Source organism: Ictidomys tridecemlineatus, unplaced genomic scaffold, assembly GCF_052094955.1.
Source record: "Ictidomys tridecemlineatus isolate mIctTri1 unplaced genomic scaffold, mIctTri1.hap1 Scaffold_48, whole genome shotgun sequence".
NCBI classification, from domain to species: domain Eukaryota; kingdom Metazoa; phylum Chordata; class Mammalia; order Rodentia; family Sciuridae; genus Ictidomys; species Ictidomys tridecemlineatus.
Window position 1 is genome coordinate 1,881,669 of NW_027523119.1, and position 144,179 is coordinate 2,025,847.

Below are 144,179 nucleotides of genomic sequence, written 5' to 3' on the forward strand. Positions count from 1 at the left end.
CCTCCTGCCTCAGAGTCCTGAGTCACTGGGATTACAGTTGTGTGTCACCATGTCTGGCTCCCACCTTCCTTCTTATAATGGGGAGGCTGCAAACATTTCTCCCATCTCCTTTGTTCAAGTTTTTGCATTTTTTCCTCTATTGAGTATTTCCCTAATCAATTATTTTAAACTATAATTTGAAGAAGTTTGATAAATAAATGTTTTTTCACTCTCTTCATATTCCCTTAGTAAATCTGAAAATCTACCAGTCAATTTATGGGCATAAATTAATCTAATATCTGGGGTTTGTTGCAGGTCATGTTGATAGGCTGCAGTCTCTACCCTCAGATTAGACATATGAAAAGGGAAGAATACCAAGGATTGTATATCCATTACAGTCAAGAATGGAGTGTAGCAGGAGGGGGAACTGGGTGATAATGGACTTCAGTCATTTCTGGATCTGGTTTAAATGGCTGTCTTCCTCACCAGAGTAGAGGGCAGAGCAAGAAGATGAGGGTACTCACTCTGGGTACTCATCTCCTTAACTTTGCTCCCTAAGCACCTCCCTCATCTCACCTTGACCCAGCCTTGACTCTTGACCCTTGACATAGTACAGTTGAACTTTGTCCCCTATAACATAGCATTGCACAAGCTGAACTAAATTGCCTCTCTTAAAAAAAATCATAGCAACACTCTGGAAGATTTACTTTTCTTGCTTTTGAGTTATGTTTAACCTCATTCCACAAAAAGTTGAGACTACTATTTTTTAAAATTCTCCTACCACAAAGTTTTTCTAACCCCCTTCCATAGTACATGGCTTGTACAGAACCTTTTTTTATTTCCTGATTTGCAAGGTTTCTGATTCACTTTTTTAATAACATTAATCAGGTATCCATCAGTTCAGGGACAAGTACACTTTCCAGATTTCCAATTCTAATGGACCAGCTTTTGGCCATTGGTATTACCTGGGGTTTCCACCATTTCCCCCACCCAGTGACTTCAGTGACATGATGCTTTCACGTTATACTTTTCTTTAAAGTATTTCCATACACACATTAGAATGTACCTGTATGCATGTGATTTCATTTTGGTAGACATTATTTTTAGAACAGTTTTAGTTGACAGCAAAATTGAGCATAAAGTGCAGAATTCCCATGCACAGCCTCCCCCACTATGAACATCAGAATTGTTATCGAAATGTAAATTCTGTGTTTTGTTTAAGATTCATCAACTTTAAAACCATTCTTTTGATGGTGTTATTACTCATATGAACAGCATAAGTACCAAAGATTATTAGAATCTTTAAAATGTGGTTTCTTTAAAAATGTGTGTGTGTTACTTTTTCTATAATCAGTGCCTTACATTTCTATAACACTGTCATATTTCCTGCCAGTAGAAATATTTTTGGTTCTTGAAATTAAATATACTAGTGATCAGAATAGTAGCTGGCCCATCAAAGGCAGTTGATATTGAATCTGATGTTCTAATACTTAAAGAGTCTTGCGACTTTAGAGGCTTTAGTGACGCTCTGCCCACGCAGGGCTATACCTTCTTCCTTCTGGGGTAGGGTTAAGCTTGCCAAGACATCAAGAAGGCAGAGAGCCTTTGGAAGGACTGCTAGAGAAGACAGGTCTCCTTTGGGGAAGTGATGGTTTCATCAGCATGCCACCCTCATTACATACAGCCTCAGTCAGCAAGTCTAATTTTAGGAGATGCAAGACAAAAATACAGTGGAGAGGAGTGAACTAAAAATAGGCCCCCTTTCCCTGTTACCATCCACTTACTCAGAGGTTTGGCATGTTCCCAGAAAGCCAAGTTCTCTCCCTGCTATAGTGGGCATGCAGACATCCCATGGTTATGGAGAACAGTGAAAGCCCCATCCTGAGTCACTACAGATGTCTCGACCTTCAGTTTTCTTTTACTCTCTTCCAGAATTGCTGGATCCATTTGAACAGCTGCTTCTGTGTTTTCCAGAGAGGGTTTGCACCAGCCCTATTTTATTAAAAATATACCAGGGGTGCCATTGATGTGAGTGTGTTGTATGAGTCACACTCCTGCCATTCTCAGGGGGAAAAATTTGTTTTTACTTTTAATTTGCATTCTACTTTTCATATTGAAGAATGAGTTTCATTTTAGTCAGTTTTTAAGGGCTTAATATGTACAAGACATTGTGCTGAGTACTGGAAGGATGGATTGAGACGTCATTTCTACTTCATGGAGCCTACTTGGGGGAGCCATATGCATGTCAAGGTGGAAAATAGATGTTCTCTACAGCTGCACAGAATCACTTGGGGGGCTGCCTTTGGAGAAATATCTTATTAAAAGCTGCAGGAGGGAACAGCTGTAACCTGGCTAGAGCAGGCAACAATAAGGACAGCTTATCTGCACCTCCTGAGGCAAGGGCAAGATTTGGCTCTATGTGAGAGGTGACAATAGTGAAGAAGTGAATAAGAGAGAGGAGTCCCAACACTGGTTTGAAGATGGTGACTGAGAGGATGCTGGGCCAGATGAAATTTTCCTGTGTTGGGATGGTGGTCAAAGGTTATTTGAGGGTCAGGGATGCCCCTCAATCAATGGGAAATTGTTATTGATGCCTGAGATAGAAAGCTTTTCTCTTCTCCACCCATATAGCAGTAAATCTGCTGTTTCATGTGGATTTTTTTGCAGGGGTAGGAGTTTCATTGTGGTTGATATGGTGAGGGAGTATCACTGACAGCTCAGGCCATGTTTGTGAGACCACAAGGAGTAGAACAAAGACAGCTGTTTGAAAGTAGGAACCTGGAACCAAACATAACCTCGGAACATAAGTCCCCTGACCTTGCAGAAATCTCTGGAGGATTTGGGCTTCCTGAGAGCTTCCAGTAGGACCTCTGAGCAAGTCTTCTCTACATCTCAGGATCGGGGAATTCCAGCTCTATCTTCTCTACTGGATTAAACTCATAAAATAAGTAAGAATATAAAAGAATAAGAGTGGAGATGCCAAGAAGGAAATAATTCTAACTCTTGAATTACTGTTGTGGTCTCTGAAAGAGCCTCTGTAGCTGGGCCTGGGAAGATGAAGGTGATCTCAAGAGACAGAGTTGGAAGAGGAGGCTGTATCAGACTGAGGAAGTGCAGGAGATTGACTGTGAGGCACCAGGTGTGTGAGCAGCACAGGGAATGTGTGTGTGGCTGGGATGTAGCATGTTGGGGTGGTTAGGCCCTGATCAAATCCTGGAAGCCCTTAAACACTATGCCAAGTGAGTTTTACCCAATTCTGTGGATGACTGATCTAGATCTAGAGAAGAAAATTGGAGAAACAACATGAAAATTTAATTGCAGGGATAGGAGAACATTCAAATGCAGGACTCCCAGCCTTCTCACTTCCACCTACACCCCTGGAGGGAGGCCTACTTAGATCAGAGCTGTGGTTTAAGGGGTGTGGGTGAGAAGTGGAGAGAGTGTGAACACAAGAAGCTGTAGTGGGACTGGAAAGGGCGGTAGGAATTGGAGATGTGTTTTGGAGAGTGTTGATAGCAGGTAAAACTGACGAATTATTGATAGAAGGAGTTTTTGGTTTCGAGTGTGGTTGACTTGAGGGATATTGCTTAGATCCATATTACAAGAGAAATAACAGGTGGCAAGAATGTGTGCATGTGTGTGTGTGTGCATGCGTGTGTGTGCATGCACACATACATGTGTGTTTGGTGGGTCGTGTGGTGGAGATAATGTGTTTATTTTGGATGTGTTGATTTTAAGACTTTTACTTGGAGATGTTCGGCAGCCAGTTGGAAACATAAACCCAGAAGATGCAAACTCAGCTCCTTCTAAAATGATCTGTCTGTGTTACATAAATGCCATTAAGGCCCAAAGATGGTGGATCTAGACTTCAGGTGTTTCTATTCTGCTGATGTATTTCCAACCCTTACCCAGAAAGTAGTGTGCAGAAGTGTCTGGCTGCCCTTTATCTTGTCTCTGCCCAGAAAAGATGCTCAGAGAGCAGTAACCTCAGTTTGGCAATGCTAAGAGGAACAGGAGAGTTTGTACTTTTCTTGCAAATTCTGCATGGAGCTATCTAATTTACTGTATTTACTTGCATTTGACCTTTTGTCCTTATGCATATGGATGTACTGACTATTTTTCTAAGAAAATAAATACAACTTTGCAAAATAGGTTTGAAAAAATACATAAGGAAAAAGGATGGGGGTATTTCAACCTTAAACCTGCCTTCCTCTTTGTTTTGACCTATAAGCATAAATTTGTGCTACCTGCTATTTGTCATATATTTGCTTATTTTAGATATTGTTCATTTGTTGTATATTTTTATAGATATTTCCATCCTAAAAAACAACAACTTGAGGCTGTTTTTATAGAGAACTTTAAGACAAAATGTTGTGCTTATTAAGTCCAAAAAGTCAAATAAATATATACTGAATCCATGGTGTGCAGCAGTCTCTGGGCTTCTGGAGTGGAAAACAAAGGAACTGACATTTGCCCCTCCACGCTGCTGTGAAACCCATACATCATAAATATACAAAAAGACTTGTAAGCTGCAAATGTTTGCAATTATAGGACTATTTCGCTGTTGTTTGGGGAGAATCAGCAGGTGAGTTTTCAAAAAGCACTTCGTGGAGATGGTATATTTGAGTCAGACAGAGACATTGTACATTCTTAACCAGAGGAGGGACTGATGACATTCATGGAAAATTTATCTAGGTGTTTTGCAATAATTGTGCCATGTAGTGATTGAAGGGTCTGGTAGTTGCGGGATGGGAGCAAGATGTCATCCTGGCACCCTACAGCAGCCCTGAGGGACATAATCCCAGGAGACTTATTCTTCCCAGAGCCTGTTCATATTAGCTTTTTGGCCAGTGGTAACTCCTGGCCCATTAACCTATTCCATGAAGGCCCCATGTGCACACAGACTAGGCCTTTAGACAACTGAGTTTGAATTCAAGATGAAACCTCAGGAGAGACTGTCCTTGTCCTTAAGAAAAATAAGAGGCATTGTTGTTTTGGATGTTGAAATGTTTGGATAATGGATCTCCCTGACCCTGGGACACGATAAGCGTGGTCACATGGGCTGGGAAGAACCTGACCATTTGTTGACCTGAGATATATTTTTACTGTTCTGCAAATGAACAGAGATTAGAACTTAGTGAGTGGCCCAGTGGGCATGGCAAATAAATGCCATGGTTTAAAAAATGAAGTAGTGCACAAAGTGGTAATGAAGGAGAAAACAGTCTGTAGGTGAGCCCTGGTTGAGTGAGTTAGGTGCTTGCTCTTTTTGCCTTCCGGAATAGAAGAGATGATAAACTTGAAGAGGGCGAGGGGTGAGTTTAAATTTTAATCTCTAAATAATATGACAACACTGTTATTTCTTTCTTTATCACACTGAGACATCATTTATTGACTTGCTGCTATGAGAGATGGGGATTGAACTCCCTTATATCACCTCTCACCTTCTCCTCCCTGTCTTCTTCCTTACTTTTGGTTCTTACTGTGCTATTTTGACTTCCTCTTGTGGTTGCCTTTGATCTTTAAATAATACACTTGAGCCTCCATTGGTTGTGGTCAGCATTTGACAGTGTGCTCTGACCCTCTCTTATATGAAATGGGGTCACCAGTGCCCCTACTCTTTGCTCCATCTCTTTTCTGTCTTTCATTTGCCAAATTTTCTTAGTAATTTAAATTTTGTTTTCATTTTTCAAATTTTCATATTGTAAGATTGACTTTTTTTCTCAGGGAAGGTGATGGGTCTGTGAATTATAACATATGCATGGATTTGTGCACCGTAAGAATACAGTATAGATCCATCACCCCCAAAGCTCTCTGGTGCCACCCCTTTGAAGTCACACCCTTCTTCCATATGTAATCCCTGGTGGCCACTTGTCTTCCTTTTTATTTTCTCATGAGTATTCTAATGTTGGGCATTGTCCACAGTTTGTTAATCCATTCACTGGCTCAATTCATTCAGGTAACTTCCAGGTTTTGGTGATTATGAATAAAGCTACTATAAATATTTGTGTATAGGATTTTGAATGAACCTAAGACTTTGTTTTTCCAGGGTAAATACCTAGCTGTGAGATTACTAGGTCATATGTTAAGTGTATGTCTGACTTTATAACAAAATGTCAAACTGTGGTGCTTCACAGTCCCACCAACGATGTGCGAGGGTTCCAGTTGTGCTCTGTTGTTTTCAGCATGTGATATTGTAGGTACTTTTCTGTTTCTTTATTGTTTTGGCTTGTTGGTTTGGTTTTTGCAGGTTAGCCATTGTACAGGTGTGTAGTAGTCTTCCATCATGATTTAATTTGCATTTCTCTAATGACTAATGATAGCAAACATCTATTCCTGTTCTTATCTACCTTCTCTATATTCTTTTTGGTGAAATATCTGTTTAAGTCTTTTGTCCTTTATGTTAACTGGGGTTTTTGTTTTCTTATTGTTGAGTTTTGAGAGTTCTTTATATATTCTAAATATAAGTCCTTTATTGCACACAATTTTTTTTCTTCTAGTCTGTAACTTACTTTTCATCCTGTTAACAGTTTTTCCCAAAACAACAATTTAAATGTTTTATGGAGTCTAACTTTGTAATTTTTTGATTAGTTGTGGTTTTTGTGTCTTATCTCAGAACTATTTGTTTAACTCCAAATCACAAAGAATTCTCCTTTGTTTTCTTCTTAAAAAAATACTACAATTTTACATTTTATGATCCTCTTGTGGATCAATTGTGATCCATTTTAGGGTAATTTCTATAAGGTATGAGGCTTAGGCTCATACCTTTTTGCATACAGGTGTCCAGTTTTTCCAATATTTGTTCTAAAGTCTATCCTTTTTTTCATAAAACTACTTCACATTTTTGTCAAAATCCATTAACCACACTCAGGTGGCCCTATTTCTGAACTCTCTAATCCATCCATCCCATTGATATGTGTGTGTGTGTCCCCTGGACAGCGTCAGACCATCTTAATTACTGTAGTTTAGAGTTAATCCTAAAATGAGGTACCCAAGTCCTCCAGCTTCACTCTTCTTTTGCAAGCTGTTTTGTCTATCTAGTTCTTTTGCTTTTCCGTATACATTTTAAAATCAATACACCTATGTCTATTTTAAAATCTGGGATTTTTAATTGAATTGCATTGAATTTATAGATCAACCTGGGGAGGATTAGCATCTTTACCATATTTAAAAATTCTTCCTTTCATTGACATTCTGTGGTTTTAAAAATCCATGTCTGGGCTTTTAAAATTTTTTTGATTTCCAGTTATTTATTGCTAGTATATAGAAATATAATCGATTTTTTTTGGTTGACCTTATATCTATTCTGACCTCACTAACTTACTAGAAGTGTCCTAAATAGAAAACCATGCTCCTTGATGCAGCTTTTTATTTAAATATATATATTTTAGCTGTAAATGGACATATACCTCAATTTTGTTTATTTTATTTATGCAATGCTGGGGATCGAACCCAGGGCCTTGAACATGCGAGGCAAGTTCTCTAGCACTGAGCCACAACCCCAGCCTGCAAATGCAGTGTTGATATCTTCCTTTTCAATCTGCATGCTGTTTATTTCTTTGTATTATCTTATTTCACTTACTAGGATTTACAATATGATGTCAAATAAGATTGATGAGAGGGAACATTCTTGCTTTGTTCCTAGTTTTAAGAGGAAAATATTCTTCCTTCAAGTATGATGTTATAGTGTTTTTGTCAATGCTCTCTATCAGGATGATCAAGTTCCCCTCCATTTCTTGTTCAGTAAGAGTTTTTAATCATGAATGGATGTTGGATTTCTTCAGATGCTTTTTCTGCATTGGTTAATGCAATCAATGAGATTTTTGATTGTCCTTTGTGGAACCAGATATTCCTATATGCATTCCCAGAATAAACCCCACTTAGTTGTAGTCTATTGTTCTTTCTAAATATTCCCAGATCCATCAACTTCTTTATAGTTAAGGATAATAACATGTGTCTTCTATCATAGTTTAGTATTTCCTGCTTTGTCTATAAAAGTTGAACATTCCTGAAAAACAATATTTTCAGGATTACGAAGTAGAAATATTATTAATATGAAACTTTTCCTGGACAGCTTCCTCTTTTCCCTGGAATCACAGATTCTCTTTGTTTTCACTAGGGGTGAAGAGGAAAGGAGAGGAGACAGTCTTTCTTCCTTTGATACCTAATATCATCCATCTTTTAGCTACAGTCTCTTGCTTGGAATCTATTCCATTCTTTCCCAATATGAACTGGCTGTTTCCTAGGCCTGTGACACAGCTGTCATCCAGTAATTTCTTTTTTCTTTTTTTTTAATCCCTGTCTTTATTTCAGGGAATATGAGCTTTAAACAGGAAAAGGTGGGTGTGTGTCAGAAACTATTAGAGAAAGCTGGTATTAATAGCTCACATTTATTAATTACTAGGTGCCAAGCACTGTTTTAAACTCAATATATAGATTACCTCATTTAATTATTACCACAATTTATGTGGCTGTTGTTATTCTCTTTCCAATTTTACAGATGAGAAAAATGGAGGCCTCCAGAGGTCAGGTAACTTACCTTAAATTATACTACTAATAAATAGTAGATCCAGGATCCCATTCAAGATGATGGGACTCCAGAGCCCACATTTTCAATGCAAAGAAGGGCTGTGTTTACTCATGGAAAACTGATGGAAGAGGCTGTTTTTGTTTGTTTGTTTCTTTTGGTACTGGAGATTAAAATTAGGGGCGCTTGACTACTGAGCCATATCCCCAGCCCTTTTTATTTTTTATTTTGAGATAGGGTCTCACTAAATTGCCTTGGGTCTCATTGAATGGCTGAAGCTGGCTTTGAACTTGTGAACCAGTTGCCACAGCCTCCTGAGTTGCTGGGATTATGGGCATGCACCACGGCACCAGCCATAGAAAGAGTTCTTAATCCACCAAGAACACTTGGCCACTAGCAAACAGTTGCTTCCTTAAGTGAAAACTCAGCTAGAATAGTAATAAGGGACCTGGGCTCTGCTCTTCCCTTATACAACAACACTGCCTGCTTAACTACTGGCCAGCAAATATGTTGTTGGCAGCCCAGACAGCAACAAAAGCAGTGGCTCAGGAAGAACTAAGAAAGTCAAGGGCAAGGGCGTGGATCACAGAGACAACTGAAGGGGTGTGGAGGATCTCCTGAAAACAAAAGGATGGTTTGGGGCCAGATAGGAAAGGAAGGCAATCCTCCATTCTTTTTTTTCCCATCTCTTTCCACATATTTTTACTGGTGCATTGTAGTTGTACATGATGGTGGGATTTGTTGTTACATATTCATACGTGCACACAATATAACAATATAATTTGGCCAATATCACTTCCCAGCACTTATCCCTGTCTCCCATTTTCCCATTCCTGGTCTCTTTCTTCAACTGAATCCCCCCTCACCTTTCTTTTCTTTTTTCCTCTCTACCTTCCACATCTGAGAGAGAAAACATACAACCTTGACCTTTAATATAATGTTCTCAAGTTCCATCCATTTTCCTATAAATAACAATAATACAATTTTATTCTTCTTTATGCCTGAATAAAATTCTATTGTGTCTATATATATCACATTTTCTTTATCCATTTATTCATTAGTGGACACCTTGTCACATCCCACAGTTTGGCTATTGTGAATTATGCCACTATAAACATGGTTTGCATGTATCACTATATTACAATTACTTTAAATTTTTAGGATAAACACCAAGGAAAATAGCTGGGTCATGTGGTAGTTCTGTGCCTAGTCTTTTGAGGAACCTCCACACTGATTTCCATAGTGGTTGTACTAATTTGCAAATCCACCAACGGTATAAAAGTTCCTTTTTCTCCAGTATTTATTATTATTTGTATTCTCAATGATGGCCATTCTGACTGATGTGAGATGAAATGTCATTGTAGTTTCAATTTAACATTTCCCTAAATGCTAATGATGCTGAACATTTTTTCACATATTTGTTGACCATCTGTATTTCTTCTTTTGAGATGTGTCTGTTTAATTCATTAACCCAGTTACTAATTGAAGGGGTTTTTTGGGGTTTTTTTTTTTTTTTAGTGCTCTATATACTCTGGATATTAATCCTCTGTCAGAAAAAAATAGATGGCAAATATTTTCTCCATCCTATGGTTTTTCTCTTCACATTCCTAATTGTTTCCTTTGGTGAACAGAAGCTTTTTAATTATATACCATTCTATTTATTAACACTTGTCATTATTTTCTGAGATTTAGGTATCCTACTAAGAAAGTCACTGCCTGTGCCTATAGGCTGGAGGGTTGACCCTATATTTTTTCCTAGGAGTTGCATAGTTTCTGGTCTAATTCCTTGGTCTTTGATCAATTTTGAGTTGATATTTGTGTAGGGTAAGAGATAAGGGTCTAGTTTATTTTTTCCACATATAGATAACTAGTTTTCCCAGCACCAACAGTTGTTCAATAGGCTGTCTTTTTTTCAGTGTATGTTTTTGGCAACTTTGTCAACAATCAGAGGACTGTAGATGTGTGTGGGTTTGTCTCTGTGTCTTCTATTCTGAACCACTGGTCCATGTGTCTGTTTTATGCTGGTACCATGCAGTTTTTTGTTACTATAGTTCTGTAGTATAATTTGAAGTCAGGTTTTGTCATGCGTCCAGCATTTCTTTTTGGACTAGAATTGCTTTGGCTATTCTGGGTCTTTTATTCTTTCAAATGAATTTTAGAACTGTTTTTTCTAGTTCTGTGAAGAATGTCATTGGTATTTTGAAGGAGATTGTATTGAGTTTCTAGGTGGGAAAACCCTCCATTCTTCATCAGCCGTGCCCAGAACTGGAGTAAGAGCCAAGGGTGATGACAGAATTTTGAAGCATGTATGTCAGGCATCCCAGATCTGTTGCTCCAGGGGACCAGCCAAGAGAGGTCTGGAAGCAGGCTTTGAAATGGATGAGAATCCCATGGGTGCTCTTCTTAGGCAAAGCTGAAGATCATTGTTTTTCTAGGATCCAATCCAAGCCCAGACTCAGATACTCCTATTGAATTCTCCATGCAAAAGGCCTAGAAAAATGACAGTGAGAAAAAGAAGTCTAAATCCACTTACATTATCATCCGTAATTGACAATACTCTGAAAACATCTCACACTTGCCAGAAATTTTGAAATTTCTCCCTTAGCTATTTTTGTTGCTTTTGTCTCCTTTTATATGTGGGCCGTGTTCATAATCCCTATTACTCCAGAATCAACATGAGGAAGCCATTTGCTGAAAACCCTGCATTTTACCTTCAGTCAGTAGAGAAGCATGAAAGGAGAACTGGGGCTCAACTCTTGAAAGAAAGAGGTGGAGCAGTAAGATTGATGCATAAGAGGTTCTGTGTTACCTGACAAGGGAGTTTCAGGTACAAGTAGTTTACAGTTGAGATATCAGCTGCACAGCGTAGGGTTACTCTGTGCAGTTTCCACTTGAAGTGCCCCTGGTCCTCCCTTTCCAAGGCAGCTGCTGGCTCACATTTAATTTACTAACCAGTTCTTCTTCTTCCACCTTGGCCATCCTTTCTGGCCCTGGCAGAGGCCTAGCACTTAGCTTCTATAGTACCAGCCTTTTCTGAAAGCTTTTGTCTTACACACACACACACACACACACACACACACACACCACACATGCACGCACACCCCACAGCCCTTCCTTTTTCTTCTCTGATGCCCTTTCCCTGCCTGTTCCTTCCTGCTCTGGTTCCGTGTGAAGCAGCATCTACCCTGGTTCCATGCCAGAGGGCAGTTCTCCCCCCCACCCCCAGCTGCAGTTCTGCTCTGCATTTCCTGGGTGATGACATTATGGAAGAGGCTTGCAGCTTAGTGGTTATGAATGCCAGACTGACCTGGGATTACCTCTCAACTCTACACTTCCTGGCAGTAGGTGGTCTGCTTCTCCTCTGTGCCTCATCTGTCAAGTGGACAGAATCCTCATAACCAGGACCTAAATACAAGGGTTGCTCAAGGGCCCTTGTAATGAGTTAATTCTCTCAGGTTACTTGTGATAAGGCCTGGCACATATAAAAGCCTTCCCATTACTTTTTGTTATTGTGATGTTGTTATTGTCACCTCGTTGCCTTTTGCAGCCTGTTTAGTCAGCTTTCTGGTTGCTGTGACTAAAGGATCCCACCAGAGAACTATAGAGGAGAGAAAGTTTATTTGGGGGCTCACAGTTTCAGAGGTTTCAGTCTGTAGACAACAGGTTCCATTCCTCAGGGCTCCAGGTGAGGCAGGGACATCATGGTGTAAGAGTGTGGTGGAGGGAAGTGGCTCATGTGATGATCAGAAAGCAGAGAGAGACTCCACTTGCCAGATACAAAATATATACCCCAAAGCCAGGTCCCCAGTGACCTACCTCCTCTAGCCACAACCTACCCTCTTTCAGTTTTCACTCAGTCAATCTTATCATGGCATTAATTCATTGAGTTAAGGCTCTCATAACCCAAGCATTTCTCCTCTAAACCTCTTGCACTGTCTCACGCATGAGCTTTTGGGCTACTCCTCACACCCAAACCATAACACAGCCCCTTGTTAATTCCCTTCCCCAGACTCCAAAACTACCTCTGTGTGCACACTAAAGTAGAGGAGGAGATGGGTCCTCCCAAAAGCTTTTTTACTTCAAATGAGAGAGGGGACAGAGCCATAGGTATCTTTAAGGGTTCAAACTTGGATGAATGAGAAAGGCATTTAGCAAAAATGGAAATGCTGGTGCCATCAGCTGGAATTAAGGACAGTGGTGTTATTTCATTCATTTGCAAATTAATCAGCTGGGAGTGGGGCACGTTTCTTTCTTTCTTTTTCTTTTTTCTTTTTCTTTTTCTTTTTTGGAGGGGATAGCACTTTTTGTCTAAAGTAAAAAGAAAATATAAAAGAAACCTCACCAGTTTTGAGATACTCTTCAAACTATGAATTATTTATTATCTCTTCCTCATATTGTACCTTGACTCCTAGCCTCAGGCTTTTTTTTAAATTTATTTTTTAATTTTTGAATTAATGAGGTTGTTCTTTGCAGGTCTAGTATGGGGTTTTTTAAAACCAACTTTTACTCATAATTTAAAATTTAGACTTAAAAACCTGGGAACTTTGCCACCATTGAAAACGAGAGTGATGACAAATTGAATTCTCACTTGCAGGGATAGAGTGGCCAAGGAATAGAAAGTGAGAGGACCATCTGGAAGAACCTGGGCTGTGAGATGCCCTCCCAGGACAGCAGATTCTCCTCCCACACCTGCATGTTGTGTGGGAGCCGTTGGTTGTCAGAGCCAAAGATCCAGGGTTAAGGCATACATGGAATTCACGTCAACAAATACAGATAGATTGCTCATGTAGTTAAAAGAAAAGAAAAGAAAAGCTGTCTTCCTTTGTAATAGAAAGTGGCTTAGATCCTACTCTCAAAAACAAGAGACAAATATGTAAAGGCTGTAATATTGAACAAGATATAAATAGTGTCATAGAAAGTTACGAATGATGTGCTTTGGCAGTAGGAAAAGTCTAATTGAGGAAGTTAAAAAAAAGTCTTCGTAAACTGTTCTTGCTGTGTAGCTTACAAGGGAGGTAAAAGGTTTGTGAAATATGGCAGGGCTATGGTGAGGGTATTCCCAGAAGAGACAGGAGCCTGAGCACAGGCTGCAAAGCAGGAAACAAGAAACAATGGAACAATCTAGAAAGGAGGCCTATCACAGCTTGGGAAGGCTACCTGGGGCAGTATGACTGGATTCCTCCTTTCAGTTAAGAGTGGAGGGCCACAAGGGCATTTTGTGAAGGGAAATCAGGTGATTAGTGCTTAAAAGATGACCCTCTGAAGGTAATCTCAAAGGTGGACTGAGATTCTAGTTTTAGAGGCCAGCTAAGAAGCTTGGATCTAGAAAATAAATTATAAAACACACACCACACACACAAACCTATATATATCCACAAATATATATGTGTATATGTCTATATACCATATAAACACACACATATGGAATAGCACACATACACATTTATACACACACATGTACATATACTCTCTGAGAACAAGATCCTGGCAGTCTAACCCCTATGGCCCGTAGCCCAGTCAACACTCCTATCTTAAATATTATTGGGTTACATCAATAACTAAGTAGTTTTCTCCTGATTTCTATTAACCATCATTCAAGTCACCTCTCTCCAGAAGACTCTATGAACTATTTATAAATTCATTTTATCATTTAAAACTAACAACCACCACATGAATTTAAAGACGTGGTTTTGTCTGGTATCCAACCCATCACCCATATGTTTATTGCCTTTCTGAATCTATAGCTCTGTGATAGTTGAATCTCTAATCCCTGCCTCTAAACCTGACCTTGCTGGCCTTGTATATATATCTCAAATCCCTCTCTTTCCACACTCCTTCATTTCTACTCTTCTCATCCCTGACATTTATTCTCCTACTTTTCTAATTATTCCCTATTGAAGGGACCTTGAACTCATATTGGAATTTAAATTACTAAAAATTAGTGATTAAATTTATCACTATAAGTGTAGTTTGTATCTAGAAAAGGATCGCCAAATTCTTTATAACACGACTTTATAACACTAGTTGAAAAAATGCTATCATTTATAGGTATGAGGAAATAGGGGTCAAGTCCAGCCAGTGATATTAAGGAGGACTTTGCTTGTGCTATTCTGAGTGAGGTGGAAAGCCATTGCAGTGCATGAGTGGAGTGACATGACCCAGAGAGCAGATGCTCTGCTGGGGGTAAGAGTTCCTCCCAGAGCATAGACAGGGCTCTTACCTGGGCTTCTTGGATCCACTGATTCCTTGGAAGACTGACAAGAGATAAGTGTGAAAAGAGCAAAGATCACAGCTTGTTCAAGCCAAGTTCTGTAGATGAACTCCAGTGTAAAATGGAAAGTGTGGGACCAAAGGGCTATGCAGCAGAGGGGATTTAAATGAGTTCCTCAGAGCAGTGGGGAGCCAGCAAAGAGTGACATAATAAATGATATGTCCCTTAAAAGGATCACTCTGGCTGCTGTGGAGGAAGGCAAGACAAGAGGCAGGAAGAGCAAGTGGTGGACTGCAGAGGGATTGGTGGACTTCCTTAAGGCAGTATCACGGGGATGGAAAAGAGGGGCCAGATTCCAGAGAAATCACTCAGGAAAAAAGAACTGGAGTTTGGAATGGGCTGGCTGCAGGGAACGAGATAGCAAGGAGGTTGTGCCACACATAACAGTTCAAGTTGTGCCAGAGGTTGAGATAAACTTAATGGGTGGGCTTTTTTTATGGGTGTAAAGAACAGGATCAGACTTACCTACAGCCTGCAGCCCCAGTGAAAAGCTCCTAATTCTGCTTTACCTACAGATAAGAGAAGCAACACAACATGAGGTAGCTCTACTCACGGGCCTGTAGACACTTTGGTTTAAGACATCAGGCTTTAGAAAAGGAGGTTAAAGTGTTCATTCTTTTTGCTCATGGATTTGAATTGCAATTTGAAGTTCTAAAAATGAGACACAGAACTGTCAGATCCCAATATGCCTCATTCTTGAACAGCTTGACTTCAGCACATTTGGGATATAGGGAACATTCTGTCAGGCCCAACACAAGAGAGTTCATTTTTTTTTCTGAAAATATTTCAATCTCTATTCTGGATCCTGGGTTCCCTGTGTTCTACATAAAGACGGTAGCAGCAGGCAGGAGACTCCGCCATTCTGGCATGTTCTTGTGATTTAGACTTGGGAATGAATTGCAAGTGCCCTGGCTGCTGACATTGGTCTGTGTCAAGTGTGAGAAGGGGTAGGCTGAGGGCTGGTTGATGAGCAGGCCACGTGCCAGGAAACGGGTCACTGCTATTAGTTTAACAGCCACCACGGAGACTGTGAGACTGAAACCGTGTTAGGCTGACTTGGTGTAGATCATCTTTGAGAGCAATAACCTGCTTGATTTGGATCAGCTGGCTAGATTTTTATTAGCATTTGTCACAAAAACCAGGATCAGACAGATGCAGGAATGGCATATGGTGGCAAGGTGGCAAATAACAGGGGATGTGCATTTCAAACAGTATCGTGGCTGACTCATTTGTTGGAATGACAAGCCCTTATAAATGCAAAGACCTTATAACTTATCAAGAAGAAAGGCCCCTTGCCAATTTCATCCGACCCTTGGCTCTGTTAGTGCTGTCACTCGAGTTCGGTGCTTCTAATCTTCTTACTGGCTCACTTCAGGTTTTCCATCTTTACACCGAAGGGGATGAGCTAATGTGAATATTTTGCATCTTTTCAGATCCTGGGCTATTTCTTTTGAAGTTTGTTGTAAGGAAACTGAGTGAACAAAAGCTTCCTGTGGAACCAGTCGATCTTCATACTCAATAATGTTGTTAACATTAGTTATCTTTGAAATGATGGCTTGTTTTTGTTTTGGGTGTAAATAGTTGCAGTGGGAAAAGTGTCCAGGCGTGGGTTTCTTTCCCTTTATGATATTTTTAGTATAGTTACCAGTGATCAGGATTTGCAGAGAATAAAACAGCCAGGAATCTTCCCTCCTGTTACTGCATCCCGTAACCACAGTAACAAGAATTCTTAGAGTGGTAGAAGATTTTTTTAAAAAAGGAAATTATGTATAAATGTTAAGGATGGAGTAAGAACATATCTCATTGGGTACTATGATCTTCAATGTGAGAATGAAGACATCCTCTTGTAGAAAACCTATTAAGTCCAGATATATATGGACGCCTTAGTTATGCAGTTCATAATTCTTCTGTGCCTCACTGGAGAGGAGAGGGTGGAAGGATACCAGGTGAGGGGGAGCCCTCTAGAGGACAATCACCAAAGCAGACACTGGATCAGGAAAAAAAACTAGAAGTAAAGGAGAAGGAATGTTAAATTTAGGGCAGATCCGAACTGATGGTGTGAATGTAATGTGATTTGCCATGTGCTTCTGCTGATGTTGTGGTGGAGCAAAATTGTGACTTTAGCAGTTTAAGAGCTGCCAGGCTGTGGTTTGCAAGCTGACTCACAGCAGCTCTACATAGTGACATTTAACCATAGAAGCTTGCAGCGGCTATCGGATACCTGTCACAGAAAACCACAGAAGCAGAAGCAGGAAACAAAGCAACAGGGACAGAACAATCCCCTTAGTGCAGTAAAAGTCCTTAAGTGTATGAGCTAAGAGTCCCTAGGCTGTTTACAAGCTTGCACCCATATTCAAAATGTAGACTGCACCCTCCAATAGAATTGCACCAACTCCCTTGCCTTGATGTACCCCAAACTTGCTTATAAGGGGCTGAGGTTGTAGCTCATTGTCTTGAATGTGTGAGGCCCTGGGTTTAATCCCCAGCACCACATTAAAAAAAAAGTAAACCAAACTTGCTTATATACCAGAGTAAAAACCATGCTGCACTCAGGGCTCAGACTTTGGGAATTATCCCTCTGGGCTCTGGTGCTACTCATAAAGTGTTGCTGCCAGTTCTTGGTGTCCTGACCCTCATTTCCTGCCACAATGTAGAATATATTTATTAACAAATCGGTCATATAGCATCATCAGGGATTTATTGATGCATGTGCTAAGTAGGTACTAAAATAAAAATCATTCTTTTCACTCAGCGTAATTCACAGTCCTAACCTGCAACACCTGGGATAGGCAAGGTCAGGAAATGGGGTGCATTGTGCATTGTGGTAATAAATAGGAAATTGAGGGTGAGTTGGATGAGGGGACCCCTCTCCCAGCGGTAGTGACAGGTAGGGTTTTCTCTGCATTCCAGGTGCTTCTTTAAATGGAAAAATGTGCCTTATAAACCCTGACCTGTGTTAAGCCATGAATATCATTATAACTCACTGTTGTTTATCTTGTGCCCAGGAAGAAATTGATGAAACACTTCATCTCCTGTGTCCCTGACTATAATACACATAAGATTGTAATACCAAATTTATACCAAAAAAATTAATACCCTCTTGGCAAGGGTTTTAGTATTTCTGTTGATCCCTTACTTATAAATAAAATGAAAGAAGAGTTTAAAAATCTTAAACTTTGCAGTGCAAAATGACTTCTGACATCAATTGTTTTAGAGGATATTTTTAGAACATGTTGTATGGGAAATATCCTGCTGTCTGTGTGCAGTTAGATATTCATAGTATACATATCTATGTGTATATCTAAATGTAGCCAACCAATTAGGGTTGGGCCACTTGCTCACAGGTGCCTTAATGACCATCATTTATAAGCCCATCTCAAAAATCATGTTTGTAGGAAATAAGATCCAGACAGTGAAGCTCATACCTGTCAAAGCCAGCATAAGATTCATAACCTGAGCTTAGTCAGCCAGTGACTAATACGGACTCAGCACATTTAAACCCAAACCACAGTGGCCTTCACTTCTAGTCTGAGACACTACAGGGCCCCTTAGTTTCTAGTCAGCAAGCCTGCTTTGCCCTTTGTTGAAGAGAAAATAGTAATAGCAAGGATTTATAAATTCCAGGTACATGTCAGGGGCCCTCCTAGATCTCACATCTTCCCTGAAGACTGCTGGGCTCATACATGTGGCCATATCTGAACCCTCTGTGGTCTTCCTCTCTATGGGACTCAATGGGTGCTCTATCGTGTAACAGGTTGGCTAAACTCCCTGTGTGTTCATGACCCTGGCACATGCGCATGCCCTTTAGAGCAGGGACAATGTCTTATACCTCCTAAGTGTAGTTCACGCTTCTGTTCATTCATCTGCACAGAAAATAGTTATTGAACCTATCTGAGGCCAGGTCCTGTTCTACTCTTTGAGGATATACTAATAGAGAGTCCTTGGGGTTAATGAACATAAAACATAGCCAGGACCATAGAAAGATAACTATAAACTTATATGCCCTGATAAATATGACAGAGGAAAATGAAATATAACACTCTAAGACAGAAGAGTTCATGATCTTATTTAAATTTGGGAGCAGAAAAGACTCCAAAATGATAATATTTAAACTGAAACCCAAAGAAACATAGTCTTTTCTTTAGTAGGGACTAGGAAGTATTTCTTGCCTTGAAAAGTGTTTAATGGTCTCTAAAGTCACATGGCATTAACATCCTAAGTGCAGCGAATCTCCAAGGCTGTGTCTCCCAGTACAGCCTCTCCCTCCCCTTTTGCCAACCTCCCACACCTTTTATCTGGAAGGAAAGCAGTTGGATCTCAGGACTACTTGCAGAATTAGGACAAAGTTGTTCTTGCTAAGATACTTATGAAGCATTTCAGCAGTCTCTAGGACACATGAACTCAAGATGGCATGTGACCTTGATCACTAGTGCTGCAAAGTAAAAAGTATGTGGCCTTCAGGATTCAACCCATTTAGAGTTGAATCCCAATCCCATGACCTCCAAGAGATGATTTCATAGACTCAGTTTCTTCCTCTGTGAAGCGGAGGACAAGGTCTCTTGAAACTCACAAGGATTCATGAATATTGATGTGACACATCCAGGCACAGAGCTAGCAGTCACTCAGTCACTATAGCCCTGCCCCACCTTTCTCTGAACCTTCTGGGCCCCAATTTCTGTGGAACCCCATGGTTCTTCTCTCTGCTCCAAAAATCACATGAAGATTGCTATCACTTCCCTCAAAACCGGCTCCCAGAGTCCAAATTGTCTTCAGTTAAGAGACATAACAGGCCCATGATGGGCCACCTGGGCCCTAACCTTGGAAGGATGTGACCACCAAAGGACTGAGCAACACCTCACTACTGCTCAGAGTAGTCTAGAGTCAAATGGAGAAGGAGTATCTCCCATCCACAAGGTAGGGGCAGTCTAGGATTTGGTCCAGGGGTAACATAGGGACACCAGGCAGAGTGATCATTCAGAACCTGGAAGCAGAAAGTAGGGATGCACAGATGGAAGCCCAAGTGTGTGGGTGCAGCTTACCAGGAAGGGGGGGAAAGGGGCTATGATTGAGGGCTCCTTGAGGCCTCCAGGACTTTATGTACAAGATGGGCACTTGGCTTGATGCCTCTAAAAGAACGAGTCCATTCTAGGCTTCAGAAAGAGAGGTGTGGTCAGGACTGAGGAAGTCTCCAGTGATAGCTGCAGGTAACTGCCTGGACGAGGTCAGCTTTGGGGAGGAGTTATGGAAGTAGGAGAGCTCCCAGAGTCAGTCTGTTCTGCTTCTCTGTGAATGTTAAATGCAATTATAGTCAAACCTCTTTTTCTTTTACAGATCAGCACTGACACTTCAGGCTTGAGGAAGCCAGATCCAAAAGGTTGGAGTGTTCTATTGGCTGATATCCAGCAAGGAACTCACCTGCGAAAAGTCACACAGATCAGTGACCGCAGTGCCCCACAAATTGATTGTAAGCAAGCAGTTCAATCAGGCCTACCGCAAGCTCAGGGCAGGGGCAACGGCAGGGCACAGCCACAGTCCCCTGGCTGGATTGCATTTGTGATGCAAGACACACCAGGCCATCTCAGACCTGCTTAGTGGACAGGCAGATATCTGGGCAAGAGAGTCAGAGATGGTTTAGAGTGCATCTTCCATCATTTTTCAAAGGCTAAAAGTTAAAAAAACAAAACAAAAACAACTCCATGGTAGGTTGACATTTTTATTCATTGTATAAAACACATATAACACAATTTACCAATTTTACCATTTTAAAACCTTTAGCGGCATTTACTATATCCACAATGTTGTTGGAACCATTCCCTCTATCTAGTTCCAGAACATTTTTATTACCCCAAAAAGAAAATCCCACACTCATTAACAGTCACTCCATTCCTCCCAGCCCAGCCCCTTGCAGCCACTAACCTACTTTCTTTCTCTATGGATGTGCTTATTCCGGTTATTTCATAGGAATGGAATCATGTCCTCTGTGGCCTTTTGGTGACTGGCTTCTCTCAGGCCAGCATTTTCAAGCTCCATCCATAATACAGTATGTATCAGTACTTCAGCCCTCTCACACAGTTTCATCTTATGGATGTACCATATTTTGTGTGTCCATCATGGGATAAATAAAGATCCCTTACCCTGTGCCAACATAGTCCTCAAACTTAACTAAGACAATAAAGCTCTCAAATTTAAAAAAAAAAAAAAAGGAGTTTTTGTTTTTCACAAGGAAAAAGATGTATTCAAAATTTTATCTCACAGGATCATATGACTGCAGCCTCCTGTCTTCCAGAACATAATAGGAGCCTGTGTGAAGGTCAGATAACTCACGCTGAATTCTGCTTCTGCCACCAGGCAAATCAAGGGGCCTCTTGTTGTTGTTGTTGTTGTTGTTTGTTTTGGTGCTAGAAATGAAACACAGGCTCTGCCACTGGACTACACCCCTATACACCCCAAGCCCCAGGTAACTTCTTTAAGGCTCAGTTAGCTCATCTGCAAAATGAAGGAGATAATAATACCTGCTCTTTTTTCTATGGTGGGGTAGTGTTCAGGTTATGGAAGATTGAATTATTTAATAACGTAAGGTATTGGATCTTTATATATTTTACAATGATGTGCATGGTGGTCCTAAAGCTAGTCCTAAAAACATAATTGTATCTCATATGATAACACACAAAGACACTTTTTTTGAGGGGGGCAGTACTGGGGATTGAACTCAGGGGCACTCAACCACTGAGCCACATCTCCAGCCCTATTCTGTATTTAATTATTTAGAGACAGGGACTCAATGAGTTGTGTAGTACCTCACTTTTGCTGAGGCAGGCTTAGAACACACGATCCTCCTTCCTCAGCCTCCTGAGAAGCTGGGATTACAGGCATGGGGCACAACGCCAAGCCAAAGACATGTTTTTATAAAAGAGTTTTCAAAATTGATTATAATATAAATTAGTTTCCACTTAGACCCACTGTCTACTTGGCTATGCTTAATTAACAAATTAATCCATTTTTTTTTGGAATACTCACTTCATAATGACTCCAGTAATTAATGTATATTAATACTCAGAATAATCTGTCTACTTTCAGCCACCAGTGGGCACTGTGTCCTAACTTCTCCCTGCATAAAAGCTTCAGGCTATAAATACATTCTGTCAGTGATTTTTGCCTCCGCTGAATATCTTTTCAGGTTCTGCAATTGGTAATCACACACATCTCAAGGGCTAGAGTTAGTGATGTCCAAGCTTTCAGGCTTCCTGTTTTACAGAAAGGAGTGGGGAAGGAAAATTCTTAAGCAGAAATCATTGCAGACTGTCACTTCTTGCTTGTAGTTCTGGTCAATCCTCTGTGGATAGCAAGTTAAGATGGTGGGCTGAATCAAATCCATAGGTTTTCTTTGTTTAGTCTTCCCAATGCCAAGCTGCGAATACGACCAACTCTACACCTGCCATGTTCAGGTTTTCTAATTTGCAGTGTACTGCTGATTCCCCATCAGCATTCAGCAAATGGGTAGAATTCAGGTTCCTTTGTTTGGTAGCCTTTCAGAGTGGTTGGTCACAAATGGTTAGCTCTTTGACAGGGCTGGAGAGGGGAGCAGACATATATAGGCACATGAGTCTGTGGAGTATCAAGGCAGAGGGCACCTGGGGAAGATGCTGAGTGCAAGGGCGACACTGGAAAGAGGACAATGGGACACTGCTGAGACGGTGTGAAACCCCAGAGTAAGAAGGAACTGCTCAGCTCTGCTCACACATCTTCACCACTTGCTCTTCTCTTTGAAGGTTCAAAAGCAAGCAACAAAGAAGGAGGAGGCTCTGCCAACTCCCGAGGAGGAAACACACCCCCAATCCTGGGAGATCTCTTCGCTGGTGGCTTTCCTGTGTTGCGACCAGCAGGGCAGAGGTTGTAGCAGGTAAGGAAAAATTTGGACTAGCTACATCATAGTCTAAATCTCCTTAACTCATGGAACCAACTGGGAAATCCATATGTGACTAGTTGGTTCCACATGTGCCCAGGGACATGTGTTTTATAAACAGTCATATTAGAGATCATGTATTTGGGAAGTTAAACACTGGAACTTTCTAAAGCACAGAATTGTTCATGAGGAATCTTTCAAATCATCATCCTAACTAAATTATTCAATTAATAATTGAAGAGCAATTTGTATTATTTAGCATTGCCCAGACAGAAGGTGCAAATCATAATAGGTCATCATAATGACTTCACTATGGACTCACTAGAGATGCATGAGTTGTAATGGTTTTCACTCATTGTATCAATTAGGCATTGCTATGTAACAGAACATAGAAACTTAAGAGTTTTAAATGACCATTTATTATTTAGCTTATGATTCTGTGGGTTAGCAATGTGGAATGATCTCAGCTCTACTCCCTCAGCATCTGCAAACCTGCAGGTTAGGTAGGTGGCTTTCCTTTATCTTAGATTTCTCCTATTTTTCCTGTCTCTGAGGCCTCAGCTGTAACCACTGGCTTGACTCACCTCAAGTCCATGTGGTCTCTCAGTTTCCAGCAGGCTGCTCAAGGGCTTGTTATCATGGTGGTGGCAAGGCTCCAAAATAAAAGGAAGATGTGTATAAAGTCCCTTGAGACTTAGTCTTGGAAGCTACTGAGAAGTAACTTGGAAGGCTAGGAAGTGTTAATTCCTATCACATCCAAAGCAAGTGACAAAGATATGGAAATAGACTTCATCTCTTGATATCATATTCAATCATATTAAAAGATTATGTTAATAGTCAATCATATTCAAAGATTACAGAATTAGGCATGAGAGAGTAATTGAGGCCATTATTACAATCAGTCCATTGCAGTTATGTATGCTTTAGTGGGCAATGGATGTTTTAAAACTTTTGCATTCAAATTGGGCATATATATATATCATAAGAAAAAAAAGTGTTTTCCTACTATTGTGCTCTTTAGCCAACAAGATGAATAAACTCCACGTATATCACTGACCCAGGGACTGTCAGGCTCCAAATATTCCTGGTACCTGATCTTCCACCACATGAGCAGGAAGCAGAGGATTTTGTACTCTTAACAGACTCACTTTCAGGGTTTTTGAATCTTGGATTCATGATATTTTCAATCATTTAAAAAGTTTGGATTGGTTATTCAAGAGTAGGCTCTGTTCTGCTTTTTAAGTTTATGATTCTTTTAAATTTCACTTGGCAACTGGGCATCTAGGTAGACGCTGTCTTATTTAGGGAGCTGCCTGGGTTTTCTGTCATCATCTCTGTGTACTATGGGAACAGGTTTCAGAACTTTTAGGCTGGATTCTCTGTGCTGATCCCTGCCCTAGACATCATATAAAATATAGATCTTGTCCCTGGAAAGATCACGTAGGGCTTTCTACTCCTGGGCATAGGCAGCCAGCTGTTCTGGCCCCTGAAATTAAGTTAATTCCTCACGACAAAGATATGTCTTATGTCTTCCAGAATCTCCTCAAAGAAAATCTTCAACAGAGGGATACAACCAAGCTGTAGTAGTCTTGCCCAGGTGACTGTCACATCATAGCCCGAGGGCCACCAGTGCGAAAACCCAAACACCATACTCCTGCCCACTTATCTTCTTCCCCCAGAGGCACTTCTTCTATGCCTTTGGCCTGGCTTTTGACATCAAGTCCTTCAGGAATGATTTGTACCAGTTTGGGGAAACACTGGAGATTCATATGGGATGAAAAACTCCATAACCCCTCAATAGACACTGGGGTTTATAATCTGAAATAAAAGCTGCTCCTATGCTGCAGCACCCAGGAAGTTGTATATGTGAGAAGCAAGCATTTTTCCAAGTGTTTTCCACATATTGCCATATATCATATAGGGGTAGTGAAATAGGGGAAAGTGTGTTCCCTCCTTTAAGGGAGGACTATATTTGGAATAAATATTTGAATATGCCTCCTGAAAGGACAGTGACAGTCCCTCTGACAGTGACCTCTCTTAAAATCGTATTTAAACAATGATTGCAGAACTTCAGTGCATTAAGCAGGAAGAGGAATTTTTTTCTCATTAGCAAGAGGCAACGGAGGGGGAAGAAGAGAATCAGCGCTGTGGTGCAAGGTTGTATCAAGAGTCAGAGCTCCCTCCAAGGACCCCATATCCACCCCAGTCCTCCATAAAGTCCAGCAAGCACAAACGAGCAATTTGTTGTTACCCCTGAGTTTAAGAGTTATTGGATTTCAGTGATGTGGTTGGGCTGGGGTTGTGGCTCAGTGGTAGAGCATGTGCCTAGCATGTATGAGGCCCTGGGTTTGATCCTAGGCACCACATGAAAATAAATAAATAAAATAAAAGTACTGTGTCCAACTACAACTAAAAACTAAATATTTGTTTTTAAAAAATTATGTGGTGAAGGAGATACATAGAGGATGAGAAATTCAGAGATCAGGAAAAAGCTAGCCCTTTGAAAATTAGAGTAAGTTTTTGGGAAAGAGGGCTTTGAACTTCTAGAGGCCATGTAACTAGGGGGTTCAAGGTCATTGGACCTGGAATGTGGAGGACAAGTGTTTCCCTGCTGATTTCCCTTATGTATTTAGGGAACCATGAATTTTATGTTTGCAATATAGAAACAAAGAATGTCCTTGTTCATAAAATGCTAGCAGTGAGGAAAACCTCCCTAGCCAGGTGTTTGGGCTTGGTATACCTAAGGATCCAAACTAGAGCATAAGGGCAACTGCACCTGGCAGGTAAAGGTGGATGAATGTGAGGGGTCTTGAGATGAGGAAGGGCACAGGTCAGAGCGGTCTTGCATCCTGGGCTGGACATGAGAAGGCTATTGGCAGGTGAGAACAGAATAGTAAGATTAGGGTCTGACCTGGGCTTGTCTGGAAGGTCAGCTCCTTGATGCTCAGAAGGACCTTGGCACTCATCCAGCTGGTCCCAAGTGCCACCCATGCGCTTTAGCTTCTTCCTTTCTCTGTTGTTGAGCTAACCCAGAATTTGTTTCATTTCTAGGTGGCAAGACAGGACAGGCCTCTGGTTCAAGAGCACCTTCTCCCCGGCTTCCCACCAAAACCATTAGTGGCCCGCTTAACCCCCCTGCATCTCCCAGGCTAGGCAATGCCTCTGAGGCCCAAGGCGCTGCCAGGATAGTCCCTCCTCTCCTCAATGTGCCCGCCCCACCTCCACCTCCTCACCCCCTACCTCCACCTCTACCACCTTCTTCCCCCACCAAGGCTGCACTGGTGTCCCCACCGGGCCTACCGACCAAAGGAAGCTCTCCTGCCATTGCACCCACTGTCCCCTGCCCTCTTCCGCCTCCACATCCGCCGCTTCCTCCGACCCCACCCCCTCTGCCCCTGGCCTCCCTACTCAGTGACAAGGCAGTGAGGCCTCAGCTGGCCCCCTTGCACCTCTTGCACATCCCGCCCCCTCTCCCTCTTCTCCCACCCTGTGGGTATCCAGGACTCAATGAGGAGCCTGCCAGCCCCACGCAAGAGGTGCCAGAGCCCCCCCCCCCCGCCCCGCCGCCACCGCCACCTCCGCCGCCCCCACTCCCCCTGTATGCTTCCTGTTCGCCCAGGGCTTCGGTGCCAGCGCCTCCCTTTCCAGGCGCTAACAACTGCAGTGAAACCCCTCTCCCGCTGCCCCCCAAGTCTCCCAGTTTCCAGGCCCAACAGCAGAAGGCCAGCGTGCAGGGCTTGCCCGCACCACCTGGCTCTCTGGGACCTCAGCCACTCCTGCAGAAGAGGAGGATCTGCAGAGGCCCAGGTAAAGCAGCCCAGACCGCGGAACCCCGTGCAAACCGTGGGATGACTCCAATCACAGAATATTGTTTTAGTCCAAAGCTACTCAGTGCCTCTGGGTAGAACCTTGTCCCTCTATGGGACTTTATTGTTGGAAGTTTTCATTTTAGAGAGGCAAACCAAGGGCCAGGGGGACTGGGAGACTTGTCCCAGATTTTGCAGAAGGTAAGGGAGGGATTCTGGCCATGATCCTCTTGCCATCACTGGCTGGGACCCTGGACAGCCACTTAACTGTCTGTGCGTCCTTCTCTGTAAGATGAGGACAGCAATCTTTCTACCTCCTGGAGTTGTTGTAAAGATGGAGGCCTTGTACGTGATGTGCTTAGAACAGGGAATAGCAAGTGAGCTCTAGAGAAGAGTTTTGTTTTTACTATGGACTTTCAGTCTCCAGATCTACTCCTCGGGTGGGGCTTGTTTCCCAGCCCAGGTCTCTGGTTTAGTCTTCTCCTGAATTATTCCAGTCTGGCTCCCAGCCTGAATCTTCACTGGCCTGCAGCAGATTGGATTCACATTCTGCCTTTTGGCAGGTTCTCAGCTGACTGGAGAAAACAGGGTCTGTATCTTTAGCCAAAAAGCAAAAATAATTCTTCATTTACAGAGCAGAGAGGATTGTGAATTAAGTGTTGATGGCTTGTGACTTACTTCACTGGTCCCTGTAGTGGTAGACTTCATGCACTGTTGACGCCTTTCCACACAAAAGGTACCACCACACATCCACACACACACCTGCATTTACACACACAACTCAAACACAATTACAAGCACTCTCTCAGCCTTACACACAAACATCCTAATAAATGCGTACTCCATACACACACCCGCATACATACACACTTAACACATATACAACTCCCCCACACATATATCCATGCACATATTTTTTGTTCTGTCAGTAAATCTTTTGATGCAGAAAGTTTCTTAAATGTATTTCCTTAAATTAAAAACAATGCCAGCTTATTGTGGAGCAAATAGAAATAATATCGCCTAGAGATGAAAACTGTCATTTGGATGTCATTTTCATTTTTTTCTGAATACATGTACATTTACATGCTTAATACCATTTTGTACTTACAATTTTGTATTTTTACTTAATACTATACTAAAAGCAGTTTTGTAAAATTATTAAAATGTATAAGTAAATTAAAATAATAATAGGTACATATATTTGATTCCCTGGTTTTGTTATTATGAATAACAGCGTAGGAAATACTTTTATAGAGATTTTAGTCCATACTTTGGATATTTTTTATTTTTTTAATTAATTTATTTTTTTTCTTATGTGGTGCTGACGATTAAACCCAGTGGTTCACGCAAGAAAGGCAAGCACTCTACCACTGAGCCACAACCCCAGGCCCACTTTGGATATTTTTTAAAGGATAGGTTCTTAAGAGAGAATTCCTAGCACAAAGGGCAAGGATATTTTTAAGACTGTTGATCAGAAGAGATAAGGTTTTAATCATTCTTCTTTCAACTGACTGGTCACCAGGAGGCCCGGCATTGTGAGTGGTGAGCCCCTCTGGTATCTGTGATTTTAAATGTCCATGATGGAGTGGAAAGAAAAGCATGTTTTGGATTTGGAGAGATTTGAGTTTAGATCCTGGGTTCCCTGCATACTCCTGTGTAATCTGATGCCAGTTGCTTGTTTGTTTTGTTTTGTTTTATCTTGTGTTTTTTTTTTTTATTTACTCTGACAAATAGGAATAATGACAGCACCTTTCACAGGGCATTGCTGTAACTGTGCTGTGAGGGCCTGCGCGTGGTTGGGGCGGCAGCCTGTATTTTTCTTCCTTCCTTCTCCTTTCCCACAAGGAGGGGCAAGTTTCCATCCAGAGGAGGATCAGCAGTCTCTTTAGCCCTTTAGTCTCCTTGTATGATCAAATAACTCCTAGGTGCCTAGGAAGAGAAGAGTGAGAGAAAGAAGCCTGGGACAGTCTCTTTGGGCAGACCCTGCAGGGAAAGCAGGAGCTCAGAGGGCACCACTCTGCTGCTGCTGCTGCTGCTGCTGCTGCTGCTGCTGCTGGAACCCCCACCTGCTCCAGAAGGCTTGCCTGGCCTCTCCCTTGGTGTCTTTGGATGTGAAACTTGATTTCACATATAAAATAGGGGTAACTTCTACTTCAGCTCAACTTGGGAGAAGGGAAAGAAGTTGTAATTGTAAGCAAGTAGCACCGGGAATGGTGGTGTACCGGCAGAGTGATGGTGGCAATGTCATTGAGGAAATAAGCAGCAGTGGGGTACCTGTAGTGAGGAGCCAGGACACTGGGCTGTTGACTGCCAAGGGTCACACAGAATAGCACAGGGAGAGGAGGGAGGAGCCTCTGGCCATTGACCAGAGAAGGCTTGAGGGTGTAGGTTGGATTTGAGTTGGGCCTTGGTGGTCGGGAAGGATCTAGGTTGGAACTGAAGGAGAATAAGCAGATTGCAATGCAGAAGAGCTGGTGGGGGCAGAACTCAGTGGGAGCAGAATTTGAGGGTAGGAACATGCCCCTACAACCCATTCTTCTGGCCTCCCTCTGGGCCCTCACCTAGCAACTACCTTTGCTGTTCCTATCACTCTGCAGTGGGGCTATTCCTTGAGCTGTACCATCTTTCTTGGGTGGGAGTTACTTGGGATTGAACTCAGGGGCACTCAACCACTGAGCCACATCTCCAGTCCTATTTTGTATTTTATTTAGAGACAGGGTCTCGCTGAGTCGCTTAACATATTGCTTTTCCTGAGGCTGGATTTGAACAAACAATCCTCCTGACTCAGCCTCTCAAGCCACTGGGATTACAGGCATGCCCTACCATGCCCAGAGGTCTGCACCATCTTATAATGAGGGTCATCATTAATATTATCACAACTGTCAAGCACTTAATGTATTCCACTTGACTGAAATCAACTCATTTATTCCTCTCAACCCTAGGAGGTATGTGTCCTAGCATTCCCATTTTTGGGTAAGAAAACTAAGGCACAAAGAACCTGTTATTCGTGCCAATGAGAGAACTGTGATTCATTCTCAGTTTGGCTCAAGCAGTTGCCCTTTTAATCACTATATCATATTATATCCAGAAATCTAAACGTCTAATCTCTCACATAGAGTTATAACATCACTGTCCCTATTCCTAATGCCCTGTCATCTTCCCCAAAAGGGACCAGTAGGGGAAAGCTAAATCCACGTCCAGCACCTCCTGCAAGATCACCCACCACAGAGCTTTCAAGCAAGAGCCAGCAGAACCCTGCCTGGACCCCCACCCAGCAGCCCAGAGGTCAGCTGCGGAATGGAAGCATGCACATCACCGGTAAGCAGGTGCACACCTAGGGGACTGTGCCAGTAAGGAAGTGATTTCTCCTGGCTCCTGGAGAGAGCTTACATGCTTCCCAGTGAACTGTGGGCTCACACAAATACAGGACAGCCTACAGAGCCTGTGAAATAGGGTTTCTTTCACCACTTTCTGGATAGTTCCAGGGCCTACTCTTAGACTCCTGACTCAGATTAGAGAACCAAAAGAAAACCAGCATTTAAATTCTCTCTTTGTGTGTATGTCTGTCTCTCTCCATGGAGACCAGAGAGACCAGAGTGATTTGGATAAGGGCAAGGAGTGGGTGGAAGGCCCATGAGGTAGGGGGACAATTGGAGCAAAACTATGGAGGTAGGAAGTTAAAGGCACCTGGAGTTGGATGTGACTGCAACACCTCTGCCCCTCTTCTGTGTGCTAGGCTATGGTCAGACATAAGCCCCAGCTCAAAAGACAGGAGTCAGCCCAGGAAAGGGAGACAGGAACACTCCTCTTTTCTCCCCAGGAGCTCACTTCTGCTCCCTTAGGAGCTTCCTTAAGATGTTGGTTGGAGTAGTTTGGTGGGTGATGGGAAATCACTGCTGGTCTCACTCTACTTTCCCTCCTCCCAGCCAAGCAGTAAAACTTGAAATGTGGATGGATGTCTTGGGGGGAATCAACACCTTTGCACAGAGCAGGCAAGCAGAACGCAGTGCATTTGCTTAGAGTGATGTGTGTTCTCCTGGAGCGATCCAGCATGGGGCCTGCCTGTAACCCAACTAAACTTTACCATTTCCCACATGTGCAGATGACTTCGAGTCTAAATTCATGGTCCATTCTGTGGAAGACTTTCCCCCTCTGGATGAATACAAACCATGCCAGAAGATTTACCCCAGAAAGGTCCCCCGAAGTAAGTACTACCTTGACAAGACTTCTGGCTTTTCCTGACACTCCTAAGGTAGGTGCTCGGTGTGCATTGATTGACCAGAAACTGCCTGAAGGGTGACATCATGATTTTACTGTCCTGATGCAAGGATACAGTGTGTTTATACTTAATCAGAACATGTATTTGTCCTTGCACATAAGAGTTCATTTGGAGATTTTGTTTTTATTTTTGTTTTTTGCACAACACCAGGGTTAACTGACATCAGATTTGGATGCCTAAATTTACCACATATCCCTTTCCTCCTGGGACTTTTGGCTAGGGAGCTGAACGCCCGCAGAGAACACTGAAATGGGATACAGGGACTGAACTGGGAAAGAAATAGAATTTCCCCCAATTCAGAATTCTGACAAATCATGCAATGGAAAATATCCTTAGGCCAGTGGTTCTCAACTATGGCTGGCTACCTACTGGAATGACCTAGGAGTTTTTAAAAGTCCTGAACTCCACGCTGCCTCTCATCAAAATAGCCAGGGTAAGACCCAGATGTCACTATTTTTGAAAGCTGCCAGGTGATTCTGGTGTACAGTCTAGGTTGAGACTCAGCCAGGAGAAGGCCTTCTGCTGACTGGACAGTGTGGTCAGGCTCCAAGAGAGGCTTTAACTCAGCTCACCTGTTCAGCCGTGAGAAGAGAGGAAGAGACTGAGGCTGAAACAGCAGGGAAGTGAGAGAAAAGCGAGGGTGGGGTACTACCACACTGTCGCTGCTCGCTGGTTAAACTGAGCCAATTCTTGTGTGGTGCTGAGCCAGCTGGACTGGACAACGGGTGGCAGGAGGCAGCAGATTCAACAGGATGGGGTGAGAGTTGGATGTGTGCCTACCCTGTTGCCTAAGTAAGGACCCTGTCCCACTCACCTGAGCACCCTAATGAAAAGTCATCAGAGTCCAAGGCTAGCTTGAGACCAGGAATCGGGGACCAGGTTCAGTGGCCCTGTCCTCTCAGAGGGGCCTTGGTGAGGTCCCTTCTGCAGAGGAGCAGAGGTGCTCAGCCTGCTCTGGTCAGGGCAGAGGGCTCTCAGCACCAGCCTGGACAGAGTTCCCTTTTCTGGCTGTGGGACTGCCTGTCAGAGAGAGGGGCCTTGTGTCCTCTTTTAATCACAGGTAAATACCAGTTTTCTGACTTGAGAGAAAGGGAGTGGATTGTTATAAAGGCGGATGGGGGAGAAATCACATCCCTTTAAAAAGACTGAAGAGGGGCTCGCCTGGCATGCGTGCTGCCCGGGTTTGATTCTTAGCACCACACAAACAAAGATGTTGTGTCCGCCGAAAAAACTAAAAAATAAAAATTGAAATTCATTCTCTCTCTCTCTCTCTCTCTCTCTCTCTCTCTCTCTCTCTCTCTCTCTCTCTCTTAAAAAAAAGAAAAAGACTGAAAAGCCAGCAGTTGGAGAAGGCAGGTGCTGCACTGGTCTCACCTCACATTCCTGCTCAGTTCAGCAAATGTGTCCACACTGCCCTTGCACAGCAGGCACCCTGCAGACACCAAAGGCTGCAGAGTAAGAAGCAAGGTCCCCACACCACCCTCCGCCATGCACACTCCTGAAAGATGAGTGAGAAGCTAGCTGCCGTACATGACAACGTCTTAATGACTGGAGTGTTAGGGGCATTAAGGGGAAGGAGTAGAAGGTGTGGTCACAGTGGCCTAGAGAGAGGACACTGTTTACACATGCCCAGGAGAGAGCATGATAGCATGGTGCATTTAGGAACCATAAGTCCCCCATGGTACTTTAGGCATAAGGTGCCTGATTGAGTAAGGATACACAGGCTGGCATAGGTGACAAGTTGGGGAGTGTCACTCAATAATATCCCTTTTCTCATTTTGTAAAATAAGCATAATAATCTGGTGGGAAAAAAAGGTTTCAGATGAAGACTTAGGGGTTCCCTTTCTTGTTGGGCATGACTTAGGAAGTTGGCAATGGTAGACTTCATACTGCCCATGATGCCTGAGAATTGGAGAGCTATAGTCCTGGGCCCGACTCACCATGCCCAGCAGGGCACAGCTGACAATCTGTGCTCTATGCCCCATTGCAAGAGAAATGTTCGCATCAGTGCCCACCTCAAAAGTAATGCCCTGCTGCTCAGAAAGGAACAGAAAAAAAAATGTCTGCTAAATGAACTGACATCTTACAGACAAGAAAGTGAAATTGCAATTTCAAAAATAAGGTAACTATTTTCAATTGATGTGGCATCAGTGGACATGAAGTACTTCGGGAGATTCTCTCAAAATTAAATGAGCATATTCTTGCCATTCTTGTGAATCACAGGGGAGAGCCTTGTTAATGATGTTAGTGTGATCACATTTCTCCGTACAGTTTTCCTCTCCTCGCTATTGAACTGGTTCCCCAAGATATGGGAGTCTTCATGGTCCAGGAGTCAGTGTTGTTTCTGTGAGACACATGGGTTCTCATGCTCAGGTGTGGCAGTGCTCACTCTGTCTCATCCTGCTTGTTTTCTCTCCCCTTTCTTCTAGGACGCATGCATGCTAAAGTACATACATAACAGAGTACACAAATGCCCTAATATTTAGCTTTTCCAATGGCTGTATTTGCTGTCTCTGCTCTGCAATTAATGACTATTCTATTTTCCCATTGGTAAGATGATTTTGTCTAGTTATTTAAATATTTTAGTGATGCATTAGGTTCTTCAATGATTTAAATATAAAACATATGACCTGTGTTAGTCACTCTTCCTTTATTGTAATACAATAACCAAAATAATCGATTAAAGAGAGAAAAGATTATTTGGCTTACAATTTCAGAGGTTTCAGTCCATGGTTGTTGACTGGCCCAGTGCTTTTGGGTTTGTGGTAAGGCAGTATCTTGTGCAGATGGTGGAGCAAAGCTTGGGCCAGCCAGGGATCAAAAGAGAGAACAAGACTAGGGTCCATAGTCCCCTTTAAGGGTACACCCCCATAACCTAAGACTTCCCACTAGATTCTACCCCTTAAAGGTCTCCACCAAACTATAAGAGCACCACAGACTGAGGACCAAGCCTTGAAGACATGGGCCTTTGGGGGACTTTCCAGATCCAACCTATAGCATGACCCATCAATTCCTCTCCTGGATATAGACCCAAAAGAATTTTCAGCTAGTCTTCAAACAAAACACTACACTATGAATGCTGTGCAGAAACATTCATAGCGGCATAATTCACAATCACCAAAATGTGAAAATTACTGATGAATTGATGGACAATGCATGATCATCCTGTAATGAGATATGATTTAGCAATTAATGATGCTTGAAAACATTATGCTAAGTTAAAGAAACCAAATAGAACAATCACAGTTGTAAGATACCATTTATATGAAATGTCAAAAATAGGCAAATCCATAGAGTCAGAAAGTTAGATTAGGCATTCCAGGGACTGAGGGTTGGAAAATGAGGAATGATGGCTAATGGATGTGGAGTTTCCTTTTGAGGTGGTGAAGATGTTTCAAACTCCAGGATACTTTTCATCTTGTAAAACCAAAACTCTACACCCATGGATTAATAACTCCATGTTTCCCTCTCCCCCTGGCTCCTGGCAAGCACCATTCTACTTTCTGTCTCTATGATTTTGAATACTCTAAGTACTTCCTATAAGCAGAACCATACACAATTTGCTTTTTGTTACAGGCTGATTTCACTTAGCATGATGTCCTCGAATTTCATCTATGTAATTTATGTCAGAATGTCCTTCCTTTTTAAGGCAGAATAATGTTCCATTATGTATGTATGTATACATACACACACATACAAACACAAATACCACATTTTATTTATCTATTCACTGGATGATTGGGTTCTGCCACATTTTAGCTATTGAAAATATTTACTGCTATGAACAGAGGTAAACAAATGTCTCCTTAAGACTCTGATTGTCATGGCATACAACTAAACCAGTCAGGGTCACTCCACGTGAATTGGGCTGGCATGAAATAATGACACAGAAATACCTTTTTCTTTGGGTTTTATGATGACTCTTCTGCCCTAGTTCCCACAAAGGAGGCAAGGCTGGCAAGAAAGAGAAAGCGCACACCTCAAACCCAGTTTTATTGGGAAGAATCCATTCAAATGAAGCAAAGGGTCAGGTTTCAGGGGGCTAAATCTAGCTTTGCGACATCTCCCAGGTCAGCAGGTTGACTGACATCTTGGAAGACCACACCTATCTCATGTGCTGTGTGATGATCAAAGGCAGAACAAGTGAAAGAGACACATCTGTGCACAGCCCAGACAGAGCTGCATCATCAGTCCAGTCTGCTTGTGTGTTGAAAATGCTCACAGCTCACACACACAACCCATGGCCGCTTGCCACATCTCTCTACATTCCTATCAATCAAAGCTAGGGGACGCTCAGCTCCTATGTGGCAACTCCCGACACCGGATTTCAAATTCTCTGAGGGTATATATCTTAAAGTAGAATGGCTAGGTTGTATGGTAATTTCTATTTTTAATTGGTTGAGGAACCTCCATACTAGTTCCCATAGCAGCTCCACCATTTTACATTTTCACCAAAAGCACATAAGGGTTCCAGTTTTTCTCCGACCTTATCTACCCTGATTTTTCAGTTTTAAATTTTAATTTCATTTCATAGTAGACAGTCTAGTGAGTGTAAAGTGGTATCTCATTGAAGTCCAACTCCTCTTTGAAAAAAATTATTTTATGTTTAAAGTAAAACTTGGCCACCATTATTTTCAGGAGCCGTGCAACTTCTCTGCTAGGCACTGCAATGACTTTAGCAGTATAGGGTGGATCATGTCACAGAAATTAAAGGATGAGATGTTCCAAAGCTGAGAGAATTCATAGAAAAAGCATACCTCAGGGGGAGAGTAATTATTTCTGCCTTTGTGGTGGGAGGTTGGGCAGGACCCTCTGCCCCAGTGAGCTTTTTTTGTTACTGTCAACCACAGCCCTTCATAAACTGTCTTCCAGCCTCCTACTCCTTCACCACAACTTCTGTCTTTCCTGGGCATTTCTTTATTTCTCTAAATCTGCAAAGGTGCTTTGATGTCTGTAAAATCTGTCCCTTGATCTACTCTTTCCCTGAGCCTTCTCTGCTACTCTTAGAGCCAGCATGTCTCCCTGTCTCACTTCCTCTCCTCCTGTTCTCTATCCTGCTGAGTCCTCCCAGTCCTTCTCCCCTCCCTACCATGGCAAGAGTTGTTATCAAGGCCACCAGTCGACCTCCCCCTTGCCAAATCCGATACTCAGAGGCATCAGGGTAGTGTACAACCCCATCTTCCAAAGCTCTTCTCCCACTTAAGATTTTCCAACAGCTCTCCTTCTCCTTTCTACTTCCCCTGAACTCTGAGGCTCCTCCATTATTTTTTAATACCAAAAACCTCAGAATCATTTTCAGTTTCTTTCTCTTCTCCCACATTAAACTTAGCAGTAAACTCTAGGGCATCTTCCAGTGAAATGCATCTAGAATCTGATCTCTCTCACCTCTTCTTCCACCACAACCCTGGCCTAAGCATTTCTTTCCCAAATTACCTCAGGAACCTGTTAATAGGTTTCCCTGCTTCCCACTGTAGCACAATTGATGTGTCTAAAGCCCAAGCCCAACCAAGCTGCCCTCTACCCCACAGCCTCCAGTAAATTCTCATCTTGCTCCAAAGCAATGAGAAATTTTTATCATGGTTCATAAGACCTACATGAACTGTCCCTCTCATCTTGAACCACTCTCCTTCCACCTTAATTGCTCTACCACCACCTCAATTTATAGAACATTCAAAGCACAATTCTGCCTCTGGGTTCTTTGCATCTGCTTTTCCTTAGGTATGAGACATTTTCTCAGATAGCCACAGACTCATTCTCTACTTCCTGTGGATCAAATGGTACCTGTCTATCATCTCAGGCTGCCAAAACAAAATACCATAGACTGGCTGGCTTAACAGACGTGTATTTTCTCACAGTCTAGAAGCTGAAAAGATTAGGTGCTGGCTGATTTAGTGTCCTGCTTTGACAGAGGAAACTCTGTCAAAGAGTTTGAGAGCCACCTTCTCACTCTACTGACATGGCAAAGAGGAAGAACCACTTTCTAGTATGAGGACACTTATCCCATCGGGGGACCCACCCACATGACCTCATCTAACCCTGATTACCTCCCAAAAGCACATCTGCCAATACCATCACACTAGTATTGAGATTTCCACATGTGAATTTGAGAAGGGGGGACACAGTTCAGTCCACAGCAGTACCTTATCAGACAATCCTTGACTGATGTAAAATAGTAGGTCTCTCTGGCCCATCACTTTTTATTCTCTTCACACTCTTTTTTAATAGTCTTCAAGGTATTTTATCGCCTGCTGACATGTGATGTGTTTACCTGCCCCTTGTCTGTCTTCCCCCGTGAATGGTAAGACTTGAATGGCAGAGAAGGCACCAATTTTATGCACTAGCCCATCTCCAGCTCTCAGAATGGAGTCAGACATGCACTCAGTAAATACTTGTTGAATAAAATAGCTCACTCATGTATACATTGCTCAACCATTTACAGAATAAAAAAATTGGAAATATCACAAAACTCCAAAAAATTAAAGCAGAGCCACAAGATGGAACACCAGAAAAACATTAAAACAATGTTACCAAATATTTAGCACATTGAGAAAACATCAACACCATCTTGAATGAATAAAATAATACCAAAAAAGTACACAAAAATAAATACGATCTATTTTGTTGTTGTTGTTGTTGTTGTTGTTCTGGGATTAAACCCAGGGATGCTTAACCACTGAGCCGCCACATCCCCAGCCTTTTTTTTTTTTAATTTTGAGACAGGGTCTCTCTGAGTTGCTTAGGGCCTCACTAAATTGCTGTGGCTTTGAACTTGGGATTCTCCTGCCTCAGTCTCCTGAACTACTAGGATTACCATTGTGTGGCTCTGTGTCCTGCTTATAACTTAAATTTTAAAAAATTAAATTAAATTAACTTGTGTGTTGAGGGAGAAAAAGAGAGTTTGATCAATTAGAGGAATAGATTAGAAATACACCAAAATATGAAGTGATTGTCACTCAGTGCTTGTCTGTGTTGTCTAAATTATTTTGGTAAATGAATACTGCTTTTAGTAATCATTGAAACTTTTAGATTGCAAATTTTGGGGAGAAAGAAGAAGATTAGCCTACCCATAGGTCCATGTACCTGTGCAAGAAGGGAGGCATATGGCGTGTAGGGTGACCTCTCTTAGCTTGGGCTTAGTCCAGATGAGATATGCTCAAAGGGATGATGAGTCTTCTGTGCCCACCAGTTCTATGATGGCAGTGACAGTGGGAAAGGAGAGAAAAAACAGATGGAAGGTTTAGATCCAATGGAACCTGTCATTTCCTTCACTTAGAGATTACGAGAAGGCCCTTTGTGGGTCATATGGCTTCATGTACAGCTGGAGAAACCAAGGCAGAGTACAGTGGCCTGCCTCTGCTGCCCTGGTCAGGGCTAGTTCAGGTCTCTGCTCCACGTCCAGAGTGATCCTTGCGTCTCGGCCCATTGCCTCCTCACTTTCCTGCCATGGTGGACTGAAGTTAGGCAGACCGTTGGCCCTGCACTGATGGTTAGGTCTGCTCTTCACACGAGTCTGCCTTTCCCAAGCCCACCTTCCAGCTCCCAGGAATTGCAATCCAAGGCTGGTAGAAGAATCTCCAGAGGCCCTGCCTTAATGGCCAGCCAAATTTCTAAATCCTTTCTGGACACTCTCCAAGTCCTACATATTTATCCTCATGTCACTTAGCTACAGAATGGATTTTCTTTTTTCCTAATATGAAAATGTGGCTATGGCTGGAGAAAGATACAAGGCAAGCTTGGTTTGCTCATGAAGAAAAACAAGGGGCTGAAAGCCAGCTTGGCCCTGGGTCCTGCTCTGTCAGCCCTGGCACAGACATTCCTCTTTCAATCTCATAATGCAGAGAAGTGTGCACCAGGACTGCTGTTCAAATGTTCCTCAGGGCCACAGCTGCATTAGCAGGAAAGCAGAGCCCTCAGTTTGCAGGAGATCGCAGCAAAGGCAGCAGCATTCACTCTGTGGGCTCTGCCAGTGCAGTAGGGGCTGGATGGAGATGGGGAAGAGATGTAAAAGGATTTCTTACTCTGAGCTCCAGTACCAAAAGTTTGAAAACTGTAGTTTGGATGAATATGAAATACCTTTCCATGGGGAATAGCTGGTGTGATAGACAGTTTCTGCAGAATGGCCCCATTTGATGAATTCCAGAAGGTTCTAGTGACATTTTATAAGGGGAAATCCCTTCAAAGCCATTTTTAAATCCAAAGCACTCTCTCTAACCCTGTCGATGTCCCGACTACTCACTTCTGGCACCAGTGAAATTTCTCTTTGCACTAAGGCCAGAGTTGTTCTTTCTATTTTATGGAGAACTCACTGATTATCCTTTAACCTCTCTGCTCTTGTTTCCAGGCATCTGTAACAAAACTAGGGAGAGCTGTTTACCTGAGGAAGCCTGTTTTATTACCTAATGGTCTTCAAATGGTGAGATGTTGGCCCCCAGGGACCAGTCAATCATGTCTAGAGTCCGGGTTTGAGTTAACAATTGGGCATGGGCCTGGGGCAGAAGTGTGACTGGCACCTAGTAACAGAGAGACCAGTTCTGCTGTTAAATGCCCTACATCACAGAGGATGGCCTCACCACAAAGAATCATAGAGCCCAAAATGTTAATAAAGCCTGGATTGTGAAACCCAGACCTAGAAGATTTTTCTGTAGTGGACAGGAGTTTCTGAAAATTAAAAATAGTCATTCCCAAGGCTGTCTTCTCATAGAGAATCAGATCAGGGGCTGTCAGTACCTTTTTACTTTTACTCAAACTGTCTCAAAAATCCTAGATTCCCTACATCATTTGCTCCAAAATATCTTTATTCTAAACCCAGTGCACTCATTAATTTAAAAAAATGTTTTAATGAAAGTTACAGTGCCCATTTATTAATGTTTTGTTAAGTTTCAGAGACCCTTCTGAGTGATAGTTCATTTTTAAAACTGTACCATACAAAATTGTCCCAATGGTTTATATATGCTCATGGTAGAAAATTCAGAAGTATTTATTCACAGGAATTTTAAAAAATCATAATTCTACTCAAGAAGAAACATTTCCAATTATTAACTGTGTTTTTAGTGAATTTTAAAAATAATCAAGACTGTTCTATTTTAAACAATTTAGTTCCTCCAAATCAAGACTTTTTAAAAAGACAGCTGCTTCATACACCATTATATGATACTGAACCCTAGATTACCTAGAACCTTTGGTTGAACACAGGTTATTATCAGTTTTTCAATATTATAAATAATTCTTGATCATTGATTCTTCATTTCACGCTGTTTTTTAAGTAGCACAGCAACCTGGACTGTCCTGGGGAGTTTGGGACATGGGTCTAACTGATCCTGGCATGGTGACTGGTACACTGTAGATGAGTGTAGCGAAAGGTTGTGGTGAGCCATGAGTCAGGAAGTGCTAACAAGCTTAAAGATGATGGGCCTCACAAGGTGCTGTCCTTGCAGCATGGACATGACGACCCTGTGTCTGTGGTCTGTGGCTTTAAGGGTGGGGCGGAAGCACAGTCCAGGGCCAGGAGCCCAGTGGTCTTAGGTTTCCAGGCTCAGCTTGCCCTGGGTTCCTTTGTGGTGTGAAAGTGCTGGCTGAGCGGGTTTCTTGGTGGAGTGGGCCCAACCTTCCCCAGTCCAATCAATGATGAGATCTTCCTTGTTTCTCTCAGGCCGCACACCTGGTCCCTGGCTCCAGACAGAGGCAGCTGGACAGAGCCCAGATGACAACAAAGGCAGAAATGCTCAGGTAAATAGCCCTCAAGGAGATTCTCCTGGGGAGCACGGAAAGGCTCAACAGCTGGGCAGCCTTCCTCACACTCGTTTTCTTCGTGGAAAGCCATTTTGGCGTGGCTTTGTTTCAAGCCAGAAAGGAACACTTAGAATTCAAGAGCTGAAGCATGGAAGGGGCCCCCAGAATCACTACCAAATGCAGAAGCAAGTTGAGCCACTCAGAACCCCCTTTGGACTCATTCTGCTGTCATCACCCCAGTCCCTGCCCATTCTTCCCTGAGTAGCATAGTTTGAGAAACCTGTGAGAAAAACCCTGTAGCATTTATAAAATCTATTTCAGTGTTCTCTCTCACCTATAGAATACATGGCTCCTTTTGGTACCCTTAGAGCTTTTTCCTCCATCGATATTATAATTGATTTTGGCCAGACTGAATCACAAGCCAAGTCCTTTGGCTATAGGAAATTGACAAGGCCAAGGGGGAGACCACACGGGTGCTTTTGTGCTAAGACAGTCTTGGAAGAAATGCCCTTGCTCGCACCCCATGCAACTTAGAAGTGTCTTCTAACCTGGGCAGAGGTGACATCTCTCACTGTACAAAATGAAGTCTCAGGTTTAAAAGTCCTTTGTTTCTTTGAAAACATGTACAGTCCTACTCTGGCCTCGTCCTGTTTCAGGGTTCTGTGTGACAGACAACAGGCTGGCTTGCTGGTACACCAGGCCATCCCACAGCGGGATGGAATGTGAAGGAAAGTGACCTAAGAAGGAAGGACCTCGATTCCCAAAAGCCAGGGTAGTCCCTGGGACAGGCGGTAGGTACTTCCTCTGGCAAACAAGCATTTCCCTTCTCTAACCTCAGCTAACCCAGGAATAGCAATATCCATTCTCAGATGATCATAGGTTCAAAATAGGTATACAACTGTAGTTAAAGAAGCATATGCACATAAAAAAGAAAGAAGAGAGGAATAATATGCACAGAATTGTTACTAGGTGGAGGGGATTCTGAGAGGATGATAGAATAAGACACACCAGGAATCTGTCTCCCCACCTGAACAACAATTGCACTGGCAAAACCCATCTGTTGGATTTTGTATGGAACTCTGTGTAGAACTCTGGGGTCCATTGAAGTCTTGCAAGATCCAGGGGATGCTTGTAGACTAAATCAGAATTGATTTTAGGCACTTTCAGCTTGTACCAGTAGCTGCTGAGCATCCCCCCAACCAGCCCCATGGCAGGCAGCTATGCATGTGTTCTTGGAGTAACTTGCACACAGTTTGGGGGAGCCAAGAAGGGCAAAGGGAAAAAAAAATATCCCCATCCTCCACACTTTGGGGATCTGGGCTTTGATTGCCCACTGTTGCTTCCGAAAACGTGGGTGCAGGTAAAGAGGTGGCATCCCCCCTGCACCTCTTCCCACCACTGCAGATCTCTCTCCTTCTGGCTGAAGCAACCTCCAGGAGAATTTTTTTCTTCCCTTCATTTTACTGTTTCTACTTTTGGAATCCAAACGTTAAAGACCAAGCTGTTTGAAAGCAACTTCATATGTAGGGGAAATTAGGAAGTAATCACGTATGTTCAAGAGAAAAGGCATAGGCTCCAGAAAGACCTGAGAAGACCTTAAATTTACACCTCAAGCTGATTCTTGGCATAGAGATAACATGCAAAAAAATAAGAAAAATACAATAGAATAAAATTAAAATGATAATAAATACTTTTAGCAAATTCTGAGGAAGGAAGAGGATCTGCTTTCTAGTGTTATGGCACTGTTTGATTCAGATATCATTCCCAACAACATAAAAGAAAATCACAAATTACATAAAGAAGTAGAAAAGTGAAGACCATTCAACAACAATAAAAGTATCTTTGAAAAAAGGTTGATGGCAGATCTATTAGACAAAGAGTTTAAAACAGCAGTCTTAAAAATGTTCATGCTGGGCATGGTGGCACGTCCCTGTAATCCCAACAATTTGGGAGGCTAAGATGAAAGGATAGCAAGTTCAAAGCCAGCCTCAGCAACTTAGTGATGCTCTAGCAGCTTAGTTAGAACCTGTCTCAAAAAAAAAAAAAGATTAAAAAAGGGTTAGGGATGTAGCTCAGTGGTAACATGCCCCTAGATTCAATCCACCCTACAGAAAGTAAGTAAATAAATAAATAAATGGAAACTGGCTTTTTTAAAAATAGTAGATGGACATAATACCTTTATTTTATTTTTATGTGGTGCTGAGGATCGAACCCAGGGCCTCACACATACTAAGCGAGTGCCCTACCCTGAGCTCCAGCCCCAGCCCAAAAGGCAACTGTCTTAAAGTTGCTCAAAAATGTAAAGGAAGATGTGGATAAATTCAAGCAAATGATGTATGAACAAAATGGAAATATCAGTAAAGACAAAGAAAACAAATTCTGATGCTGAAAAAAATACAACTGAAATGAAAAATTCACTAGAGAAAATGAAAGGCAGATTTGAGGCAGCAGAAAAACAGAATCAGTGAACTAGAAGAAAGGAGAGTCAAAATTATTAAGTCTGAAGACCAGAAGGAAAAAACATTAAAAGTGAACAGAACCTGTCAGAGCTATGGGACACCATCAGGTGTTTTCAGGGAGACAAGAGGGACACAGAAAGAATGTTTGAAGAAACTTTACAAATTTGATTAGAGGCATGAATAAAAACATTCAAAAAGCTCACTAAACTCCAAGAAGATGAACATAAAGAGACTAACATCAAGGCACTCTGTAACAAAACTTCTGAAGAACAGAGTATCTCAAAAGCAACAAGAGAATCAATTTGTCACATACCAGGTATCCTCAGGAAGGTTATTGGCAGATTTCTCATCAGAACTTTGGAGAGGACAAGTAAGCTAATATATTGAAAGTATTAAAAAGAAAAAAAACTGTCAACCTAGAATCCTATATTTGGCAAAACTGTCCTTTAGAAGTGAGGAAGAAATTAAGACATTCACATATGACAAAAGCTGAGCGAGTCTGTTCTCCCTCACTTGCCCCGTGTCTCTGGCTTTCAGGAATCTCATGCCTTCCATCTCAGATCACCTTCCTGCACATTCCATGCAGCCCTGCAAAATGGTCCAGTGTAGACATTGCCCATAGAAGATGATCACTGCTTTTTACTTTCTTCCTAGTATACTTCTATAATTTCTACAAGGAATGTATTGCTCTTGTGATCAGCAAAATAGAATCATCATCATAATTATAGTCTCATATATTTATATGGCTCTTTACAGTTTTTAGTTGGTTTGTACATGTTATCTCATTTGATCCTTTTAATCACCCTGTGATCAAACTGGAGAGAAACTTTTAATGCCATTTTATTTTTCAGTACTGGGGATTAAACCCAGGAACTCACATAGGCTAAGCAAGTGCCTGACCACTGAGCTACACTCCCAACCCCAATGTCATTTACACAAAAGAGAAAACTAGGCTCCAGAGGCTAATGGGTTTGTCAAAGGTCACATGCCCAGACCTTCTGACCTTCCTCTGGTGCTCCTAACACTATATATCACTGAGAAGAGCCTTCCTCACCATCAACGGGGCAAGGCTAGGTGGGACATTATGCAGTATCTGGTCTCCAATCTCATGACAGGCACAAACCTAAATCACCCCAGACTGATGCTTTTGTCTCTGCCCATGACAGTCCAGTCAAGGATGGATTAAAAGTCTCATTGGAAATCCCACTGAGATCTCTAGAGATCATCTTCAATCATTTTTACTGCAGTGAGACACAAAGCATCGCCCAGAGAAACCAGTGGGCTCTAGCCAGCACACAGTGCCCGGGGAGTACTCTCTCCTTAATGGATGCTGGGCTGGAAGTCTGAGGGTCTGACTTCCTTTCCCAATTTTCCCTTGCCCTGACCTGGCATCTCCAGCATGTTCTTGGCTTTTCATGAACTTCCTGCACAGTCAACTGCTGGTTCTAGGTCTCTTCTAAATGTTCATAAGTCAGAATTTTAGGTTGCCACACATCAACTTCATGCCCCATCTCGTTTGCCACCATGACCCCTTGGGATAAAAAAAACCTCTCCTTACACATGATGGGACCATCTTCCCAGCCTTGGTGGTCCTGTGTGAATGAGGAAAAGCTGTGTTTCCCACCCTTGGGTGCAGTGAGTTTTCTAACCCCACCTGGTAATCTTCTGTCATGTTTCCGCAGTTATCTCTAAAGACACTCCTGTGAGAAGATGGATGAAGCCAAGACCAGGGGTTCCATGTCACAGGATGAACATGTCAGGCCCCACCATACTCAAGCTGAATTCAGTCGACATACAGGCTCTGAAAGGAGCACTTATTTATTGTAAATACATGGTTTGCATGGGCTTTAAAGCAACATTTTAGTCCACTTTGAGTTATTTCAGTAATATTTTTAAAGACAACCACTATTTCTCCATTACTTAAAATGTATCTTGGCATTTGTCTGTACAGACAGAGCCCTGCCCCACTCCATTGTGTCTATCCTGTGACTGTAAATATGCTTGCAGCTGGCCCTTCCTAGATTCTTAACCATTTTTAGAGCGTCCTTAGTTTGTAGGTGGTCCCAAAGTCCTAAGCAGTCACAAAAGCTTCTTATTGGCATGACTTTATATTCTCATTGCACCAACTGCAAAATCAAACCAAATAATGCCTTATAAACGATGCATCTTAGAGGAAGTAGTGTGTGCCCATACCCGGACAGTGCCGCACAGCCTCCGGGGAGTGAGATGTCACGTCTCACTTCCATTTTGCAGTACAGGGATGTCTTTTTGCTGCTTAATGTAAATATACTGCACTGTAAAGGCAGGAGTGAGCTCAGCCCCTCCAGTGCCTTCTGCAGGGCCCTTGAATTATCAGTTGAATTATCCTACAAATAGCCAATGCTCTTACTGTTTACAGTGCTCCTAGTGCCCATGTCTCCGTCACTTCCCTCCTGCCCCTCTAAGTTCCCAGCTCCATCCTGGTAGTCCAGGTGAAGTCACCTTTATGAGATTTTGGTATTTATTTTTTCCTTTAGGAAAAAAAACATATGCTGGTTCTGATTATCATGAACTGCTAATCCTATCCCAGAAGTCTCCCAATCTCCCAAAGAGGTTGCAAAGATTTCCATGGAAAATATGAGAAATGTGTAAAACAAAATGTCTGAAGAAATATATGTCTCAATTATCTAGCCACAGCCCACCCTGAGAATCTGGGAACCAACCATAGGCCACACTCAGCCCCCTTCCCAGCTGAGGGAAGATGTCACAGGCCCACAGCTTTCCCTTCCCCTGTAATGAGCACCTGGGGGCAGGTGCACATTCATCTCCCTGATTATGCAGAGTCCAGCTGGGCTGGAGATGTCCCTTACCTTTTCCTTGAGCCAGCAAGGGCATGGAAGTGGACAGGGAACGCTGACATGGATAAAGGAAAGAGATTAGGAGGAAACAGACTTGAGATCCCTGAGGAAATCGAAGAGGGAGAAGAGGAGGATAGCAGAAAAGTTTGCTTTGGAACAACCCACTCATGTCCTCAAACCTTGAGGATGCGGGACAGTGAGCCACAGTGAGCCGGGATTGCCCAACGTGACTGCAGACCCCTCACTGTGGTCTGGAGCCGATCAAGCTGGTGTGCTGCATCAGTGTGTGCTTTCTCATTCCAGATGGGAGAAGAGAAACTGAGCATCAAGTATGCATCTCTGGGGCACGACTCAGGCCAAATCGTAACAGCTAAAATCAGTGGGAAAGAAGCTTTCGCAGGCCTTTTGCATTATTGATTTATTGTATTGGTTCTGGAAGTTTTCCAAGAAGTCCAGGATTTCATGTGGGGGACAGTATCCACTCTGCCTTCCTTCTGGTTGCATAAAATATTTACAAGAGCTTTAATTTGAATAATGGAGAATGCCCTAGACACTGGCAGTTCCACTTTGGAGTGGACTGCCAGCCCTGGTGAGGCATTCAGAAGTTCTGCTGGGATAGAAAATTTATAATAAAACCATTCAAGAACAGAGGGAAGGAAGGAGCAGAAACCAAAAAATGGCAAATAGGGAGCAACCTCAGGAATCCGGCATCATGTGTGTCCTCAAGACCTGTCACTGAACGCACACCCTCCAAGCTTGGGCAGTGTACAGGCTGAGCCCCTTAACCATGGACTCATCAGAGAGGCATCCCTGCCACCTCCCACATCCTCACTGACCCTGTTGTCTGTAACTCTCCCCCTGTTTCACCTGTATTTTATATTTATTGATGACTTCCTCTGCAGATTCATTTCTTTGTACCTAATAAACTAACTTTAATAAGTGGAAATGCTTCTGAGGTCATTTCCTGTTAAAAATCCATCTATGGTCACCAGTACTGATCTAAGCCAATTTTTTAATGGTATCATATTTATGAGATACTGTGTGATGTTTTGATATGTACGATGTATAATGATCAAATTTGAGTACCAAGGCCAAACATTTTGGGGAGGGGGCAAAGGGATTGAACTCAGGAGCAGTCAACCACTGAGCCACATCCCCAGTCCTATTTTATATTTTATTTAGAGACAGAGCCTCACTGAGTTGCTTAGCTTTTGTTTAGGCTGGCTTTGAACTTGCAAACCTCCTACCCCAACCTCTCAAGTTGCTGGGATTATAGGCATGCACCACTGTTCCAGGGGAAAGCCAAGGGTTAGAAGTTTAAGGATTGGAAGAGCTTCTGAGAAGGCCACAACAAAATGGATGTTTACATGGACTTCGTGCTTGCTATAACATACAATGATGGAAAGAGAGCCTTTCTTCTTTGAGCTAATTTACTGAGTGTTTGGTTGAACCAAGCCTAGGGGTTGGGGGGTACTTTTCAGGTGTGTTTTTAAAAGTAGCTAAAATTAGCCAAGTGTGGTGATACATACCTGTAATCTCAGCAACTGGGGAGGCTGAGGCAGAAGGATCCCAAGTTCAAGGCCAGCCTCAGCAACTTAGTGAGGCTTAAGCAACTCAGCAAGACCCTGTCTCAAAATTAAAAAATAAAAAGGCTGGGGATGTAGCTCAGTGGTCAAGTGCTCCTGGGTTAAATCCCCAGTACCTAATAATAATAATAATAAAGTAGGTAACTATATTTATTTAGTTTTATTTATATAGAATGGGCAGAGTGTATTGTTCATAAATTCTGCTAAATTGTATTAAAATGGAAAAAAAGACTTTCAGCCTAAAATGCACTTGGACCCCCACTTCCTTAATTCAGCAAACCTCTCCAAAGAGCCTCCTGTGTGAAGCAAAACCATCTCCGACTCCATTAAGACTGTTTTAGGTAGACTCTGAAGCCTGCTCTGGGGGAGATTTGGCTTATCTGCTAGGTGAGCTGACTCAGGATGAGAGCTTAGAAAATACACACAGATTTGAGTCTCTATCATCTCATATGAGTTTTGGAAAGTAAATTACTTGGCCTGTGCTTTAGTTGCATTACATAGATGTGTACCTGGGCATATAGAGATGAAATCACATGAGCAGGCCCTGACCCTTTGGTCACTTCAGTCAGGCAAGGGCACACCTCTCCCTCTGAGGAGCCACCAGTTCACGTATTTCTTGCTCATTCACAAACAGGGCTCTGCTGGCTGCATCCCAGTTGCTCCCTTTAGTCGCTGGCTGAGCTGCTGGGACCACACTTCACTAGCTTTGCTGTGGGATAACAAAGCAGGAGGGGTAATTAAAATTCATAGATGTTTCAAAAATAAATCTCATCTAGAAACTAATTTGAAAGCTAGCTACTACATGCTTTGCATCCTAATGAGTTAAGGAACTGACTTTTTTTTTCCTGCTGCCATATTGATGGAGGTACCAATAAGCTCTTTAGTGACCAAGAAAGGCCAGTCTGAGTGGGGAAAAAGAGCAAGGGCCCAGGATAATCTACAAAGTAGGTGATGAATTCTAAAGTCCAGGCAGGTGGTAAAGGAGCTGAGCTATACATTGAAGGACCTTTACACTGAGGCACCCCTTAGGAAATTAAGAATGGGAGAGGTGAGAGGAACAACTTCATGAGAAGAACTGTAGATTCCAGAAGCTCTTCCAGGAGTTCCAGATTTTCTTCCAGAATTTCTAGGAGTTCCAGAATCCCAGACTATGCCCCCCAAAGCATTGACATCCTTCATGAACCCATTCTGTCATGGGTTGAATTATGTCCCCACAAAATTCATATATAGAAGTCCTTAGCTCCAGTATACCTCAGGATGGTACCTTATTTGGAAAGAGGATCACTGAAGATATAATTGTTTTAAATGAAGTCATACTGAAGTGGGCCCTGAGTTCAATAGGGCTGGTTTTCTTATAAAAAGGGAAAATTGGGTATTGCCATACACCCAGTGATAATGTGGTATAAGAGGAAAGCAGAGGTTGGGATGATGCTAAAGATTTCCAGCAAAGCACCAAAAGCTAGTCAGGAGTCATGGAACAGATTGCCTCTCACAGCCTCAGATGGAACCAACCCCACAGACACTATGATCTTGCACATCACATTTAGGCTCCAAAGCCATGGAACAATAAATTTCTCCTGCTTATACCATCCAGTCTGGGGTATTTTGTTATAGCAACCCTACAAACTCATACCTACTCTTGGAGCTTTTCAGGAGTGTGTTACTTTAATGAAAAAGAAATAGGTGGGAATAAAATTTAAAGTAGCAATTCCTTATGTCAATGGAGCAATCATCTAATCTGATGTTGACTCGGGTCACTTGTTGCAGGTGGCTTAGTTCTATTTCCTGAACCAGACAATCAATTTTGCATGCCATAAGAGCGGAGAGAACTTTTTTTTAAGAGGCATCCTTGTGTCATGGAGCTGCTAAACCTTTAGAAGGAGGAGACTCAGCATAGATAGCATCAGCCATTCTGATGATCTAGACTCTAGACTTCCAATTCTAGTTCTTTTTTTCTTTCAAAAAAATTGTGGTGAATACACAACATAAAATTTGCCATCTTGATTGTTTTTAGTGTCCAGTGTAACTGAAGGGCATCTTCACTGTTAAGCAGCCACCACTACCACCCAACTTCAGAACTCTTCATCTTGTAGAACTTCAGCTTTGTACTCATCAAACTACAATCCTCTATTTCTCCCTCCTCCCAACCCGTGGCAACCACTCTTCCTCTTCTTTCTCCTAGATTTGACAACTCTGGGTACTTCACATGAATGGAATTGTACACTTCCTCCTGTAACTTGTTTATTTTACTCAGCATAACGTCCTGAATGTTCATACATGTGGTGGCATGGGTCAGAATTTCCTTCTCTTTTTGAAAGCTGAAGACTATTCTATCGTATGGTGTCATGGAACATGGCTAAACCGGTCAGCATCACTCCAAGTGAATTTTGTCTGACTAAATAAAGACACAGACACAGAAAGTACTTTTTTGGGTTCAATGACCGCTCCTCAGCCACAGCTCCTACAGGAAGGGCAAGGTAGGCAAGAAAGAGGAGAAGCACTCCTGGAACTTGGGTTTTATTGGGAAGAAGCCACTCAAATTAGGCAAGGGTAGGGTTACAAGAAACAAGTGGGGTGTGATCCAACCTCATTGGGTGACACCCACTCCTGGAGATGCACCTCTCTTATCAGTGGAGGTAGTGTCCAAACACATTGCAGTGCAATACCTGTTCAGTACCTCCTCGCTCAGGACTTAAAGGTGTGTACCTAGCTCCTTTCCAGAGCGGCTCCCTGACAGTATGCTTATACTACATTTTGTTTATCCATCCATACATCTATGGATACTTATTTACACATTTTGGCTATTGTAAATAATGCTACTATGAACCTGTAAGTACAAATATATCTTTTGGGCCCTACTTTCCAGTCTTTTGTAAAGATACTTAGAAGAGGAATCACTGGGTCACATGGTAGCCCTTTTTTAAAACATTTTTTTAGCAACCTCCATACTATTTTGCACAATGGATGTGCCATCTTACATTCCCATCAGTAATCTACAAGGATTACAGTGGCTACTTTTTGTTTTAAGTTGTAATCCTGATGGATGTGACTTGATTTCTCATTGTAGTTTTGTGTTTATTTTTAAAGAATGAATTTACCCAAAGAATGGTACCTAATGCAGGAAATTTTTGAGTTGATTGTTTTTTTCTGAAGATTTCCAGCAGAAAACACATCCCCTTCTACACATTTCCTGTGTGCTGACTGATGCCAGCATTTTTTTTCATGAAACACAAGACAGAAGAGGCCACTGGACATTAACTTCAGTATTTTTTATTGTATGCTTAATGCATTTAGAGACAATCCCAAGGGCAAGCACTGGATAAAGGGACATCACCTGGTTTGTAGATAGTTGTACAAAAGACTGTTAAGACTACATGGTCAGTTCCCACTGCAGGAAACGAAGATTTTCTTTTATATAATTCACTGCCAGTAGCATTTTCCAGCTAATACATTTAAACTCTCACAACATGATTGCAAACATATATATTAGTTCCCACAAGAATTCTGCATGTGACATTTCAAGATGTATGGTGTCAATCAGATAAAGCACATTTTGACAAAAACCTAAGGAGGGCAGCCAGGCGTGTGACCTGCCACTCCTCCCCCTCCCAGAGAGCATGCCCAGTGAGGTGGGTCCCCTCGCTTTTTTCTCCCTGTGCTTCCTAAAGCTAAGAGCTCAGTTGAAGACATCTCCAATAAAGGATGGGTGAGTCTCCAATCAGGAATGGAATTAGAGACCTCATGACAGACACAGGGTCCCACCTGTCTTCCCTGCTATCAGCCAGAGCTATGTGTCACCTGTATGGAGGTGAGATGACATCTGTTAGGATGCATAGTCATTTGCTTAGTCAACAATTACTTTTTAGACCTAATGATTCATCCAATAGTAAAGGAACTTAGTTGCTAAGTTCTAAGAGGCATATACCTGCTCTGTTAGCTTGTAATAGCTCCTAATAATAACATCAGGTCTTACATTACAGGGCACTAATGAATCTCCATAATTTTGATTATGTCCTTATTCTACCTAAGGTTCAAGCCACCTCCAAAAATGAAAGCACTATTATTTCTGCTTTGCTAACTTACTTTCACTGGAGTGTCTGCCTTTGATCTGAGGGCCGTCTTCACTTATGGTAAATCCCACCTAATAGACAAGACTAACTAGCTTATGATAGGTTACAGGGGAGGTGGGGGAGAGATTCTGTCCTGTATGGCCATGACTTCTTTCTGCACAAAGCATGCACTGGCACCCTACCTTCTTAATAGATATACAAATGGCATTTAGGAAGCTATTTACACATGGTGACCTTTAAACATTAGTTTCACGTTTCATCTTGAATAATCATTTTTCCTATATAGCCTTCAGAAGAGCAATCCCTGGAAAAGAAATTATCCATGTAATAAGCATTCTTCCAAAGCAAAATCTGTTAGGAGCATTTAAAAGCAAACATTCCCCCTACAACAGCCTACTCAAAATTCAACAACATATTTCTGACTGTTGTCACTAAACGTGAGTACAGCCACATCAGCAGACTGCTTGCTCTCTGTAGTCTTTCCCCACCCTTCCCAAATGCACAAAGAAACCTGAGCACTGCTATTCAGGTTTGACTGTACACAGACCCCCCACCTCCATTGCCTGCTGGGAGGCACTAGGCCCACACAGAGGGCAGGCACACCCTCTAGTGGTAAGACATCAACATTACAGCTGTGATTGATGTACAGTTGGCCCTTTCCTGCCTGCAATGTCCACAAACAGAAGTAGCCACTGTGTTTCCCACTGCACAACTGGCTGGGTTAAGACAACAGTCATCTGTGATTTGGGCCATAGTAATAAAAGCAGGCCTTGGTGTGATTTATTTGCACTAGACTTCTGATGAAATCCTGTATTACCCTGACTATCTCAGACAGGTCAGGTCTGATAAAATGCTTCCTAACCTGTGCAGGTGAGAACATGCATCGAAAGATAGGATTTCTGCAACACCTAATTTTAAATAACCACTCCTCAGGTAGACTTTGGAAGGTAAGTACATACATCATTTTCGAACTTCATCCTTTTCCCCTTTAGCAGCTATAGACACTTTTAGAATGGCCACTTCATCTAAAAGGAGACCCTCAACTCATCAGCAGTGAAAGCTCAGGTCAAATCTACACTACAGGCTGCCACTACTGGCTGCCATAAACTTTGTCAGCTGAAATAGCCTTCCAATCTGTACTTAGTGATTTTACATACAGAATTTACAAACTGCTGAATAGAAAGTTCATGGCAAATATATACATACACTCTTGAAGGAGAGTTGTAGAAAGAAAATATTCATTCCCATAAAATTTCTGAGGCTGGGGACAAGGCTCAGTGGAAGAGAGCATTTGAGAGTGCTTGCCTTGCATACTCAAGACTGTGGGTTTCATCCCCAGAACAACAACAAAAAAAAAAAAAAAAAGGAAAAGAAAAACGTTAAAAAATCTCTGATCCTTGGTATTCCACCCACATAATGAGCGGCTGTGTCACTTTCAGCCCTCATGGGCTATGACATAGCTGCTAAGGAATGACTACCCCTGCGCCATTTCCAAGTCTACTTATCCAATATTTCCTTTTGCTAGAATCATGTCAAGGATGGTGAAGCATCATTAGACCCAAAGAGCACTCTCCTGCTAGCTGCTCTATTAACAGACACTCCTATCAGTCATCTCTGCCACTTTGTCATTGTGGGAGTTGGGAGAGAGTTCCATAAATGAAAGAAAGCCCCACCACTTCCCGCACACTTCCACTACCAGTCTGGAAGCAGCTGTAAGGCATGAGGACTAAGGGGGAAGATCCAGGTGGTCAGTTGCTTTAGACACCCATGTGTGGGTTCTGACAGGCTGGGTAGGAGGGGTGGAGTTGAACTGTGACCCCACAGAGATGTCCTCTTGTATCTGTCTGTCACCTTCTTGCCCTCTGAATGCCCAGTATGGAGCCCACCTGGTCTTCCTTGCCTACTTTCCTATGCTCTACTAGTGGGTCAAATCCTTTATGTGGATATGATATTGGAAGCAGATCAGCTCAGCTGGTGTCTCTCTGCTGAGATAAAGTAGCAACTGCTCGAATCCCAGCAACTTCAACTGCAATCTAAACAGTCAAGATTTTTTTTCTTTTTCTTTCCCTCATTAGCTGAGAGTCACAGTTGCATGGGGTGGGACTACACTGCAGGGCCACTGAATGAATCCTAGATTAGATGCTGGTCACTAGACCAGGAGTCATCCCTACCCAAGGCCCCATCTACTTGGTAGGTGCACTGCTCTGTAGAGATAGCAGCATGTCTTTTGGGAGACCCACTTGGCGATCCTCGGAGGTCACTGGCACGGCTCCCTGAATCTCTAAGTTGTATAGGTTCTGGCTAACAGTGCTGCCCAGCTCTCCTGCATATGAAGCAGGGTTGTGTCCACCACACACGAGTACAGCGCATGGAAATCAGTTCCTTGGAGATCATGGACACCAGGACACAGCTGGGGCAGCTGAGAAGCCCCTTTATTCCCTCCCATTGGCTTCGTTCCCCAGGGAACACCTGTGGATACTGCAGTGCCCACAGGCATGAGCCCAGGTGAAGAGCAACTGGGGAGGTGCCCCCTGCCCTCCACACACACAGGAGCCTGTGTGAGCCAACAAACGCCTTTTGTTAACCTGGAAGAAACGGGTACTGAAAGACTAAGACTTCAAAAGAGCTTGCTTTTCCCACCAACTCAACATGGCAGAGCCTGTCTTTCAAGCCTCCATGAACTCTAGTCCTGCCAGAGGCTAATGTGTCCATTGTCACTGAAATACAATAGCAGCTTCAGATCCACAATTTGTCACACAACTGAACGCAAGAGGCAGAAGGATACGTGTTACATTGCAAAGGAAGGGGACCTACACGGCTGAGAAAGGGACATTTAGAGACACAAGGTAACAGTTGGATCTGGCTTCAGAAAAGGAGACCACCTGATAACTTTTCTCATTTTACTCAAACAGGAGAGTGTTTGTTTTGCTGGTCATTTAGTCAGGTGGGAAGTTTTAAATAAGAAGGGGAAAGGGAATGCTCACTTCACTTAAAGAACTTAATCTTCGTGTCAACACAGTCATAGAAAAGGTCCCCCACCTGGGCGGGGTCTGGGGGCTCAGAGCTGCTCAGGATTTCTTCCATGGCTTCCAGGCCTTGCTTTTCCAGCTCCATCATGATCTTCTTCAGCACTCGACCCTGCTCCTGAGGAAAGACATGGCCTTTGCACAGTCAGCAGAACAGTGGGATTGTGGCTGTGGACACTGAGCCTCGGGAGTTCTACTGGCTTCCTGCTCACAGTCCCATCCACCCACTCTGGTCTGTTCCCAAACAACTACCACGAGGACCATTCTAGAATGTGGCTGCTTCAGGATAAAATCCAGACTCCTGAGCGGCATTCAGGGAAGGCCCTGATGAGAAGCAAGGTCTTGTGGGCCTGACCTCTTGCCTCATCTCTTCCTCGTCTTCAGCCAGACTGAATTACCTGCACTCCTCCATCTCATGATACTTTCCCCCATTGTACAGTGACTCTTCCCTCAAGCAGGTCCTTCCCTACGTCAACACTTGGGCAACTTGTGCCCAACTGCCACCCAATGGCTGGGACATAGTAGGTGTACTGCAACAATGTACTGCAATGGTGCCACCCAATGGTTGGGACATAGTAGGTATACTGCAAAGATGTTTGCTGAATGATCAATGAATATTTATCTCCTGAGCACTCTTTTTAGGAGATGGTAAGAGCTCTTCCTCCAAGAAGTACTCGCTCATTTACAGTGGGTGACACTGAAGGCTTTCATTTACCCAATTAGTCCCAGAACTGAGAAGCCACTCTCCTTACTCATCCACTACTTCCTGGTTCAACCCAAGAGTCATTTCTAAATTTCAAAACCCAGCGATCCCATGGGCTCTTTCTGCCCTACATTCTCATTGCTTGATACCCACAAAACCAGACACTAGTAGGTGACATTTTGAGTCTACCTGGGGCTTTCTGTCATACACCTAGAAAATAAGCCCTGTCAGAAACTTTATTAAACAAGCTTTGATAATAGAAGCAGTTTGACTTTGAAAAAGTACTCACTCTTAAAAATAAATGTGAACTTAGCCAGGCATGGTGAAACACATGTGCCTGTAATCCCAGCGGCTTGGGAGGCTGCAGCAGGAGGATCACAGGTTCAAAGACAGCCTCAGCAAATTAGTGAACCCTTAAGCAACTCAATGAGACCCTGACTCTAAATTTAAAAAGGGAAGGGGGGACTGGGTATGTGGTTCAGAGGTTAAGTGCCCCTGGGTTTAATCCCTCGTACAAAAAAGAAAAGAAAAGAAAAACTGGGAATGTGAGAATCTTTTTCTAAAAGAAAAAAAAGAAAGAAAAAAGAAAGAAAGAAAGAAAGGAAGGAAGGAAGGAAGGAAGGAAGGAAGGAAGGAAGAAAGAAAGAAAGAAAAACTGGGAATATGAGAATCTTTTTCTAAATGATATCGGTAGTATGGGAAAATATGCTTAACATAGAATTTGGTACATGGTGGTTGTGCAGCCACCACCACCATCCGTCTCCAGAGCATTTTTGGAGAATTACTTTTTGGAAATGGCATATGATTGCATCTTTAAATAAAGCTCTGCCAATCAAGTATAGCTTCTTAGCCCTAAAAGGTTGCAAAGAATTTTAAGAAAGCACAGAAGCAGGTCTCCCTTCTAGAACTGCACATCTCTATTCCTCCTAAGTCAACAGTAAATAAGAGAGAGCTTGGCCCACTGAATTCCAGAACATGAGAAGCAAAGGCTTTGTTTTACTTGGTTTCAGGAGATTGGGTAGGAAAACGAGCACCAGCATTCTAGGAAGGCCTGTAGAACCTGGCTGCCCGGGAGGAGACTGGCCAAGAGTAGAGGAGGCTAACAGACTCCCTGACTCCTTCCTCAGGGACCTCATTACTCTCCCTGAACCCTTATCCAGGCTCACCTGGTCACTCTCGATGACAGCACGTGCCCAGTTGTGGGCCTTGTACAGCTCATGCCGGCGGTCTGGTTTCTCCTGGAACCGAGGCTCCTTTTTAGCAGGGTCATCGTCCCCAAAACAGGGAGACTTGCTTTGGGAACGAGTTTTACTTCATCAACAAAGATGAAAGGCTTGAATATGGACCTGGAAAGAAAGGACAGTCAGACTGAGCATAGGGCACGAGGACACCCAGAGACTGTCTCTTTATTCAGCAATCATTTTCAGTGCCAACTCGTGGCAGGTGGGTTCGTGCCAAGAGAAACACACTGCATGATTTAGTAGCTATTTTAATAAAACCAACAGCCATTTACAAGCTGCAAATTTTTCTATTTACAGTGAGGAGACACTGAAACAGACTTTTTTCTGTCCTGAAAAGAGCATCCGAGAGAACTCTTTTAAGTTGTATAAAGTGAGGCAAAAAGACACATAGTGTTTTGGGAAAAGGATGGAATGGATGGTCAATTTTGAGATGAAAGGTCTACCCCTTTCTCTCCTGGAAAGGAAGGGTCTTTTGGTTTTAAGATTCTCATTGGAAAATCTTCGTAAGATCTCTAACAGCCTCAAGGAGTGTACTGATTAAGACAGATGAAGCAGAAATTCCCAGAGATCCCAGAGGGGACACCTGCAGAGAAGCAGAAATCTGGCTGTGTGAAAGCAGGTGCTGGGCAGAGTGAGGGGCCTGATGCCCCTTTATTCTTTGATCCAGCTCTTCTGGCAGGACTGATGTCTGGCAGGCAGGCGTGTGTGAATATCTTTGTGCGTGGCTTGCACACATCATCACACACACACACACACACACACACACATACACAACCACACATACATACACATACACACACACACACACACATACATCAAGAGAGCCATGCATGTCAAAAGCTGTGGCCTGGCATTCCAGGTCAGTGTCACAGCTGATGAACACTGGGAAGGACACTTATTCTCCCTTCACCCGGAGAAAACACTGCTGGGCAGAGGGGCACTCCTGGTAGGTATGGGCACTGCTGGACCTGTGGTCTGATGTTAGCCAAGCCATGGGGCAGCACCTGCAGTAAAGATAGGAGGGCGTGAGCCACGTGCACATCTCATGTGTTTTCAATTTATCAGATTTGGACTTTACTTTGCCCTTCCATGGGTGTACCCTGTTTCACTCCAAGGAGACTCCATTGGGTTAGAAGTGAGCTTGGATGCTGACTTTTTCAGCCCAGAGGTGTTAAGATGTGAGGCAGCCAGAGCAACCTTGCCATTGTGCCCTGAAAATACATTCATGTGCACCATGATCTGAAAAGGACTGGTGATCAGTCACCCTTGCTCCCCTAGCTGTGTCTTTGGACTTACAGCATCAGCATCCCTGCTCTGTCTTGTCCCGCTGAAGCAGAATCTGCATTTTAACAAGATCCCGGGGGATTCATAACATCTGGGTCTGAGAAGCACAGTCATAGAGAACAGTAGTGGGAAATAACCTCTCTGATAGTTTCCTGAGATGATCACAGGAAAGGGGTTGAGAGAGCACTGACACTGGTCACAGCATCTAATTTAACCTACATGTCAAAGGCAATGAGAATTTGCACCCCATGGTGATGGAGTGAGTGGTACTAATTAAGGATGCCTGTTGGGGACTCTGCTGTCCTCTGCAGGTGATACATATCATTCATATGGAAGAATGGTCCCCTCCTCTGCCCTACTGCTGGGGAACACAAGGTGGGCCAACCTGGGTGGAATCAAGGCATATCCCTCCTTAGCTACCATCAAAGAAAGTCGCCCAAGACATAGGGAAGCTACTTACGCAGAGGGAAGACACACTTCCACCCCCTACAGTCTCTTGGAAATGATTGTTCCTTTTCCCTTCTACTGACTGTTGGATATGAAAAATGAATTAATACAAAACTTCAAACTGTCAAAACCAATTCTGATTACCTGGGAAGTGAGAGAAAAAGAGTGTGCTCAGCACAGAACAGCATACAGAGCTGTCTCTGGGTCCCTCTGGTCTCCAATGACACAACTACATCCCAACCAGCAAGAGTCCTATCAGATCCTGCAGGACCAGATAGCACCAGGGGTGTTCTGAGGGGTTCCTGATTTTTTCCCAGTGCTGGGGACTGAACCTAGGGCCTCATGCTCACTAGACACACACTCTGCCAGTGAGCCCAGCCCTGCCAAGAGTGTTTCCAAAAGCCAGTGTACATCATACAGGAGTTGCCACACAATGGCCGGCAGGCTCTGTGACTAACATAGAGACCCTCTGCTGACAGGGGCCTGGAGGGCCCAAGCCCACTCCTGAGTCCACACCTACTCAGTCATAGGGCTCCGCATTGGGTAGAGCAGTGACAGCATGGCTCCCCATGGTGTGAAGCTCTGTAGTGGGACTGGTGCCGGCCCCAGCACCAGCAGCCCAGGGAATTGCAGGCTCCAGCAGAGCCCACTGCACCCTGGCTACAAGGGGGGGCCCTTGGAGAGGAGACCTGTCTCCCAGCCCCAGGCCTCGATGATGTTCACCTGCTACTTCTTACAGGCCCACACAGCATCTTTGTTATCTAGCACTTAAAGCTGGAGTGGAGTAACCTCCTTATTGGAAACCTGCCTTTATATTTCTGGAACCTAAGTGCCTTGCTCACCAGGTGTCTCTTCTGATACACTGACCCCAAGGGAGAACCTTGCCTGCCAGAGGGGCTGGAAAGAGACATCTTGGCAGCACCTACTGGGCTGAGTTGCCTTTTGACACGTGAGACAAAGAACAGACTGGGACTGGGAATAGGGGCATGAGTACTCTCTCCGCCTCTGACCAACTGGGGGCTGATGTTTTCTCTTTCTTGGGCTCACCTGGATTAAAATGGTCTCTTCCAGCTTCTAAAGCTATCTTGCCAATTCTATGTCTTTGTCCTAAGACCTGTGAACTTGTAACTCCACTTCAACCCACAGTCACAGTCTTCTGCACCCAATATACAGGACACTGGTAGTAAAGAATGCTCTGTTTGATATAACTTCAAACCCAGTCGAAGCTCACTGGAATATGGAGATTAGTTTAACTCATGAAAGCGTCTAGGAGCTTTTCTAAAATAAGAGGTACTGTATGTTCAGACCTCCCATCTATTTGTTTGATCTTAAAAATAAAAATATGAGCAGGTGCCCATAATATTTTAAGCAGCCTAAGAGTTCCAAAAACTTCTTTCCATACTCTGTGAGGAAGTCAGCATCCTTGACTGCTAAAAACACAAAGCATAAATTTGTAAAGGTGTTTAAAGGAAGAATTTTTGAGATTCAATAAATTATATAAATAATAAAAATTTTAAAATAAAATTATTTATAGAATAAGGAATATAATAATTTTTGATAATACACTGCAATAATATTAATATTAATTTAAATTAGAATTTGGAAATTATCTATAATTCAGGTTTGATCATTTGTACCTATGTACTATATCCCAAAAAGGGGAACCTAGCTAACTTGGTGGCTCCAAATACTGTGAGGGCTGGGGGTGCGGCTCAGTGGTAGAACACATGCCTAGCACCCAGGCACTGGGTTTTATCCTCAGCACTGAATAAAAAAAATAAACAAGTAAAATAAAGTTATATAAAAAAGACACCATTAATAAAATTTTTTAAAAATCCAAATGGATAAGGAGCTCCCCTGGCATGTTCCCATATTTGAACCTTAGATGGCAGCCTCTTCAATACCACTTGAAGAAATGTATGGCAACTCATAGCCCAGAAATATTAAATGACTTGACCAAGGTCACATATCTAACTAGTGTCAAAGCTGAAACTGGGTGGTGACCACTCCTCTCCACCACCTTTCCAGGAAGAGGCTCACTTCATCGTGTATGTGGAGTGACCCAGAGTGTGTCCTATAGTTGGCTCTAAGTGGGACATAGCAGAGAGACTCCAGACAGCCACATAGCAGAGAGGCTCAAGACAGTCCAGGGCTGGATTCTGAGGATGACCTTCAGAAAGGTCACCTAGACAGAACTCACTGTGGTCATTCAGCCTTTCCACAGTATGACATGAATATAAGATGCTATGTCCAAAGGGAGGAAGTGCTTCCAATGGCCAAGGGCATCACAGAGCCAGAAGAGTACTTTAAGAGACTCTACTGAGGGGGCTGGGCTGTAGCTCAGTAGTAGAGCACTTGCCTAGCATACATAAGGCACTGGGTTTGACACTCAACACCACATAAAAATAAACAAATAAAATAAAAAGACTCTACTGAGGGACACTGAAGCCAAGAAGACCATGAACAAGACTACAGGGAGCCATATCCTTGTCACCTTCAGCTCTCAACGAGACAGGTCTAAGGTCTGAGGCACACAGCCTCATGACACATGGCACAGCTTGGTCTTCCAAGATCTGACTCAGAGACGTGCAGGAAGTTTAGCCTTGAATGACACTTTGAACACAGCCACGAAACAGTTCCACTGGTGGCACCTTTGCCTTATCTGCCCATTTTTCTTTCCAGAACCTTCTGGTGGATGCACCAAACCAATGTTTAAAAAAAAAATCTTTTTTTCCCATAATTTGTTTTCTCATTTGGAAGAACAAAAAAATAATCATGAAAATCTCTATAAAGTTTTACAGCCTAGCACAAATTTTAGTGTTTGTATTTGCATTTCCGGGCTCTGCTCTTCTCATGTTCATTTGTCATTCATTCAGCAAATACATGTTGGGTCTGAGGCAGTGCCCAATAGATGTTAGGGAGGCAGCAGTGAATACACAGGGCAAAACTTCTGTCCCATTTTACAGGTGAGATGACTGAGGCTCACAGAATCCTAGTGCTTTGTCCAAAGTCACATTCCTAACCAACAGTGGACCTACAACTAAACTCAGACCTTATACATCCAAAGTCTATTTTCCCCACTACTTCCCAACCTTGTATCCTGTTGGTATTTTTCATATACATTGTGAAACTGCAAAAAATAAGGACTTTTTGTTTTCTGGGACTTGGGATTTTATTATCTGAAGCCAGTCAACCATTCCAGCCACAAAGTTCCAGCCACAAATGTGGCTCTGTTCTTGCTGAAGATGTGGACATTCCCCAGCAATGAAACCAGGCTGGTCTTGTAACCCAGAATCCCTGCAAATCCACTGAGGATCATTAGTCCCTGAAAGAAAAACACAAGCCCCTGCTCAGATAAATCTGCTACACTGTGAACCAATCTAAAAGGCATTTATAACAACTGGTTTCCCTCAAAAGGCAGGTGTCCTTCTGAGTGGTTCATCTATGGGCCATTCTAGCTCTAGTGTGACAATGTCACCTGAATCATATTGTCAGGGTCATACCTGGCTGAGAGCAAAACCAGTCAGTGAAGAGAATTTTAGAGAATATTTTGGAGCATAAGATGACCTTGGGGATGGAGATTTGGATCCAGAAGCTTGGGAGGTTTGGAAAGTCCAAAGTGTAGGGTGGAGAGAAGCAGTATGGAAAGAGTTCAAAATGAAAGGAGGGGAGGGAGCCATTTGCCTTGGGCTTTCAGCTCTGTATATCTGCAGGCAGGACTGATGTGGCTGCCAAGGCTGACCTTGGATGCCTGGGTTTCCAAGAACAACAAGGTAACCCCCGCAGCTGAGATTTGAAAGATCCAAATGACACAGTCTTAACCAATCTAATTTAGCCTCTCAATGGTAGTGCATTGGGAGAAGACAATGAAACAAAGAAAGCTCAGAAAGAAAAAGAGGGAGGAGAGACACCCACCATGACCCAGGGTTCTTAAATTACCTTCTCTAACCCTTTTGTTTTACTAATGCTATATCTTTAATGGTTAGTATATGAGATCCTCTCGGTGCTATACTGGTCTGACAACTACATCTTTAAAAATAATAAGCCCAAATTTATGGTATTTGTAGAATTCTTTGGTATAAATACTCCCTCTGTGGCCCTTTTTAAGACAATAGTGGCATCACAGAACATGGAATTAGTCAGAGAGACCCCTGATCAGCTCTCCTTACCTTGAGCACTCTCTAAGACTCTACATCTTACCCTGTCTCAAAATGGCAAGACACCTCTCCAAGTATTCTTTCTCTATCAGTTATTCCTATCAAGAAGCTTTGACGACTACTAGCTTCCATTAAAATGGCTTCCAAAGGTCAGAACCAGTACACTGAAGTCTATCAATATCACTGCATCAGTGATCAAGGCACAAGCTGACCCAAGGGAATATGAATATGATGGAATTTGCCTTCTCCACAAAGCTAATTAAATGACTTTTCCTGTCCCTCAATCATTCAAACTCTGAGTTTTTTTTTATCTCTTTCCAACTCTCAAACTTGCAAGGTAATTGGTACATGATAAGAAGGAAGGAGAGTTCAGGCACAGTGTCACATGCCTGTTATCCCAGCAGCTCTGCTCAGGAGGCTGAGGTAGGAGGATGGCAAGTTCAAAGTCAACCTCAGCAATGGCCAGGCTCTAAGCAACTCAATGAGACCCTGTCTATAAATAAAAACAAAATAGGGCTAGGGATGTGGCTCAGTGGTCAAGCGCCCCTGAGATAAATTCCCAGTATCCTACCCACAAAAGATACTTTGACACTATCTCCCCAAAATGTCTAACATTTTTAGCACTAGCAGGAGTCAGCTAAGACCTCCTCAGTGTTACTACCCAAAAAAACTGAGAGTAAGTAATTATGCTTCCTGCTGACAAAATGCACAATATTGAGCATGCCCAATTACAGTGAAACATTGAAATGTTGAATAAGAAAAACATAACCTATGACAGTTCTACAGTCACGGTAGGAGACACAGCCCATTTAACCAGGGAAGATAAAAATGAATGTCTTCTGGAAGGGCCTTAATCTTCTACAAGGTCTTTTCAATTAATTTAACCATGAATAATTTCCTTTTTGAATTACTTGAAATTTTCCATTTTAAATATCAGAAGGCTATTTCTCAACCCATTTCTGTAATTCGATTAAGCCCTGAACTTTATGTTAAGAAACAGAATTCGCTGGGAAACAGAATTCCTTTCTACTCATTTCCTGACAACACAACTAGGGAGAGTTAAAGCAAGTATCTGAGACTTCAACAAGAGAGTTGGTTCAGTTCAACCCACTCCTGTTTCCTAAAGAATAATGTCCAAATATCTTAGCAGAACATTTCAGATGCTTCAAAATAGAACGTAAATGCCCTGTGTACCCCACAGACCAGCAGAGTCCTCCAAGACATCAGTGATAGGGGAGAAAACAAGTCACAGTCCATCAGCAGGGAGGGTGGTAGGAGCCCTAAATCTGGGACCAAGTTGTAGGTGGAAGGTGGGCCCATGGAACCAAGTGTTCAAAACTGAGAGATCAACCCAAGAAAAAACAGCTGGAATCAAAAAGAAGGAGAACCCAGAACACCACAGAGTGGTTGAAGCTGGCCTTTAGGGACCCTGTGAGGGTGGCTGGGCTTGTTTATGGAGGGTGGGAGGAGGAAGAGATAGAAACCTGATCCCTAGACTCATCTACAAGAGGAAACTTGCCCATCAACCTGTGTGCCCCACTTCATGCCTCTGTGCCTCTGTACACGCAGTTCTTCTACCTAGAGTGCCATTACTGCTTTTTGTACCTAATAAACCCTCACTTCTCCCACCGTGCTCACCTCTCCTCTGCAAAGTTCTTCCCTGTACCACTACATCTTTGCCACCTCTTTCTTGTACACACACCTCACCCCTAGTACTGAACAAGCACAATATTTGGTATGCAGTAAGTTTTTGTTGAGTGAATGAAAAGTTAAAAATAGTTGGGCGGGGGTTGTGGCTCAGTGATAGAGTGCTTGCCTAGCATGTATGAGGCCCTGGATTTGATCCTCAGCACCACATAAAAATAAATAAATAAAATAAAGATTAAAAAGAAAAGGAATAGTTTACACTAAATTCAATAGTTTCATATGGTGTTAGAAAGTTCTACTGATATTGGCAATAGTTTTAAAAATGAGGCCATCAGGTCAGAAGTGCTTGGCTTTCCCCCTGAGTCATCTAAGACAGAGAAAGACAGAAGGAAGGGGGAAAAAAAGAGTCCTTTGATAAAAACAATCCTTGTCTCATATTCCTGAATCGAGAGGAGAATAAATATTTTCAGCATCTAAAGGAATGAAATTTAACAGCTGCAGATTCTTTCGTAGTGAATTCAAAGGTTTAACAACTGATATTCAAAAATCATAATGGTTTGTGGTCAGTGGAACACCTGAAAAACACCTGAGAACCAATTGATGTAGGCAGTCTTTTAGGGCTTTTCATACTGAGGATCAGATGTACCTGACAGATTCAAGGTCCACCTGAAGATTCTGATATAAAAGGTTTGGGTCAAGGCATCTTGGCCCAAAATCTCCCCCCCAAGCTATTGTAATAGTGAATGTAGTTATTGTAATAGTGAATGAAGGCATTGAGTGGTCGTCTCTAAGCCACTGATGATGTCACCTGTGGTATACACAGCTGAACATTAAAGGAGATGGGGTAACTGTCTGCTTAGTAGGTCAGAGAGAGCCCTCATTAATAATAATTAAGGGCTGGGGATTTAGCTCGGTGGGTACGGTGCTTGCCTCATGCTCAAGGCTCTGGGCTCTATCCCCAGCACCACAAAAAAATTAATAATCATTAATTAATTAGTCATAATAGTTAAGCCTACCACGTACTTACCTGGATCATCTCATGTGATCCTCCTAACAAGCATGTAAAGGTAGGGGCTGGTATTATTCCCACTACACAGTTATAGGAACGGGAGCTTACAGAAGTGGGATTCCAAATCCTGACCAGTTATTCAGAAGCTATGTTCTTAGCCACTGTGCAATGCTGTTTTTTGTTAAAGTATTTGGGGAAAAAAGTTCTTCCCTAAAACACAACATCTTAATGAAAGCGGCTTCAATCTGTATTGCCTCTGGATCATATTGTCCAATAATGCATAGGAACTGGTTCTTTTGATAAATCTTGGGCACATCTCCCCCTCCCCCAACACACACCCTGTCTTTTGTTCATCTCTGTAACCCTGTATCAAAATAGCACAATGTTTGGCCCATTACACATGCTCAGTAACTATTTGATGAATTTAAAACACAATTCTGCAACCGTAATAACCACCATGTGACTATGCCAAGCACTCCACTTAATCAAAGCTCCTGTGCTATGCAGCCCACATTGAAACAGACTGAAAACTGTGACTTAGCTACCCATGGGGAGGACACGGCCAGCATGAACACAATGATGAGCTTCCAAGGCATACACATGCTTTCTCTCTGTGACTGTATCTTGAACAAACCTGGAAGGATCTGGGGTCCCAATGAAGTAGTGAATGCATGGCGAGCTTCTGTTCTGAGGCAGGACAGACACTATACTGGCTGTGGTGAGGAAAGATTCAGAGTCTATGCAGACTCCTCTTGCTTTGTCCCGTAAGACGTCAATCATTGTCTGTACAGTGATGCTTTCTGAAAGAGAGATGGATATCGGAGAGATGTAACTGTGGCACGTTGTTAACCAAAACCCATTCACTCCTTTATTTTTTACATTAATAAGCCCATGAAATTATACCTGGGATCATAACCCTCAGTGACAGAATACATGTCCCAGCTTTCTTTGTGACTAAGTCTGGCCATGTGGTCAATTCTGACCAATGGGAGATCAGTAAAATGGTGTGTGCAACTTTCTGGTCACATCCACTTCCTTGCCTTTCATTTTTCTCCCTTCCTGTTTGCTGGGAGATGCCAACCATCAGACCAAAAATGGAGGTCCATCCCTAGACAATCCATATACATCTGGACTATCTCATGGGAAAGGAAGAACTTCTGTGCTCTTCAAGCCATATTAATTTGGAGTCTCTCTGTTATAGCACTTAGCTATACCTCAACTAGTACAATACTCAATATATATCCATTAGGAAGTGTATGCAGTCTGTAAACAGATCCCCAAGCTAGGGCTGTTTGGGATCATTACTAAATTTGGAGAATGATCTCCCTACAGTCAGAAATATACACACAGAGAGGCATTTATAATATTTGGAGGCTATAAGATTATTGTCTCTGAATTCAGATGAATGAATAAACAAATCCTTGAGCCAGATGAGGTGGCACATGCCAATAATCCCAGCAGCTCAGGAGGCTGAGACAGGAGGATCATGTGTTCAAAGCCAGACATAGCTACTTAGCAAGGCCCTAAGCAACTTAGCAAGACCCTGTCTCTACATAAAATAGAAGAATGGTGCTGGGGATGTGGCTTAGTGGTTAAGCACTCCTGGGTTCTATCCCCGGTACAAAACCAAAAAAATATTTGTATGGGATCCCACATCTATAGGCTCCTCTCTGGTTGTAATTCATTAAAAGGCTATTTCAGTCTGTGTTCACAAAGACAGAATCAAAACATCACATAGGGAGAGAATTTGCTAGCACAATGCATATCCTCTTTATAAATCTCTATAACAAGTCACAACTAAAACTATTTAAAATGTCTTTGATTTTTTTTTAACTATCCAGTGTTCAAACTTTCTTACTTTCTCAAAAATTAGGTATTGATTTGGAGTTTTTCATTTGTTTGTTGTGGGGGATTGCAGGGCTGGAGATGGAACCTGGGGGCCCTGAAAAAGGAATGCTCAGCATGGGCACTACCGCTATACTACATCTCCAGTCTTGGTATAGGATTTAAATCAGAATCCAACAGATGGGCAATATCTCTTGAATATTTTAATCTCTGCCTCTTGATTTGTCTTCTTGCACCTTATTTGTCATAGAAATCAGGTCATTCTTCCTGTAGAGTTTCACACAAGCTGGACTTGCACGTGGCATCCCCCTGGTGGAACTGAAGATGTTCCTCTCTCCTGTGCATTTCCTATAACCTAGAGGTTTCCTATAACCAGAAGTTTCATCAGATTTAAGGATACTGTTATGCTACGAACTACTGAACAACTTTCATCAAGCTAGTTTTGATTTCATTAAACATCTTTAGAAGTTCTTTTTCAAATTCTCATTTTAAAATGAATACTTTCTTACCTTCCTATCTAGAATATATGACGTAAGTTTCACAGCAAAAACCCTAAAGTATTCTTCTAGATGAGATAAAAAGAAACTTTTTTCTTAAAGGACCAGGTAGAGATTATTTTAGGCCTATGGACCATATGGTCTCATTTTAACTTCCCTGTTGCAATGGCTCAAATTCACCAGTGCAGCATGAAGGCAGAATAAACAACACATAAATACCAGGTGAGTGCTACAGCTTGGATTCTGAACATCCTGAAAGGCCCTTGTGTTGACAGCTTGGTTTCCCCCCTGCAGTGCTACTGGGAGGTGGTGGACCTTTAGGAGGTGGGGCTTAGTAGAAGGAAGTTAGATCCTTGAGGGCGTGCCCTTGAAGAGGATATTGAGACCCTGGCCCCTCCCTGTCACCCTTCCTAAAAAAGCATTTCCTAGCTGCCATGAAGTGAGCTATGTCTTTGCCATGTGCTCTCCTGTTGATGTGCTACCATATCACACACCCAAAAGCAATGAAGCCAACCGACCATGGACTGAAACCTCTGAAACTGGAAGCCAAAATATATCTTTCCTCCTTATAAGTTGTTTATCTCAGGTATTTTGTCACAGTGACAAATAGATAACCAACAGAGTGTGTCTGTTTTAATTAAATTTTATTTATAAAATGGGCAGCTGCTACAGGATGTAATTTGCTGACTCCAGTTTTAATGGATCAAAAGTTTAATTTATACCATGCTTATAATTCCAGCAGCTCAGGAGGCTGAGGCAAGAGGATTATGAGTTCAAAGCCAACCTCAGCAAAAAAGTGAGGCATTAGGGCTGGGGTTGTGGCTCAGCAGTAGAGCACTTGCCCACCATGTGCAAGGCCCTGGGTTCAATTGTCAGCACCACATAAAAATAAATAAATAAAGATTGTGTCCAACTTACAACTAAAAAAATAAATATTAAAAAAAAGAAGCCAGGTGCTAAGCAACTCAGATCCTGTCTCTAAATAAAATACAAAATAGGGCTGGGGATGTGGCTCACTGATTGAATGCCCCTGAGTTCAAAAAAAGTTCGACTTACAAAATACATATACAACTAGCGAAGATAAAATGTGACCAGTGTGGGTGTTTTGGAAAAGTTCCCTCTCTGGCACAAAACATGGTAAACAATCTAATCAACACACTTACCTAAATATGGATTCTGATTAAGTCAGTAACTGGGTGGCAGAGAGAAGGTTGATGAAGAGAATTCAAGACACTTCTACTCAACAAAGTTTCATGGAACAAAGGACTGTGCAAGCATCACAAGAGAATCTTAAGACGAATGAAAGATAACACCCCCGCCCTCAAGGCCCAGCAGACAAGTGGAAAAGAGGAAACTATAAGGAGAAAATAAGCCAAATATGTAACTGAGCTATAAGGAGTATACTTATTTGCAATAAGTATCACAAAGGACACATGATAACATCAATGTTCAAAGAAAAAATAACATCAGTAAAAACAAGGGACCTCCATGGGTAAGAAAATACTGTGTAAAAATAAGTACAAGTTGTCTCCTTGCCTGGATACCAGGGAATTTTGCTAAAAGTGAGTCTTTATGTCATAGTCCATTCTCTACCCCTCCTCTTTATCCTTCCAAATCCAGACCAGTGCTCTGCAAAAGCTACAAGCAAAGTGTGAGAAGGAGAATCCTAAAGGACAGCCAAACTCACCTTCTTGCTTTTCTAAGCTGTCTTTGCCTTCAAAGTTGTCTGAGTAGTCATCAGCTGGAGAAAAAATCTGGAAAAAATTGAACTCATCCTCTCCCATCCACCAGCGTTGACTCTGAGCATAAGTCCTGAGTTCAGGGTGCTCCGCGTCCATCTTTGTAGTGAGGGAAAGCTGATTGCAGATGCACTTTACTCCCTCTGCAGAGTACAAAGCAAGTACACTTAGGAAAACTTAATCAGGAAATGGAAATTCATGGGAAATACTTCCTTGGAACACTGACTTTATAGGAAGGAAGGAATTCAAATTTTGAAGCAAGAAACACAATCTTGGTCCCCTTTCTAGTTCCACCAATATTGATTGGCATCATCACATTTTAAATGTGAAATAACTTTATTTCTCTTAAATTCACAATCAAAATGAAATACACAAGGCCCTTCATTCTAAATAACCCCAAGTGTGCATTACCTACAAGAGAAGTGAAATGTCCTTTGGAAGAGGTAGCGCTGAAAAGATTTAGAAATTCCTCCACAGAAATGCTCTGTAGCAACCACAGGTCCCTCCTCCCCAGTCTGACTCTTTTTCACCTAGAAGCCCACTTTATACCACCCCGACTCACCCAAATACACACACACACACACACACACACACACACACACACACACACACACACACAATCTATAATGCAAATAAGATACTTCTTTGTTCAACATTTTTTCAACATTTAGAAAAACACGTGGCAATGATAATGAATCATTTCAGAACAAGGAATGGCCTGACACAGTGGCACATGCCTTTAATCCCAGCAGCTCAGGAGGCTGAGGCAGGAAGATCTCAGGTTCAAAGCCAGCCTCAGCAATTGAGTGAGACTATAAGCAATCTAGTGAGACACTGTCTCAAAATTTTAAAAAATTTAATAAAGGACTGGGGTCAATCCCTGGTACACAAAAAAGTGGGGAGAATGTACTTATAAATATATGTGTGTCTAGATATATGTGTGAAAAATATATGGAAATATTTTCCTTATAAATATATGTATAGCTAAATGAACTCAGAAAGGAATGCCTTCTGAGTACACTCTCCCTTAATGAATGAGGATTAGGTGAGAATTCCTCTCAGCTGACAGCCTTGCTCTGTTTCTTCAATTTCTTTTTTTTTTCAGTTGAATATGGACACAATACTTTTATTTATTTATTTATATGTGGTGCTGAGAATTGAGCCCAGTGCCTCTACATGCTAGGCAAGTGCTCTGCCACTGAGCTATAATTCCAGCCCTGTTTCCTCCATTTCTGTATTTGCAGGCTGAGCTTCAAACACATGGAGAGCAACTTGGCCTTTAAGCTTGAGACGGTGTTCAGAGTGCAAATATCAAGCTATCAGGGCTAGTGCACAAGGCCCATTCACAATTGTTGCTCCCAAGGAACATGCTAAGCTTCCAAATTCTTGAACAATAAAGTGGGAGAAAGCAAGTCAGTCTAAACTATAAGCTGCTATAGAGCCATTACTTCCTAAAACCCAGTCCCTAGAGGCAGGCTCAGTGCTGGGCTAAGTGCACCCAGGATGTTTTGCTTCACTGATTTACACTTCCAAAATAAGCACTCCTGGATGATGGGCACTGGTATTTTTCCATTCATTTTTTTCAGAGCGTACCACAGGAGTCAAATTATAAACTATTTAAAAATTTTTAAATATTGTTTTAGCCTAAACTGGTGATTTTGATATCATTTACACTAAGTTTTTTTTTTTTTTAAGTTCTCATAAAGAGCTCCATAGATGTTACTTTCCTAGAGGGCTGAATTATTGTCGACATTTGCTTTTAGGAATCATCATTTGGAGTACTGACCTACTAGTATCAATCACACTACTGCTGGGATCACAGGACAAGAAATCGATAAGCCCAAGAAATGATTGTGTGTTTTTTTTTAATTTGAATGTTTAGTGAAAGACAACATTCATTTTGTGAATATGGATTTTTTAAGCTATATTTTGAAGGGGCTCAGCTTTTGAAATGAAGTTATAGATCAAAACGTCTTTGATTCTACTTAAAAGTAATATGATGGCTTTGAAGCATGGCCCACTAGCCTTTTCAGTGGAACCATTCAACAGGAAGACTTCAGGGGCTGGGTTGTGGCTCAGCGGTAGAGCGCTCACCTAGCATGTGCAAGGACCTGGGTTTGATCCTCGGCACCACATAAAAATAAATAAAATAAAGGTATTGTGTCTATCCACAACACTTCCTCTTAGGAAAGGAGTTTGAGGGCTGGGGTTGTGGCTCAGTGGTAGACAGTTTGCTTAGTGTGTATGAGACACTGGGTTCAATTCCCAACATCACATAAAAAAAAACTAAATAAACAAAATAAAGGTATTGTGTCCATCTATAACTAAAAACATTAAAGAAAGGAGCATGAGGTTCCTGCACTGTGGGAGAGATGGAGACCTGATGGGCCACACAGGTTGCCCTTGTCCTATAAATTCTGAAAGAGTTGGGCAAAGTGGGTACAGGCCCTGCTGGTTACATGCTAGGTAGAGAGGGGTAGAGAAATTACTGTGGTTGTTGAGGGACCCTCTAGCCCATTCAATAGTCTTATGAGAATGAGAAAACACCACTCCCTTAGCCAGGCAGACACTGCCTTCACACATTTTGACCAGGAAACCACTATCCAGATTTCTCTGCCTCCATGGGCCACTAACTGTGTATGGGGTTCAATGTGCCCAACATCCAGAGAAGCCCTGATTACTGGACTTTGTGCACAGGAAACAAGTATGACTTCCAATGACTGAACCAGATCTGCTTCTAACTCAGGTCAGATCTGGCGCCAGTCACCCCTAAGGCAAGTGTGGCAAACAGGTTTCATCTCAACATCATTTCTGATTCATTGGTAAATTAGGTTGAAAAAAATACATAGGTCAACTATAGGCTCAATAAGAAGTATGCAGGAATCTACTGGCCATGTCTTTGTGGATACAGGAGGGAAGAGTGGCAGTGCATTGCTATGCATTTATCATTCTGTCCTAAAGAATGTAAGAATATGTCACTGGCCAATCCTTAGAACTCTTGGGAGCCTTTTAACCCATTCTGGGATCCAATCCCATTTAGAATATGAAAGTGCTGAGGTACTGATTCAAGGTCACCACTCCCACCTCTACTGTTTCCTTCCCTGTGCTGTCTTAGGAGCCAGAGCCATAGAGCAGCAATTTTATGAGCACTAATTCCTTCCATGAGGATCACCAAGTTCTATGTCCTTCTAGGAACATTGCCTCACAGAGAAATGGCCTGATTGGTCTAGAGTAGCACTGAATAATCCTCACACAGACACAAACTCCTTCTTTTAGAGGACCATTCCAACCACAAACAGCTACAGGTCACGGTAGCTGATTCGAACTCAGGACAGTTTCCCATTGAAGGGATTTCTCAATGACCATCTTGGTCAACAGAGTAACAGTTTGAGTCATGCAGCAGCCTGTAGTCAGAATTGGGTTCTGCCTGGAAAGCAAACAGAAAATAGGAAATGTTAGGAATATGCTTCCCAAGGGCCAGCACCCCTTCACCCAAGATTCAGAAAACCCCAGGTGCATTTCCAGAAACAGATGCCCAGAAGTGAACAGTGTGTTTAGGCATGAAGAGCCAGCACAGACAGAGGCTGCACGATAGCATGATTTCTCTGGATCTGGTGCTGTGGGTCCAGCCAACATCCATCTCAGTCTTTCACATGCTCAAGACCACTCACCTGTGATTTTCTCAGCAGCCCAGTACTTCTCTACGGTCTCAAGCACCCAGGCCTCGTCTCGATCCACAAGCAGATATGCACTTTGGAAGCTATGGCAGGAGTTTTCATCTTCGTAATAATTCCCACCCTGTCCATGTTCTTCCAACAAGGAGACGATGACATCTAAGGCTTTTTTAGCTGTTGTCCCTTTTTCTAAACCAAGCCTAAAGTCAGGAAACAAGAAGTGTTCCTCAGTCATTTCAACCCACATGATTACTGTCATAGCAACCAAAGACCAAGACAAGGCCCAGGCCTGAAGCACTCCAATGCATGTATGATGTTCAATTTGCAGACCAACATGCAAACCAATCAATGATACTTTCAACTCAAAATACCTCTATCACACATTAAATTACAAGTGAAAAAATTATCCCCCTTTTGCACAGACAGAATCAGGAACCAGCAGCTTTTTCCCCTGGAAAGGAAGGTCAGCCCCCTCTTTCTCTGTGCTGACTCCGTCTCCCATGAATCTGTCTGGCTCAGCTCTAGCCCTCAGCAAGCCCTGTGCTTCCTCCTGACTCCTACCTAGACAAAAGGAAATCTCTGCCCAGCCCAGCTTTGCTCGCCATCATTCTACACAGGTGTTTTGGTTATTGCTACATATTGTGTCCCTTCAAACTTCATATGATGAAACCCTATCACCCAATATAATGACACTAGGCAAGGGGGCCTTTGGGAAATGACTAATAATAGAGGAACCTTATGATGGGATTAGTTTTTGTATGAAGGAGGCCTCGAGAGCTGCCTTGCCCCATCTACCATGTGAGGACACAGCAAGAAGGCACCACCTGTGAGTCAGATATGCGTTCACACCAGACACCAAACGTTGGCACCTTGACCTTGGACTTCCCAGCTCCCAAAGTATGAGCAATAAGTTTCTGTTGTTTATCAGCATCCTATTTATAGTTATCTCAGTCTGGATAGTCTAAGACAATTAGTAATAACAATATTTGATTACCAATCATTCTCCTCTGTGTTTATAATTTGCTCAGAGATCTCATTAGAAATGGTTTTCTAGGAGGACATGATCCATTTTTTTCTACGTATTTCCCTCCTACCTATTAGCCTACAGCAATTGGTGTGGCTTATAGCTTCAGTTATCAAAATAACACACCTTCCTTCTGAAGTGAGACATCCATCCTGGCCCTTCCAATTAATAAACCTTTTAAAGAGAGTACAGATATTGCCCTCTGTGTGACCATAGGCAGTTTACATAATACATTTGAACTTCAGTTTTATGACATCCATGAAATTAGTTCCTCTATCATTGGGTTACAATGGATATGAGTTTCATGAGATAATGAACATGAATATATATGGCCTGGGGCTGGGGATATGTCTCAGTGGTAGAGCATTTTCCTGGCGTGCATGAGGCCCTGGGGTCCAATCCCCAACACTGCAAAAGGAAAAAAAGAATGGCATAGTGCCTAGGAATAAATAAATGATGAGTAGATTTCAGGGGGCAGAACACTGTGGCAGAGAAATCTGCAATTCAGAAATAAAGAACTAACTTCTCACTCTGGTTTAACTACTCACAGGCAGTATGATCTTAAGTAATGTCTTCTTTTCAAACCTCTATTTTCTTATTGGTAAAGTGAAAACATTTCTACCCCCCTCCTCAGGCTGGTATGAAAGAAGATGGTACATCATACGTATTCAGTTCATTTATTCATCTGATCATTCAAATTGTAAGTCTATTGGAAAAAATTCAAGAGTCTTAGAGCAAAGCTACTGAGATGGTGGTACAAGCCTGTTCTTGGTGAATTTTCAACACAAGAAGCAGTAGCTATTAAAATTCACCCAATTCAGTACTTTCTAAAGGAGCATTCCACTGTGCTGTCATGGAGAAGAAAAGATAATGTAGCCACAAGCTATGGACTTATTCTGTAACAGGCTTATTTTCATAGTCGATTTATTACGCACCGATTCATTTGAAATTTCTCATTCTAAGCTCATTTAAGAAGGCTTGGTTACAAAGCTCTGATCTACAAAGCTGAACCCCAACGCCTTAGGAGAGTGATACAAAATTTTAAAAATAATCCTGATCCTTTTGTGGTTCACAAGCATGGGGATTGGTTTTGCCCACTGTTGTCTGGGAGACACCTCCCTCAAACCTTGTTACCACATTGGCACATTACCCACCTGACATGAAAAGAAATAAAAGAGCAAGCTTATTGAAAGATAGATGAAATTAAGTAGACTTTTCCTTGGTCGAGGTTGTCTTCTCCAAAAAGGAGCAGCAAGAGTGAGAGCTCATTTTATCTTGAGGATCTGGAGCAAACCAGTGTGCTGTGAGACCTGCATCCAGAACTGCACCTGGAAGGCCTCCTTCCTCCTTCCTAGGGTCCATGGTGGGCCCTGGTTACAACGCCTCCTATACCCACTCCAGCAGATTCTGCTCCCAGAGCCTTTGCAGGGCCCCAACTGACAGACGCAAATCTATGTAGGGACAGGTGAACACGTAGCTCAGTAGCCCCATCTTTGGAGGCTGGGATCTCTCTAATGTTTTCTGGATATTCAGCCTGTTTAACTTCCACTGAAACCCACAATGTGTGCACTTGCCTCCGCCCTGACTTGGATGCCCTACATGCACAGCAGGACCTCAGCACCCTGCTACAGACATAATTGTGGTTTCACTCTTCTCCTCCTCAGACCAGGACCATGGGTAGCTCCGTGAACCCACATGACCATCTCCAGCCTGGTCTCCCAACCACAGAATGAAGACAGGACCACCAGCTCCTTAGTTCAAGGCTGTGAAGAACATCAGGGTTCTGTACTCTCCTCTGAGACTGAGAGATGCAGGAGAATACCATGTCACTGAGTGTGGAGGAAATGCCACCGATACCAGGCCTGTGGTAATCCTGGGACACACCCAGTATCCAGAGGCCTATTTTAATGCTGTTTTCAACTGCCTTGCCTCCTAGATGAAGTAGATTCATGTGGTTCCAAATAAGAACAGCACTTTTCTGGCCCCCGTGCCTCATTTCCCTCCCACCACCACACGTTAACCTGAGTAAGATCAAGATAGGGAAAGGGATAAAATTAAATGAGCTAAAGTTGTAGTCTCATTCTGAGATCTACTTTCAGTGTAACTCAGATCCTTCCAAACTTTATGCTTTGTCTAGGTTGTTCTGGGCCTGAGAGTTAACTGCTCCTAAATGCAATTCCTAGTTTTATGGGAAAATATTTATTTGGTGTTCACAGGCTTGTCGCAGGGATGTCAAGCTAGCCCCACCCAAACCTGAAAGATTTATACATCTCACATGTAGGAAGAGAATCACCTGCACTTTATTTACTTAAAGCCCCTGTAAGAACTCTGCATATCTTTTCAATATCTGTGGCTCTAGAGATAAGTGGGACCTTGTCCCTTTGTATGCCAAATAAGGTAAAACTAAGTTATAACTAGATTTACTGTGGGATATGTAATTGCTGCCCCTGGGAAACAAATGAAAATAGTCAACACCCCTCCCCTTAGCCTTAGAGGACTCTGCCAATTACCTTCCTTCTTCCCATAATCAACAAGTTTGTAAGTCCCCTTGGGGTAACAGCTGTTATGGCTTAGATATGACGTGTGCCCCCAAAAGCTCTTGTGAGACAATGCAAGAAAGTTTAGAGGTGAAATGATTGGGTTACACGAGCCTTCAGTGCATCAATGCTCTGATATGGATTAACTGGGTGGTAACTATAGGCCGAAAGGGTGTGGCTGGAGAAGGTGGGTCACCAGGGGTGTGCCTTTGGAGTTTATATTCTGTCCCTGGAAAATGGAGCTTTTCTCTGCTTCTGGTGCCCAGGTCCTGAGCTGCTTCCCCCATCACACCTTTCTCCATGATGCTCTACTTCACCTGGGCCCAGGGCAATGGAGTTGGCCATTTATGCACTAAGACCTCTGAAACCATGAGCCAAATAAACTTTTATGTCTCTAGTTGTTCTTGTCCGAACTTTTGGTGACAGCAGCTAAAAATCTGACTAAAACAATAGCCTTCTGGACACTAAAAAATTCCCAGCCTTCAACCAGAGGCCTGGATGTAGGAAGGTAAGGCTGTGAACTGATCTTATACGTCACCCCGCCCCCAAAATTTGTATGTTGAAGCCCAACCCCCAATGTGATGGTACTTAGAGGTGCCTTTGGAAGGTGATTAGGTCATGAGGATGGAGCCTTTGTGATGATATTAGGGTCTTTATGAAAGAGACACCAGATCTTGTCCTCTTTCTGCTGTCTGTCATGTAAGGGCACAAAGAACAGGCAGTATCTGCAAACCAGAAAGTGGGTGCTCACCAGACACTGGATCTGCTGGCACCCTGATCTTGAACTTCCCAACCTCCAGAAGAGAAATAAACATGTGTTGTTTAATCTCTCTAGTCTATGACACCTTTATCATAGCAGCCCAAATCAACTAAGAAAGGTCACAAGTGGATGTTAAGTGCCGCATTGGTTTGGGAATTTAAAACTGATAGAAACGCATGGTTTTGGACTGCACTTCTGCACTAGGCTCCAAAGACCAGACCAGACCAAACCAAAGGGAATAGTGCAGGCCAAATGCCCCACAATTAAACTAAAAGCTTTGCTAGGTGCAGTGGCACACGTCTATAATCCCAGCAGTTCCAGAGGCTGAGGCAAGAGATTCACAAATTCAAAGCCAGCCTCGGTAATTTAACTACACTGATTGTTTACTACTGATGCTTTGGCACTTCCATCTGAGTGAGTCAGATTAAAAAGCAGCCTTAATAATCACTAAGTGATACTGGAAAAAAAAATGACTTGCTCCATCATACACTTCACTTCCACAAACCCGCAGCCCCCTCTACCAATCTGGATTTGCACTTGAGTCTGTTCAAGTTCTTCTGTACAGTGAAAGGCCAATTCAAGACCCTCTATGCTCTTGGCCAAATCTTCTGTCTATAAATGCTTAACACCTCATACTGGCTCCAGAAAATTCATTTCCAAAGGAGTAACAAATACTAAATGGCCTATTTAGAAAGTTCCATAAAATCTGAAACAGAAGGGGGAGAGTCCGGACTGACAGATTCAGGGTTGCAGGCCATCAGGTAGGAAACTGCCGTTTCCGCCAAGGCCCCCCTCTACCTACCTGAGACAGGCGGGCCGCCACTCACCTGCTGTTTCCCCTGATTGGAAATGATGGCGACCTTGGTGACGACCACCCAACCTAACTTGTGGACGCTGCCTTTGCAGCCGCTCCTCACATGCAGCTTAGGGACCGTGGAGGTGCCCGGGGCACACAATGGCAGAGGTCACCCTGGTGTTTCCCTCGAGAAAGTGCCTTCCATGTCAGCCATCTCTCCTGGAACTCAACCCCCTCTGAAGAACGGAATGACTTCTTAGCTATGTAGGGGGCCTGGTTTTAAAAGAAATTGCCGAGTGTGCTCTTGTCCCCTGCCAGACATTGGCACTCTGCATGTTTAAATATTTGCTTGGATGCATTTCTCCTGGAGCCCTTGTTCTTAGCACAACTAAGAGGTGCTCAGAACATGCTCAGGGCCTCACTTTCCTGGAGGATGGTCCAGACTCTGGAGCCAGACCGGTTATAAATTGTGTGATGTTGGGAAAGACACTCCATACCATCCATGTTCCTCATTTCCTCATCTGTAAAATGGGATAATACAGGGGCCTCACAGAATATTTATAGGTATCAAATGGTTTTATACATGTGAACTATTTAGAAAAATGTCTGTCAAATACACATCCCTAGTTCTAAGTTGTTTCATTTTCATTTGAAAGAATTATTATGGCCAGCTGAAGGTATGGAGAGCAGAGTGGTAGAATAAAATGTCATTTGGTGCATAATAGCAGCTAAGATGAAAAGGAAAAAATCCTGGTCTGCCTGTATGCAAGGGCAATCCTGATGTCTGCCTGACCAGTTTAATCAAATATGATTTTTCACCTCCCTGTTCTGTATCCTAAATCCCAGGGGTTCCTTCCTTCTTTCCCCACGGCCAAGACTCTCAGACAAATGACAGTGCTAACGGGCATAGCCTTCCTGGCTCCCTCCACTAGTTGATGAATCTTCTGGAAACCAGTCCCACCACCCTCGAGTATGCAATAGTTCTGGTGAAAAGTAACAAGAACCCAGTAAAACTACTGGAACCAGGAACGGTGACGTGAATAAGAAAGAACACAGATCCAGGAGCAATGGCACATGCCTATGATCCTAATCCTAGCAACTTGGGAGGCTGAGACTGGAGGATGATGAGTTCAAAGCCAGTCTCAGCAATGGCAAGGCACTAAGGAACTCAGTGAGACCCTGTCTCTAAATAAAATACGAAATAGTTCAGGGTGTGGCTCAGTGGTGGAGGGCCTCTGAGTTCAACCCCAGTACCCCCAAAAACTAAATAAAAGAAAGAAAAAAACACTGAGAGAAAACTGACAAGACTAGACAATTGACATGTAAACAGTAAGAAAGAGAAAGGGGTCCAAAGAGAGAATCAGGTTCTGAGCTTGCGGTGACCATGTTTAATCTGTGGATGACATGTCTACACTCAAGGCTACTTGATGAATACTAAACTCAGAGCCACAAAGCAAGACTGCTCTCTTGGCTCCAGAGCCCGTAACCATCTGCCTGCTGGGCGTTTCCACTGAGAGTCTCACAGCAATATGCACTCAACAGACCCAAGCCACCCTTGTCTCCTGGCATGGCCACTCTTCTAATGCCCTGACTGGCCACTCACTTGGCTGCTTAAGGCACAAACCTGGACACCATCTTTGTCCCCTCCATCCTCCTCCCCACCTCTGTCCAACTGAGAATCACCACTGCTACCAGCCCAAGGCCACGTATGCACCTCCAACCTTGCTGCCAACCATCTGCCCAGAGCCATAGCTCAGTGCTGAACTGCCAAGGCCATGATGCCCCGGCCTCTACCTGGCCTTGGCTCTGTTTAGGTAGAAGGCTGCTGAGGACAAAGATGCGGTAAAGTGAACAGCTTGCTGAAAATGGCTTCTCAGCATAAGAAGCAATACTTGTGACCGACTTCAGAAGCTCCCTTCTCACACCCAGGTGGATTCTCCAGAGTCTTGTCTCACTTCTCTCCTCCCAGAGCCCACACACTGCTCTTTCTTCCATGCCTCAGAATGCACATTCCCTACCCCATGGCATTTGCACATACTTCTTGGAACATGGCCTTCAGACAACTGAACTGTGTCTAACTAATGTTAAATGAACCTTCAGGTCACAAATTCACATCACTTCCATAGTGATTCCTTTACACAGTCCAGTTTAGGTTCCAGCCCAGTGTTTTCTTAAAGTATTCTGTTTCTTTTTCTTATCATAGTTCATCATAATTTATTGAAATGCCTTTTACTCATTGGATATCTCAGTAGACGAGTGTGTTTGTTTTGAGAGCTAAATTTCCAAGTTGAATTTCCAGTGCATGGCCAGACCACAAGGCCTAGGAGAGGAGAGGATTGAAGAGGGACTGATGTAAATGTGCAATGTTGCAGGGCCATGAGGTGGTGGAGGGGAGAGGGTGAGGCAGAGGGAGTCCAGGGAGAGGGCTTTGAGAAATCCTGCATCTTATCTAGCCCAGGAGGGAAGACAGGGAAGGTGGGGGGTGGGGGAAAAATAAACAAGAAGATTCAGAAAAGTAACCAAAGAAGAAGCAAGTTTTAAGAGAGGCTGGAAATAACAATGGTTTGTGCTCACTATTATATCCCCGATCTCCAGAAAGAAGCCTAACACAGAGCAGATCCTAAATGAATATTCATCAAATTAATAGCAAGGGTTAAAGTCTTCTGGAAACTACCAACAGAAAATGCATAAATTCAATATGACACATTCCTGCTAACTAAACAGTCATGATGAAATAGCTAGTGAATATAAGTGAATATAGCCCAGCTTTCCACATTGTAAAAACAAACAGTGTTTTTTCTTTCTTTTTTTTCTCCCATTCGTCCTAGGAATTGAACTGGGGGGCAGAGGGTTGGGGAGTGGCAAGAGGGCTCCACCCCTGAGCAACATCACTCTGACATACATTTATTTATTTATTTATTTACTTGCTTTTTTGTTTATATTTTTTAAGAGAGAGTGAGAGAGGAGAGAGAGAGAGAATGTTTAATATTTATTTTTTTTAGTTCTCGGCGGACACAACATCTTTGTTTGTATGTGGTGCTGAGGATCGAACCCGGGCCACACGCATACCAGGCGAGCCCGCTACCACTTGAGCCACATCCCCAGCCCTTGTTTATTTTTGTTTTGAGACAGAATATTACTAAATGCTGAGGCTGGCTTTGAACTTGTGATCCTCCTGCCTTAGCCTCCTGACCCACTGGGATCATAGGCATGTCAGGTAAACATTTTGCTTTTTAATAAGCTATGTTGCTATAGAGGTGGAAAAATGAAAAGGAAAACAATTGAACTAGGTAAAGTGATGTGTTTATTCTACAACTGAAGTTTTTTGTATCCCACTCCTAGTGTTTCACTGCAAAACAAGATTTACAGCTGAATATGAATACACTTCTACTTTCTCTCAAATTAAGAAATAACATAAATATACAGAAGGACTCAATTTTGTTAATGTATTGCTCCATTGCAACTGAGAATATGGCTGAAAAAAACATGTCACTGACACCTCTGAAGTCACTTGTTCCTGTGTATCCAAGGGCACACATAGATAAGTTAATTGTCTTTTCTTTGCATAACAAATGGCTATTTTCCTTTTCACCTGATCCCAACAGCTGGATCCTCCCCTGGAGCCTAGAGCTCTGCCAATGGTAGTTCCTTCACTTGTCAAACTCTTCATTCAAAGAAGAATTGATGCAGGTCAATCGATTCTCGGCAAGTCATATTCCATCAGGCAATAAAGGTCGGACAGTAAGCTTGTGTGTCTCCAGCATAGCTCCTGAGCCGAAGGCTTCTCCACTTGCACATTTTGGAAAACTTGACCTTTTTTATCCCTCTTAGTGAAAAAGGGTTCTTTTCTCCTCTCAAAATCAAACCACCCAAATCCCCCAAACTCTTGGCACAATAATGTGCCCATTTATTCTTTCATCGAATTTATTTCTCTTTTTTAAGTTTCACTTTGAGACAGGGTCTCACTGAGTTGCCCAGGCTGGACTCCAGCTTCAATCCTCATGCCTCAGGCTCCCAAGAACCGGGGATGACAGGTGTGTGTGTGTGCCCATGTGCCTGTGAATGCTGATAAGTGAACACGGTGACAGCTGATAGATGTGATGGAAAACCAGTGAGAAGAAACTTCTGCGGTCCTGCCAGGGTCGTGAATCTAGAGAGCAGTACAGTGTCCAGAAGGGGCCTGTGAGAGAGGACAGCCCAGTACTGCGGGGTGAATGGAAAGCTGCAGAGGTTCCTCAGTGAGAAGACTTGATCCAGATCTGCCCATGGTCAGTCAGGGCAGAGACAGAAAGTCCCACTCAGGATGCACAGGGCGACAGTCTACCTCCACAGTGGAGTCCTGACCTGAGCCCAAGTCCTGCCCCAGACCCTGCTGTCCATGGGGTCTCTGCACCATATCCCCATGGGCCTGGGATTGCACGTCAGTGAACAGAACCCCAGAGGAACAGAGGATCAGAACATCAATGGCAGGTGAGGAAATGGGCACTTTCCCCGTGGCCCATCTTCCTCCCCAGAGCAGTCCTGACTCTCCTGCTGAAGCCAACTCATGCCTAGGTGTCTCGCAAGGGCACCAGACAGGGCCATGCGAGTCAGAATCCCTGCCACCAACACAGGGGAGGACATTTTCTCTTGTGGCTTTGAGGCTTTTAATAACCCATGGTTTGTAAATATCATGATTTTAAGATTCCCTGTGTCCTCGCCAGTCCTGTTGGCCAAGATAGTGTTCCTATCACTGTGCGGTATTGGTCACTGTCCCCCGTGAGCCTGCAGGTTTTGAGTATTTCCTCCAGTGACTCCTCAGCATTACTGCCTGCTCTCCATCCCTGAAAACAAGACCCACGTTCCAGAGCCTCTTGAGGGCACGCAGGCCTGCGATTGACCACCTTGTTGACTGACCAGGCTCTTTCTCTGATGACCCTGCCCAGATTGACATGTTTTGATGGCTCTCCTCCCTTTCCTTGCCCTGTCCTGTGTTTTATTGCTTTCACTGCTTCATGCGTGTGACCACTCCGTGTGTTCAAATCCCAAAGAACAGAGACACCTTTGGACTCCCTACAGCACCTGTCACAGCACTGAGAGTGGAGATCTGAGCCATATTCATTGTGGCTGATTGACTTGAACTTCACCCCAGGTGGGGAAAAGGAGCATGCAGCCAGTTACCAGCTGGATGCTGAATTTAGTGAAAAAGTCTTGAAACAATACACAGAAGTGAACTCACATCCCTAAATATTTGTCCCAGGATTTGCAAAATTATTTGTTTACAGTCTCGGCTGTAGTAAATTAAAATCCGTATGCAGTGAATATGGGTATATTTACCCATTAAACTGCAGCCCACACCTCACCCTGCAAGGCACTTTGAGCTTTGTGACTTCAGTGGGAGGAACTAGAGTTAAATGTGACTGGACTCTCCCTTGGCAGACTGACTTGTCCTCCCAGGCTGTGGGCTCCATGAGGACAGTACCTGTTCACTGGGGTCCTTGGATGCAATTGGTTGATGAAGCAGTTTATGAATCTTCTAAATATGTGAGAAACAATGACTTCACCATGGGGTCACACTGAGGAGGTCATAATAAAGAATAGCTAACATGCAGCCTAGGTGCCAAGTTCCCTGCTCAGAATTTTATAGTCACCACATAATTCTGTCCCCCTTAGGAGCCTGTGAGGGGGACGTCATCATCCTTATTTGGGAGATGAAGTGAACTGGCCAGCTGAGGACACAGAGTCAGTAACTGTGAACATGCCACGTGAACCCGGCTGGAGCTGAGGCTACAAAGGGAGGACCAGGGAGGAGCGAGAGGTTTCAGAAGGTCAGACATGATTAACAGAACAGGTTAACAAAGAGGAACCAAAGAAAAGGTCTGGCAGGAGGGAGAGAGAGGCGAAATTAGGAATTTGGGGTTCTATGTTCCAAGGGAAAATCCATCTAGGGAATTTGAGTGTGTGGAACCCAGTGTGAGAGGCAGAAGGAGAGTCTGCAGAGGAAGACTTTAGGAGTGTGAACTTTGGAACTACTTCTCAGAGATCCATGCTGGGGCCTATGAGCAAAGGAAAGATAAACAGGCAAGAAAATAAAAACAAGAAGCAGCGTGCATTCATATGTGCATGTACATGTGTGTGCACAAAACACACACACACACACACACACACACACACACAGACACAAAGACACACACACACCATTCATTCCCTGAGGGCTTGTGTCACATAGTTATGTTTCAGTATGAATCTTAATCAAGTTCGATTTTCCTCTGACAGTTACTTTTCCCTGTTTCCTTGTTCTAGTTTAAGACTCAGTCTTCTTTTATAAAAAACCATATTCATACCAACATGAAAGTTCTTGTTTTCCATATAGAAGGAAAATTAGAAAACAATAGAATTGTAAGAAACAGTTTCATTGTTAGGACTGATAAATCGTACACTACCCATCAGGCCATCTACGGAGTAGCAGAATATCACAGAGAAGTAGATCATTTGCATTTGAATATATAAGCAGCAGATCCTGTAAAAAAAGATTCTATTTAGCAGGGATGCATGACCCTGGTATTTTGCGGGGCCAAATTGGTCTTTAACCAGCATTGCAAGCTTAGGCTTCTGTTCTAGGTAACTCACTTGCTGGGAAAATAACATTGTCTACAGAGTCAAGGCTATTTAATAAATAACAGTAGAGGAGGATTTTTCATACTTGGACTTAATGTCTTTGGGCAAATTATCTTCACCTGTGACTCACTTTCCTCATTCAGAAATGGGAAGAATAAAGAGTTTGCTTCCAGGACTGTGGGGTCAGTAAGTATGCTCCTCTGCTTCCAAGAGCAGACCTGAGGAGGTGCCAAGTGGATCTTATGCTGCTGCTTCTATTATCCACGGGACATTTGGCTACTCACCCTGGTCACAAATTTCCTATGGACAAATCAGCACTCATGATAAGACTGATGCATAGCTGCTTCTGCCACATAAAATACGACAGAGTGCTTCAGGAAATTTTATTACCAAAGACGTTTCTTTGGTTTGTGGTGTGGGAATGCAAGTTCTGGAGAAAGTGACTGCACAAGAACTTCCCTCCCATCTCTCTTTGCCCTCTTTCTTCTTGTGAATCATGACTCCTCAAGCCCATGACCCCACACCCAATCCTCACCAAGGACAGAAAATGTGAACATAGATGGTAATAGAAACTCACCAATCTCACTGTTCAACAGGCAATTTGTCTATAATAACAAGTCTCAACTGTTCAAAAATACAGTTAAAATTAAGCATAATTTTCTTTATGGCTAGTATTAGTCAATTGAAGTTTCATTTCTTTTTGTTTCCCTAAATACACACTCGTAATAGTAGGCTTTATCTCTCCTGCTAGCTGACTTAAATAATTTCAGTTTCATTTAGTATTTAGAGGTTAAGTGAGTACAAAGACACTAATACTAAAGGGACAGAGGAAACCACCTGCAGCTCCCTGCAGCAGCCAGCAAGCCCTTCCACAGGGAGGGGAAGGCACGGGCACCTCAGGAGCCCAAGGGGCACTGCTCGTATGTGTCACTCACGGCAGGGCACAAGAGTGTCCCAGGCAAGCAAGAATCCCCTAGGAGGCAGTCTGAGCCCTGTGTGAAAACCCCTGATTCAACCCAGCTGCAGGGTGCCTGGCTTACGCTTCACTTGTTACACTTAAATCTTTGCCGCAATAAGGAGATGAAATATTTTGTTTCTCCTTGGTGAAAGGAATAGCAGTTAAAATAACATCTTGGGTGTCTGTGTGAAAGCCTCATGTTTGCAAACACAGCTGAAATGGTACATGTATCTCATTTAGATAGATGCTAGTGGACATACTAGTAAAATAATTATTATTAAAATTTCATCTACCCCTTCATTTTGTCATTATTATTTAAACTGTCAAAGCTGTCTATGTAATGTCTGGATTAAGATACCAATCTGTACCAGCTCTTATTTCATAAGACTCTTCGCTCTGTAGAAATCTGTGTCAACTTAAGTGAACAAATGACAATTTTCTTATGGATCAAGAAAATGTACATCTGCTTAAATTTACCATCTATAATAGCTTTTTCAGACACATTTGTTCTCTAGAAACAAATTTGGCATTTGACTCTGATCTCCTGTGACCTCTGAGATGGTCTTAATGCTTCCTTTTGTTTAAGGTTCTCAGAAACACGAACTTAATTAGATCCAAGCACATGGTGATTGATTTCATTCATGCAGAACTTGCTCTATATTGTACTGTGCATAATGTTATATGGCACATTCACTTTTATTTTTGTGCATTTTTAATTGCTATATGTTTTGTATGAAAAGAGGTAATTTGAGCTGTTGAAGGAGCTATGGTGATATTATAAAATAGAACACCAGATAGTCACACCATCAAGGAATATAATTTTTCACATTTTTAAACTCAAGAGTGTTCAACATTAAACTACTAAAGTTTTAGTACCATGTCCCAAGATCTACTCTATAGTATATACTTATTGATCTATTGACATCTATATCTATTATTATAATACTATGATATATAAATATATACATTGATATAGATATGATATCTACTGACATGCTTATCTATATAACATTCATCAGATATTCATTGTTTTAGACTCAATTATATCTTGTAACCCAATACATCTTGCTAATATATTTGGTCACGTCACATGTATTACAAAGTCCCTTTGTAAGATAACTTTTTCATAGGACACTCAGAAATACACAAAGATGGCTCTTGACCCACAAATCACAAAACAGGAACAACAATACTTAGACCTACTTGTGGAGCAGAGTATTCTTACTACGATGGTCTTCTGCATGTGTACAAGACTTCTTTGTATATTCCTGCAGCTAGGCGGGAAATTAAAACCCTTTGGATTGTTTAAGTAAATACCAAGCTGTTACACATTAGTTCAAGTAACTGTATGTGATAAATATTGATTCAGACATGTAATAAATCTATGAAGATGACTTCTCCGTGCTTACTTTGAAGAGAAATTCCCCAGCAGGGCAAGGATATCATTTCCTTGATGGCAGATGCAGTTTTAAGACTTGTCAAGGAGGAAGCATGTTTTGCTTAGGCACCTCTGCTCTTCTCCAGCTGAGGAATGCAAGCCAGGGTGCACTATTATTGTTAGACTACAAAGATGAAACCACCCCAGTGGCTCCTGTGAACACTGTCACAGCTGCTCCTCTTCCCTTTGAAATAGTTCAGGGTGATGCAAGAAAATGGGGCTGCTTTTATCAGCCTCCCACTCAGGGTATGTTCAGCCCACTGAGGAAAATACTTGTGATACACTGCTGACAGAAAACAAAACACGGCCCACACTGCGGGCTGCTGCCAATCAAGGCCTGCAGCTGTGATGGGGAGCATCCACTGACTCCACAGGCTTGCCGCAAGGACCTGTGCTTCACTTATCAGTGATCACAGATCTCCATTGTCCCTGAGCAAGGGGAGCCCCTAAAAACCCCTGGATCAGCAATGCTGACATGCATACATAGATGGATGGATGGATAGACAGATAGATAGGCAGAGAGAAAGACAGGATGAATGAATACATGTATATATTCCTTTCCACAAAGCACATCGTTGCTCCCATTAGATTGAATCTAATGATTAGCAGAGGGGAAAAAGTTTGAGCTGCCAACTCCATATCACCCCATTGGAATAGCATTACTCAAGTCCAGACTCCTACTCTCTCTCCCCCAAGCTACCAGGGTGGCCCACCTGCCTCTATGGGCCCTCCAGGGAGTTTCTACTGTGCCACTCACCCTTCCCCAGGGACTCCAGCCATGCGTGGCTTTCCCTGGTAACCCTTACCAAACAGCTGCCCCAGCCTCCTGTGCCTGGTCTGCACACCCTTTCTCTCATGTACCTGCTTCTCATTGGTCTTCAAGGTTCAGTCGCTTTCTATGGTCAAATCTTTATTAAATGCTGTCATGGCATTAGTGAGTCTTCTTCCATTGCACTTACTAATGTGTCAATAAGAAATGACCAAATCTAATTTTCTATGTTAGCAATTCTATCACTGTTTATCATATCAATGAGCACAGGGTATTGAAGTTATGTGCCTCCCATCCCAAATTGCCAAAACATCATGACTTAGCACCTACTGTGAGCACCATGCCAAGCTCTGGGGGTGTGCTGAAGAGCAAAACTGCCTCAGTCCTGACCTGCTCTTGTAAATTTTTTGTGGTGCTGGAGATGGAACCCAGGGCTTTGCGCATGCTAGGAGAGTGCTCTCCACTGAGCTCTAACCTTGATCTCATGACCTTCCTACCTTGGCTCCCCAGGTAGCCAGAGTTACAGATGTGCTCTTTTGATGCTTATAGTTTAAAGAAAAAAAATGACATTAAGTAAGTTTCAAATTACAAATATAACAGGTGTGGGATGAGGTCAGGGGAATGGGGTATGGAGGTTGAGGCTGGTGAGGTCAAAGCCAGGAGTGGGGGGGGGAAGAGCAAGGGTCAAGGGTCGGGGCCCACAGAAATGGAGAAGAAAACCTATTTAGGGCAACAGCACCTGCATGGGCTTGGAGAAATACCCTTGAGCAAAGTGTGGAAGAAAGAACTGTGGAAAAGAGTAAATGCTGGTCTTCGTGAGCTTTTCAATGAAGTGTGAACCTGACTTTGAGGGTTCTAGAGAGCCAATGCTGTACACTGGCAGGTTCCCAGCGCTCAAAATGGTCTTCACAAATCATTGACACCGTAGATTTGCATCACAAATGAAAAGCGCTGAGTAGAGAAGATGCTACTTTAATATTTTAAAGCATTAGGTAAGTGCCAGGTGCAGTGGTGCACACCTATGGTCCCAGCGGCTCAGAAGGTTGAGGCAGGAGGATCGTGAGTTCAGGGCCAGCCTCAGCAACAGCCAAGCGCTTCTCATCTTGGTGAGACCTCTCTCTAAAAAAATACAACATAGGGCAGGGGGTGTGGCTCGGTGGTCCAGTGCCCCTAAGTTCAATCCCAGGTACCCAAAAAATAAAAAAAGCCTTCGATGAAAACTTTAGTAAACTCGAATTCCCATGTTCAGGTCCCTCTCATTATTTCAAAGTCATCTATTTGGGAAAACTTAGACCAAGTAACACAAGATTCACATTTCTACTCAATTATATTTTATAATCTATAAAACTATTCAATTATATTTTATAATCTATTATATTTTATAAGTATTCAATTATATTTTATAATCTATAAAACTCCTCCAAAGTACACATTCATGAATAATGAATAATTTAGAAAGTCTAGAACAGATTTTTACATGTTGATATGTCTTTGTATGTACACATATAATATTCCATTTGAAATAATGCAACAGTGTAGGTTATCAAACTCAGACAAAAATATCAATCAACATATTTAACAGCAGCAATATATTAATGGGCCTGACTTAATATATATATTATTAAATATCTTTTAATGGAGCCTATGAATTTGTATATATCTTATTAAATATCTTATTAAGAAGCTCATTACTTTGAATATATCTTATTAAGTATCTTTCATTTCTCAGTTTCATTAATATTCAGCCTTATATTCTTAATATTTTCTTTCATTCAATTTCAAGTGTTTGAGTTAGATATTCCCTGCCTTGAGTCTGAGTGCTGACCAGCCCATAGGTGCCTTTCGACTCCAGACCGAGGCAGCCGAAGGGAGTGGGCAGGACCCCAAGACCACCCACCCCCAAGAGCAAAGGGTACAATGTTGGCTTACTGGGAAAGAAAGGCCCCATCCTCTCCCCCACCCCATTGAGGGGAGGTGTGAGGAAAGAAGTGTTTGAGAGCAGCTAGGAGACAGAGAAGGAGTAAAACCACCTGGAAATCCACCCCACGCCAAGCACAAGGTATCACCAGAGGGGGCAGCTGGCAACTATACCAAGCCTCATATCACCATCCTCCCCCTTCCTACCCACACTGAATGCCCACAGGAAAACATGAGGGGCTCACCTGCAGGTACAAGAATGACTTACTTCTACCTCGATTGTTTCCATAACACATTCTGCTTTCAACAAGCAATCATAAAAATCTAAAATGATAAAAATTATTGCCAAAGAGGACCAAAGTTGACGAATGTATACTACCCATTTTTGAGGTGTACGATAAAGCTAGTGTGATCAAGACAGCCTGGTATTTGCTATAGACACACACAGAGACTGTAGAAACAGGTCAGCATTAACATAGGAAGCTAATGTTATATGAAGCTGCAAAGGGAGTCAATTGAATAAGGAGAAGTTTTTTCCACAAATGATGCTGAACAAATGATAACAACTGGATGTCCAGATGCAAAAAAAAGATGAACCTGGACCCATATCTCACCCTTCATACAAAAATAAGCTCAAAATGGATCACAAGCTTCAGTGTTGAACTATAAAGCACCTAGGAAGATCTTTTTTGTGATTTTGAGTTAGGAAAACAGTTTTCAGACCCTACCAAAAAGTAGGATCCACAAAAGAAAAATAAATTGAAAACTTTTATCTGTATCAAAATTAACTTTCAGACACTGATACAAGAATAAAAAGTCAAACAAAAGACTGACAGAATATATTTCAGAATAAAGACTTATATTCAGAATACATGAAGAACCCTCAAGCAATAATAAAAAACTATTTTTTTAAATAGGAAGAAGACTGAAACACACACTTCAGAAAAGATACAGGAGTGTCATAAAACGCTCAGTGCTACACAAATTAAGGACAGTGTCCCTCCCCTGAGTTCTGAGGAGGCTGACTCTTTGCTACACAGTGAGCTGAAGGTTTGGTTTTTCAGAGGCAGATTAGGTTTACTTTATACTTGATATCCAGAACAGTGCTTATTCATTCCAATGTTATATCTTTAAACATAAAAATGTTCAACATTATTAATTAATTAGGGAAATTTATAATTAGGAAAATTCAAATCAAAACTACCAGGAGATACCATAGACTCTCTGAACAGAATGAATCCTGAAAACAGCAAGGGTCTGGGCCACTACAGAACATGCACACAGTCACCTCTACCTGCACAATCACTTGTGAGGTCGGAGCTTCCTAACATGCACCATTCAGGGCCCAAAAATCCCCCCTTCCTGGTATTACTAACTGAAACTCGCAGCCACACACACACACACACACACACACACACACGCACACATACAAATGTACATAAGTGTTAATAGTATCTTTATTTATAATCCTCCAAACTGGGAACAACCCAGATTTTCTTCTACTGGTGAATGGGCAAACAAACTAAGTATCCAGACAAAAGAAGGCCACTCTGCCATTAAAGGAAAAAATTCAGTGCCTCACACAACGTGGATTAATCTTAAATGCATTCTGTAAATGAAAGGACCCAGATTCAGAAGACTGCATGTAAGACTGCATTTGTATGACACTTAGACAAACAAAATTATAAAGACAGGTCAGAGGTTACAAAGGTTGACATGAGAGCAGGGTTATACAAAAGAGAAGCAAATGGGAATGTGGGGGTGACAGCTGCTGTGTATCATCACTGGCGAGGATTCAGGACTGTGTATCTGTCAAACTTACAGAAGTGTATTCCACAGAGAGTCAATTTCACTGAATGCAAATAAAACTGATAAATTACTACTGTTAATCTGTCTCTGAAAAAACAAAACCTGCAGCTCACTGTGGAGCAGCAAGAAGTCAGCTGAGTCAGAATTCAGGGACTGACGCTATCCTTAATTTGTATACCACTGAGCAATTCATTTAGAAAAAAAAACTTGTTAATGGGATGTCTTCTTTCCAGTTGGTACCTGGAGGTTCCAATGCTCTTAGACCAGCTCATTTCCACGGAAGGTGCCATCTGCTCCTACTAACACACTGAGTTAAAACCCTGCATCTCTATCTTCTAGGACAGGACCAGCCATCAGCTCTTGGTGAGCACACTCACCTCCTTGGAGAGCTCCTGGCTCTGGGCACAGAGCCCTTGACATGTAGAACCTGCCCAGTTGTCTGCTCCCTGCTACAGTGTTCACCCCTCTTCTCCACTCCCTGGAGCTCAACCCAGGTGTCACTTACCAGGCAGGTCTTTGCGACATACTTCTCTAAAGCTACCAGGAAAGGATGTCAACATCTGTACTGCTAGAACAGCCATCAAGGTCCATCACAACTGTAATTAACTAAGGAACAAGGAACTGGGGAAGGAGGAGCCACCTACATAACAATGACCATTAGATTTTTAGCAGTTAGCAAAGGACCCTGCAAAAAGTGAGGATCGATAAATACTTACTGACTGAATTAATGAGCAAGTAGGTTTATTTTAGTGTTGATATCCAGAACAGTGTTCATTCGTTCCAGTGTCACATCTTTAAAAGTAAATTCAACAGTTCATTGCTGGCTCACACTCAGCTCTAAGGGAGCTGTTTTACTTAATTTCATGTGTTAATCTGGTTGGGCCAGGGGGGTGCTCAGGCACTGGTCAAACATTGCTCTTGGCATGTCAGTGAGGGTGGTTCTGAATCGGTGGACCAGTGAGCAGACTGCTCCCCTCCTGTGCGGTGAGTTGAAGGCCTGCCTAGAAGAGAGAGCTGATGTGGCCACCTGATGCCTGAGATGGGATACTAGCCTTTCCTGTCTTCAGACTCAAAAAAACTCAGTCCTTCTTGGGTTTAGAAAATGCCGACTTTCAGACTAACACTTCAACTACCAGCTCTGTGGATTCTCAGGCCTCTGAATTCAGACTGGAAGTATCTGTTGGTTTTCCAGGTCTGTAGTCTGCTAATGACAGAAGCTGGAACTTCTAACCCTCCATAACTGTCTGCTAAATCCTTATAATAAATCTATTTGTTAGTGGTTTCTCAGGAGAACTCTAATATAGGACCTCCCATAAAATTTTTCCCTTACATTGGTTACTTTCTTAAATTCCTGACGTACTTAGACTTTTTTAGGCACACTCTGTATCTTGTACCCACAACCCTTCCTACCATCTGCTGCCCCCACTTCACTGTGTCCAAGGACTGAATATGGCCCACTGTGTGACTTTTTGGTTTGAGTTCTAGGAAGAAACAAAATAAACTGCTCTACAGGGACCTGCTAAACTTACACAAAAACAAACAAAACAAAAAATGTGTCATCATTAGGAAAAGGGTACTTTTCAAATATGGCAAAACCTAGTGTGGTCACTTCAGAGGAATAGTGGAGACTCAATATTTTCTTTAGACTTCAGAGGTGCTCTAAAGAAACAATCCTGTACCAACCCAGTATTCCAATTCCGCAAGGGTCACACAGTTCCTTAGCTGTCATGCTCCTGGTGAGTACGTCAGTGTGTCACCATAAAAATCTCAAAGGAAAAGCTCCCTCCACACACCACCTCACCGTCACTGGCTCTGGCCCACTGTAATGTCGAGGGAAGTGCACCTTCTGAGAAAAGTCTGTTTTTTTAATATTCATAATAGTTCTATTTCATGCCAGCAAGAGCATTTCCCCAAACCATGTATTTCCAACTAAAAAGTTAAAAATAATAGGTATTGATAACTAAAACTTAAACAAAATGTGGCTCAGTACAGCCCTGGCCTACCATGTGAGGCCCTGGGTTTGTCCCCTAACAACACAAAGTAAATGATTTAAAAATTCTAAAAAAGTTGGACAATACAAAAAAACTAAAAATATTTGCAGCTATTTGAAATAAACAGCATTACTTCTTTAAACACTTGTTCAATTGAAGGTTTACTCCAACTAACCGCCATAGGCTCCCAACACTTCCCCAATCCTCGAATGCTGTTAGGTCCACTATTTTTGTTCAAATAATAGGACCAGAGAACTCTTTCAACTGGAGGCAAAGTTATATTTCATTAAATTCATTGATCTTTGAGAGTGTGAAAGGAAAAATAAATAAGGATAGAAAGAATTCACTGAAGATCACACACCCTTAGCAAATGTGTGTCTCCAGCATGTTTTCTGAGATAAACTCTTCAATCATGTTTGTTATTAAATAGCACCAACATGCACTGACTCAACAAAAGGCATCTCTTTGTTATGGACTTGGGAGAACGCAGTATAGGAATGTGAGGAGGAGCAACCAGACAGGACTCAGACAGGAGGATAAGTCAGATGGAAAGGAACAGATAAAGGTTCTGGGACTCACACTCTGAACAGGAAGCAACTCTCCCACTGCACTGCACTTGGGACTCAGAACTCCTCAAGTCTCCTGCACGCACACACACGCACTGTGCTTTCCAGTGATTCTAAAAGTGAGAAGAATACTTCAATCTTTAACTCCCTGAATGCTAAAATTCCAGTTATTTCCCTGGCCTATGAGCAAAGCAATATTGATGCAATAATCATGGAATGTTACTGAAACACAGTTTTTAGGAGCGATTTCTCATTCTGCTCTAAATATACAAAGATTTGGATTTGTCATGCAATTGTTTAACCCTTCCTAAGTCTCCTAAATAGTGCAGTAAGAAGGAAAAATAGTTTTTTTCTGAAAAACTGTGAGCATCTGGTGAAATAAAATGGGGGAAGAAGAGAAAATTTTGAATACAATAATAGCAAACCAAAATTACTGATCTACTTGAAAGCAGTGTATTATTTCAAGCTGACCTACTTCCAAAAGTGGATAAAGAACCAAAATTCTCAAGTAATAAACACAGGGAATCATATGTGAACCCTGAAAAGTATGTCTAAGGAGTGATATAACTGGCAGCTGTTTTTAATCAGTGGCTTTCTCCTTGGATGTGATGGTTACAGGGATGTAAGCTATTTGTCTCATAAATCAAATATATTTGGTGTATATGCTAATCCACTTTCTCCTTCAAACACACCTAAAACTTGAACATAAACAACCATCTAGCTATGGTCCAAATGCCTGCATTCCTCCCAAGATTCACAGATTTAATCCTAGCCTCCAACGTGTCAGGGGTGGCCTCTAGGCAGTGAGTGCATAGAGGGGCAGAGCCCTCAGGAATGGGATATTAGTGCCCTTGTAAAGGAGATCTCAGAAGCTGGCTCATCCTTTTGCTACCTTGCGAGGACAGAGCAAGAAGGTGTCAGCAATGATCTTCTGTGATTTATCAGAATGTGCCTTCAATACACAAAGACTGCTGTTGCAGGTTTCATCTTGTTGCTGCATTCAGTAAAACAAGGAAAGTCAAGGGCCTTTTGCAGGGTGAAGCACAGTAGGCCCCAACACCAACCTCCCCTGTAGCAACTGGCAACTGAGAGAGAAAAATGAAAACTGTATTTTTACCAACACGAGGGGATTGCTAAAGCAAGAAAATGAGATGAACTGGAACTCCAGAGCAGGAGCTCTTTCAAAGTGAGGAACAAAGTGACTACTGGTTTCTTCTCAGGGGTCATTTGTTGATTTGGGCACACGTGCTAATTCTACAGGTGCAGACTAAGAATTGTGACTGGGCTGCCTTAAGGGACTCTACCAAGGGAGCAAAGCCAGCACGGTTTGTAGGAGTCAGTGTGTCCCTTTTAAGGAGCAGAGTGCATGTGTGATGGGTCCTGAAAACAAGGTTCATTTTCCCTAAGGGACTTTGCTAAACTGTGGGCTGTGCTTAGAAGCCTGAGAGACCAGGCCAGGTGTGTCTAAAGCCACCTTGAGGGCTCCTCTGGAGGCATGTGAGAGAAGAATTCTGCTAAGCCAGAATGCTTGCTTTAAACACAAAACTCCAGGATGTGTAAGGAATCAAGGCCAAAAGCACCACACATTAACATCTCCCAGGGAAGTGAATTAGCAAGCCCTCAGAGCTGAGCAGAGCTGACCAGCCCAACTATGCCAAGCACAGACAGGAAGCAGAGGCCTTCCCAAGGTCAGCAAGGACCCCAGCCCAGCTTGCTGTCACCTGCACCAGTTCCTCACCAGCCTGGCCAAGCAGGGAGGGGGAAAGCCTTCTCTGCCACGGTGATCATCTATCACCATCTGACATACAAATAAAATACTGTTAGATAGGAAAAGGCAAAGAATAAGAGATGAGTAATCTATAGAAAAAAAGATAATTAATATAGGCTGAAAAATTACCCAGAGTTTAAAATAACCGTGATTAAAATATTGGAGAAAACAGATATATATATAAAAGGGTGAGAGATGGAGAATTCCAACAACAAATGGAAGCTACAAAAATCAGCAATGAAAATTCCATAACAGAACTAAAGAACATAATTATTAGACATTAGAGAGTCTAGATGCATTCACTACTATCCTGATTACAACACAGACAGAACAGAAATTCACAACACACAGAACCTGACAACAAAGCAAAAGCTGGTGGCCTAGTGGAAAAATGAAAATTCAATACACACTACTACAAGCCCATAAATGGACAGAAGTTCCAAGGGCAGTTGGAGGCATGACACAGAGTGGAAGATGAAAATGCACACCCCACGGCCCAGCAACCTGGCCCCCAGCAAGCAGGCTGCAGCACCTCTCTCTCCTTTACTCCTAGTACAGGTTCAAAAGGATGCTTGAGAATGTTTTCAGCAGCACAGCACTGCTTCATGAAGTTATACAGCTGCGCACATTTCCAAATGAGTCACAACAAGACAACAGAGAACTGAATATGTAATGGCTCACAGAACAGAATTCTGCCCATACACTAGTGAATGTGAATCATTAGCCACATGTAACAGGACACACCTAAAGGGCAGTGTTACACAGAAGGTGCAGCAGGGTGACACCAGGGGTGCGGCACCATCCACACACAAGGGCAGTTTGCTAAGTGTAAGCTGGATAGGCCTGGGGGACCCTAGGCCTCAGATCATTTCAAAAAAGTCACTCTCTCCCAAGGTCAAGGTAGGGTTTTCCAGAGGACATATGTAGAAGCAGAGCTGGAAATGCAGCTGTCCTTTAAGTCCAATATTTAAAACCATTTGCAAAGAATGAAAAAGCCACTTAAAAGTGCTGGTTTTGGTTTTTCATTCCCACTTATTTCTTCATTGGATAATATAGGTATTCTTTCATCAAAATTTTATTTATGTTTGCATGTATAGTTTTATTATTCTCATTACATTAAAACATTATATAAAATTATCAATTTAAGTTTCAAATACAGCTAATGCTGATAGATATAACCTACATAAAAAAACAGCTCTTTGGATCCTCAATAAATTTTGAGTTTAAAGGGTAACTAGAATGAAGGTGCTTCAAAAGCATGGCTACAGAACAAACCCTTACCAGCCGATCTGCACACCTCCTCTGTGCTCAAGCCACGTGGCTGAAGAACAGATTCACAGGATGCTCACCTAGGGCTGGCTGGATTTAGGAGGGACACACAGGGTTCCTAAAAGTGTAGATTGTTTTCTTTAAAACAAAATCAAATATAGATTTGAAGCAAATATGGAAAAAAGTGGGTGTGTATGTGTATTTGCTTTTCTACTTATTTCACTATATAACTGAAACACTTTCAGGTAGGGAATCTATCACTTGCCCCACAAATTCCTTTTCTCCAACTGTATATTTCCTTTGGTGTCATTACTTTTCCCTGTGAATCCCACTAGGTCCACTGGGTGACGTCTATTTCTCTCAGCAACTTCACACACACACTGACTGAGAGTAGACCTAAAAAGTTTTTCCCCTTTTTCCAAATGAATATGTATTTTTACTGATAATCTTTCAGAAATAGGAACCCCACAGATGAAATTATAGTTTTATGGACAGGTAAAAGGTGACCTCAGAGACTCCATCACATGACATAATCTGATGCAATGTCCTTAAAAAAAGAGTCAGTAAAAGGGAATGTCAACATCATTTGAAAAATAGAAATAAAATAATCAAAAGTTCCGGTTTAAAACAGATCCTTTCACCTATAACTATCTTTCATGTATATTTAAATTTCTGCACACATACACACACACACACACACACAAACACACAAGCACACACACACACACAACCATGGATGAAAAAGGCTGACATGGTTAAAGCAATACAACTTACCAACTGACCAAAATGACAATGTTTTAAATTAAAATAAGTAGTTATCCATTAATGCAAGCAATAGTTACTGAGTCCCTAAGGCCTAAGAACACAGGAGAATAAAACAGGCATTCACTCTGTTCATTCCAACAGGCAGAAGAGAATGCACACAGAAATACTCCAGATCATGATAGATACTACAATTCAGAAAGAAGACAAAGTAGGGAGATGTGGTTTTGACTGGAGAGGGAGACTCCACAGAGCTCAGTGGAGAGGGAGAGGGCAGAGGCAGGCCTGAAGAGGGCACTCCAGCCATGACAGGCTGGCAGCCAGCCAGACCTCTCTTGGCTGGTCTCACCTCCTTCACAAGGTAACAGGACCATGCGGGAGGAGCACAGAGCAGGAGCACAAGAGGGAGACAGCAGGCTGAAGGGCGGGCAGGGAGCCGACCAAGAGAAACTCGGGGGGTTCAGCAGGGCAGTAACATGATCTGAGGCTTGGACTGTCTGAAGACAGAGGGACCTAGGATCAGGAAGGCAGGGAGCCGACCAAGAAAAACTCGGGGGGTTCAGCAGGGCAGCAACATGATCTGAGGCTTGGACTGTCTGAAGACAGAGGGACCCAGCATCAGGAAGGCAGGCGAGGAGGCCACTACTGTGGTCCTTCTGGCAAGAAACAGTGGCCGAGGAGCAACCATGGAGGGCAGGCAGGAGGAGGAGGACAAAGGAGCCCTGGGCTCAGGAAAGGGCTGAGTACAGCTTAGCAATCAACAGCGATGCTCAGATTCTTAACAAAGAAATAATGACTTCCCCTTTGGAATATTATGTTCTCAGTCTGTGTTTTAGCTATTTTCTTACAAGGGTACAGCAAAATACCAAAACTCAAAATAACAATGATTTCTCCTTTGTTCTGTCTGTGTATTTTGATCTGCTCTATCCTGGACAATAGGTGCAGACGGGTCTGTCCCTCCTCACCTCTGTCCTCACTCTGGACCATCTCCAATCCTGGGTAGATTCTTGTGCAAATGATGGTAGAAACACAGGAGGACAAATCCTACTTTAAGCCTCTGTTTGAGAGGTCATTTTTACTAATGTCCCACTGACCACAGTAAACCTCAGGGCTGAGCCAGAATCACATGGCAGGAGATACCCACTTCTCCATATGATGAAGACCATGGGTACTCAGAGGGACAAAGAACACAGGTAGTAACTCAGCCAACACAGGGTCAGTGTGGTCAAATCAAGACATGGTGCACTAGAAAGGCAATGACATTTAGGATCTTTATGAGATTAGGATAACAGGATAGAGAAATTGGTTTGAAATTTAAAAGAAAATGATGAAATCTGAAGACATCAATAAGATCAATAGAGACTAATGATCACAACCAACCAGAAATTTGTAAGAAAAGACAACAAGTATTCACTTATTTTAATTCATAAAATTAAGCAATTGTATTTCATAAAATTAAAAATAGCAAAATCATTCAACAAAGTAAGAGGCTAAATAAACTTTTAAAAAGTTTCATAGTTTCACCAAGTATATAATACTCTTACTTAACATTAAGAAAAATAAGAATACGCTTACTTGTCCATATCACTAAAAATGACTGTTTGCTATGCTTAGAAAATATTTCTTAAAAGAATGAATGTGCTACATATGCTCTGCTGAAGTCATAGAAACATGCTGTGCACCTGAGAGGAGGCAGAACTGAGTCATGAAGAGTTTTCAATGCTAAGCAGAGAACTCTGCATTGGTTATGCAGCTTACCACAGGCAAGAGGAAGGACCTGAAGAAGGCATTGGGCAACTGTGCACAAAGGAATCCAACAGACTGACCAGGAACAGGTGAATACAAATTCTAAATTAGTAAAGAAATTCAAGAACTAATCCAAGAAACAGGTGAAATATCTTAGACAGGAGTAATATAATAGGAGAGAGTCAAAGAAAATGCTAGAATCCAGCCTAGGGCAGTGCTTCTCAATCTCAAGGACACTAGGGTGCAGTTACAAGGCAGATTCTGCATTAGGAACCAGAGATTCTGACTCTTCATCGACCTGCAAGGTGAGGCCAGCACTGCTATCTTCACGTCACTTGTGAGTAGAAAGGACACAGAGAATGGAGCCATTATGGAGAACTTCCTATGCATCAGCTTTCCCAGCACTCCAGACACTGCAGGAGCATCTCATCACATGCTCTCCCACCATGCCATGGCCTCCTTCATGGTGCACACCAAATATAACTTGTGTGTCCAGTTTTGATGTTCTGTTCAGTGTACCTCCTCCCACTTAACTCGGTGCCTTACTTGGCGCACCACTTCAGCCTTGATGCTTAACTTAGCATGCATCTTGCACATGGCCTGTACCGAGGATTTAAGAAATGAAAAAACAGAAATACTGGAAAAGAAGCAGGTCTGAACACTCCAGGGTTAAAAAGGGCAGGTGCGTGCAGAGAGATGCTACTGAGAACAGATAGAGGCTCTGGGAGCAGATCTGTTTGCTGTATTAATGTGGACATTGGAGCCATGAAAGAAAATAATGTAGGGGAAACACAAAGAAAGAACATCAAATGAACCTCTCAGGGGTACTCTTGAGAGAACATAGCGGAGGTGACAGCAAGGAATACAGTCAGCAGGAGGTTTTCAAAGAAAGAACACTCAAATAATGAAAAAAAAAGTTTTAAAACACAGCCTCTGGGCCAAGGCAGATGGAGCACTGAGCACAGCCACAGGCTAAGCCTCCGGCTGGAAATGGGAGATTCTATGAGGTTCAGGAGGAGCAGGAGACAGGGAGGAAGGGAGGAGACAGCACTCCCTGTTCACACCCAAGCCTTCCTGCTGCCCATCTGAAGGAAGAAGCAGCCTGGTGTGTTTGAAAATGTCTCCAAGAGCCAGGCTGTCATACAGAAATAAATGAAATGGTCTCTTATAAAGCAGGGACGGGGCTTGGCTCAGATCAGAGCATGCAGCACATGCCCCCTCCCCCATACAAACAGCAGCTGACCCACTTCAGGGGAGTAAGAATCCAATACTGTTAAAATGGACATTTTTATTTTTTGTCTCAGGAACACACAAAAATCGGAATATGTGTGTGAAACTTCCTGAATTGGGCAGAGAATATATTGAATTTGTAGTGTACCACTGTATTCTCTCTGGCCTATACAAACAAGCAAAAACACGACTTATCCAAAGTGAATAAAAGTACAAGACTGCAGAGGAGAACGGAGAGTTTGGCTGGCTTTGAGCAGACCAACATGCAAAAAGGGCTGATGTGTTGAGCCACCAAAGCACAGGTGGCCGAGGCCCAGGACAACAGGCACAGCAAATGGCCCAGAGCACACAACAAAGCAGGAGGCCTTCTCTGTGAGGCCCAGGAACCCACCCAGCCTGGAGAGAAAGGGTGGAGGAGGGGTGGGAGGCTTGAGATGAATGGAAGTCCACGCTGAAGTCCACCCGACACAGTTCCAAGTCCAAAGCAAGAGGGCCACCATGGAAAATGGCCTCAGACTGAAAAAACTGTTTCTGAAAATACACTGATTTGTTTATTTTAAATTTGGACAGTCCCAATACTTTTCAGTGATCTTTTCATCTGACAATATTTGAGCATGGACAGCGATGGCTATCTGAAATGGTACCAGGTGTACAAGACGGATTACGGAAGGAGAATATTCTGGGGAGAAAACACTCCACAAGTGAGGGCAAGAAGGCAGCAGCCCTCCTGCTCTGAGCCCCTTTGTTGACTGTGCCCAAAACTCCAGAAGCCAGTTGAGACAGGAGACAGCTATCTGGCCACTTAAAACTATATTCATGCTCAACAGCAGACAGCAGGTTAATAAATTAATCACCATACCAGCCTAGTCTGCAGTTAAAACTGACCTAAATCATCAACTACTTCTGTTTTCTCTTATGAAGAGTTTGGGCATTCTTTCAGCTAGGCTGCGACAGTCTAGATGGGCAGCAGCATTTTATGCTGCTCTCCCTCAGAGGACAGCTGGCATTATGGTATGTAAAGTGCCACCCAAAGCACGAGGGTCCATATAAAAATTTCATCAGAAATGATGTCATAAAGAAGCATATGCCTAACAGAAGTGGTACGAGATACAACATATGCCTAACAGAAGGGGTACGAGGACAACTCAAGGTAGAAGTCGAGAGAGAGAAAAGTGAAGAACCATCAATGCTACAGAAACAGATAAAAAACTGGGAAAGAACAGTCCATCATTGAGGGACTCTTATTTGACACAGCAACAAGTGTCAGGGTGGTCTCCCAGTTTGCCATCTTGTCCTACCAAGCCACGCTGCCTTCCACCATGGACTTGAGTTTCCTGCTGAACTCTCAAAACCTATACAACTGATCTGAAATTGTCATCACAGTTTCATTCTGTCTATGCTTCATATGGGGTACCCTGAAGACACTCTTTCTTCCTACTCCACAGGGCGACACAGGAAGCCATGCCACACACAGAAGACTCACTCCTGGTCCTGCAGATGTTGGCCTGAAATGAACACAGGCTCTAACATGACCACGGTGAGGGTCGGGAGTTCCAGCTCTGTGCCAGACACCTCCCACAAAGACCCCAGAGTTCAAGGCCCCAGAGTAGGTTCACCTGGAGCTCCAACCAGACCCAGCCCAGGCACCCTCCAGCCCCTCCCCAGGTCTGGATACTAGAAGGCGTCTTGCAGTCCCAGGTTACCAAGGGAGCTCCACTCTAAGCCAACTCTAGACAAGGGCCGTGCAACAAGACACATAAGGCCCTAACAGAAGTGGAAGGGGCAGGAATGGAAGAAGCCAGTCCAAAAACGTGATTATTTCAACTTAGTTCCACTAACAACAGAATTGGAAAAATCATCAAACTCCAAAATTAGTTAAAAATACAACAAAAAAGCAACAACAGAAATTAATGTGTCTTATTTACCTCAGCTATTCTTGCTCTACAGAAATAAGAATTCAAGCTCCATGAAGGTAGGACTCTGCCTACTCTGCTCACTGCTGGATCTCCCTAAATCAACCTAACACAGCTCATCTGATTTAGTAATAGATACTTTTTTAGCTATTTACTTTTTCTTCAGTTTTTCTTTCTATTTTTCCCTATATTTTACTCTTGATACTATTGTATGAAATTTTTTTATGAACTGTTCTTAAAAACACACAGCATTTGCTCTCAATATTTGCGGTTAAGAATTAATGATATAGTACATAGGTAGCTCTGTATTTCCTGTTGAAGGATGACCACTCCAAGTACTAGTTCTTGCCAGTTTTTTGCATCTGGGCAATTGCGAGGGAACTGGTTCAGATTATCTCTTATGTGGCAGACATGACAAACCACTGTTTACACCTTCTTAATCCAAAGCATTCATAAAGTGCATTTTTCAAGACAGCAGATTCTTAATAAATGGGTTCCTGGGTCTTAAGATGTCCAGGTAATCCACAATTTCCATAAGTAAATAAAATGAAACAATCAAAAATATCTTAGTGCAAAATGCCATATATTAAAAGCTTATTTACAGTTTACCCATCAATCTCAAAAATCCATACATCTCATCTCTGACACTTTCAATAAGTTGGGACACTTACCCCTCAAAGATACTCATTCTATTTCCCTTTTGCATTATTTTCTTCTATGGTTGTAATTCCTAAGCAGCCAGATTTTAATAATTTAATATCGATTTTTGAAATCTTTTCACCCTAGAAAGGGAGAGAAAGAGACCTGAAGCACTTGATGGAGTGACACCCTTCATTTTGGCCAGAAGGCTCTGAGGCCTTCTGGTGGAACAACCCCTCCAAGGAAGCGCTCTCAGCTCGCCATGCCTGGCAGTCAGGGGCTGTCGACTGGACTTCTTTGTTGGTATTTTGCAAAATCTAGGAAAAGAACCCCAGGGTTGCGGCGGGATGGGAACTGGTTAACAGAAACGGGAAGGGGACAATCCCTTCCACTAATGATGAATCAAACACACTACAGCGTGACTCCTTCCCTGTGCCGCACCAAGAGCGACACGCAGGACAGGGTCTGACGCCACCTCCCGCTCCACGCAGAGGCAAACTCCTCCAGAGCACGGGCGCGGGACAGCGGCGCCGGCGGGGCAGCCCGAGTCCAGCTAGGCCGGGAGACAAAAGGGTCCGGGTCTGGCGCCCGGGCCACCGCGGCTGGCCACCTGGCAGAGACTGCGCCCCGCACCGCTGTCCCGCGGCACCGCACGCCTGCCGCCGCCCGCCCCGTCCCTGGGGTGTGTCAGCGGGAGGATGCGGGGTCCTCGGAGCCCACGTGAGGGCCGGGGTCCAGCGCGGCGCCCCCAACCCTCCTGGCCCGCGGCGCGGGGCGCCCCAGAGCGGAGGTGGCGCGGAGGGGTGGGGGGTCTCCGCCAGCCCTGCCACAGCCGCGTGTTGCCGACCAAGGGAGGGCCTCGCTCCCGCCGCCACAGACCCTGGGCACCGCAGCCCTGCCACCGCCGCCCCTTGGTACCTGGGGCCCCGCCGCCGCAGCCGCCGCCGCCGCCTCAGGCACTGGCTGCGCAAGAAGCCGCCTCAAGCAGCGCTCCCGGATCGGGCTGCAGCCGCCTCCTCTGCCGGGCTGCAGCCGCCTCCTCTGCCGGGCTGGGGTGCGCTCCCAGCTGCAGATCCTCCTCTTGGCTCCCTGCGACGGCCAGCTCCGACTGCCCCAGCAGCCCGGGCCCTTCAGCTCCTCACCCCCACCTGCTAGCGGCTGCCACCGCCGCCATCAGGGCAGTGACTGTCTAGGGCAGCTGGGACCCACAAGCTCCGCTGTGCCGCCAAAGCTCCGCCCCTAGGCCCCGCCCGCCCTTTCTTCGCACGCCCAGGCCCCGCCCGCCCTCGAGGCCCAGCCTCCCAAGTCCAACCGGCCTCACCCGCCTGAGCAGGCCACGCCCCGGCGTCAGCCCTTCTTCACTCGTTGGCGAGCGCCCCGCTCCTGTGCCTTTTCCCTTCGCTCGCCGGGGCAGGTCCCCTTGAGCTGCACGGGCCCCGCCCTTGAGCCCTTTCCCCGCTTCCCTGGCGGCCCATGCCCACCTCCCTCGGCCGCTAGCCTGCCTTTGTCCTGCAGGCCGCGTCCCTCCCTCAATGCGCGCCTCTGAGGCCACTGAGCTCGCAGCCCGGCGTCCAGGGATGCTTTCCTAGCCCAGAACTCCACGAGGAGGCAGAGGGGGGACGCTGCCGGCCGCGCTGGACGCTCTGCTGCAGCGCCATCCGCCACCTCGCTGCATGGAGGAGGCGCCAGCTGTTGGCTCGCCCTGCGCCCTCCAGAGGTCTAGATCTGCTGGGAAAATAGGTGTGTGTCAACCGACGGAGCGGGAAAAGCGGGAAATGTGGTGCATTTATTATTTTTAATAAATGGAGCAGTTTTAATCATGACTTAGTTTGCCATGCAACACTGATTGACTCCAGTTTCACAGTTGTCACTTTATATGTTTACTGAAAATTTTAAATGAGAAACATGCATATCACATTTCATTTCCATTAAGCCACTTGCTAGTGTGATAATTAAAATAGTTTCTACCTGACGGGGAAATTCCAGAAACTTGGTTTGGTGGGCCTTTCTAATAACTATCCCCCAGCATGGAATACAGTTTATTCTAACATCAGCTACATCTAAGCAGTTAATAGTCTTCAGCCCATCTAGAATTTTAATTTTTTACTTTAAATAAATTTTATTTCAGGGCTGGGATTGTGGCTGAGTGGTAGAGCACTCACCTCGCATGTGTAAAGCCCTGGGTTCAATCCTCAGCACCACATACAAATAAATAAATAAATAAAGGTATCCTGTCCATTTTCAGCTAAAAAATGTATAGGATACCTATACATTTAGTATAGTAGGGACTGGGATTGTGGCTCAGCGGCAGAGTGCTGCCTAGCATGGGCGGTACCTGGGTTCGATTGTCAGCATCACATAAAAATAAAGGCATTGTGTTGTGTCCACCTACACCTTAAAAGTAAATATTTTTTTTAAAAAAAGAATAAAAATAAATAAATAAAGTTTATTTCATTTTTTATTGCTGAAAAATTGAGGAAAGCAAATTTCCTCAATAGAAAAACTTTAATAGTAAAAATTTTATATTACTTCTTTTTGTTAATTACCTGCATGCTATAAATAGCATGAGCAGAGTTCTTACTCCTGCTACTATTTACATTGTTTAATCAGTTTCTTAGCCATCATTTTCTCCAATAGTAGGTACTGGCATTTTCCAGAAAATGCCTTTTTTTTCATACGGCTTTTCTTATTTTCTTTATAAGATTTCCTGAAATTTATCTTCACAACTGTATAAATTTGAAGTTACTGACACCTTTAATTACTGCTTCTCTGTAGAATCTTAAATCAAAAATTTTATCTGTTTGTAGGAAGGTATCTACTATGTTCAAAGCAAACTCTGCTTAATATATTCTCCATTCTGGTTTCTTTATACTAAGAAGAACAAAATGTTCAGCTTAAATCTTTCCCTAGAAATTGTCTTTTTAAAACTTAGAGCTACACACGTCAACATATATTTTACAAGAGGAAGCTCAACATATATTTTAAATTTGTTTGCTTTGATGATCTTAAGCAAATTTGTAGAGTGCACAGATTGACATCTCAATTTTAGCACATTTGTATACAAAATATAGTTTGTTGTTGTTGTTGCAGTACTAGGGATGGAAGCTGTGTCCTCCTGTGTGTTAGCACTGATCCTACCACTAAGCCACATCCCCAGCCCCAAATATAGTTTTTTTCCAATTAGAAGCAGCAGTTCCATCAAAAGATTCTCCCCACAAGTTTAAGTATCCCAAAGCACAATTATACATTTCAAAATTAGGTTTTTTATAAAGTTTATGCTCTTTTCATAGAGTACATGGATTTTCTTTTTTTTGGCAGAGATAAATTTCAATTTATTTGTAAGCTCAGTTTTCAGTCATTATAAGACTTTAAAGCTGCTGAAGGTAAATAATCTCATTTTAGAGTGCCAATGATTTTGAATGAAATGCATGAAAATGTAGAGGTTTGTGTTAGTCCTGCAGTTTAACTAGTAGGTCCATAGGTTTACTCACAACAGAGTGCTTTCAGGAGCCTTCCCAGCAGGCTTTCCGACTGGGCCACATTGTACAAAAGCATTCAGCATACTTGCTTCACGCTCCGCTCTAGGCAAAACTATCTCTATTTCACATATTCCAGACAAACCTCATCAGATTTTCCACATGTACCAGTGGGTCTCAGAAGTAGCAGCCTGGTGGGGCTCATGTGTGTGGAGACTGGCAGCAGCAGTCCACAGCACGCTAGGCACTAGGCTGACACACAGAGTCCCAGCAGCATCAGTGGCCTCCCAAGTTCTCTGATTATGGCCAGGCCCAGGACTGCTTGGAGGTGCAAATGTACCACCTCCCATATCAAGCCATATGTACTTACTTATTTTCAGATAGCACCCCCCACAGTATTCTAGTTACTTTGAATCTGGAAAGGTTCAGGAAAAAATTTCTCACTGGCCATCTTTCATATTTTCCCACAAATTTAAATTCTGTCCTCTCACACACTATTAAACATGGCAGACGCTGGAACTAAGACAAGGAAGGTCTATCAAACTCATCCCAAATGATTTTAATGCTAATATTAATAAGAGTCTTATCTACACAAACACATGCATTATGTTAGTTATGTTGATGGGTCTTGAGGGAGACCTAGACCATGCAAAAGATTTGATTGGCCTGATAAGTGTATTGATAGGGATAGCCAGCTGTGTTGCTCTCTTAAATACTCTTTTAAAAGAACCCTTCTTTAAATTTCACATTTTTAAAAAAATTAGGTGCCAGATTTATTCAGTGCTGTTCTTGAAATCATGTCTTAAAATAGTCTTTACTTATAAAATGTGAAAGACAAAAGCTTCTCCTTCAAGAAATTAAAAGAACCTACAAATATGATTCATTTTGCAGAATTACCAGCTAAGCAAGATGAAGACTTGCTAGCAATGATTATCAAGTAGCTGATTACAACGTTTTACCTGTGTTCCTTAGACCCCTAAGCTAGAGCAAAAACTCAGTCAAACCCCAAAATTACATCTGTAGTACACATGATAACATGAATTCACATTCTTGTCCATCCCTTGTATACAGCAAGGAATTTTAAAAAGGAAAATAGAATCCTCTAATGTATGTCTATTCACTGGATTCTCAGAACTTATTTTCCCACCTCTTCTACTACAGGTTTCTGTGCAGTTTATTAATGCCAGCCGTCTCCCTCAGCCTGTCTTCAGGCGCCTCATACTGATAAATGTCACTCATGTCCACTATGCATTCTCTGATGAGATTTCTGTGAATCAGATAAATTACTCACTTGTTGTGCATAATTTATTATTAACTTGACAAGTTCCCAAGAAAATAAAAAGGATTATTTTTTGTCCTCAGTCTCTGCTCTTCTAAAACCATACCTCCTTCTTTTCTTTTTCCAAGTCTCCGTAACTTGCTCAACAGGCATGCCTTAGCACTGTTGACCTCAAGAAGGTTTATCAGATTCATTTGGAAATTATTAAAATGTTATGGAAAACGCAAAAATAATTTGGAAGCAGCGTCTGTGGGGTGAGACATTTTCCTAAGGTCACAGAGGCTCCTGGGAGACCATGTTTTCCATCCCACAAAGATGGCAGGGTACTGTCACATTTCCCTGTGGTGATGGCTCAGATAGGGCCTAGGACCCAGCAGCAAGTAGTAAGTAAGTTAAACACTGTCAAATGGAAACAATAAACAACTTCACGGTCCACACATAGGCTGAGCATCCTGAATCCAGAAATCTGAAGTCCAAAATGTTCCACATCTGAAATTTTTTTTGCATCTGAAGAGTCCCATGCAGGGTCCTCAGTTTCTCTGAATGTTTCCTTTCACCTTGTCTGAGTTAAGCTGGACGTTACATGGCCCCCTGATGTAACGTGTCCATTTTTTACTGGTCAGTTTCTTCTAGGTTCCCATATTTCTTAGCACTGTCAGTTGCCTAATTCATAATCCTTCCTTTGGGGAGTTAAAATTTCTCTTTTTTTAAATTTAATTTTGATTAAGCCTTTCTGAAAAGAAAAAAAGAAAGGAAGAATAAAAGAAAGAAAGGAAGGAAGGAAGGAAGGAAGGAAGGAAGGAAGGAAGGAAGGAAGGTCATTCTGACAGAAGGGTGTAAGCAAAATTACAAGTCTGGACAAATTTGGTTGAAGAGCTCACTGTACTCTCCACCCTGTGACTTAACTGAACAGCACAGTGCCTTGGCAGAATTGATTGCTGTGCCAGGAACACTGGAAATGCCACCCTGCAATTATTCTCTGAGAAGCACGTGTGTAGATTCCTACACTCAACTCAGGCTTCCATGAGAGGAGGACAGCAGCTTCAGGCCTTGCCTTGAGCTGCTCCCTCTTAAACCAAAGGTCTGCCCCGCCCCCTTCAGAAGCAGTGCAGAGTGGCCCCAAAAGGCCATCACAGGGACAGGGAGAGGCCCAGCCAGCCCACATCCCAGTGGGTCTTGGGATGATTCCAGCCTCCACCACCATGAGCAGTAACTTTATGAAGAACCCCAAGAGAGACCAGGGAAAAAATTGTCCAGCTGAGCCCCCAGGAACCTCAGAAATATAGGGGCTGACAAGGCCAGTGATGTTTTGAGGCTCTGGGTGTGGGGTTGTGAAATAGTAGTAAGTAAGTTAAACACTGTCAAATGGAAACAATAAACAACTTCACGGTCCACACATAGGCTGAGCATCCTGAATCCAGAAATCTGAAGTCCAAAATGTTCCACATCTGAAATTTTTTACTGTTCCCATGACACTACAACTGTAAACTTCCATGCTTCATGGTTTAAGGACATTGTAGGGTCACCACAGATAAATGCACAGGCTGGGTACTGCACAACTTCAGGTGACATTATTCAAATGACTGTGATGCACTTCTCAGGGACTATAGGGCATCAGATTGGGAACATAGTTAGAGGTTATGTTGAGTATGGGTAACAAAGCCCCCAAACAATGGTTTGATCATGAAGGGGTGTTTCTTTTGGGCATCAAAAAGTTAGGGAGGCCTAGTTTATATAGTGTACAAAGCCATCAGAAATCACCCTGATGTCTTTCTTCTGCCATTCTATGTAGCTCAGCATGGTGGAGCAGAAATAGGGAAGTGGAGAGCCAGAGGAAGCCAGGCTTGGGACTGCCCAGGGAAGGACAGTGGGTGGCCGAGGAACTGGATTGTGGTGCATGCATATGATTCCCCAAATTGTCCATCCTGAAGTGCATCCTGGGAAAGGAGTGCCAGACAGCCAGGCCAGGTGGGGCTCTGCTAGTGAGACAGGCAGTAGGACAGGTAGCAAGGTTCCTTTCGGACTTTCAGATACTGGGGGAAAATTCTACCTGAGAAAATCAATGATCTCAAAGAGGTAAATAAATATTACTTATTTTTAGCCTATGGCAAGCATGTTTGTCTTTAATTTGAGATTCATCAAGTAATTCTGCTTTGCTCATTGAAAAATTCTAAACTTTAGAGGTTGGAGTTGCAGCTCAGTGGTAAAGCATTTGCCTAGCACATGTGAAGCACTGGGTTTGATCCTCTGCACCTCATAAAAATAAATATATGTGTATGCATGTGTGTGTGTGTGTGTGTGTGTGTGTGTGTGTGTGATAAAATTAAAGTGAAAAAAAATCTAAACTTTAAGAATGAAATTTTTGTGCTAAAATGAAACTATCTGTGACAATGATTTTGTTTCTCAATCTAGAGCCTAGATTTCCACATGCGGGCTTCATTTTTCACATTAGTCTAGGTGAATTTTACCCCAATAGAATTTCTCACTCCTCTAAGCCAAGGAGAAAAAAAATCTCAAGAAAAAGAAGAAATCAGATAACAATACAATGGAGGAAATATCACCTGCAGAATTGGCTGCCTGTCCCTGAGAAATTGAAGATAGGTTGAGGCCTTCGAGCTCTTACACTGATAAAACGTACTGTAAATTCTAATTTATTTAAAAATAAAAATACAATAAGTATAATTTTTGAATAGGAGAAATTAATTACAAATTTTCAAAGTATAAAAATAATCTTTTCTATTAATATTATTCTCTAATGCATTTTTCTGAAAATGATGAATGTGATATTACCTCCTTTTGACACATTGAATAGAAAAAGATCATTAAAATGTTGGTACAGAATCTCTTTGTATATAGCAGTTTGTAAAGAAGGCTGTGCTTAAGTGGAGTTTTTGAAAGAGGACTCATTTTTTTTTGTACCAGATTTTGGTGGAGGATTAGATTTTTGGACTCTGTGGCTGCACTGAATCCCTTAACCTGAAGCTTAGTGGCTGAAAACAACCCTTACCTATATTTCTCACAATGCTGTGTCCAACTGGTTGCTCTGATGCCTATTGGGCTTCCTCATGCAGCTTCCCTGGGGTGGGGGGAGGTCACTGCATGTGTAGTTTAGGAGCTGAGAGACCCTAAAATCCGGTACTGGGACTTCTTCTCTTCCTGGGGTTCCAGAGTTCCTCAAGGGCAGTGGGGAAGGAGGTTGTGAAAAGCTCTGAAAGCTGGTGAGGTCTAGATTCTTAAACTGCCCCACATAGCTCCTGTCACATCTTATAAAAGTCAAGGCAGTTGACCAGGACAGCTCCGCATCAGAGTTGGGGGCAAATCCCACTGCTATTGGCATGAGGTTCACAAAATTACAGCTATGTTTTTTTAAAGAACACAAATGGAAACCTTTGAAAACTTGATATTTCATATTAATTTCCCACCAGAGAAAAACAAAAAGCACACATATACCAGTTCTCTGTCTATTTTAAAGAAAGCTGATCTTCTGTGTTACCTTAGAATCAGGATGGTCTGATTCAAACAGCTTCCATTTTTATGGAATTAATTCTACATACTGTTTAACATGAATAAACAGGAAAACCACAAGATAAAAACGTTTGTCCATCTGTACCTTTTTCAGTGTGAGATACTGTATTTATTAAAAATTGCCTTTTTATTCAATATAACATGATTTTTACAGAAGTTAAGGCTGAGAAACTTGAAATATAGTAGTTCAACAGAAACTTATAACTTTTGGAAAATATTTTGTTTCACCTCAAATGGAACATTACCCATAGGAATAAATACATAACAAGATGATAGTACTTTTCAAGTTTTATAAAAAGCTTTTTATTTTAATCAATTTGTCATTCTGTCTCTGATTACAATCTTTTAATCTGAGGAGGTAAAAAGCAAATAGTTTTTATCTTCTGCAATCATGGGTAGAAGGAGCTTCCCTCAATGAAGAAAGCAGATATTATTTTTGCTTAATTAATGTGCTTTAAAACATGTTGATGCATATGAGCATTTTGCAAAAATAATTTAATAATTACTGTAACTTAATAATTGGCATCAGTTAAATCTACTCAAGATACATTTCTTATTTGATAGAATTTTTGTAGTGAACTGATTTTATAATCCCTGTTAGTTTAATTGGGCTAACTTTAAAGTGAAATTAATGAAGAATATTTTATTACTTTTTTTTATGTGCATTCATTATTTGCTTCCAGAAGAATTTAGAAATGCCAATTACATAAGTGTCTAGCACTTCAGTCTGTAATTTGTGATGGATAAGAAAAAAGCAGGACTTTCCGATATGTACACAAGTTACATAAAAGAAACCCTGGCACAGTTCCTGAACTTCAGGAAAATCAAGGTGCTGCCATTGGATGCCACACGGCAACCTGTAGAGAAATACATAATCAAAATATGCTCAGATGGGAGCAGGGACAGTCATGGTAAAGTTTATTGTAGGGAGTGATATCAGGAGCTCACTTATCACAAACTAAACTAAATGAAGAAAAGTCCCAGTTCAAGCAAGATTATAGAACTAAGCCCCACCTTGGGGGTGACTGTCCGGGAGAATCTTTGTTCAACTGTATTTTGCCCCACTGTTGCTGGCCTTTGAAGATGGAGAGGACCATAAATAGGGATTGGAGAATGGCTGCAAGGAGCCAAGAATGATCGCTGCCCAAATACCCAGGAGGACATGGGAACTTTCCTCTGCAACTGCAAGGAACTGTATTCCACCAGTCCCAAAAATGGTGCTGGAAGAGGACCTGATATTCCTGAAGGAAACAGACCAGCAGGACCTCAGTTGTTCCTGCTGTAACTCCTTGAGCTGGGAACCCAGTTGAGTCCTGCTAGATGTCTGGTGCACAGAAACTGGGAGGTAAGGAGTGGGTCCTTTTTTAGTTTCTAAGTTTGTGATCATAGGTATGGAAGCAACAGAACACTGATATAAACTCTGGTACCAGCCATGCTACCATAACAAAACCTCAAATATGTGCAAAGTGTTTTGGAATCTGCTGGTAAACTAAAGCTGCTGGAATTTTGAGGAGATTAATAATAATTTTAAAAGCCTAGATTGCTTTGAAAGACTGCTATAAATATGGAATCTAAAAGGACAGACAGCCACCAGGGAGCTTCTTGGAATTATCCTTCAGCCACCCCAGAAGAAGCTGAAAATGGAAAAGGAATTACCTCAGCAAGATGTGAGCACATGTTTTGTCTCATGAGGCATCCAAGGGGCCCACTAGGACGTGGGCTGTCTCATCAGGAGGAGAGCTGCCTGTGGGAACTGACAGGGACAGACTTCAAGACAGGGGAAGATGCTCAGAACTATCCAGATCTCTGGCAGGAGGGGGCTGGACAAGCTATGCGGTTACTAACACAAGCTCCCTTCCATGCAGAAGCAAGAAGACACAGTGAAGCTCCCAGAGGGCAGAGATAATCCAGGTGGGATCTTCCTGGCCTGGGGACCTAACTTAGAGGAATTCCCCCCATTGGATTCAATTTTCCCCGTGTTTAAAGAAGAATGCCAGTAACTGTCAGTTTCAACCCCCATGTAACAAATTAGCACAAAGGTAGTGACTTAAAACAGCACAAATTTTTTGGAACCTGTTGAGAGCCACAGCCAAGTCAGAATGATGCCTGGCATATTGCCAGAGGGAATGGTTGAAAGGTGAGGCCAGCGAACCATTGAGATGATGATTTGAGTTAAGCTGTATATAATTGCTGTGATGCTGGATTGATTGAGTTGTATATGGACTCTGTTGGGGGGGGGGAATAGGGCGGCTCTGGGAATCTGCCTCGGGTGAACCATACTTTGTTGTCATGTTGCAAGGCCCTTCTTTTGAAATTGCTTTCAGAGTTTATTGGAAATTTTTGAATGGTGACAAGTGTTGCTCTATAAAGATTAATTAATTTTCAGCAGTAACTAAATTAAAACCAAAGTATGCTATATAAATTTGGGCTCAAAACTAGACGAAGGTTATGAAAGGACTAGAAATCAATAGACATAATTTCCCATATGGCTTTTAACTGACTGTAAAGAAAACTCAAGAAGAACATTTAGAATAGTTGAAATCAGTTGTAACTTCCCATAATAACTTTGCTTTTATAATTAGTTTGACATTATCTTAAAATCTAAGTACTTTCATATCATATCAAACATTTTAGCAGATAACACTAACTGGAATCAGTTACTCTTAGTTTCTTTACCTACATTCATTGTATTCATAAAATAATAATAATAATAATAATAATAATAATAATAATAATTATAATAATAATAATGTGTTAGGCATCATTCTGCTGCAAAGGTGTTTCTATCAAAATTTGTGTGAAATTACAGAAGGAAAGTAAGCTTTTACCTTGTAGGTTGAGTTCTGTTGCCTATTATAATAAGTAATTCAGCCTCACGTGATTCTGTCCAGAGTTCTGTATATGCTGTAATTCTAAAATTTTATTTATATTGTCAGAGAAGCTGACAGGTAAGGGGTAAGTTTCATGAGTTACACTTAGACCTAAAGACTATGAACTTTACTGAAATTGTTTAGTAGCAATGAATCACAGCCCTGCATCACCTGAGTTTATTTCCCATAACCAGAACACTGCTGCTGACTGTGTAGATTTCCATACAGGCTGCAACAAGAGCAATTAATCTCCTTACTACAAACAGTAACTCTAGAATTAATATGTTGACTTTCAAGAGAATGTATGTGAGGCCAGAAACCTAACAGGTGACCAGATGATAGTGCACCACTCCAAACCAAAAATTTCACAGTAGGAAATATGTGGCAGATTCCTAGTGTACAAAGTTGGAAGACATCAAATCCAGCATGGTTTTTTCTTCTGTTGATAAACTTACAGATTTCTTCTGTAAGAAAAATTCTGAAGAAAGGAATTACCTTATTTCCATAGTCAATGTATAACTGAATATGTTTTTCTGCCTCTTCTGTTAGTTTTGGAATGCCCTTCAACCCTGACTTCTTTTTATCCTTCTCTTTACAATGAATGCTATCAGAGCAGTCAATAACTTTTATGTTCATGGTGCATGGCACAGAGAAGGTCATGAAGAAATCTTTTTGTTGGAACAAAGAAAAGAAATAAAATATCTTACTGGATTTTGCAAGCTTAAAAATAGTTTTGGAGTCAAACTTTCTGTATTAAGATTTTATTTATTTTTATGATGTTGGTGAATAAAAAACAATATTTCCTCCCATTGAACATTAATTCCCTTAACTATAATACTGAGGTATAATTTGACCAATCTAAAAACACTGTTGTAAAGATTAAATGAGATAATACAAATAAATTTGATAATATAATAACTGTAAATAGCTTTATACCATTTAGCTTTTATTACTTCAAAGGGCTGTCATGAATCTATTAAAGAATCTAATGGAATCCCATCATCATCCCCTCATCATTCCATAGCTTTAGCAAGATCTTCAAACTATCTAAGCACAATTCACAATAGCTATATTGTGGAGCCAACCTAGATGCCCTTCAGTAGATGAATGGGTAGGGAAATTTTGGTATATATGCACAATGGAATATTACTCAGCAATAAAAGGGAATAAAATCATGGCATTTTCTTGTAAATGAATGGAGTTGGAGAATATAATGTTAAGTGAAGTAAGCCAATCCCTAAAAACCAAAGGCCAAGTATTTTCTTTGATATAGGATACTGACTCATAATGGTGATGGGTGGGGAGCATGGGAGGAATGGAGGAACTTTAAATAGGGCAAAGGGGAAGAAGGGAACAGGAGAACCTATGGGGGTAGGAAAGACTGTGGAATGAGTGAGACATCATTACCCTGAGTTTATTTGTGAAGACACGAATGGCATGAAAAAACTTTGTGTACAATCAGAGACTTGAAAAATTGTGCTCTATATGTGTAATATGAAATGAATTGCATTCTGCCATCATATATAACAAATTAGAAAAAAATAATTCCTTAAAAGAAAAACTACCTGTGTGCTCAATATCAAGAGTCACTGACACTAGTCACATTTTCCCCCACTTACATATCATGATCCATTAGTAAAATGAAGTCTACTTATTTCATAGGGACTGATTTTATTTAGGGGGGGGACAACTTGCCAAGGATTGAATTCAAGGGCACTGGACCACTGAGCCACTTCCTCAGCCCATTTTTGTATTTTATATAGAGACAGGGTCTCACTGAGTTGCTTAGCACCTCACTGTTTCTGAGGCTGTGTTTGAACTCAAGATTCTCCTGTCTCAGCCTCTGGAGCTGCTGGGATTATAGGTCTGTGCCACGGCACCCAGCCCCATTATATTTTTAACTAATATGAACAAACTAAATGGAGTGGAGTAGACTGCAGTGGAGTGGAATAATAGAATAGAAGAATAGAATCTATGTTTTGCATTTAGTGGGATAAATAAAGGTAAACATTTTGTGAAACTTGCCTTAAGATGAATGTGCACTGTATGCTTATGAGCCTATATATGTATGTTAGGTTCAAATATATCTTGCTTGATCAAGATGGCTCACACAGAGCATCCTTCAGATTTCTATGCCTTATCATTTTCATCACCCTTGCTGTTCTTAGTTTCACCTTGTTTGCTTTATTTCCCAACATCTAAGCATGACAGCTACATTTACAATACAACTGATCACAGAGATCACACTCATTTAAAATACAGATTAAACCAACCAAGTGATCACATTATCAAGTGATCACAATAATTGTATGCTAGCTTCACCGATAACACAAAAGGTCATATTCAGAAGGCAAGATGCATCAAATTTTGAGTGTTCCACATAGATGACCTATATTCCAGAGTTTCTTAGACTATGACCCAGGAGCATGTTATACACAAAGCAGGAAAATGAAGGTGCACTCTTCTAGATGATGTCAGAAATTTTTCTAAGTCAAACTTTGTATCAGAGAGCATGATGCCTTACAGTAAAATTATAATGAATAAATATTCCAGATTTTTGTAATTGAGATGCCTTAAGCCAATTTATCCACTTTTTAAACTTGAAACTAGAATCAGAATGTGAATCAAATATATCAAGTGGTTTTCTTACAACACATAATTCCACAACTATATATGAAATGTTTTTTGTTCAAATGATATATAGTAAAGTCTGTTCACAAAAAAAACAAAATGCCTGCAGATGATGGAGACACATTTGAACTTCTCCATTCCAAAGACCATTAATCTAATTTTCTTCTTGAATTAATATCTCTTCAAAAAGGTTAGTTTCTCATTGAGTCTATGAAATGAAGTGTAGCTATTCTACCTCATTGTTAATGTCTTGTTTATTAAACTTTTTCAAGAATTAATCTAATTAACATTGAGTTTACTTTTTAAGACTTGTATTGTTTCACCAGGAAAAGACATAAAATTATTTGAGGGAAAATGCAAGCATTCATTGTTTTTTACCTAGTGCATTTTTACTCTGTTTGCCACATTAGTGATTTGATTTACACTGAACAAACACAACTCTCCAATAGTTTAATTTAATGCACCTAAATTTGTATTTGGCAACATTGTACTGTATTTGGGATAGACACATTAGTTAAAAGAGCACATAAACAGAGTATTTCTTTTTGATATTCTATGAACTCAACATTGGAGATTTTAGGAAGACTTGCCAGAGGAATTCCAGAAGTTATAAGTCATTATTTATTTAATTGCTCTTCCAGGGAATGTTTGGAACTTTTCATGAATCTATATCTCATGTAATGCTTTCCTTAAATGTTGATTGAATGAAGAATTAAATAGTCAATGTGTTAGAAATTAAAAACATAATTAAATTTTTAACTTTAGCAATTCCTGGTCTGTTGACTAAAGATATATGGATGTTTTTTGAGGCAAAAAATCTTTAATAAGCTTTAGAATATATATGTTTTTGAAGATTGTAACTTCATATATATTATGTGAAGATTTGAAATAAAGCAACTAACTATTCAACCTAGATTAAGAGTACCAGGAAACATATCATTGGTGTAATAAATGGTGCTTTGTGCATGCAAATTTAGGAAATAGAATTTACAGGCATAAAATAGAATTTGTCACAATGGCAACAGAAGCCAAACAATCAGAATATAGTCACATGATATGGTTCGTTAAAGAGCATTAGCTCAGCAGTCAGGAAGTCTTCATTTTATTTTTCTTATTGTCATGACTATTCTTTGTTATTATTTGTAAACTGAACATCTAATTATAAAGATGTGAAACAAATACAAAAGCAACGTTTGTATTTGTTGTGGGACAAAACACTGAAAAGGATTTGTTTTGGAGATAAGATCCTAAAGTGGTTGCTTTAGTCACAAAGTTCAAAAAGTTCATATTCAGGCAATTATGACTACCTATTTATTACAGACATTAAAGTAATGTCTGTAATAATAATTTTTTCTTCCAATAGCATAATTTATTTTGTTCCCTCAAATAGTGACATTCTTGAGTAATTTTATAAGTACAGAAATTATAAAAAAGTAAATGTTCTCCAGGAATGTTTAAAACTTTAAGAGTTTTTCATTTAAATGCTGGCATTCATTCTCTCATAAAAACTGGACAGAATTCTAACTGCAAATTAAAAGAAAGAAGGATGGACAGACTCAGTCATTTTCATTTATAATCCTTTATATCCAGTCACAGAATATAATTTGGAGTCCAAACAGTGAGGGTAGGGACCACGTTTATCTTTCACTGGTCAGGTTACCAGTCCCCAGAAAGATTTCAGTTAATATAGTTTGAGGAAGTGAAAGAACAAAACTATATCCAAGAAAATGAAACATGATAAAACCATTTGTGCTTTTAACATAGAAGAGCAAAGCCTTCCAACCAAGCATTTTTCTCTTGAAATTTCCTATTAAAAAATAGTATAAATTTCTTCAGAAATCTAAGCAATTTTTTTATTAATGTATTGTCCATGAATTTAGAAAAGCTTGTGATTTTCAGAATTAAGCTAATTTTCTCTACCATAAGAAGAGGAGGAATTGATACAGTAAGTTATAATGTCTTGATCCAAAAATATTGGATGACACCAGGCATGTAAAGGTCCTAACATGCAAAAGAGTGCAGGTCCTGAGCAAACTCACACTCAGACAAACAGAAAAGTTATTTTTCATGTACTCAGAAGATGTTCTATCACTCATACCCTATCTTCTGTTTAGCAGTGGTTTTTAATTACTAGAAGCACAAATGAAAGGCTATGGGGTGGGATGTTCATGTTTTGCAGAGCACTCTGGAGATGATGCACCTGCCTATACTATTTAGCCCAGGGACACCCAAATTTGGGTTAACACATTTTGAAGTCTGTGATAAACGTTTGCAAAATTAAACAATATTGACAATGAAATGAGCTTTTTATTAGAGTACTTTTTCAACTTTAAAATCTCATTTTAAACAGAAGTTTTTAAATAGAATATTATTGAATAGTAAATTTTGCTGTTTCCAAGCTCAAATAATTTTAAACTTTAGACAACTGGTAATAGAAACACATTCTGAGATTGCATTAAAAAGAAGAAAATAGAAAACATTGCAAGTGCAAGAAGAAAACATTAGATTAAAGAAACAAATTTCAGTGTCTCTATTTACAATTGCCATTGATTGATGAATACAGAGAGTCTAGGAGTACTATGAATGGGTTTCCTTCCTCTTTTATTCATCCTCTGAAAGAATCCAGCTACCCTTGATACTTCTGTGAAAAATGGCATTCAACTATACCAAGGAAAAAAGAAAAGAAAAAAAAATGAAAGGATGCCTTCTTTATAAAAAAGAATGAAAATGACCTTGGTTCTCAATGGCTCTTTCTTTTTCATTAATTTATTCAGACCTGACCAAGTTATGATGGAAAGTCTTACAATTTATTGTATAAGATGTGCACAAAGGCAAGGAAAAAAAACAAAACAACACTTACTCCAAAATAAACTCACTCTACTTAGGCAAATTATTATAACCAAGTTATATTGAATTTTAAACAATAACTGATGTGCCTGAATTCGTTTAAAAAGAGCTAAACATATGTTAAACTTCTCTATGAGTATGATTTAACTATTAAGATATCTACTTCAAAGTTCAGAGATGCATGAAAACTAATATATTTACTTTCATAGAAGTCTTTTTAAGACAGGGAGCCTGATACTTCTTCAAAATAGATAAGCCATGTTTTTACCTGCCTTTTTACCCCAGGATTATTTACTGTAGGATTATTATGTAATTAAATTAATTTATCATGTAAAAGTATTAAGTAAAAGTTCACATAATTTCTCTTGGTAAGTAAATAAGCAAATAAAAATACATAAAACATACCCGAAATAACCAGTGTATTTAGGAACTGTAACAGAATCATGATACCTTTGAGCTAATGTCATTACCATATTCTCTCACGCTTTAGAATAACAATTTTCCTCACACATTTACACATACATTCACACACATATACACACACAACAGGTTCATACACTCACATAAATACATACACATGCATAGACTTTAATCCTTTTGCCTTACATTTAGATATTTATAGCTAAAACAAACCACTATGTGCCCTTTATGACTAAATAAAACTTTAAAAATTCTCTTTTGGGGAATTGTTAATTTTTGTATATAATTGAAAAATTTATTTACTGCCTCCAATCAATTCTGTAGGAGAATCAAATCAGTATAAAGTAGTCTTGAAGATTTAAAACACTGCAAACAAGTTTGGCAGAAACACTGCATCCTGAATAGGAAAGATAAATATATGTAATAATGAAAATGATACACTTAGGCAAGGGAATTTGAGAAAAGTTGTAACAACAGAGAAAATAGACAATTAAACTCTGAGCTGGACCCTAGTATTTAGATTTTTCTTTTCAAAGTTACTCATATGTTAAATAAGGATAATGGTAATGGTAACTACCACCCTGGTCATTGTGGAGATGATCAGGCATGTTAAATGACTAGCTGTGGAACAAGTATATTTATTAGAATTAGCAAATAAATGTTCATTATTGTTAATGGTATTTGATGACATTAATAGTTATAATCATACTTGGTTGTGATCTTCTTCCCCAGCAACCCCCTCACACTGACGCTTACTTTACACTTCTCTCATGATCCTTTTCACCTGTCTGATTATTAATATTCTGCTACTAGTTGTTGAACTATGTGGGGCCAAGTATTATGATGAGCTGATGTGTGCATCCTACAAAGCAAGGTCTCTCCAACTACAATCTGGTTACCATGATTTTATTCTGTTTTATTTTCATTAAATTTATTTTAACTGATACATAAAAACATAAAAATTACACAAATTTTGGAGGCTATCATGTAATGTTTCTGTATATGTAAACATAATTTACTTATTTATCTACTTAACATACTGGGGATTGAACCCCAGAGGCACACTAACACTGAACTACATCCCTACCATCTATTCCATCCTGCCCTTTTTTTTGAGACAGTCTCACTAACTTTTTGAGGCTGGTCTTGAACTTAGGATCCTTTTGCCTCAGCCTTCTGAGCAGTGGGGATTACAAGTGTGTGCCATTGCACTCAGCTACATGTAAATACTCTCAATAGTTGTTTATTGAATACCTTCCAACAGATGGTAGGGTTGATATTTTAAAGCAAGTGGTACACCTTGCTTTGAAATATGAATGAGGTCATACATAATTTTCAGATTCACCAGGTAACCTTTGTTCATCATGTCATAGAAACAATGGTGATTATAACAGTAATTTACAAATACTAGTAACAACAACAAACTCTTTTTAGAATGTCTAGTATGTCCCAGGTGCTTTATAATATTCACAATCAACTTAGAAAGAGGGTGATATTATTATTTCCATTTCACAGCTAACTTGCACACAAGCACATATTTGTTGATTAAAGTCCAAGACCAGAAAAGTCTACATTGTTCATACTGTGAATTCTCTGTTACCTAAGGGATTTCCCTGTAAGGAACTCAAAATACAGTGAGAAATTTATAATCAATTAGCTACTGTGCAATATATATGAATATCATATTCTCACATGGAGAAGATTTTTTAGATTCATACAGATAGATGTTACTGATACTCTGTCATTTATCACATCCTGCTATGGTACTTCTCATAATTGGAATCATCTGGAGAGCATGTTAAAACACAAATTGGATCCTGTTATTAAAACACAAATTGGATCCTGTTGTTAAAACGCAAATTGAACCCTTTTCCCAAAGCTTCTGATTCTGTAGTTTTGAGTTGCAGCCTAAAAATTTGCATTTCCAACAAGTTCTCGGTGATACTGATACTGCTATCACACTAAGAACCATTGCCAAGTATACTCAGCAAGGTCCAAATCAGAAGATTTTTTAAACATAATTCTAGAATAATGCATAGACAAGAAATAAATACTTGCTGGAGCCTGAGAATGATCTTGTTTAGATTATCCACTACTAAAAACAAAATTATTCAATTCCTACCCAAGTTTCTGTGGATAATTTAGTTTTTTTAAAATTTGTTTATATTTTAATGATCACTTGCAATACACTCACATAGGAATTTTGGATTACACGCTTCTCCCTACTTACTCTAGGTTTAGCCTTGTTTAATCACCTCTGCTGTTAGCTCTTCACTCCTGTACACACTACCTAATGTTGCCACCTGGCAAACTGCTATTCAGGGTACAACACTTAGGTTACATATCACTAATTCCATAAAAATTCTTCTGGGTATTGTAGGCAACCTTGATTCCTCCTTTTTTTTCTCCCACAATAGTATGTATAATCTATTATCATGTCCCTCTTCTCCACCATAAAGAGTATAGTGCAGTAAATGTGTGGCACAAAATAGCACTGGTATCTGTGAGAGGTCCTGGGTTCAATACTTGGCACAAAAAGTAAATAAATAGGAAGCATTATTTTGCTTCTGATGCCCTTCTACATCTTCTTTCAGTTCTTACCTTTACCTACCCAGAGTCCTCTTACCATCCTGTCATTTCTTCAGCTGACCCAATTCCCTGACTGTTTCTTCCAAGCACTGCCATCCCAGGAATCACCAGGCAGGAAATATCTACTGCCTTCCACTGACTTCCGTCCACTCTTACTTTTTTATTATTGTTTGGTACGAAAATTTTATCTCATTTTTAGGGCTGTTACTTTCCTTAGCAAATGAAAAGATTCCGATAAACTCTTTAAATTTTTAAAAGCTGAGAAAGCTTAATGTGTTAAATCCACATGAAGCTTTTTACTAAACCATAAATGAAAGAAACAACCAAACATTAAAATTCCAGAACACATGGTACGGGAAGTATGGTAGGCTGATATCTGAGGAATAAGTAATTGGCTGAGATTACCAAGGATTTTCTGTTTTTCTCCCTTAAGCTGCCTGGGATACCTTAATTTTTCAAAAGTATTGAGACTAGTTTGTGATTTGATGACAAGATGGTCCAGGAACCACCCTCAATCTGCAGCACATCTTATTTAGAAGGTGGCTATTCATTTAAGCGAATTGCTAACTCAAAGGTATTTTGTTAGGGATCTTTTTCTGATTGGTGCTCAGCCTCTGTTCCAGAAAATACATTATAAATTTAAATAATATTATTTATCATAACTAAGAATCATCTCCTTGCTAAAAGCCATTGTTTTACCTTGCATACTCATTTCTGAATGCTTTGTCAGCATGGGAGTCTGTTTCATGTCAAATTAATTTAAAAAAAAATTGTACACTGTATCCTCCTTTTACTCTCACATATGTCGTGAAGAACCCAGCTTTGGGGAAAACCTGACTAACATCTAAACATTCCCCAATCGTGTCTTGGCCACAGAACCAGGGATTTGCTTTATATAGTTCATTTGGATTTTATGCATTACACGTATCATTCCTTGCAACTGACTGAGAAATCCTGCTGAGATTAGAGGATTAGGCAAAACTGAATATCTGAGAAATTGGGATGAATAGGATAAATGTGCTTAGGAGACAAACAGTTGATATTATATAGGAGTGATATTATATATATATATATAGTAGTTGCAAAAGGAAGAAAGGGAAGGAAGGAAGGAAGGAAGGAAGGAAGGAAGGAAGGAAGGAAGGAAGGAAAGAAGAAAGGCTGGTAGTCAAAGAAACCAAGGAAATGAAGAAAGAGGAACTTGGCCTAAGAGAAGTCAAAAGAATTTGAGGGTGACTCAAAGGAGCAAGTGTAGCATGGCCCAAGAGGAAGCAGAGACAGTGGCTGGATAATGTCAGTCTTTGGAGTCAAGTGAGCAATTTTGATTTTTGTGTCCTGATAGATGGAAATCAGTTAAGTGTTTTAACAGGATAATACATAATTATATTTGAATTTTTAAACGAAGATATGGACAAGTCTATAATCTATTAGTACATTCTTAGTGCTTACTTTGTATTCAGTTTTAAAGAATGATACTTTGGAGCTTATATGATATTAGATGAACTTAAATGATAATGGTAGAATGCATTTACCTTTGTCTTGTTTTCTTTTTTCAATTACTTTACCAATGAAAACTATTTTTTTAAATCAAAAATTACTTTCAACACCACCTATAAAAATATAGGGTAACCAATAACAGAATGACTCCTTCAATTCTAATTGCTAGGAGATAAATTAAAATCTCATTCAGGATAACTTGCTTTATGTGTGTGAAATGTACATTGTAAAAGAAGAAATCAGATTATGAATCTTTTGTGCACTTTTTTTCCTCTAAAATGTAATATTTAACATGAAATTTTGCCTTATCTAATCAAATTATTCTCTGGACTCTAAACAGTATAATGTTAAATTTCATGTGTTTCAAATGCTTTTCTCAGCAAAGAGATGACAAATGAGTAACTAAAACAATCTATTTCCTATTATCCAGTGAATTGCTTCAATTGTTTTACTAATATTTTAGGATGAGAGATGGTTAAGTGAAATTCAATATGTGCAAAGTATTCCATTAGAAGGCCATTTCTGTGCACACAAAGGAAAAACAGTAATTGAAGTTATTCTCTAGCAATTCAGACCAAAATATTTCCCTTCTATTTCTGAGGTAAAATTCTTGCATAAGCATTTTAGGAGTCAATTCTTTACTAAACATTTTAAAGTAAAATTGACCCTGTGCACCTATAAAATAGGGTGTGTGAAATGATGCCCATTACTGATTGCCTATGGGCTAGAAGATAGTGGGTGGAGAACAGCTGGGGCAGTGTGGTGGAAGCCTGCAATCTCAGCTTATCCCAAGGCTGACACAGGAGGATCGCAAGTTGGAGGCCAGCATGGGCAATTTAGCAAGACTCTGTCTCAAAATAAAAAATAAGAAGGCTGGAATGTAGCTGAGTGGTAGAGCAGTGTTCTCTACCAAGGTTCAATCCCCAGCACTATGCACACGCATGTGCACACACACACACAAACACACCCTGAACACAGACTGAGGTCATGAGTTCTCCCTGTGATATATCACAAAGAGGCCATGAAAGTTCAGTGCTCATTCATTCTGAGTCAAGCACAGTGACCCATTTTACAGATAAACATTTTATTTTCTTAGCTAATAAGTTATATTTTCTTATATACCAGAAATTTTAGGGAAGCATCTAAAGAAATTGGAAGTGTCTTCAATATCTTATTTTCAGATTAAAATTTTTTCATTCCCATGTGAAGATATTTGCTATTATTTAACAGTATTACTCGTGGTGTTCTATAAAATAACCTCTTTTCATGATTTCAATTTGTTTAAAAAAAAGTCAATGTAAATTTTTAAATTTCCTGTAGATATTATCTATATTCATTTCAAGGGTTTTTCCCTTCTAACTTCTGACTTCCTGATTTTATGCTTAAATTCATAAATTATATTCTAAGATAAAGTTAATTTGTCAATGAACACTGGATCCACTGGCACATGTCAATCCCTCAGTCTAACTAGAGAGATTTTATTTCCACACAAGTATCAAAGAAAAGTGGTTCTAATATTCTAATCTGTTGGAAAATGGTGTTAGTAAAAGAAAGCTATACATTTTGTTTATTTTAATTTCAAATGTGCTTCTCTGCTTTCTTCACATTTTCTTTCAACTCCGAAATAGTATCATGAATTCGTGGATAAACAAGTCTTTGAAGAAAGCTGCATGGAAGTTGCCACCATTAACCGTCCTTCAAGTCACAGCCCATCTCTCTCTTCACAACAAGGAGTCACCAGCACTTGCTGTTCACATTGACACAAAAAACTTTCTGCATCCGAAATGCCAACGTATCTGGGAGTCATGGAGGCAGCATGCAGGAACTCAGCATGATTCCAATCCGGTGTGTGGACAGAACTCCTCTATCTAACAGGTACCTGGATGAATCTACTGGTTCACAGGCTCTGTCCCTGCTGTCACATTGCCACCTATGAGCAGGGAAGTCCTAGCTCCTAGGGCTGAGAAAGGAACGAAACTGTGCAGCAGGTAGGAGAAGGAGTCCACTGGCATATCCCTTGGGGTCAAAAATAGTAATTATGTTAGTATTAACAACAGGAAGAAGAAAAGATGACTAACAATGTTTTTATTGCTTCAACTCTACAATTTTTTTGTTTGAGCAAGGACCTCTATACCCAGGAGCCCCATATGTCAACTCAAAGAGCCTGAAATGACAGTCAAAACTACTAAAAAAGACAAGTGAAACTGACATCGATATGATTGAAAGTTATTCAATAGTACCTAAAATATACTAACATATTCAATGGAACAGTGAAAATTAAAACTATGCCTCCACAAATCTTTTCTTAACCTATACTTTTGATCCAAAAGATGTTTTTTGGCCACATAAAATACAAAAATCAATCTGATATCAAAAAGATAAGTTAAATTCTAAAATTGTTTACCAGTTAATTTATGGAAAATTTATGTGAAACTTTTACACTGACATTTTCCCTTTACTTTTCATTATTTACTTTTTTTAACCATAAATGTCTAATAAAAAGTAATATATTTAAATTATACATTAAAAAGATCAACTTCTGCCAAAATGTTTTTTACTTCATTCTTTTATTTGAAGAGCATATATTATTAGAGTGACCCTCTATAAGTTCAGTCTTGCTTCTTTGTTGGCATTTAAGAAGCTATGTTGAAAACCAAGATGAGATTCTGAATTCAGACTACGTTGATTTATAAAAATTGGACCACAATTTTAAAATTTAGGACAATGAAGAATTTTTATCTTTAAGATATTTTACATCTATCATAAAATAAAGTAGAAAATGGTGACAGTTTTAAAAAGAAAATATTATGACATAAACATTTTAGTCATTTTCCATGAAAATAGTTTCAATTCCTGTTTATACTCTTCTTGATCCTTCTCCTTCTCCTTCTCCCAAAGAGTATAACATACTGGTTAAAAATATATTTTGAGAAAACCTTCAATTACTAAATGGGAACAGCTAACTTTTTTGGCTTCTTAAGATATGATCATCACTAAATTGAGGGTTTATTTGCATTATGTACTTCGAAAAGACATAATGATGAAAGGAGTTTGTGGACAAAGGAATTGAGAAATCACATGAAATATCAAACTCTGAGTTTCTATCTTAAAGTTATTTTACTTTGCTCAGTTCAGGTTGTCCAGATCTTACCTGGTCCTTTTTCTTTCTTACATTTATAATGCAGTTTGTTTGAGAAACAGTTGAGCTGGCTTTAAGAATTGTCTTTAACGTTAATGAACTTGTTAATGTTCAAGATAATATACATTAAGTTTTGATGTTTCATATTAAGTTTTAATGTTTCATTTTTATGTGATAATTTTCCTGAATATTTAAAATTTTACTTACATGCATTAAAATGTACATTTTTCAGCTTTATGAGAAAAATTAAATAAATATCTTCTTTTCTTAAATCTATTTTTTTTCCTCATCAGCCAATCCAACTTAAATGCCAAAATGGAAGAGTGTGTTAAACTAAACTGTGAACAACCTTATGTGACTACAGCAATAATAAGCATCCCAACATCTCTAGTAACCACACCAGAAGATGATGACAGGCCAGAATCTCCTGAGTACTCAGGAGGAAATATCGTCAGGGTGTCTGCATTGTAAGGCAATTGGATTAGGTTTAAGAGAATTTGAGCCCTGGCTGTGGAAAGAATCTCAAAGTAGATGAAAGAAAAAATAAATAAATATTTTGCAGACTAAGACAGCAAAACAAGAAGGCTGATAGTGAAACAAAAATAAATCTTCTAAACTCAAGGATGTGAATAAAACCACCAATGACATTTCTAGACAGAGTTTGACCTGTTATACAGAGGAATATTCTGTGGCCCTTTGACTTTGTGAATGAGCACAAAACAAATAAAATAAATCTTTGAATAAAAATGTTCCAGTTGAATGAAAAACAAAAAAAATAAGAAAAAAGTTTTGATAAAAATTTTTCCTGTTAAAACCATGAACATTGGCTATGACGAAGATTATTACATATGGGAAAAAAACTCATACAACACATTTGTATTGACTGAAGGAAACCATCATAATGCATGCTAGGATTCTTTGGAGCAGTGATCTCAGTTTTCTTATGTTGTCTTCAGAATAGGCATGATAAACCATAATTGTAGAAAGGGGAATTTCTGTACACTTACAACAAGCTGATTGTTCCATGGTGGGCTGTGCAAATAAACTCCTTTTAGAACTGCAGCATTTCTCATGGGGATGCTCACTAGTAAATCTGAAGTGTTCATATAGTTCAGTATTATTGTTTAACCTTGCACCTAGTGACTGTTACAACTGCAATAATTCACTGCACACATGTTGTATCAGGAATCTGGATTTTTTGGTGGTTGTACTTTCCAGATTATAGGTACAGTAAGAGCCACATCCATAGAAAAAGTTCTGGTGTTGCAAGGTTTAGGTAAATTTTTAATCCAAAACTACTATGCCATCCATGTTTTTCAGTAGTATTCTTTGGTCCACTGTATTGCTGTGACCCAGTGCATTCTGTATTTCTAGGATACCTTTGTATTGGGTTCATTATCATCAGATAAACAGTGTTTATCATCAGTGTTTAGTGTAGTTCAAGTGACTTTCCTACTTTTGTATTCCCCAATAAATTATCTTCTAAGTAGATTGTCATCAATCCCCTTGTCAAAAGCTAGAGAGAAGGAGTTGACTTCTATGAATTGTCTCTAATGTCTTTGCTGTTTATGGAAAAGCCCAGATACTAGATATATTAGGATGTGTTTCCTGAAGAGATGACTGGGACAAATATCACAGGATCGACGATCTCAGAATCTTATTTGATGTATTATTTATTTTGCTTTAGATCTTGAATACATGTTGAGAATATATAATGTGAATTGGAATGCAGAGTTAAATGGGAGTGCTTCATGTCACAGTATTTGATGAAAACATTCGGCCAATGCCATTCATGAAGGGGGCACCAATTTATCTCAGAAAGGTCCTGTGTTTGGCCAGGTGCAGCGTTCTCCATGAAATTGGGAGGACAGGAGCCTGATGATGCAAGATTGATTTCTGTGTACATTTAAGTGAAAAGTCTTTATACCTTTACATCCTTAAAATAAATCAGCAGACATGAATGCACGAGACAATGTAAAAAAGTTTTATGTCAAATAAAGTTTTGTTCATTCTGAGCCACCACTGTAAGGAATAAAGCTTAGTTTCTATACATGGAAAGAGTTAATAATTATCCCTCTATTATAGAGATCTTCAAATGCTTATCATAACTTATAAAAATTAATTAATCCAATCATTTTTTGGGTAAAGTCAGAAATTCTTGCTTCCCATTTCTAGAATAGCTTCTAGAACCATGTTGTGCACACAGTAGCTTTTAATAAACATTTGCTGAGTGAAAGTAAGATAAACTACTGTCTCTTGGGAAGAATTGGCTTTATTCCTAGTATGTCTTTTAAAAAGCTACTAATCTTCCAGCAGTGTGAATATTAACAATTATATTAACACCTGCTTCTTGTCACTTCATGCTTCTAGAGCAAATATATAGTGAAACTTCTTTGATGGCATTTATTGAGAACATTTTTTTAAAACTAGACTAAGGAATTACAATCAGGAATACTTAATGTCTTTTGATTCTCAACAAGAAGTTCTATTTTCAAGTTCTTGGTGTTATATCAAGGAAAATGCAGTTAGGTTATTTTAGTTGACAATTCTTCCTCCTCTTTTCATTTATCACTTAACCAAAATATTAATTTATTTATATGTTTGGAAAAGAAAAAAAACTTTTTGATGTTTTAGGTGATTTAAAAAATATACTGTGTTGGTGGTGAGTGACTATCGATGGCTGTGTTAAGTGCATCTGTATTGTAAGTGAAATGTAATTATTTCTGTGTACCATATGGAATAAATAAGGTCATTGTTTTGACGATTTTGTTTGAAGTTCATATATCTTATTTCAAAGAATAGCATAATACCTGCATTATGCTGGAAAAAATAGACCTTTGGAGCATACTTAAATAAAACATGTGCATGCTTGAACAGGACAATGTGGTTGACAGTTGCCCTTTTTCCTTAGACTTCATTTCTTTACAAAATCTAACATGCACTGCACTCATACCTGGGGGAAAACTGTGACATGTATGGACTAGAACTCAACACTTAAATTTAGTCTGAACTGGTCGACACAGCAGCCTTACATCAACAGTGGGGATTTAGGAAGAAATTTTAACAGAAAAATTAGGGTCATTTAAGTAAGGCCAGTTCCTGAATCTTATAAACTTCTTCATTACTACCACTTGGATTGGGAAAAACAAACTCTGAGATGGGCATGGTGGCACATGCCTGTTATCCCAGTTGCTGAGGCATGAGGATCTCAAGTTCAAGGCCAGCCTCAGGTAATTTATCGAGGCCCTAAGCAACTTAGCGAGACCCTGTCTCAAAATGAAAAAATAAAAAGGGCCTGGGACTGCTCAGTAGTTAAGCACCCCTAGGTTCAATTCCTGCTACCAAAAATTAATGAAAGAAAATAAGTAAAGAAAAAAAATATAAGCTATGAGATAGTAGTTTTGATCAGAATTCCATTAAGTTTTCAAAGGATTTTTTTTTCCTATATACGAAAACAGAGATTTGTCTAGCTATATGTGTGAATATTTAATGTATATATATATATATATATATTCTAAAAAATGAATATAAGCTTATGTATATGTATGAATAATATATATTCATAGGCTTACATTCATTTTAATAATATGCACATACTGATGGTTTCTTTTTAATATCCTGAGGAGAAAAAGAGCAAGAAAATGTTAAGTGTTTATTAGTAAAAGAAGGAAAAAGACAAAGTAAATCATTTAATAGGAACTGATTTAGCTAGTGCTGTGTAAGATTTTTGAGTAAATAGTTTCTGTATTTTCTTGTTAATTATTTTCCTTTACGGCCTGTGATTTATTGAGGTGTCAATCCTGCATTAAAAAGGTCCAACACACCTGCCTGCTCCTTCAATTTAGTTACAACATTGGCTCTGAAATAGCCTCCAGGAGTGATATTAATCAATGCCAGTAACATTTCTCAAAAGAATATAAAGGGTTCTTGATGTCAGATAGATGATCCGCAGAATCTTCTTAAAAAAAAAAGCATGTTCTCTTGAATAGGATGTTATTAGGGTATTTGTTTTATTAACACACAAGTACAACATTGTTTATTGCACTGTGTAAATAGCATCAGAATTTTCAACATAATTGTGTAGGCACACCAGTTATTTTTAAAATGAGGGTTTAAACTGACTTTACCTCATCTAATTGTGTTTGAGACAGTAAAAGTTTCTCCAAAGAGTTAATTTTTGAACAAGTTAGCCTAAGACAATTATAAAACTTATTTTGTTGTCAAAGGTTTTCTGTTTGAAATACTGTGGGATCCATGGCTGCTAATGGTTGGTTTGTCATGTGGCCTTTACCCTCTTTTCTACTAAACACTAATTATTTCTTTGGCAGGCGCCTCTTGTTCCTCACCATTTTTAACTATGGTTTCTCTGTGGAAGTCCATTAGGTACCCACTGTGTATTCTACATGAAACTCCATTCATTGAATACTTGGGAAGAGCTAGATGTTGTACCGATGCTAGAGAAACAGAGATTAAGAAACCAGACCAGGTCAGGCACTGTGGCACAAGTCTGTAATCCCAGAGGCTCAGGAGGCCAAGGCAGATGGATTGAGAGTTCAAAGCCAGCATCAGCAAGAGTGAGGTGCTAAGAAACTCAGTGAAACCTTGTCTCTAAATAAAATACAAAATATAGCTGGGGATGTGCCTCAGTGGTCGAGTGCCCCTGAGTTTAATTCCTGGCACCAAAAAAAGAAAAAAGAAACCAGACCAAAACTCCTCAAGGGATTACATAGAAAAATAGCTCAAAGTCCTCTCTGCTTCACCCTGCTACTCACATTCTTACAAGGCAGTGTTCTTTCAGCCATAGTGACAGGCAGTCTTCTGCCTCAGTCTCCTGAAGACATCTCTTCAACAGATGTTATAGGAGGACAGTGTTCTTCAAAGTGTTTTCTCAACTTTTTCCAACATGCTATTCAAATCCTCTTTCTGGTGGCAATAGTTCTATTATTATGGGGGTAAGGAGCCACCACATAAATCTTGGAGGAAAAATAAGAAAGGAAAAACAAAACAAAAAAAGATAAGAGAGGCAAAGCTTTACATGTAAGAGTTGAACATGTTTTTAATAAATGAAAACAAAAACTAACCTTTACCAAGTATGAACTCCACCATTCCTACTGCAATGTGAGAGAAAGTGAAGAAAGCTGTTAAAATAGTTTTGCAGGAGTAACAATGCATCTGTGAATCCTAACATCATAAGCTCTATTGAAATATCTGAAAGAATGAGTCAACAAAGTAGTACATCTGAGAAGAAAGGTAAGTTTCTTTCTTATCAGGAGCACTCACCACAAAGTAGGCTTTAGGGGTTTATGTCAATTCCAAAACATGGGAATGGTTGAAGGAGGATATTGAATGAATGTGCTAAAGATCTAGAGAGAGATTTGGAGCAACCCTGAATGACAATGATAAACCTCTTGACAAGGGATACAAAGGAGGAAATTCTAATTGACAGTTAAACATTTTAAAATATGGCTTAAATCCTTTTAATTGCTTTCTTAGAGCTGTGAATGGCAACACCAAAAGGTAGATTAACCTATTATCAATTTTTAATAATCATTCACTATTAGATTGCTCAGATATCTCTGAGACTCCATGTACAACAGAGAACAGGACCCTAACACAGCAGAATAAGAAACTAGGGCTAAGAAATGATAAAAAGAAATACAAAGAATTGATGTTGAATGGACCATGAATTGAGTAAATGAATCTGTTTAATTTCCCAATCAGAGATACCTGCTTGGAGAGACAGAAGACGTTATAGACTTTATATAAGAAGATATAAACAGGGATGGGGTTGTAGCTCAGTGGTAGAGTGCTTGCCTCATATTCGTGAGGTCCTGCATTTGATCCTTAGCACCATATAAGAATAAATAAAGAAAAATAAAGATATTGTGTCCATCTACAATCAAAAAGGTATTAAGAATTTTTTAAAAAGAAGAAGATATAAACCTTTTGAAAGTAAAAATATCATGTACATCATAATTTTACATAGGACTCAATCTAAATTTATAATAGTGTCATCCTCAGTTAACCTGATAAGAAATCAATGTGCAAACCATAGAATTAAAATTCTAATGCATCCTTTTCAGTATGCAGTTTCTTCAATACATTCACAGTGAGCACAAAATAATGATGATTAAAATAACCATGAAAAGATAAAAACAATAATAATTCCTGCTAACTTCATTGGGTCTTAAATATATGCCAGACACTGTAATAATCACTTTACATGTACCATCCCATTAGGTAATTGTATTCCACATTTACTTTTGAGAAAACTTTAACACTGAAAAATAATGACTCTGGATTTTCCTAATTTAGATAATAAAACATTTTAAATGAAATCCTGTATTTAGGTGATAGAATTCTATTGTATAAAAATGTTGATGCTATTGCTTTTTGGAGACTAGAACAGAAATTACAGGAAATGTTGGGAGACCCAGAGGGAGGCTGGTTATAGTCATAATCTAGTGGTTGCAAAGTCATTACAAAAGACAATCAGTTTGTCTTCCCATTTGGTCCATAATTTCTTTCTTAACTTGAAAAATGTGCTAATAATTTCATGGTTAACTATTGGTAAGTTAAAATAAAATGGAAAACAACTATGAAATATATTGCTAGTCTAATTGACAAAGATTTTTCCAACACCTCCATCTTGGTACAGCATACACATTTAGTTTGTTTCTTTTTTACAGCAACAGACAGAATTGTGTGTTAGAGTATCCACCCTGTCTCACTCCCCTATCTAAACAAAGCCTGCGAAACCTTTCAAAGTTGAAGGTCAGGGCTATAGTTTAAGCTTGTATATCTAATTGATTCACAGTTCAACTCCTAGAGGCTAATGATAATGGAACAGAAATGCTTTGGAATTAATGTCAATAATCATAATTCTTACCCTTCATTATCTTTTGTATCTGTCTAAATTTTTGCAGACAAACATTTCAGAAAGTGACAGTAAAATGTCTATTGGCATTTAATACCATGTGCAAAATAAGGTGCAGAGAGATTCAAATTGGAAAAATAACTTCACAATTCAGTATTTCAAATTAATATGGTACAATTACAAAGATTCCTGGATTTTTTCATCCTCATAAAGAATTCCAAATTTTTTTCTGTCTGTCATTGATAGTTTTTATTTGTACTCCCCAAAATAAAAAGCTTCAATAAAGGTGTAAATACCAACATTTGCTTTATATGGAACTGTAGAAAATTTAATGTACCTTTTAAAATAGTACTTGGGATATAACTACTTGCCATAAAACTTCTTCTTTGGGTTTCATTTGCTTGTTTTATGCTCCAAAATAACTCTGCTCTATTAATAATATCTCTTTACCTTCCACTTCAGTCTTCCCCTTTCTACGACTTGAATACTAAATGTGTTATTCACTGAATTAATTTTATATATAAAACTTCTTTTACATGAAAAATTAAACTGTAAAACACAAGTGTATTACATACAGCTCATTATTGTCAAATCCTGATAATAAATTACAGAAGTTTTATATTTTATTTAATTTTATATGATAAGTTCTAATTTTAAAGAATTATTATAAAATAATACAACTTCTCCAAATTGCCTTATGGGAGGATTAAAAACTGTTTTTCTGGGTGTTTTTATTCCCTCCCAAGCTAGGACTACATAGCTTGTAAATTAATTTAAAAATCGCACCACACTATGAATAAGGGGCATGTTTTTATATAACAGACTGCTCCACTATCTAAAATGAAATGTGCTTATTTATCCAAATGGGCAAGAGCTAACTAATGAGAGTGAGAAAGCCATGAGTGACTGGAAGAACTGGGAACCAGATATCATTTGGGAGACATGAAGTTTGGAAGACCAGAAGAATTCAACATCGTGTCAGTTTTTTTTAACTAGTTTACCTAGAATTCACTTTATTGGTAAAGACTATGAGAATATAATTATATTTTAATGCAATTATTTTCTATTAGATATAAACTTGTGAGTTTTGAAGGGTTAACCAAAATTAATTCAGGACATTCTCCCTATCATATACATCCACAAATTATAAGTATTTTAATTTAAATTTATCCTCAATGCTAAAATGATAATAATGAACTAAATTAGAAGAGTAAGAATAAGACCACAATTTTAAAAGTGAGGATATCTTCAGTTTCTGTGGAGTACTCCCAATTCTAATAAAATATTTTTATAATTTTTCCTGACTGTAGTAAAAATTTAAACTAAAATGAGCTTTAGAATCACTAGCATTTGTGTTCAATTTGCCACATTTCTCCGTGTCTTCTCATAAATAAGAGGAAAATATATTCAATGCCCAAAATGTATCCTAAAATCTCAGGCCTAACAAATGGTTTTTCTTAATATAAGAGAAAACCAAACAAGCTAACTTAAACACCCAGTGCATTTACAGGTAAAGCAATACAATAAAAACACAAATTCTTGGGTAATTTCTTCTATGTCCATTTGTGTTTGCAATCATAAATTGTCATAAAATTTATGTAGATGTTTTGCAATTAATTATCTTTATCGTATCTCTGTTATGGTGTGGTTATGTGTTGTCCCCCAAAATCTCATGTGGGAGACGACTCAAGGATGTTCAGAGGTGAAATGTTTAGATGATGAGAGTTGTGACCTGATGAGGGCATTAATCCACTGATATAGATTAACTGGTAGGTAGGTAGGGTGTGACTAGAGAAGACAGGTCTCAGGGCTGTGACTTGGCAGTTTACACTTTGTCCCTGGCAAGCAAAGCACTCTGTTTCTTCATTGCTATGTCCTGAGCTGCTGTCCTCTGCCACAGCCTTCTGCCATAATGTCCTGCCTCATCTTGGGCTCAGAGCTATGGAACTGGCTGACCATGGACTGAACTTCTAAAAATATGAGCCCCAAATAAACATATCCTCCTCTACATTGTTTTTATCAGGCATTATGGTCATGGTGATGCCAGATCTGACTAAACGCTCTCAAATCAAACTTATGAGAGAAATTTTGAGAAAAGAGTGTCCACATGGATGTGCTCATATACACACACCACACACAGGTTTGAAGATAGGCAGAATGTGAAGTTCTATCTATCTTAACCCCTGTTGAAACAAAGTTTGAAAGAAATCTTGAACAAAAATTTTTCTTTCCCAGTGATCACTAGAACTTCAAGTTGTTTTTTTTTCTTTTTGTTGATTGCAGAAATGTATAATGTAGAAATATATAGGCTTTTAAATAAATCTTTCTAAAGGAAATCATCAGAAGTAGCATTCTTGGCATTTCCATAGAGCATTATCTGTTTCTAAACTTAAATACTATAGAATAACTGAACTCACACTAGCACAAGGAAGAAAAAGGTAAGCTATGAGTTGGTGATTTGTGGCACTCACATGGGAAAGAAAAACTCATTGTTTATTCACTTACAAATTTATTAAAAACCTATGCTTCTTTAGGATACTTTAAGAAAAGCAACAGAGGGACTGGGGTTGTGGTTCTGTGGCAGAGCACTTGCCTAGCACGTGCAGGTTGCTGGGTTCGATCCTCAGCATCACATATAAATAAGTAAGTAAAATAAAGTTATTGCATCCAACTACAACTGAAAAAAAAAGAAGAAAAAGAAACAGATTTTTTCTTAAAATACAATTCGTTTCTTAGGTAAATTTGTTTTAGACCTAAGCATAACTGTGTCTGATGGGGCGGTTGTCAAAAAGCTATCTTCTTTTTTGATCATGACCTTTAAGGGGATACCAAGAATTTTAAATTCTTGTTTTCAAACTATATGTTTGAGCTTCTAATCTATTTTCCTTTTTCTCCAAAGGACTAAGCTGATGTCTTTGGCTTTGTAATTTATAAAGATCCCAGATGTATACAAACCCATATCCTCCGGTTCATACTAATCATTATACCTACCACATGAAGAACTTGGACACTCCAAGAAAAAGGAGGCAAAACTTCCTCACACGATGCAATGCTCAGTGTACCCTGTATATTTAACAGTGAGGTGCAGCTTTCCCTAAGGGACAGCATAATGCCTGCAGCTTAAAATTACACAAATTCCAAGAGATTTTCTAAAAGCAAAGAGATCCTTTTTTAAGGAATGACAATTGCATGGTACTTCGACTATGGTTAAAACAGTACACCAAAAGGTCATAATGAAATGCAAGCTGTGAAATAGGTGTATTCATTCATTTTCTTTGTGAGTTCATTGTACATTTCTGGCACTGTGCTAAGTGAATGATAGCAAGATCCAGTTTTCTGTGATATTTGCTGTTTACTTATTTACATGGACCCTAAACAGGCAGAAATATAATTAAACAACCCAAGTTTAGAGCAAGATTCAATTGACAAGAGACCACTTAAACTTAATGAATCTCCAGAGAAATATAAATATTGAGAGAGAGGATGTCTGTGGTCTCTTGAGTATTCTCCAGGGTGCTCTCTATTCTATTCTATCTAAACTACCTATCAATCAGAATGGCTTGTGTAGACAAGAGCATACCAGATACACATCATTGTGCACAAACACACACACACACGCAATTCACACAGACACATTCTCAGACACACACACTAATACAGTAATACACACAGCATGCACATAACACACGTATACATGCAAACACCCACCTACACACACACACACACACACACACACACACACACACACACACACACGTGTATACTAATGATGAAGATTAATGTGGGTGGAAAGTTCGCAGAGACAAGGGACAGGTAAAAGATTGTAAATCTGCCCAAAGTGTTGAGATTTATTGTTCTAAGTGAAATAAAAAGCCACATGGAATTTTAAATGGCAGAGTAAAATGAACTGACAACATTTTCACAATACCACCACTGCTGTAATGAAAAATAGTTACAGGAACTAGGAAGAAAAAAGGAAGAAAGAAAGGGAGGGAAAAAGAAGGAAAGGAGGGAGGAAGGGAGAAGTGGAAGGAGAGAATCAGGAAAAAGGCTCTCTTTAGGCTATTACAGTAGTCCAGGTGAGAAAGAAAGTTAGGTTGGGCCAGAGTGATGGCAATGGAGGTGGAGAGAGTTTGGTAGATTCGGGCAAAATATTTATAAAGAAGTGATGACAAGACTTGCTCAGGGATTAGATATGTAATAAGAAGAGTTTAAACATGGGGGTAGATTTACTAAAAATGATAAGGCCAGGAAAGAAGTGGAAGGAACCGAGAGTTCTCTGTTAGTCATGGTACATTTTAAATTGATGCCGTCTGTGTGGAGATGTCAAGGAGCAGCTGGATATATAAAATGGAAATTGAAAGGAGAGATCAGGGATGAAGTTAGAAATATGAGAGTGATGGAGTAGAGACTGGTATATAAAGCACAGTTTGGGATGAAGTTGTAAGGTAAAAGTGTCCATAAAGTTGAGGCTGAGCAGCTGGGAAAGTCCAGCCTTCCAAGGCCTGCAGAGGAGGGGGTGGCTGCAAAGAAAATAGAAGGAACTATCAATGAAATAGCAAGAGAGCTTTTATCTGTTTTTATCAGTTTTACCAGCATGTGAACCCTCTGAAAAGAAATAAATTCACTTTATGTGCTTTCTCTTACAAAAGTTGAGCATTTGGTCAAAGCAAGGTTGTAAAGCCATGTCCACAAATTCTTGGATATTCCTTGATCCAAGAAATGCAACCCAATTTCCCTTCCATTGTATGTGGGTTACATTTAATGACTCACTTATAATTCACTGGATATGGCAGTAGAATGACACATTACTCTAGATTCCATTATAAAAAGACTGCAGCTTCCATCTCAGAAGCTCTCCCTTGCTCTGTCTTGCTCTCCAGTATCATTTGCTCTGAGGGGAGCAAGGTGCTCTATAGATAAATGTTCTGTGTAGAGAAGAGTTGAAGGTGCTAACAGCCAAGATCAACTTTCTCACCATGTGAGTGAACTAACCCCGAAGTGGATCTGTTAGACTCTCAATGACCACAGCCCCATTCCACATGTTCCCTACACCTTCCTTACAATCCCGAGTCAGAGCCTTCTAGTCAAATGGCTGTCAGAAAGTTTGAGATAATGTGTGTTGTTTGATGCTTTTAAGTTTTGGGGGTGATATGTTAGGAAGCAGTAGATGATGAATTTATCAGTATATCAAAAGCAGAAAATGTCATGTAACTTTGTATAAAAAAGCCTTCCCCACTCTACTTATTGCTTTACTCCTAAAAGAAAAAAAATCTGGCTATATATTAAGAGAGACTGGTATCGATCTGACCTTTTTCTATACAAAATGAGAGCTTTTGGTATGGATACATGTGTGGTTAACATCTTCCACAATCAGCTACTTTAGTCAAAGCAGACAAACTTCATTAGTTTTATGGTAATGAAACAACCATTACTAGAGGTCATTTCTAATGAATTATGAAATTGATAAAAAAAATTACAAGAGGGGATTACCTTAGATTTTCTCCCTTGCTCCCTGGAATTATAAGGTTAAGACCAAGAGAACATGTAGAGAAAAAGAATGAAGAATCTATGAAGTGTCAAAGAGAGGTACTGGAGGCCAGGCTCTATCACCTGCCTGTGAGACCTTGGAACTGTATCCAGCCTGTTAGGCCTTGGCGTCTGCACCCAATGATGAAGTTCTACATTGCATGTGAATGAGAGGGTTAAATAAAAACAGGCCTCGTTAAAGTCCTTTGAACTTCCAAAGCTTTAGGACCATCACCCAGGTTGTCTTGGTCCATTCCTTTCCTTAGGGAACCTGGTAGGGGAAAGTGGGTGGAGCCCAGTGGTTCAGTTTGCGGAGAGAATGTATTTACTCAGGCATTCCTAAATGTCCCCTTTTCAAATTACTGTCATACTGTATGAACTCAGCGCATCTGAGTCCAAACCTCACTCTACTACCTAGGTATCTCCATCTAGCTGATTTGCCTTATCAGTTATTATTCTATTATTAGTAATAATATAAGTGATTATTAAGAGCTGGGCCTTTCTCCTCTTTGATGATTCTTGGTTTAAACTCTTTCTGAATTAAAGATACAAAAAATCCCATAGAATATATGAACATTAGGAAGAAGGAAGCTCAGGAATCTGCAGGTTTCCAGAAAGAGCTGATTAAAATTATCAGGCTGGCCTAACTAGTCATCAAAAAAACCCACATAATTAGGATCTATTCATAAATAATTAATTGAGAAACAAATTTATTTATTTGTTTTCATTTCCCTTTGTTTTTGTCTTCCTAGAAATTTGTGTTTCTCTCTCTCTGTGTGTGTGTGTGTGTGTGTGTGTGTGTGTGTGTGTGTATGTGTGTGTGTTTGTTTTGGTGGAAATCAAACTCAGGGTCTCATCATTTTACTCAAATGCTGTATCACTGAGCTATACTCAGTGGCAAATCACCTTTTTTTTAAACAATCTTTGCAAGGGTATTTATTTTTAAAATGACTTTTTCAAATTTCAGCAAATTTTGTAATATGATCTGTATTATGAGCATATTTAGTTATAACTGTTAGATTCATTGATTGTTTAAGATGGTAAAATATTTTAATATGAAATATTTCAAAAACACAGAAAAGTCAAAGAATAAACAAACATTTGTGTTCACACCATCAAGATCCAACAAAGTTACTGCCTTTGTTTCAGATATGTCTATTATTTTCAGAAATTGGTTAGAATCATAATTATAACCAAAGCTTTTCTGATCCCAGTTCCCCATTCTCCCTTTTGCACACTTTGTCCTGAAATTTCTATGTTATAATTTTCATGTATGTCTTATTATTTGTTCTATGCACGTATGTATACAAATTGAATGACGTTGAATTTCAGAACATCTTTGGTATATTATAGATAAAGGGATTTAAAGACTTGGGGAAATAGAAATCTGGAGTGAGTTTATCATGTAGACTGAAGAAAAAATATACACTTAAAAATTAAATTCTCACTCCCTGTAGAAGACCTTATCTCTGGGCACTAAATTTGGGGGCTTTCTATCCTCACAGTTTTTCAAACTTCAGCAAATTTGAGAAACCAAACAATTCTCAGTGTGCACTGTCAGGGTACCATTTACCTCAATGTGGTTGAAGTTAGCATTAGTCTTACAAGTGAGGGCCTCGGTCCCACAAACCACCCTACTTCAGATGCCAGTCACCAGGCCAGGATGTAATGCCCTCCTATGGCTTATAGAACTCAGGTAAACACTTTTCTTCTGTTTAATTGTTTATTATAAAGGGTCTCACAAATAACATAGATGTTCAGCTGGATGGAAGACTCAAAGGGCAAGATATGGGAGAAGAGCAGAGCTCCCATGCCTTCTCTCAGTGCACACCCTCAAGGCACCTTGAATATTCAGCAATCCAGAGGCTCCCCCAACTCAATAGTTGGGCATTTCTATGGAGGCTTCCTTATGTGAAATAATTGATTAAGTCATCAAGTGATGTTGATGAACTCAGCCTTCAGCTTTGTGCCCTCCCCTGGAGGATACAGAGAGGTAAGAGAGAAACTGCCTATTCTGATCACCTGGTTACCTCCCCTGACAACTAGCCTCCCATATAGCTATCCAGGAGCCTTTGGCTCTTAGTCATCTCAATAGCATACAAAAAGAAAACGCTTCGGTGATGCCAAGGATTTGAGGAGTTATGTGCCAGGAACAAGGGCCAAGACCAACTATTAGAACAAAAGATTCTTCTAGTGACTCTATCTATGAGGGTATTAGGAGCTCTGTCTCAGAAGCTAGGGGCCAAGACTAATATATATTTCTTATTGTAGTTACCCACTTACCCACCCTTGGGTATGCCCAGAGAACACTCTTTTCAGCAGTACATTGAGAAATTTACTTGAAAGGAAAGAGCCAACATCTTCGAAAAGCTTAATATATTTCAGGGCAGTAATGATACTTAGAGATCATTCCTTCAAAATGGGCTCAGTGATTTCCCAATTTTCAGGGACAGCTAGAGGTGATTATCAGAATAGGCAGCATGACTATAGCACTAACCAAAATAGCTCTACCCACAGATATAACTACTAGCAGTTAATTAATTATGATATTCCTACATATTTGGACTATCATATTTTTTAAAAAAGCAAGAAACTTTTTTGTGAGCAGTCTTAACTTATCAATACAGTAGAGAATCACAACTTACTCAGTTCCAAGAATTGAGTCACTTCACAGACAAGAGATCCTCAATTAAAGGTAGGACAGATAGCCTCAAGAATATCCCCAACACACTACCACAATAAGGACATTTAAGTCTTATTCTTTGAATTCCAGTGAAAGTCATTATCTCTTGTAGCTGTGTACAGAATACGGCAAATAGATTCTTCACAGATGATTAGACTAATTTGGAGCTTAACACAACTTCCCATAGTTCCCATGGCAGGATGGTGTCAGTATGGTCCTGAGAGTGGGTGTGTGGTCCCGAGAAAGTAATAGCTCTATGTTATAAGGCAGAAGGAGTAAGAGTCACTCTTGCAGTAGACTGAGGGGGTTTGTAAACACACCTATGATTAGCTAAGAGGTCTGTGGATGCAAACACTACATTCAACAATGGGAAGCAAACTCACTTTAGCTCTTGGATCTATGGAGTAAGGGCAGTTAGGTATGAACTTCCAAGTGAAAGTTTCTATATTAGCCCCTCCATTTAATAATTACAAAATCAAAATAATATTTCAGAGATCAAATTTGAAAAATTAGAAATATGTCATCTCTCCATTTAACTATGTAACTATGCCACAAAAGATAGATCTTGGGGTGGGGATGTGGCTCAAGTGGTAGTGCACTTGCCTGGCATGTGTGCAGCCTGGGTTCAATCCTCATCGCCACATACAAAGATGTTGTGTCTGCCAAAAACTAAAAAATAAATACTAAAAAATTATATCTCTCTCCCTCTTTTAAAAAAAGAGATCTTACAGAATTATGCAGATTAACATAAATTTAATCACCTATAAGTGGGTGATGTTGCCTTGCACAGTTATTCAAGATATTGTCTCCTGCTAAAAGCCTGGTATGCCACTAGTAAATTTGTCAAATGCCTTTTCTCAAGACCATATAAAAACTTGCTTTATATGTCAGAGAAAGTTTTGGGGGTTCCCTCTATAAACTCAGGGATTTTGACAACTCTGGTTCTTTGTCATAACCAAATTCCAGGAATGTGGATCATCTCACCAGCCCACCACTGGGATGTTAGGCCACTGTTCTGGTAACATCATTGTAGTTGCATCTGGAGTTAAATGTGTAGGAATATCATTACACTACTACTGAACCCCTGTAAGTTGTCATTCACCATGATAAATATTATACCTTTCATTCAATGTACATTCTCCTTTTCTCTATTTTGTCCCTTTACTTGAAAAAAATTATCTCTGGCCTCACAGTTTGACTCATTTGCCTTGCTTTACAGGATCTGCTCCTTTTTTCCCCTTAAGTTTCTGGTCATTTCTTTTCTACGTCTTTTACTGGTTTGACTTACTCTCCAACACACACACACACACACACACACACACACACACACACACACACACACACACACAGTATCTCTTTCTCAGTCATTATTCATATCATGTTCACATGGAAGATGCTTTAGTCTCAGGATTCAAGAACATTGCTGGTTAGGAATTTTTTCTATAATGGGATTCAGTACAAGAAATTATAAGAGTAGATGCCTATAGGACTGCTAGAAGAAAATGTTAGTCTAGAAGATAGTCAGAGTAAAAAGTAGAGCGCCCAGCAGGGAAGACAGCAGTGAGAACTCAAGACTAGCTGCCCCAGGAAGAAGTAAGTACTGAGCCTTCTGAACTCCA

At 41.0% G+C, this 144,179-nt stretch overlaps 1 protein-coding gene, 2 long non-coding RNA genes, 1 other non-coding gene and 1 pseudogene across 5 annotated transcripts; 3 read left to right on the plus strand and 2 right to left on the minus strand.

Moving 5' to 3' along the window:
- Nucleotides 1-5,084: 5,084 nt before the first annotated feature.
- LOC144373766 (uncharacterized) lies at nt 5,085-21,607 on the plus strand. Its single transcript, XR_013433317.1, has 3 exons — nt 5,085-5,291; nt 20,106-20,814; nt 21,030-21,607. It is a non-coding gene; the product is annotated as an uncharacterized LOC144373766 (long non-coding RNA).
- Nucleotides 21,608-22,211: 604 nt separating this feature from the next.
- On the plus strand, nt 22,212-46,733 carry LOC144373750 (WAS/WASL-interacting protein family member 3-like). Its single transcript, XM_078036763.1, has 8 exons — nt 22,212-22,219; nt 22,544-22,674; nt 25,729-26,484; nt 29,652-29,801; nt 30,586-30,687; nt 39,104-39,175; nt 40,412-40,488; nt 44,633-46,733. Exons 1-6 carry the CDS (start codon nt 22,212-22,214, stop codon nt 39,160-39,162), a joined length of 1,206 nt encoding a protein of 401 aa, XP_077892889.1. The 3' UTR covers nt 39,163-39,175; nt 40,412-40,488; nt 44,633-46,733.
- Nucleotides 46,734-54,204: 7,471 nt separating this feature from the next.
- Nucleotides 54,205-104,437, minus strand: LOC144373764 (secernin-1-like; annotated as a pseudogene). Its single transcript, XR_013433316.1, has 7 exons — nt 104,120-104,437; nt 103,234-103,344; nt 72,710-72,912; nt 68,987-69,181; nt 65,592-65,757; nt 56,339-56,518; nt 54,205-54,587 (listed from the first exon to the last, which is right to left on the minus strand). The product of XR_013433316.1 is annotated as a secernin-1-like (transcript).
- Nucleotides 74,793-74,896, plus strand: LOC144373778 (small nucleolar RNA U13). Its single transcript, XR_013433328.1, has one exon. It is a non-coding gene; the product is annotated as a small nucleolar RNA U13 (small nucleolar RNA).
- Nucleotides 104,438-125,399: 20,962 nt separating the features above from the next.
- On the minus strand, nt 125,400-132,432 carry LOC144373754 (uncharacterized). Its single transcript, XR_013433312.1, has 2 exons — nt 132,244-132,432; nt 125,400-126,348 (listed from the first exon to the last, which is right to left on the minus strand). It is a non-coding gene; the product is annotated as an uncharacterized LOC144373754 (long non-coding RNA).
- Between the last annotated feature and the right edge of the window lie 11,747 nt (nt 132,433-144,179).

What these genes read in the sequence shown, in the direction of transcription:
- LOC144373750 (XM_078036763.1), top strand. An exon ending in GAGGATCTGCAGAGGCCCAG is followed by an intron (nt 26,485 to 29,651) that starts GTAAAGCAGCCC and finishes CTTCCCCAAAAG; the next exon opens with GGACCAGTAGGGGAAAGCTA. An exon ending in TGGAAGCATGCACATCACCG is followed by an intron (nt 29,802 to 30,585) that starts GTAAGCAGGTGC and finishes CCACATGTGCAG; the next exon opens with ATGACTTCGAGTCTAAATTC.